This window comes from Anomaloglossus baeobatrachus, chromosome 11 (genome assembly GCF_048569485.1).
Source record: "Anomaloglossus baeobatrachus isolate aAnoBae1 chromosome 11, aAnoBae1.hap1, whole genome shotgun sequence".
In the NCBI taxonomy this organism is placed as follows: Eukaryota; Metazoa; Chordata; class Amphibia; order Anura; family Aromobatidae; genus Anomaloglossus; species Anomaloglossus baeobatrachus.
In genome coordinates, this window is record NC_134363.1 from 48,499,318 (window position 1) to 48,643,496 (window position 144,179).

At 46.1% G+C, this 144,179-nt stretch overlaps 2 protein-coding genes across 2 annotated transcripts in view; one reads left to right on the forward strand and one right to left on the reverse strand.

Annotated features, from left to right (window-relative positions):
• Positions 1 to 29,533: 29,533 nt before the first annotated feature.
• LOC142256843 (potassium voltage-gated channel subfamily A member 7-like) lies at positions 29,534 to 88,952 on the reverse strand. The gene is made up of 2 exons (XM_075328772.1): positions 87,844 to 88,952; positions 29,534 to 33,474 (listed from the first exon to the last, which is right to left on the reverse strand). Exons 1-2 carry the CDS (start codon positions 88,429 to 88,431, stop codon positions 32,605 to 32,607), a joined length of 1,458 nt encoding a protein of 485 aa, XP_075184887.1. The 5' UTR covers positions 88,432 to 88,952; the 3' UTR covers positions 29,534 to 32,604.
• A 49,028-nt stretch (positions 88,953 to 137,980) lies between these two features.
• LOC142255796 (U1 small nuclear ribonucleoprotein 70 kDa-like) overlaps positions 137,981 to 144,179 on the forward strand; it is a 14,781-nt gene continuing 8,582 nt past the window's right edge. Inside the window, exons 1-5 of the mRNA XM_075327244.1 lie at positions 137,981 to 138,099; positions 142,959 to 143,114; positions 143,387 to 143,449; positions 143,691 to 143,745; positions 143,870 to 143,934. Coding sequence (XP_075183359.1) covers positions 142,968 to 143,114; positions 143,387 to 143,449; positions 143,691 to 143,745; positions 143,870 to 143,934 — 330 coding nt within the window. The 5' untranslated portion in view covers positions 137,981 to 138,099; positions 142,959 to 142,967. The remainder of the gene's footprint in view (positions 138,100 to 142,958; positions 143,115 to 143,386; positions 143,450 to 143,690; positions 143,746 to 143,869; positions 143,935 to 144,179) is intronic.

The following is a 144,179-nucleotide window of genomic DNA, read 5'->3' on the forward strand; positions in this document are numbered from 1 at the left end:
CCTGCTGTCAGTAATCATTGGTATAGGTAGCTTTCCTGCTGGATTCATCTCTCCCCCTTTTTGACCCAGCAGGAGCTGTCCTTCCACCCAGCTGCTGATCATCAGCATTCTCTTGGTGCTTAAATTCCCCACCCTTCCTTGGACTGGTGCTGGTGATATTTTCAATTTATTCAAGCCTTGTTTGCAAGCAGGTGGCATGTACTGCTTTGTGGCATCGTTGCTGATACCTCTGCAGAACTTCTACCTGAGTCATCTGTGGATAAGTAGTTCATGCATTTTCCCCCCTGTGTGTCCTCCTTGTGTCCTCTATAGTTGTTTATAGGGGTTTATAGGGGTTAACAAAGAGTTCATCCCATCTATTCCCTATTTAGGGTCCAGGACTAGATACATAGGGTCAGGTATCCAGCTCGGTGCATAGGTGTGGAACTTATCTAGGGTGGTGAGGACCCCAGGGCCAGCAGTAGGTTTGGTCAGAGGTCACCATCTTCCCCTTGCCTAGACATAGGGTTTCCCTTCCCTTTCACTGTTCACTTGGTACTTCCCCGTACATCATACCTAGTCTGACAGACCCCACCCCCCAGTGATCAGCAAGTTATACACTATCATTGGGATTTTAGTAATAACCATGTACAATTTTCCTTCAACGAAACTATGGGGCCTTCGCCAGTCCCTAAAATACAACCTAATAGCATTATCCATCCTCCACCAGACCATATATTGGGCACAAAGAAGTCACAATGGGCACAATGCAGTTCTTGTGGCAGTCACCAAAGCCAGACTCGTCCATCAGAGTCCAGGCAGAGAAGCATGATTCACCACTGAGCAGAACACGCTTCCTCTGCTCTAGAGTACTGTGGCACTGTGTTTTACACTAATCCATCTGGCACTTGGCATTATGCTTGTTTTTGAGCTCATGATAATGAGTAGGAAGTTTGGACTTTGTAGTCACTGACTCGGCAGAGCAACTCTGTTATTTTACATGGTCTCCACTAAGTTGGTGTTACGTAACTGTCTCAGCTCCAGGGCTGGGCTTTGCTCCCTTTCCCTAAGGCCACCACCCTTTTCTGTATTCCATGTCAGATCCCACAATTTGACCAGATGCTCAAGCAACATCATCATCCAAGGCTTTTTAAGATCAAATTCATCACTTCTTTCTGTCTGATTATTGACTAGGATATGAGTTCAGTTACTGATTGCATTTGGAGTTTTCTCAGCTGCAATCTTCTCTGCAAACTCCTGTGATTTCTACAACTTGCATCTACTTCCTGGCTTAGACCTGCTGATTAACCTTTCATCTGCTGTAAGACTAACAAACTGTTATCTGGACTTGATCATACCATTAATGCTCTTGCAACACGTTTTTTCTCATATTCTTTTCTTCAGGAGTGCATCGCTCCTCTGCCTCCCAGTTTCCTGCTTGCAGAGAGATTGGAGCGCTCCTGAAGACTAAAAGTTTGGATTGGTAGCATGGCTGCACCATTAGTCCGAAATCTACACTCTTTCAGGTGGCTAGCAGAGGCATATTTGCCTCTGCAGTGTGGGAGACGTATTGGGGCATTTATGCTGATCTGCTCCAGCGATTGTGGCAGCTTCATAGTAGCACTTGCACGCTCTAACTCATAGAGCATGCAAACAGTGCTTTCACACGGACATTTTTACAAAGTTTGCTGACTGTCATAGTGGCGTTGGGTTCTGTTCAGACTGCAGATTCTGACACTCCACTCTATAATTTCTCTGGTGTCTGTGATCAACGCATGCAGACTTAGGTGATGACCTGCAAAGTGGTAATTCATCGGTAGGCTAGCGAGAATTAATTCCTTCTGGCCTGCTTGTTAGTCTCCTTTGATCACTTGTTGTGGGAGAGCCAATCACATCTGCTCCCCTGCTATATATGCTGGCTAGATCCTTACACCTATTCCAGCGATAGTTTATCTTAGCTGGTCAGGTGAGGTGTTGTGATACAGACTTTCTGGTGGTTGTTATACTTGTTGCTGAGTGCAGTTGTGAAGTTAACCCTTTTTGCGTTTTTTGTTGTTACCGTCCTGCTCTAGCTTTACTCCTGAGTCCCTTGTTGTCTATTTCTAAGTGTGTGTGCGCACTGTGTCAGAGTTTTGGTTTTATCTTGTCTTTATCTGTTTTCCGTCACCCTCCTGCCCCTCCTTCCCTGGTGGGAGGGAGGTATCAGAGTAGTACTAGTCAGGAGTATAGCTAGGAACAGGACTCGGGCATCTCCACTATCAGGAGTAACCCTGAGATTAGGGATAGTCTTGAGTTCCCTAGAGTAAAGGACAAAATAGGAGCCCCTGTCCTGACCCTATCCTAGCAGTCACCTCATCACAGGTACATGCTCCTTGCCTAGGAGGACTACAGAAGTGGCCAGTAACCTAGACAATGAGTGGTACATGATAGAATTAGAAATGTTCCTACATTCTTGAAAAGTCTAAAAGAGTTTTCATAAGAGGTAATGACAATTTTACGAGTGTAAGAACTTGACACAACCAATTTAAGGCACAAGAGCTCCATGGAGGGACCGGGAACATTTCAAGGATGGACAACTATTCCCACACTCTATCCACCATCTAGATATGTAGATCATAACGCAAAAGGGAGCACTTAGGGGTACTTTACATGCTGCGACATCGCTGCCGATATATCGTCGGGGTCACAGCGTTAGTGACGTACATCCGGCGCCGGTAGCGACATCGCAGCGTGTAACACAAACGAGCGACGATCAACGAGCGCAAAAACGTGCAAAATCGTTGCTCATTGACACGTCGTTCATTTCCATAATATCGTTACTGCTGCAGGTACGATGTTGTATGTCGTAACTGCGGCAGCATACATCGCTATGTGTGACACCGCTGGAACGACAAACATCTCCTTACCTGCGTCCACCGGAAAAGGAGGAAGGAAGGAGGTGGGCGGCAGGTTCCGGCCACTCATCTCCTCCCCTCCTTTTCTATTGGGCGGAGGTTCAGTGACGCTGCTGTGACGTCGCTGAACGAACCGCCCCCTTAGAAAGGAGGCGGTTCGCCGGTTGCAGCGACGTCGCAGAGCAGCTATGTGCATGTGACACTGCTGTAGCGATAATGTTCGCTACGGCAGCGATCACCACATATCGGCCGTGCAACGGGGGCGGGTGCAATCGCGCTCGACCATCGCTAGCAAATGCTAGTGATGTCACAGTGTGTAAAGTACTCCTTAGAGGACTCTCACCTTTATGACATGGTGCATTATGTGAAAATAAAGGATAAGTCCAAAAACCTACATGAGAGGAACACCATTGGCAGCCATTGACCCCAACGCATAAAGCAAGAGCTGCTGTCACATTACATTCATCATGCTGCGTGGTCCAGTTACAACTTCTTCAGAACTGGAATCTAGACTATCCTGACCGTCTAATTTTAACCTCGCTGTCTCAGCAGACAGAATAGACACCTCATGTAGACAAACATGCTCACAAGATTAGATGCAATTAAGAAGAGTGACCCTTTACCGTTGGGCCCCGAGCACGGTCCATAGACGTTACATAGGACGATGAGACATTGTAATTTTTTAGAGTCATTTTATAGGGAACCTGTCATTTGATTCTTTTGTGGTTTGGGCAACATGAATCGGGATCTGAATGCATGATTGTAGCCCGTTACGTTTTTCTTGGAAAAGCTCCGGTATTTGAGAGAAAACAAATTTTAAAGATCCGGTCGTGGACCAGCCAGATGAGACAAGTCTTGTGCCGCCATCGCCCTTGGTTGGCTTCTCCTCAAACTGCTGAGAGAAGTTATCCAGGGACATCACTAGGCTACAATCTTCCTATGGTTCTTGGCCAGATCTTCAAATTATATTTTCTCAGAAATGCTCAGTGATCGATAGCAACCACTGAGAAAACAAGATGGCAATTGTTCAATTCTCAAGCGGCACCACCATACGTGACTGTCTCCACCTATGGCCTAAATCTCCACCTATGGCCAAAATCTCTAGGTGCACAAAGGGTATTGTGGCCATGACCATTCTGGAGAAACAGTGGCCAAAATGATACATTTCAGGGGCCGCATGGGCTATAATTATTTATTTGTGGGGTGCACAGTTAAGAGTTGTAAATAATAAATAAGCCTATACTCACCTCCGGTGCTGCCGTGGTTCCAGCAATGTCTGAATAGGGACCACGTGACATTGTTATGACACGCGAGCCCAGTGACCAATCAGCACCAGTTTCCGTCTCCCCACCTTCGGACATTTGAGCAGGAAGTCAGCACAGAGCTCACATCCTGCTCAGATGTCCGAAGGTGGGGAGATAGACGCCGGGCACTGATTGGTATCTGGGCCCCCTTGTCATAACAATGTCACGAGGGTCCCATGATTTCAGACATCGCTAGAACCACGGCTGCAGTGGAGGTGAGTGTAGGCTTATTTGTTTTTACAGGGGTGAACAAGGGAAATGAGAAGAGGTTGTCCAAGTAGTGGACATCCTCTTTAACATTATAATTTTAGGGGACATAACTTGTTATTTTTTAGTGGTGACAGAGTGGCCAAAATTTTTAATTTCTGGTGGCACAGATGTCATATTTATTCATTTCAGTGGCCTCTTTAGAAGTTGTCATTAGTTTTTGGGACACAGAGGCCATTTTTTTAGGGGGAGCACAGGAGACATATTTATTAATTTATTAATTTATTGGGGCATAGTTGCCATTATCAAACATTTCTGGTAACAGTGGTCATTTTTTCTGGGGGCACAGAGACCATTAATAATTTTAGAGAGCACAGTTTGTGGGATCATTTCTATGGGTAAGTAATACTATTTGGCAGGTTAAACGGTATGTGGTGCTACTGTTTTCAGGGGTCAAAGTGTGGGGCATTATTGTTATCATGGGCACAGTATGTGGCAGCAAGCTGAGCTACTATGGAAGTTGAGGAGTCAAAGACTTGTGGGCAGAGACCTTTGTGAAAATGAGTTATAGCTAGAAGTTTTCATTGTGGTCTGGGCTGAGTGAAAATAAAAAGGTAAGAGAACAACTCGAATCAAAGAAGACATCATGGTGCATCATATGACTAGACGAAGTTTTCATGGTGGTCTGGGCTGAGTGAAGATAAAAAGGAAAGAGAACAACTCCAATCAGAGAAGACATTACGGTGCATCATATGACTAGAAGTTTCATGGTGGTCTGGGCTGAGTGGATAAAAAGAAAAGAGAACATCTCGAATCAGAGAAGACATCATGGTGCATCATATGACTAGAAAAAGTTTTCATGGTAGTCTGGGCTGAGTGAAAATATAAAAAGGAAAATGATCAACTCCAATCAGAGAAGACATCATAGTGCATCATATGACTAGAAGATGTTTTCATGGGATCTGGGCTGAGTGAAGATAAAAAAGAAAGAGATCAACTCCAATCAAAAAAGACATCTTTGGATTTAAATGTTATTAATGTCATCGAATGTGTCTGATCAGTCCCGCAGCAGAGGGCTCATTCAGATTTCCATTTTTCGCATACGAGTTCTATCTGTATTTTTCACAGATATAACTCGTATCATGTCTAGTCCATGGGACTGTCCACATGTCTGAATTGTTCTATTTGTGGTCTGTACAAAATCACGTAATGTAAATGTTGTTTTTCTTTATCGGTGTTGATGGAAAAGAGTTTATAGGGTGCAGTAATGGGCTCATGCAGACGTCCATTTTTCTCATACAAATTCTATCTGTATATTTCACAGATATAACTCGTATCATGTCTAGTCCATGGCACTGTTCACATGTCCAAATTTTTTTTGTTTGTGGTCTGTACAAAAATGCATTGTTTTTGTTTATCGGTGTTGGTTGAAAAGAGTTTAGAGAGTAAAAGGCATTAACATTTCCAATTGGGATTTCCGAACACATACTTTTTTAACCCCTTAGTGACGGAGCTAATTTTCACCTTAATGACCAGACCAAATTTTGCAATTCTGACCAGTGTCACTTCATGAGGTTATAACTCTGCAACGCTTCAACGGATCCCGGTGATTCTGAGATTGTTTTTTCGTCACATATTGGAATTCATGTTAGTACCAAATTTAGGACAATATTTTTTGCATTTATTTATGAAAAAAATTGAATTTTGGCAAAATTTTGAAAATTTAGCAATTTTCAACTTTTGAATTTTTATACCGTTAAACCAGAGATTTCTGTGAACAAAATAGTTAATAAATAACAATTCCCACATGTCTACTTTACATAAGCACAATTTTGGAAACAAATTTATTTTTTGTTAGGAAGTTAGAAGAGTTCAAAGTTTATCAGCGATTTCTCATTTTTACATCAAAATTTACAAAACCATTTTTTTAGGGACCACATCACATTTAAAGTAACTTCAATAGGCCTAGATGACAGAAAATACCCAAAAGTGACACCATTCTAAAAACTGCACCCCCCAAAGTACTCAAAACCACATTCAAGAAGTTTATTAACCCTTCAGGTGATTCACATGAACAAAAGCAATGTGGAATGAAAAAAAGCAAAAATTAAATTTTACCTAAAAATGTTGCTCTAACCCAAATTTATTCACTTTTAAAAGAAATAACACAACAAAATGGACCCCAAAACTTGTTCCCCACTTTCTTATGAACGCACCGATACCCCACATGTGGTCAGAAACCTCTGTTTGAACAAATGGGAGGGCTCGGAACAGAAGGAGCAATATTCGAATTTTGGAAAGAAAATTTGGCTGAAATAGATTGCGGGCACCATGTTGCATTTACAGGTCCGCTAAGGTACCTAAACAGAAGAAACCCCTCACAAGTGACACCATTTTGGAAACTAGACCCCTCAAGGCTTATATCTAGGGGTATAGTGAGCATTTTGGATCCTCAGGTACTTCACAGATTTTGTTAACGTTACGTTGTCATATTGAAAATTTTAATAATTTTTTCAAAAATATTGCTTTAGCATCAATTTTCTCACTTTTTCAAGAGGTAATTCCAAAAATTTGACCACAAGGTTTGTTACCCACTTTTTTATGAGCGCGGTGATACCTTACATGTGGTCTGAAACCTTTGTTTGGACAAATGGGAGGGCTTGGAATGGAAGGAACAATATTTGAATTTTGGAAAGGAAATTTGCCTGAAAAAGATTGCGCGCACCATGTCGCATTTGGAGGTCCCCTAAGGTACCTAAACAGCAGAAACCCCGCACAAGTGACCCCATTTTGGAAACTAGGCCCCTTAAGGAATTTATCTAGATCTTTGGTGAGTACCCTGAACCCCCAGGTGCTTCAAAGAATTTTATAACGTTGAGCCATGAAAATAAAAAAAAAATGTTACCACAAAATTGTTATTTCAACCAGGTAGCTTTTTTTTCACAAGGGTAACAGGAAAAAAATCACCATGAAATTTATTGTGCAATTTCTCCTGAGTTTGGCAATACCTTATATGTGGTGGAAATCAACTGTTTGGGCACACGGCGGGGCTCGGAAGGGAAGGAGTGCCATTTGACTGCAAAATTGTCTGGAATCAATAGCGGACGCCATGTTGCATTAGAAGAGCCCCTGAGGTGCCTAAACAGTGAAGCTCCTCAACATGTGGCTACATTTTGGAAAATAGACCCCACAAGGAATTTATCTAGATGTTTGGTGAGTACCCTGAACCCCCAGGTGCTTCACAGAAGTTTATAATGTTGAGCTGTGAAAATAAAAAAATACATTTTTACCACAAAATTGTTATTTCAACTAGGTAGCTTTTTTTTTTACAAGAGTAAAAGGAAAAAATTCAGCATAAAATTTATTGTACAATTTCTCCTGAGTTTGGCGATACCTTATATGTGGTGGAAATCCACTGTTTGTGCGCATGACAGGGCTCGGAAGGGAAGGAGCGCCATTTGACTGCAAAATTGGCTGGAATCAATAGCGGACGCCATGTTGCATTTGGAGAGCCCCTGAGGTGCCTATACAGTGAAGCTCCCCAATATCTGGCCCCATTTTGGAAAATAGACCTCTGAAGGAATTTATCTAGATGTTTGGTGAGTACCCTGAACCCTCAGGTGCTTCACAGAAGTTTATAATGTTGAGCTGTGAAAATAAAAAACTACATTTTTACCACAAAATTGTTACTTCAACCAGGTAGCTTTTTTTTTTACAAGTGTAAAAGGAAAAAATTCAGCATAAGATTTATTGTGCAATTTCTCCTGAGTATGCTGATACTTATGTGTGATGAAAATTAACTGTTTGGGTGCACAGCAGGGCTCGGAAGGGAAGGAGCGCCATTTGACTGCACAATTGGCTGGAATCATTAGCGGACGCTATGTTGCATTTGGAAAGCCCCTAAGGTGCCTAAACATTGGAGGTCCCCCACAAGTGACCCCATTCTGGAAACAAGACACCTCAAGGCTTTTATCTAGGTGTATAGTGAGCAGTTTGAATCCAAGAGTACTTCACAGAATTTAATAAGCTTAGGTTGCCATATTGAAAATTTTCATTTTTTTCACAAAAATGTTGCTTTAGCATCAAATTTCTTACTTTTTCAAGAGGCAACAACAAACCGTGGACCCAACAGGTTGTTATACAATGTCTTATGAGCACAGGGATACCCCACATGTGGCCAAAAACCTCTGTTTGGATAAATGGGAGGGCTTGGAATGGAAGAAGCACCATTTGAATTCTGGAAAAGTTGAAATAAATTGCGGGCACCATGTCACATTTGCAGGGCCCCTTGGGTACCTATACAGCAGAAACCCCCCACAAGTGACCCCATTTTGGAAACTGGATTTTATTCAGGAGTATAGTAAGCATTTTGAATCCACAGGTACTTCACAAAAATGTTGCTGTAGCAACAAATTTCTCACTTTTAGGCTATGTGGCCATGATCCAGCGACACGGCGTCTAGTATACAGTGTCAGCCTTCCTGCAGAGATGTGAGTGTTGTCCATGGGAGAACGCAGCTGCCCATGTCCACGATTTGGGTTCAGGCTGCTGTGGAGCTCTATGCTACCTGCAGAGAACACTCTTGTCTCCGCAGCATAAATTGACATGCTGAGGCTTGGGAAGCTGCACCGCAGGTCAGTGTATGCTGCGGAGAAGAGAAGCATAGTGGGCACGGGATTTCTAAAAATCCGTCCACTGTGCTTCTACTGCACAACGCAGCATTATGGACGCAGGGAAAACACTCTGCGCCCAAAACACTGCAAACCCCGATTGTGGGCGCACAGCCTAAAATGCTACAATGGATGAATGGATAGATGTCAAACAAATATAACGTCCCACCCCCTGCATATTCTAAGCTGGCGCCCTTTAGTGCCTTTCATGTGGCACTAAAGGGTGCCTAGCCTTGTATTTAGCCCCCCCAAAAAATTCATAATTAAAATAAACGACGTGGGGTCCCCCCTATTTTTGATAGCCAGCTAGGGTAAAGCAGACAGCTGTAGCCTGCAAACCACAGCTGACAGCTTCACCTTGGCTGGTGATCAATTTGGAGGGCTCCCCAGGCTTTTTTTTTTTTTTTTTTTTTAAAAACAAACAAATGTGGGGTCCCCCCCAAATTAGATCACCAGCCAAGGTGAGGCGGACAGCTGGGGTCTGGTATTCTCAGGGTGGGAAGAGCCATGGTTATTGGACTCTTCCCAGCCTAAAAATAGCAGGCCGCAGCTGCCCCAGAAGTGGCGCATCCATTAGATGCGCCAATCCTGGTGCTTCGCCCCAGCTCATCCCGCGCCCTGGTGCGGTGGCAAATGGGGTAATATACGGGGTTGATACCAGCTGTAATGTTACCTGGCATCAAGCCCTGGGGTTAGTGATGTCACGGCATCTAAACAGATACCCGACATCACTAACCCAGTCAGTAATAGAAAAAAATACAGACAAAAAAAAAATTTATTCGAAAAAACACTCCCCAAAATATTCCCTCTTTCACCAATTTATTGAAAATAAACAAATTCCGGTCGCTGTAATCCATTTTGGAGGTCCCACGACGACTCTGGACCTTCTAGAATATGGGGGGCACGTTCAGGGAACGTATGTCCCATTTTCTGGAAGAGCAAGCTCTCCATGAGCAGTGTGGGTGCAGTAATCTGAGAATACTGCACTCACACTGCCCCGGTCCAACCTAGGGCAGAGTGACCTGCAGTAACCTCATTCCAGAATATGAGGGGCACGCTCACAGAACGTACCCCCCATTTTCTAGAACAGCAGGCTCTCCATGTGAGGAGTGTGGCTGCAGATTACTGCACTCACTCTCTCCCGGTCCACAGTACAGCAGCATGTGCAGCAGCGAGGTCAGCGTCCCTACTTGCAAGGATCCAGCTGACAGCCGCTGTCTGCACATGCGCCGCCAGCTTTCCAGAAGGAGGCGGAGTGATCGCGGGGACGGAGCAGCAGCCAGGTAACGGGGAAGACCGGGGGGGCTGACGGGGGGTGACGGCGGGAGACCTGGCGAGACCTGGGGACAACTTTTCTGTCGCATGTGACGTGTCACATGTGGCAGAAAGAGCAGGATGAATGTGACCACGCGCTACTGTGCGCTGCGCGCCGCCATCTTGCATGCTCCGGAGGGGGGAAGGGGGGCGGCTCTGGAGAACCGGAGGGGGCTCCGGGGGGCCAAAGAGCTCCGGTGTACCGGAGGAGAGGTCAGGGAGAGGACATTTCCCTGTGATCTGAAATGTTTGATCATTTCAGATCGGAGGGAAATGAATGCAGAGCCGGCGGCGGCCGCAGTTTTCGGTGCGCTTTGACGCCATTTTGACTGTTCCGGAGGGGGGGTAGGGGTGGGGGGGACTCTCCGGTACCGGGGGCCTTGGGGGCACTAGGGGTTTATATTTCTTTCTCATCTGACATGTTTGATCACGTCAGATGAAAAAGAAATCAGTTTTACCGGCCATTTCTTTTTTTTTATGTGATCGTCGGTATACGGTGTATACTGGCGATCACATTATCGGGGTCCAAAAAAAACACCCCGATTCATAATCTGGGGGGTCTCAGCTACCCCCGGTAGCTGAAACCCCCGAGATTTTCAGTTGCTGGGGGGCGCTACAGGGTTTTTTCGGACTGACGCTTTAAAGCAGAGGAACAGAATAAGTACCCGGTTTTTCCACCACTTTAAGTCGTACGGCCGTCGTTATGAGGTTAATTTGCACTTAAAATAGTAGGCGGACATCATTATGGCCGACATAAGTTGGCATCAGCGCCTTTCCATGGGCAGCTATTCAAGCAAACAAGCCTGGAGCCATAGCACTGACACTTGTGTCCAAACCACCCTGTCAATATTAAGGCATGTTCTATATAACGTGCAGATACTCTATAAATATATAGTAAATCGTGGCATCTATCAGTTCTCCGAGCAAAAATAGTAAATGATTCGTTAAGTAATTATTCTCAATGGAAACATTTTCATTTGTTTGTTTTTCAAAGTTACTGCTGTTTTTGGCAGGAATCCTGACAAGTGATCCCCAAAGAGAATTTTTATGAGAAAATTCTTTCAGCTGTCGTAAAGTTTAAAAAAAAAAATCCTTTATGAGACAGTGAAAACTATACATAGTTTCCAAGCCGTTCTGTGTTTAGTCTATGAGTCAATAAGTCTAAATAATCACAGTTTTACAGATCCTCTTGAATGGTGTCGTTTGTAAAAATCCACTGTAAACCCACCCAAAGGGGTTTCTCCTACTTTGCATTTTATATTCAGATGGCCGAAGGTGATTTAAGAAAAAAAAGCCTAAACTCACCTTCTGGACAACATTACTTTCCTGCCCTCGATATCGTTTCTGCCTGCCAATGTGAGGGAACGTCCGGCGCAACACACATGGGGAAAACCAGTGAAGATATAGTGGAAGACCCTGGTGTTATGGAGAGGGTCACCACCTGTGACTGATCCCTGAGCTTCCTAGGCCTAGACTCTCGCTAACCTAGAACTTACCCTGACTAGTGAGTAGGTCAGCAAGACACTAGTCCCTCTACTACAAAAAAACAACCCAAGGAAAGTAAGACAAAAAGGGTGGGGAAAAACACAACAAATAACACTTCTAGGTTTCTTCAGCAGGAACTTCACAGCTGCAACAGAAATAACACCTCAGGTACTCCAGAGACAGGCTCCTACAAAGTGGTCAATATAGAGATTCTATCACCGGCATGGAGTAAAGCCAGGAGTAGGTAAATATTGTGAAAAGGCGTGAGGACAAGATGCTGCACTGTGATTAAGGCTATGAGTAATCTCAGCCAGAAAGGAAATAGTCCTTAACACTTTCAGCATCAAAAGAAAGTAAATCCGCCCCAAAACAAAATATAGCCTGCGAACGCAATACATTCATGACATCTGATAGGAAATAACATCTGGAGAGGGGCATAATATGACCACTGCAGCCAATCAGTGGAAAGTGGAAGAAGTACCAAAGCCAGTCTTAATACATAAATGAAAAAAAATTCTGAAAAATAAATATTAAAAAATCCAAATATAAAAAAAATGTAAATTGTCTTTTATTTCTTCTTAAATATTTTATTGTTAGAAAGAAATAAAAAAACAAATGTGCTGTTTTTTGGTAACCTCCCATTTAAAGTATTTTTAAAAGCGATCAAAAAAATTCATTAAGTTAAAACTTGTACTAATAAAAATGTACAGATCATGCTGTTAAAAATAAGGGCTCATATACCCAACAAAAGAATAAAAATGTTATTCTTTGTAAAATGTGGTGACAGAATTTTTTTTAGAAAAATGAGATTTTATTGTGGAAAAAATAATAAAATATAAAAATTAGAGCTGGAGTGACGGAGGCTTCAGATGTACAGTAGTAATTAAATTAGAACCTAGTGTATGAAACTAGCAAACTAACCCCAATTCGGCCAAGAAGGAAACAAGATAATGTACTCAGAAGTAGTTACAATATGTGTGATATCCAGATAGGACGTGAGTCTTCTAGGACTTGCTTCGGGTAGGGGGATAGGATCCTGCATGTACTTGACCATGGAAAGCATAATCCAGTCGGGGCAGATTAGTGGGACATTCTGAAATGGAGATATAAAGTTTTCAAAAAAGTCCCCAAAACCAGGGTATGTTTGGCCAACACCAGTAGGAGAGTATGTTTGGTGATCTTGAAATTCCATGGAACCTTTGGTTCTAACAGCTGCCAGTCATTCTCTGTCATGGTAGTTATGGGGAAAATACTGAGCGAATGGCAAAAAGGGAGGGAAACCCTGTGTCTAGGGGAAGGAGAGATGTTGACCACTGATAAAAGCTTCCGCTGGCCCCTGGCTCCCCTGATGTCCCTAGATAGGTTCGGTGCCTATGCGCTGAGCAGGATAACCTGGCCCTGGCTGACCCTGAACTGGGCCCTAGGTAATGAATGGGCAGGATGAGCACTAGTCAACCCCTTTAAGTCATAAAGAAGACACAGGGAAAACAAACAGGGGAAAGCAAACAAATAACACGTAGGGAGAGGAACAGCAACATACAATGTTTCTCCAGATGATTAGGAGCCGACTTCAATCAGGACCGTATAGAAACTAACTCTATCACCAGCAACAAGCCAAAAGGGAATGCAGGTATATAAAGACAGAGGGTGAGGGATAATGATTAGCAGCTGAAAGGAAAAGATCTCCATAGGGTCCTAAAGAGGAAAGAGTAAACCCTAACAGAGAAGACAAACAAAACTCCATTCACATACATAGGAAAGGATGGAATATCCAGGAGTAGTTTGTGCAGCCAAATTAAACGACCTTCTGCAGCCGAACACCACAGGGTTGTCTGTCATTCGTGACACATTTGTGACATTCTCCTCCTGTTTGTAGATAACACCTCACAATCTTGGCCTTCAGAAGGTTCCTTGATGTCCTACTTTATTGATCTTAGATTTTAGCGTGCCCATCTCTCTTTTATATGAATCTACAAGGCTGGATACATATTCTTCCATCTCCTTCTTATTGGAAGTCCTTCCTCAAATTCTTCTTTACCAAAGGTTGAGTCAAGTGCTTTTCAAAGAGAAAAATCAAGTAAAAAATGTGGGCTGTGTGAGAGGGAAGGGGAGGTCTCCCGTGGAGCCACAGGTCGGCTGAGTGGAGGGCATATGCCGCCTTGGCCAATTCCCTGGTAACTGTTTAAGGTTGTCCTGTCCAAGGGTGTTTTAGTAGCATGTACCTTCAAATCGCCTGTGGTGGCACCCTACTCTGTAACAGGAGTGGTGCATCTTACAGTTTCTGATGTGGCCACAGATGATTTAAAGGAAGGCACAGTGCAGCTGCATCAGATGCTATAATACGCACTCATGCAGCAGTATATGTATCTCTGGAGGCAAACCTTCTAAAAGGAGTGTGCGACAGAGAGGACGGATGGGACTGTAACTAAAGAGGCTCAAAAACAATGTAAAGCACGATGGGGCTCTATACAGGGGCTGTGGAGACGTGTTCTACAGGATGAGAATATATACAGGAGGCTGAAAAGCCATGTATTGTAGGATGAGAGTATATGTGTTTAGAGGAAGTAGAAAGGTGTGTTGTGCTGCACAATGGGGCTGAGAGGAGCGATGTACTGTAGGAGCAGGGTGTTTACAGGCAGGAGAGAAGTGAGGTATTGTAGGATGGGGCTGTTTATAGATGGTATTTAATGGAATGATGTTCTGGAGGTGGCTGAAAGCAGTGATATAAAGCAGGAGGTGGCTGTGTATGGGGGACAGAGGAGGGATGTACAGAAGGATAGGACTGTGTGTTGGGGATGAAGAGAGTGATGTAATGTTTTAGAAGGCTGTATACAGGAGGCTGAGGGGAATGATATTCTACAAGAGGGAGATGTATACAGGGACTCAGAGGATATATATAATAGATATACAGTACTGACCAAAAGTTTGGACACACCTTCTCATTCAAAGTATTTTCTTTATTTTCATGACTCTAAAAATTGTAGGTTCACATTGAAGGCATCAAAACTATGAATTAACACATGTAGAATGAAACACTTAACAAAAAAGTGTGAAACAACTGAAAATATGTCTTATATTCTAGGTTCTTCAAAGTAGCCACCTTTTGCTTTGATTACTGCTTATGTCTTATATTCTAGGTCCTTCAAAGTAGCCACCTTTTGCTTTGATTACTGCTTTGTACACTCTTGGCATTCTCATGATGAGCTTCAAGAGGTAGTCACTGGAAATAGTCTTCCAACAGTCATGAAGGAGTTCCCAGAGATGCTTAGTACTTATTCACCCTTTTGCCTTCATTCTGCGGTCCAGCTCACCCCCAAACAATCTCGATTGGGCTCAGGTCTGGTGACTGTGGAGGCCAGGTCATCTGGTGTAGGACCCCATCACTCTCCTTCTTAGTCAAATAGCCCTTACACAGCCTGGAGGTGTGTTTGGAGTCATTGTCCTGTTGAAAAATAAATGATGGTCCAACTAAATGCAAACCGGATGGAATAGCACGCCACTGCAAGATGCTGTGGTAGCCATGCTGGTTCAGTATGCCTTCAATTTTGAATAAATCCCCAACAGTGTCACCAGCAAAGCACCCCCACACCATCACACCTCCTCCTCCATGCTTCACGGTGGGAACCAGGCATGTAGAGTCCATCCGTTCACCTTTTCTGTGTCGCACAAAAACACAGTGGTTGTATCCAAAGATCTCAAATTTGGACTCATCAGACCAAAGCACAGATTTCCACTGGTCTAATGTCCATTCCTTGTGTTCTTTACCCCAAACAAGTCTCTTCTGCTTGTTGCCTGTCCTCAGCAGTGGTTTCCTAGCAGCTATTTTACCATGAAGGCCTGCTGCACAACAGTTGTTCTAGAGAATCTAGTAGAGATGTGTTTGCTGCTAGAACTCTGTGCGGCATTGACCTGGTCTCTTATCTGAGCTGTGGTTAACCTGCGATTTCTGAGGCTGGTTACCGGATAAACTTATCCTCTGCAGCAGAGGTGCCTCTTGGTCTTCATTTCCTGGGGCAGTCCTCATGTGAGCCAGTTTCTTTATAGCGTTTGATGGTTTTTGCCACTGCACTTGGGGACACTTTCAAAATTTGCCCAATTTTTCGGACTGACTGACCTTCATTTCTTAAAGTAATTGTGGCCACTCGTTTTTCTTTACTTAGCTGCTTTTTTCTTACCATAATACAAATTCTAACAGTCTATTCAGTAGGACTATTAGCTGTGTATCCATAAGACTTCTGCACAACACAACTGATGGTCCCAACCCCATTTATAAGGCAAGAAATCCCACTTATTGAACCTGACAGGGCACACATGTGAAGTGAAAACCATTTCCGGTGACTACCTCTTGAAGCTCATCAAGAGAATGCCAAGAGTGTGCAAAGCAGTAATCAAAGCAAAAGGTGGCTACTTTGAAGAACCTAGAATATAAGACATATTTTCAGTCGTTTAACACTCTTTTGTTAAGTATTTCATTCCACATGTGATAATTCATAGTTTTGATGCCTTCAATGTGAATCTACAATTTTCAGATTCATGAAAATAAAGAAAACTCTTTCAATGAGAAGGTGTGTCCAAACTTTTGGTCTGTACCGTATATACAGTATATATATATATATATATATATTGTGAGGTAGCGTGGTCGGCTGCGTAGCAGAAGACACGGGATCCAGGCACCAAGGGTCTCAGCACACGGTTTATTGCACAAATCACAAGTCCAATACAGCATACACTTGTTTCTCCGGCAGATACTCAGGCAGTTGTGTTCACTCCCTCACACACTAGGCGACCACGCCCATCTTCCTGTTTCCTTTTAACCCTCCTTTCAGTCTGTAGGGAAACAGCATTAACCCCGGAGTGAAGTTACTTTCTATCATGGAGTGAGCACAACCGGGGCGAGACGTACCGGCCGTCATAGATAACCCTGGTCACAGTCTCACATACCCCCCCCTCAGTTCAAGCGTGCGGGGTTGAACTCCCGCCATCAAACACGGGCCGCGGGACAAGGCATCGGCGTTGCCCTGCAACTTACCGGCCCGGTGTTCAACCGTAAAACAGAAGTTCTGCAGAGAAAGGAACCACCGGGTAACCCGGGCATTCCGTTCCTTGGCGGACCTCATCCAGACCAGCGGAGAGTGATCAGTCACCAAGCGAAACCGCCGTCCCAGCAGTTAATAGCGCAGGGACTCCAAGGCCCACTTGATCGCCAGGCACTCCTTCTCCACTACGCTATAATTCCGCTCAGGAGGGGTGAGCTTCCTACTTAAGAAGGTGACGGGGTGTTCCTCCCCCTGAACCACCTGAGACAGCACTGCCCCCAGGCCGACCTCAGAAGCATCAGTCTGTACTATGAACTCCTTCCGGAAATCAGGGTTGACAAGAACGGGTTGTCCGCACAGGACCCCCTTCAGGGCCCGGAAGGAGTCCTCGGCCTGCGGAGTCCAGCGCACCATGACGGACTTCTTGCCTTTGAGAAGGTCCGTCAAGGGGGCCGATAGTCCCGCAAAATCCTTTACAAACCTCCTGTAGTACCCCACAATACCCAGGAAAGCCCTAACCTGCTTCGTGGTCAGGGGTCTAGGCCATTTCTGGATCGCCTCCACTTTGTTAATTTGGGGCTTAATCACTCCTTGGCCTATTACATAGCCCAAGTAGCGGGCTTCCGTGAGCCCCAACGCACATTTCTTGGGATTGGCTGTCAATCCGGCTGTTCGGAGCGCGTCCACCACCGCTTGTATCTGTACCAAGTGGGTCTGCCAATCGGAGCTGTAAATAATGATGTCATCAAGATACGCTGATGCATACGCCTGGTGGGGTTCCAGCACCAAGTCCATCAACCTCTGGAATGTGGCCGGAGCGCCGTGTAACCCAAAAGGCAAGACAACATAGTGGAAGAGACCCTCCGGCGTAACAAAAGCGGTTTTCTCCTTTGCGGACTCCGTCAGTGGCACTTGCCAGTACCCCTTGGTCAGGTCGAGCGTGGTGAAGTATCGCGCCTGTCCCAGCCTATCAATCAGCTCATCCACCCGGGGCATGGGGTAGAGATCGAACTTGGATACTTCGTTCAATCTCCTAAAGTCATTGCAGAACCTTAAGGAGCCATCGGGTTTTGGTATTAGGACAATAGGACTAGCCCATTCACTCCGGGATTTTTCGATGACCCCTAGTCGTAGCATTGTCTTCACTTCCTCTGATATGGCTTGTCTTCGAGCCTCCGGTACCCGGTATGACTTCAGGCGTACCTTCAGGTGAGGCTCGGTGACAATGTCATGTCGTATCAGACTTGTCCTACCAGGCAGCTCGGAGAAGACATCGGGGTTCTGCTGAACCAGCCGTCTGGCCTCTCGCCTCTGTTGCTTGGTGAGGGCTTCTCCAATCCTTACTTCCGGTTCGTCCTCTCCGGAGGGCGCTGGAGCCGGAGTTGAACGACCCGAAGAGGAGGGAGATGGGGAAAAATCAACCATCAGGCTTTCCCGTTCCTGCCAAGGTTTTAATAGGTTGACATGGTATATTTGTTCAGGTTTCCGCCTACCGGGCTACAATACCTTATAGTTGACCACCCCGACTCTTTCCTTTATCTCGTAGGGGCCTTGCCACTGAGCCAGGAATTTACTCTCCGCCGTGGGGATTAATACCAACACCCGATCCCCGGGTTTAAAGGTCCGCACGGTGGCTTGTCTATTGTAGCGGCCGCTTTGCGCGGCCTGAGCCTCCTGTAAATGCTCCTTCACAATTGGCATGACCGCGCTTATGCGGTTCTGCATTCCTAAAATGTGTTCAATCACACTTTTATGGGGGGTGGGCTCCTGCTCCCAGGTTTCTTTTGCCAGGTCCAACAATCCCCGGGGATGTCGCCCGTATAACAACTCAAAAGGCGAAAACCCCGTGGATGCCTGTGGCACCTCTCGGATGGCAAACATCAAATAGGAAAGCATCATATCCCAGTCTTTCCCGTCTTTTGAAATCAACCTTTTTAGCATGGTTTTCAGGGTTTTATTGAAACGCTCGACTAAACCGTCCGTTTGAGGATGATACACAGACGTACGCAACTGCTTGATCTGGAGTAGCCGGCACAGCTCTTTGGTCACTTTAGATATGAATGGGGTCCCCTGATCCGTAAGGATCTCCTTGGGCAACCCCACCTGGCAGAACACAGCAAACAACTCCCGAGCTATAAGCTTTCCTGCAGTATGTCTGAGAGGTATCGCCTCGGGATACCGGGTGGCATAGTCAACGATCACTAGGATGTGTTGGTGCCCTCGAGCGGACTTTACGAGGGGCCCCACCAGATCCATCCCTATCCGTTCAAAAGGGACTTCTATAATGGGTAAGGGCACCAACGGACTGCGAAAGTGGGCCAGGGGTGCGGTAAGTTGACACTCCGGGCAGGTTTCACAGAACCGTTTTACCTCCCCAAAGACCCCGGGCCAATAGAACCTTTGCAATATTCGCTCCTGCGTTTTCTTGACCCCTAGGTGGCCACTCATCAGGTGTTTATGAGCCAAGTCGAGGACCCGCCGGCGATACGGCTGGGGCACCACCAACTGCTCTACCCCCACGCCCCTTATTTCATCTACCCGGTAGAGTAAATCCTGCTTCAGGGCGAAATGGGGGTACCTTACCTGGGCACCGGGTAGCTGTGCCACCCCGTAAACCACTGTCACCCGACTCCGGGCATGTATTAACGTAGGGTCCTGGAGTTGGGCTGTCCCAAATGTATCCGGGGACGCCTCCAACTCCGGGATGGGCTCGACCATCTCAGCCTCTCCTGCCAATACCTCTAGGGGTGACCTATCGGGTACACACTCTGTCCCTATCATGGTGACCCCTACGGCAGGCGTCCCGGATTCGGGATTGTCGGGCTCAGGTCCCGGACGGTCCAATACCTGAAGGGACTTAGGAGGCCCCTTCCATAGAGTCCAAAAATACGGCAGATCCCTTCCTAGGATCACGTCATAGGGAAGAGAGTTCATAAGTCCCACCTCATGTTGCACCTGTCCGCAGGGTGCTGTGATGGTGACAACCCCCGTGGGATAGTCTCGTCGGTCCCCATGTATGCAAACCACCCCCACGGTACGCCCTGTGGCCTTTATGTTAGCCCTTAGGGTTGATCGCACAAGGGTCACTAAGCTTCCGGAATCTAACAAGCCTGTAACCGGACGTCCATTCACCTGTATTTGGCACAAGTGGGGCTCAGTTTCCGGGGAGACAAGGTCCGCGGTATATACCGCCTGAGCATACATTGACCCCCGCCGGGTAACCCCACAATCCATGGGCTCCGTGGTGAGTGGACACTGGGCCTCCATATGTCCCACCCGCTGGCATTTCCAACATCTAATAGGGAAGGATACCTCCTTGACGAGTTGTCGTTTAGGGTACATAGCCTTCCGGACCGCAGGGACGGCGGGCGCGACCTCAGACGGAACGGTAACGGACTCCCGCACCGGTGTCAGCGGTGGGTCCTTGGCCCGAGGCTTGGAGGGGCCGGACCGACGGGCGGCACACAAAGTCTCAGTGTCCCGTATCAAGTCCTGCGTAGCCACATGCCGCTCCACCAGAGCTACTAATTGGTCCAGGGTACTTGGGTCGCCCTGTCCTACCCACCGTTGAATGGTGACGGGTAAGGTACGCACAAAGCGATCCACCACTACCCTTTCCACCATTTGCACAGGGCTCAGAGTGTCAGGCTGCAACCACTTCTTTACCAGATGCAACAAGTCATAGGCCTGGGAGCGTACGGGTTTGGCTTCCTCATAGAACCACTGATTTACCCGCTGAGCCCGTACATAGGTATTCACCCCCAACCGAGCAAGTATTTCGGCTTTCAGGGTCGCATAGTCTATGGCGTCCTCGGTACAGAGGTCCAGGTACGCTTTTTGGGGCTCCCCCGTCAGATAGGGCGACAATACCTCAGCCCACTGGGGGGTCGGCAGCTTTTCCCGCTCGGCCACCCGCTCAAACACCACCAGGAACGCTTCCACATCATCCCCCGGGGTCATCTTTTGCAACGCTTGTCTCACCGTTTTCCGGACGCTGCCGTCGTCACCCGGTCCCGGGGTTGTTGCTGCCGGTCCGGCACGGATCGCCTTGGCCAGGAGAACCATCTGTTCTTGATGTCTTTGTTCCTGCAATTGCAAGGCTTGCTGCTGACGTGCATTGGCCTGAACCAGCTGCTTTAGTATGTCCTCCATGGCGTCGCCGGGTTTGGGCTGTAGTATAGCCGCTTGAATCCAGCACATGTGCTACCGGGTCACCAGAAATGGAAGCTACACCTCACCGGGCTGTCATGCCCGCCGATTCTCCACCATATGTGAGGTAGCGTGGTCGGCTGCGTAGCAGAAGACACGGGATCCAGGCACCAAGGGTCTCAGCACACGGTTTATTGCACAAATCACAAGTCCAATACAGCATACACTTGTTTCTCCGGCAGATACTCAGGGAGTTGTGTTCACTCCCTCACACACTAGGCGACCACGCCCATCTTCCTGTTCCCTTTTAACCCTCCTTTCAGTCTGTAGGGAAACAGCATTAACCCCGGAGTGGAGTTACTTTCTATCATGGAGTGAGCACAACCGGGGCGAGACGTACCGGCCGTCATAGATAACCCCGGTCACAGTCTCACAATATATATATATATATATATATATATATATATATTGTAGGAGGAGGCTGTATATAGTGGGGCTTGGAGGAGGAATAGGTTGCATGATGGGGCTGAAAAGTGATGTACTTCATGATGGGGATGTATATAAATTGGCTGAGAGGAGTTGAGTACTGCATGATGGGTCTGTATATAGAGATGAGTGATGTACTGTAGAATAGGTCTGTATATACAAGAGCTGAGAGAAGTGATGTACTGCAGGAAGAGGCTGTATACACAGAGGCTGAGGAATGATGTACTCAAAGATGAGGCTGCTTATACAGTGTGTTGAGAAAAGTGATGTGCAGCAGGATGTGTCTTTATATACAGGAGCTGAGAGGAGTGATATACTGCAAGAAGGGGATGTATATAGAGAGGCTAAGAAATGATGTACTGCAGGATTGGGCTTGATATATTGGGGGGCTGAGAGGAGTGATATGCTGCAGAATTGTGTTGTGTATTGAGGAGCTGAGAGGAGTGATAGACTGTAGTTATGTACTGCATGTTGGCAATGGTATGAAGAGGTGCTGAGGAGTGATGTACTGCATTTTTGGCTGCATTATAGAGGGACTGAGAAGAGTGATGTGCTGCATGATAGGGTTGAGGAGCAGTAGGCGTCAGAATGGGATAGTGTATAGAGGAGGCTGAGAGGTGAGAGGAGTGGTGTACTGCAGGATGGGTCTGTATATACAGGAGCTGCAAGGAGTGGTGTACTGCAGGATGCAGCTGTATATACAGGAGCTGAGAGGAGTGGTGTACTGCAGGATGCGGCTGTATATACAGCAGCTGAGAGGAATGGTGTACTGCAGGATGCCGCTGTATATACTGGAGCTGAGAGGAGTGGTGTACTGAAGGATGCGGCTGTATATACAGGAGCTGAGAGGAGTGGTGTACTGCAGGATGCAGCTGTATATACAGGAGTTGAGAGGAGTGGTGTACTGCAGGATGCGGCTGTATATACAGGAGCTGAGGGCAGTGGTGTACTGCAGGATGAGGTTGTATATACAGGAGCTGAGAGGAGTGGTGTACTGCAGGATGCAACTGTATATACAGGAGCTGAGAGGAGTGGTGTACTGCAGGATGGGTCTGTATATACAGAAGCTGCGAGGAGTTTTGTAGTGCAGGATGTAGCTGTATATATAGGAGCTGAGAGGAGTGGTGTACTGCAGGATGGGTCTGTATATACAGGAGCTGAGAGGAGTGGTGTACTGCAAAATGGGTCTGTATATACAGGAGCTAAGAGGAGTGTGTACTGCAGGATGAAGCTGTATATACAGGAGCTGAGAGGAGTGGTGTACTGAAGGATGCGGCTGTATATACAGGAGTTGAGAGGAGTGGTGTACTGAAGGATGCGGCTGTATATACAGGAGCTGAGAGGAGTGGTGTACTGCAGGATGCAGCTGTATATACAGGAGCTGAGAGGGGTGGTGTACTGCAGGATGGGGTAGTATATACAGGAGCTGAGAGGGGTGGTGTACTGCAGGATGGGCTGTATATACAGGAGTTGAGAGGAGTAGTGTACTGCAAGATGCAGCTGTATATACAGGAGCTGAGAGGAGTGGTGTACTGCAGGATGGGGCTGTATATACAGGAGTTGAGAGGAGTGGTGTACTGCAGGATGTGGCTGTATATACAAGAGCTGAGAGGAGTGGTGTACTGCAGGATGGGGTTCTATATACAGGAGCTGAGAGGAGGGGTGTACAGCAGGATGGGGCTGTATATACAGGAGCTGAGAGGAGTGGTGTACTGCAGGATGCAGCTGTATATACAGGAGCTGAGAGGAGTTGTGCACTGCAGGATGCAGCTGTATATACAGGAGCTGAGAGGAGTGGTGTACTGCAGGATGGGGCTGTATATACAGGAGCTGAGAGGAGTGGTGTACTGCAGGATGGGGCTGTATATACAGGAGCTGAGAGGAGTGGTGTACTGCAGGATGCAGCTGTATATACAGGAGCTGAGAGGAGTTGTGTACTGCAGGATGCAGCTGCATATACAGGAGCTGAGAGGAGTGGTGTACTGCAGGATGGGGTTGTAAATACAGGAGCTGAGAGGGGTGGTGTACTGCAGGATGGGGTTGTATATACAGGAGCTGAGAGGGGTGGTGTACTGCAGGATGCAGCTGTATATACAGGAGCTGAGATGAGTGGTGTACTTCAGGATGCGGTTGTATATACAGGAGCTGAGAGGAGTGGTGTACTGCAGGATGCAGCTGTATATACAGGAGCTGAGAGGAGTGGTGTACTGAAGGATGCGGCTGTATATACAGGAGCTGAGAAGAGTGGTGTACTGAAGGATGCGGCTGTATATACAGGAGCTGAGAGGAGTGGTGTACTGCATGATGCGGCTGTATATACAGGACCTGAGAGGAGTGGTGTACTGAAGGATGCGGCTGTATATACAGGAGCTGAGAGGAGTGGTGTACTGCAGGATGAAGCTGTATATACAGGAGCTGAGAGGAGTGGTGTACTGAAGGATGCGGCTGTATATACAGGAGCTGAGAGGAGTGGTGTACTGAAGGATGCGGCTGTATATACAGGAGCTGAGAGGAGTGGTGTACTGCAGGATGCAGCTGTATATACAGGAGCTGAGAGGGGTGGTGTACTGCAGGATGGGGTAGTATATACAGGAGCTGAGAGGGGTGGTGTACTGCAGGATGGGCTGTATATACAGGAGTTGAGAGGAGTAGTGTACTGCAAGATGCAGCTGTATATACAGGAGCTGAGAGGAGTGGTGTACTGCAGGATGGGGCTGTATATACAGGAGTTGAGAGGAGTGGTGTACTGCAGGATGTGGCTGTATATACAAGAGCTGAGAGGAGTGGTGTACTGCAGGATGGGGTTCTATATACAGGAGCTGAGAGGAGGGGTGTACAGCAGGATGGGGCTGTATATACAGGAGCTGAGAGGAGTGGTGTACTGCAGGATGCAGCTGTATATACAGGAGCTGAGAGGAGTTGTGTACTGCAGGATGCAGCTGTATATACAGGAGCTGAGAGGAGTGGTGTACTGCAGGATGGGGCTGTATATACAGGAGCTGAGAGGAGTGGTGTACTGCAGGATGGGGCTGTATATACAGGAGCTGAGAGGAGTGGTGTACTGCAGGATGCAGCTGTATATACAGGAGCTGAGAGGAGTTGTGTACTGCAGGATGCAGCTGCATATACAGGAGCTGAGAGGAGTGGTGTACTGCAGGATGGGGTTGTAAATACAGGAGCTGAGAGGGGTGGTGTACTGCAGGATGGGGTTGTATATACAGGAGCTGAGAGGGGTGGTGTACTGCAGGATGCAGCTGTATATACAGGAGCTGAGATGAGTGGTGTACTTCAGGATGCGGTTGTATATACAGGAGCTGAGAGGAGTGGTGTACTGCAGGATGCAGCTGTATATACAGGAGCTGAGAGGAGTGGTGTACTGAAGGATGCGGCTGTATATACAGGAGCTGAGAAGAGTGGTGTACTGAAGGATGCGGCTGTATATACAGGAGCTGAGAGGAGTGGTGTACTGCATGATGCGGCTGTATATACAGGACCTGAGAGGAGTGGTGTACTGAAGGATGTGGCTGTATATACAGGAGCTGAGAGGAGTGGTGTACTGCAGGATGGGGCTGTATATACAGGAGCTGAGAGGAGTGGTGTACTGCAGGATGCAGCTGTATATACAGGAGCTGAGAGGGGTGGTGTACTGCAGGATGCGGCTGTATATACAGGAGCTGAGAGGGGTGGTGTACTGCAGGATGCAGCTGTATATACAGGAGCTGAGAGGGGTGGTGTACTGCAGGATGCAGCTGTATATACAGGAGCTGAGAGGAGTGGTGTACTGCAGGATGCGGCTGTATATACAGGAGCTGAGAGGAGTGGTGTACTGAAGGATGCGGCTGTATATACAGGAGCTGAGAGAAGTGGTGTACTGCAGGATGCAGCTGTATATACAGGAGCTGAGAGGAGTGGTGTACTGCAGGATGGGGCTGTATATACAGGAGCTGAGAGGAGTGGTGTACTGCAGGATGGGGCTGTATATACAGGAGCTGAGAGGAGTGGTGTACTGCAGGATGGGTCTGTATATACAGGAGCTGAGAGGAGTGGTGTACTGCAGGATGTGGTTATTGACGGTGACTTGCACTGGCATTTGCAGGTAAAATATTGTCTTGGATGAAAGGGATATACATTGTAAAGTAACATAACAAATACATATGCAAATGGTTACTGAGCTGTATCTTGAAAACTGGGGAATAGGAATGCAAGATCAAACGTGACTAATTAGGCAGGACCGCTAGCTAAAATAGCTCTGAGCTCAGTGTATATCATTATTCTTGGGAAACACATGAGGAGGCAATTCATCACACTTAGATTTCTGCATCCTATGGGGATTATATGTTACCAGAAAAAGCAATGCCTTCTAGAAGAATGCCCGGCAGACACTGCATGTCTGATGTCACAGTGTAGATATGTATCTATCTCATATGAGACCTTCCCATTAAAGGTGCTGACCACTTCAATGCAACATGGGCGGCACGGTGGCTCAGTGGTTAACACTGCAGCCTTGCAGCGCTCGGGTTCTGGGTTCAAATCCCACCAAGGACAACATCTGCAAGGAGTTTGTATGTTCTCCCCGTGTTTACGTGGGTTTCCTCCGGGTTCTCCGGTTTCCTCCCACACTCCAAAGACATACAGATATGGACTTTAGATTGTGAGCCCCAATGGGGACAGTGTTCCTGATCTATGTAAAGCGCTGCGGAATATGTTAGTGCTATATAAAAATTAAAGTTTTGATTTGAACTGTATTGAGCAAGGCCACACCCATCTAGTTGGATTTTGGCCAGGAGTATGCATATCGCATACTCGCGGCAACGTGGCCACTGTTCTTGGTCGATATCGGTAATTTGAGGATTCACAAGTCTGCAGTCACACAGACTGTGTGTGGATTTAGACTGGACAGCCCCTTTAATTTGAGTGTTGTGTACTTACTCTGGTTGTGTTTGAGAGTTTAAGCTATGGAAACCATTGACCTACCATAATGTGGTTCTGTAAATAAATGGTCATTCCACCTCTTTAGTTCATTGATTCGCAGTTGAAGAACCAGATATTAAAGACCACATATATCATTGATCCGAACAGTGCACTCTCCGATGCTGCAAGCAGAGGCAGCTTTTCCAATGCAACAAGCAGAGGCAGCTTCTCCAATGCTATAAGCAAAGGCACCTTCTCCAATGCTATAAGAAAAGGCACCTTCTCCAATGCTATAAGCAGAGGCAGCTTCTCCAATGCTATAAGCAAAGGCACCTTCTCCAATGCTATAAGAAAAGGCACCTTCTCCAATGCTATAAGAAAAGGCACCTTCTCCAATGCTATAAGCAGAGGCAGATTCTCCAATGCTATAAGCAGAGGCAGCTTCTCCAATGCTGCAAGCAGAGGCAGCTTCTCCAATGCTATAAGCAAAGGCACCTTCTCCACTGCTATAAGCAGAGGCAGCTTCTCCAATGCAACAAGCAGAGGCAGCTTCTCCAATGCTACAAGCAGAGGCAGCTTCTCCAATGCTATAAGCAGAGGCAGCTTCTCCAATGCTACAAGCAGAGGCAGCTTCTCCAATGCTGCAAGCAGAGGCAGCTTCTCCAATGCTATAAGCAGAGGCAGATTCTCCAATGCTGCAAGCAGAGGCAGCTTTTCCAATGCTATAAGCAGAGGCAGCTTCTCCAATGCTATAAGCAGAGGCAGCTTCTCCAATGCAACAAGCAGAGGCAGCTTCTCCAATGCTACAAGCAGAGGCAGCTTCTCCAATGCTACAAGCAGAGGCAGCTTCTCCAATGCTGCAAGCAGAGGCAGCTTCTCCAATGCTATAAGCAGAGGAAGATTCTCCAATGCTGCAAGCAGAGGCAGCTTCTCCAATGCTATAAGCAGAGGCAGCTTCTCCAATGCTGCAAGCAGAGGCAGCTTCTCCAATGCTGCAAGCAGAGGCAGCTTCTCCAATGCTACAAGCAGAGGCAGCTTCTCCAATGCTGCAAGCAGAGGCAGCTTCTCCAATGCTGCAAGCAGAGGCAGCTTCTCCAATGCTGCAAGCAGAGGCAGCTTCTCCAATGCTATAAGCAGAGGCAGCTTCTCCAATGCTATAAGCAGAGGCAGCTTATCCAATGCTATAAGCAAAGGCAGCTTCTCCAATGCTATAAGTAGAGGCAGCTTCTGCACTGCTACAAGCAGAGGCATCTTCTGCACTGCTACAAGCAGAGGCAGCTCCTCCAATGCTATAAGCAAAGGCAGCTTCTCCTATGCTATAAGCAGAGGCAGCTTCTCTAATGCTGCAAGCAGAGTTAGCTTCTCCAATGCTGCAAGCAGAGGCAGCTTTTCCAATGCTACAAGCAGAGGCAGCTTCTCCAATGCTATAAGCAGAGGCAGCTTCTCCGATGCTATAAGCAGAGGCAGCTTCTCCAATGCTATAAGCAAAGGCAGCTTCTCCAATGCTGCAAGCAGAGGCAGCTTCTCCAATGCTACAAGCAGAGGCAGCTTCTCCAATGCTATAAGCAGAGGCAGCTTCTCCAATGCTATAAGCAAAGGCAGCTTCTCCAATGCTGCAAGCAGAGGCAGCTTCTCCAATGCTACAAGCAGAGGCAGCTTCTCCAATGCTATAAGCAGAGGCAGCTTCTCCGATGCTATAAGCAAAGGCAGCTTCTCCAATGCTATAAGCAAAGGCAGCTTCTCCAATGCTGCAAGCAGAGGCAGCTTCTCCAATGCTACAAGCAGTGGCAGCTTCTCCAATGCTACAAGCAGAGGCAGCTTCTCCAATGCTACAAGCAGAGGCAGCTTCTCCAATGCTATAAGCAGAGGCAGCTTCTCCGATGCTATAAGCAAAGGCAGCTTCTCCAATGCTATAAGCAAAGGCAGCTTCTCCAATGCTGCAAGCAGAGGCAGCTTCTCCAATGCTACAAGCAGTGGCAGCTTCTCCAATGCTATAAGCAGAGGCAGCTTCTCCAATGCTACAAGCAGAGGCAGCTCCTCCACTGCTGCAAGCAGAGGCAGCTTCTCCAATGCTATAAGCAAAGGCAGCTTCTCCTATGCTATAAGCAGAGGAAGCTTCTCTAATGCTGCAAGCAGAGTTAGCTTCTCCAATGCTGCAAGCAGAAGCAGCTTCTCCAATGCTACAAGCAGAGGCAGCTTCTCCACTGCTGCAAGCAGAGGCAGCTTCTCCAATGCTGCAAGCAGAGGCAGCTCCTCCACTGCTGCAAGCAGAGGCAGCTTCCCCAATGCTATAAGCAAAGGCAGCTTCTCTAATGCTGCAAACAGAGTTAGTTTCTCCAATGCTACAAGCAAAGGCAGCTTCTCCAATGCTGCAAGCAGAGGTAGCTTCTCCAATGCTGCAAGCAGAGGCAGCTTCTCCAATGCTGCAAGCAGAGGTAGCTTCTCCAATGCTGCAAGCAGAGGCAGCTTCTCCAATGCTATAAGCAAAGGCAGCTTCTCCAATGCTGCAAGCAGAGGTAGCTTCTCCAATGCTGCAAGCAGAGGCAGCTTCTCCAATGCAGCAAGTAAAGGCAGCTTCTGCAATGCTGCAAGCAGAGACAGCTTCCGCAGCACTGAATTGTACAATGCTGCAAGCAGAGGCAGCTTTGTTCTGTAGCATTGAACTGTACACTTTCGAATGCTGTAAGCAGATGCAGCTTAATCTCGGGAGCACCGAACTGTGCAGTCACCAATGATGCAAACAGAAACAGCTTTACCTCTGCAACACCGAACTGTGCTCTCCACAATGCTGCAATCTGAGGGAGCTTATCCTCTGCAGCACTGGATGAGCGCAGGGGCACTGAAGCTGCCACAGCACCTGCAAACTCCATAGAAAATAACTTGTAACATCTGCACTCCAGGAAAAGAGGACCTTGACAATGAGCTGCAAACAATAAAATTAAAAATCTATCTTTTCTTGAGAGTAGAGAAGAAATTTAATAATCAGTGAATTGCAAAGTTGTTTTGCAATTTTAACCATTTATCATGATGAGGATAATCTTTTTATATAAAACTAAAAAAAAAAAACGCACAACCAAAGGCAATCAAAAATCATGACATTTTTGCAATAAATAAATGGTTTATTATTAGATAAATATAAATTTTTCAAGATGACATTGTGCTTACATGTACTGTATTAAGAAGTGGCCCGTGGCACTGGCCAGTGTGTATTTGGCACTTTCATATAGTAGTCCTGTGTAAACAATTTGCATAGTATCATCTCTTTGTTAATTCAATTATAACAAATTATATATGCAAAAAAAACACTCAAAACATCACCTTGGCTCCTTTACAAATAGAATTAATGTATATAAGAAATTCAAAAGCAATGCCAGCTTTAATAGTTCACACTCTTAAGCAGAAGTCATTGTCCACCTTCTTCGAATGCTTTGAATGCATAGATGTTTTATATTCCTACGTGTCATCAAGGCTTCACATCACACGACCCTCCACCCCCCAGGAAGAAATCTCTAGCAGATCACTTCACCTCATTTACTGTCTTGTTGGAGTGAAAGGCTCATTAAAACACAAGTATGCTGACTCTACTGTCAAGTCTTTAGGTAGGTCGGATGATTGAACCAATTATAGTCCTCTCGTGAGTTTGTAATGACCATGACCTGACTGCCATCGGAAACTTCTCAAAGAGGTAGTGATGGAAATAATAGACACCCCCCTCCACTTCATCTCTTATATCACAACTTGGAAGTGAGGGTATTCAATATATTTGTCCAGAATGCTCTGTCTACATGAAGAAGACAAGCCAGATAATGTGCCGATACATTGATGACGTTTTTGTTCTTGTCACTTTGTTCTACAGGTTAGACCTTTTCTAGCATGTTCGCCAATGTCCCATGTTAATGTCGTTTAAGGATTTTTAATCATTTTATACCAACCAATAACGCTCTATTATTTGCCTGAAAATTCCAATAACTTTGAGAAAAGATCTTCTTTTCACCAATGATCTTTTCTTGAATCAACATTCCTAGAAAGCTCTATTGTTCTTTATGTCAATTTTTGCATTGGGGCTCAGAGTCTGTCTTCATGTTAAACATATATATATATATATAAAAAAAACTGCAAATATAACAGATTTCTCCACTATCGATGTTAACTGGGTGAGTGTTACAAGCCAGAAATTACAATTGCAATGGGGCACCAAGGAAAGATATAAAGGAAAGTCCACAATTCGTTAAATGTGTACATCACAAAAATGGTCACAGACTGAATAATTAAAAGAAGCCCCAGAGGAAGCTTTGAAAGTGAAACCCCAGGTTGGGCAGTATTTTGTTCTGCCACTAGGATACTTTAAAAAAAAAAAATCCAAAAAGATAAAAACCTGCAAATGTAACAGATTTCTCCACTATCTGATGTTAATCGGGAGAGTGATACAAGCCAGCAATTACAATTGCAATGGGGCATCATGGGAATGAAAAAAGGAAAGTCCACAATTCCTTAAATGTGTAATCAGATCTCATAGTGACATCACAAAAATGGTCATAGACTGAAAAATTAAAAAAAGCCCCAGATGGAGCTCTGAAAGCGAAACCCAGGGTTGGGCAGGACTTTACCACTAGGACGCTATACTTTTTTAGAATGCATTTATTTTATAATTTTTAGGAGAATATTAGAATAAATATCTTCTTGATTATCCAAGCATGAGATCTGCTGTACTATGGTGTTATGGCTTATATATCTTTAGGAATATCAAGACCAAAATTGGGATTTTTGTTAACCTGCACTGGAGGACAACTAGTATTAGTGGACAACAATTGGAGACCTTTTTATTCTTACGTATATACAAAGGTGGTGCATAGAAACTTACATTCAGACTGTTATCATTTGCTTGTGCTATGTGAGCCACAGGAGTGCATACTTGAACAGATTTCCCTAATTTTGCAGGAAAGGACACGGAGAGGGACAAGGAGAGCTACAGTGCAAGAAATTCCACCTGAACCCTTCGTTGGAGAGAGGAGCTCATAGGTATTATAAAATATCACATGTAGATTGTGGGGGGGAGGTGCATTAGCTTCAAGCTACGCCTCCGAGGACTCCACTACACAAATCCTTATTCCTCAACTATATACCCTTTTTGAGTAGCATGGGATGAATGTGATATTATGGACAACATCATTGACACCTGCATTTTCCATTTTTGGCCTAATATTATGGACAGCTGCATTGACATCTTGGGGCTTCAGGCGAACCTAAAGGCTTCAGGTCATAAGAGGTGATCCCATGGGGAAAAGTTTTGCTTAAACATTCAGTGAGATGGAAACTTACTCCTCATTATTATGTTAAAAATTAAAGACTTTCTTCAAAAATTAAGACAAAAAGTTGACTGCAGTTTGTGTCGTAGAAGAACTTTGTGTATTTTCAAAAACTTTACAGAACAGTTGTCCCATTAAGTCAGCGACCAAGGAAATTACAGTGAACTGAGAATAACCAATCATGCCTCGGAAATCTTTCTCGAGACCTATACATGTGGTGAAGAATTTTTGCAAACCCAATGGATTAAATAAATGATTTCACAAAGATACGTTCTCTGGTTCTCTTCTAGGCGAAACCCATATTTTCCAGTCTATAGGAGTCACCTTATTTAGTGGCCCACTTTGCATCTTTCCCCTCGGAAACCTTTTTTTTGTTTTTGTGAATTTAGTTATTTGCCATTTTTTGAGCCTGATCTCACAATCTGTTTCCCTGAGCTCTTTAATAGTGCAGAATATCATAATAGTCATCTTCTTCGTTCTCCGACTTGGTGAAGGACCTTCAACTGGCCAAGAATCCGCCGTAAATTTGCAGTTCATTATTCTTTGCGTTATATGTTTTTGTTTTTATCCAAAAATTCACATATTTTATTCATGTCAACACCAATTCTGTATCTTACAATGGTGACACTTCATCAGCATAATCAGTGGTGGTCTACCTTAAGATCGCCCCCCCCCCAAAAAAGCCACTTCCGAAATTCTTCCTAATTTCAAATAAGCCAAGTATTTAAAAATTGTCATATTTCTCAAACTGACTGGACACCAATACTTTTCATTTAAGACTCCAAAATGAAAGATGATGAAATGATGATGAGGATAATGAGGATGCTATGATACTAGTTGGGAAAAAGCCACCGTACCCGAAATCACACTTCAGTTATTGTATGTGACTGTCCAGAATTTTTACTTTTTTCATCCAAGGGGCCCAGTCCATCCAGGTATTCTTGCTTAGAATTGCTATATAAATTCTTAAATTTATCCAGTATGGGACTCTTATCCTTCCCCCCAGTCTTTGGAGTATGAGGGGGACCATTCGGACATGAACCAACGTGATTATAATTGCCCATATCTGAGCACTCTGTCTCACGATGGTAGAAATAACTGAAGTTGGATACGATGACTGGCACGGGAAGAGAGATGGTCAACACACCGGCAATGGCACAGAGTGAGCCCACCAGTTTACCACCAACAGTCTCAGGGGACATATCTCCATAGCCGACTGTTGTCATCGTGACCACAGCCCACCAAAATGCTTCCGGGATGCTGGTAAACTTGGTGTCTTCGTGATCTGCTTCTGCAAAGTACACAGAACTGGAGAAGAGGATAACTCCAATAAACAGGAAGAATATAAGAAGACCAAGTTCTCGCATACTTGCTTTAAGTGTCTGTCCCAAAATCTGTAATCCCTTGGAGTGCCGGGACAGCTTGAAGATACGGAAGACTCTCACCAAACGGATTACCCTGAGAATGGCCAATGACATGGCTGGTTGGCCAACACCTTTGTTGCGAGCTAGTTCTGTGCCTAGTGCAACAAAGTATGGTATGATAGCCACAAAGTCAATAATATTCATGATATCCTTGAAGAAGGCTGCCTTGCTGGGAGAAGCAATGAAACGTACGGAGAGCTCAAAAGAGAACCAACAGATGCAGATGGTTTCCACAATAAAGAAGGGATCCTCAAATGGACTTTTCTCTTTAAAGGTCTGCGTCATATTACTCCTATGAACCGGCTGCACCTGAAACGGAAAGAGAAAAAAACATTTTTAGGATATTTTACAGTATATAGATGAAAACTTAAGAGGTTATCCCATTTTGGACATTTATGGCTCCCTTAAAAATTAATAGAGCTAAGCCAACTCATGTACATCCACTCCTCAATTTTGAATTTTTTGACCACGCACCAAGGTTCTGCTCTCTACAATGAATGGACAACTGGACATAACTTTTCCCTTACAATGGGGTATGTCCCTCCTGCCCAAGGTCAAACAATGATGGACCCCTTAAGAGGTTATCCCATTTTGGACATTTATGGCTCCCATAAAAATTAATAGCACTAAGCCAGCTCATACACAACCACTTCTCAATTTTAGGACCACACACCAAGGTTCTCCTCTCCTCAATGAATGGACAACTGGACATAACTTTTCCCTTATAATGGGGCATGTCCCTACTCTCCAAGGTCCAACAATGATGCACCCCTTAAGGGGTTATCCCATCTTGAATATTTATGGCTCCCATAAAAATTAATAGCACTAAGCCAGCTCATACACAACCACTTCTCAATTTTTGGACCACACACCAAGGTTCTCCTCTCCTCAATGAATGGACAACTGGACATAACTTTTCCCTTATAATCAGGCATGTCCCTACTCTCCGAGGTCCAATGAATGCCAATAATGACGTACTCTAATGACAAGGGGAATGGTAATGTCCAGTTATCATTTTATTCAAACAGTTTAAGAAGAAATAACAGATGAACTTCACAATGAACAAAGTTGTAAGAAAAGAAACTCCAGAATTGTTATCTCACGAGGAATACCAATATTTACTAAAAGTGATGTAAAAAAGTTTTATCTCAAGAAACTACTAAATTATAGTAGAATTAATCTGATAAAACTGACCTAAAAAAATATCTTATCCTCTTCTAAACTGACCCCAAGTAGGGTTTTCAGCTCAATCTGGTGAATAAGGAGCAATCATGCATAGCCTTAGCCCCCTGATGAAGCCAGACATGGTGAAACATGTTGGGGAGGCTATTAGTTAGCTTTTATTAGGCAGGGTAGGGCAATATCACTCTGACAATTATTGTCACTCATGTTACTCATAGTGTCCGGTCCGCGGCCGGATACGTGATTTAGTATATGTTTGATTGCTCTACCTGCAACTGCTTTTAGATTGATCTGTGTTAATTTGTTAGGATTAAAAGTTAAGTTTTATTAATCTTGAGTTTAGGGTACCTCTAGTTGCCCTTTGGGCCAATTGTGTTTGTAAGGAGCGATCATGTCATGCACAGATTAGGGGAAGGTCTGGTGTGAGGCCAAACACACAACAAGGGATACACCATGACAAACAAGGGGTACACCGGGAACACTAGAACAATGGAGGGCCTTAGGACTAGTGAAAGGGAAGATGGACACCTCCTCCACCTACCTGCCACTGTACCTTGCACTCCTAGCCAGTCCCTATATAGATTCCGCACCTGTAGGAACCTGTAGCCCTGAAAAGACCCTACAATAGTTCCTGGCTAGGGAGTGGGCAGGTAAAGGACTCTAGCCTCACCACTATACTGAAAGAACCCAACAGGGAAGAAAGACAGACGGGGAAAACACTACAACAGACTGCTGCAGTCAGCACCAAGACTTGAGCCACCACTGCAACGTCAACAGAGGGTTTCCAGCAGCTCCTTCTACCACCAGGACCAGCTTCCAAATGGCAAAGAGAATAACCAGAACCCTCTGCTGGTAGCAGAAGGTATAACAAGGAACTGGGAGTGGTCCAAAACTGAAAAAAAACACCTGACAAAGAGTCAGAAGCTGCTGGTAGGCAAACTATTAACCCTACGACTGCCAAAGGAAACACGTTTACTATTGAGAGTCAAGAATGGAAATGACTGTCAAGTCGTGGATCTGTCACAAGTCTCATATGGCAGAGAGACAGCCATGATAAATCAGTTTGATGGACTTATGTCTACCTTCAAGGGACTCTACCAGCACAGGATGACTGTTCAAACCAAATACAGTGCATCAGTGCATCATGGCTAATCATTTATATACACCTTTCCATCTGCTTGTTTTCTCTCCATTTCCACTCCCCTCTTCTTTGATTGACAGGTCTAGTTTTATAGAACCAGGGAAGGGCAAGATAGATGGAAAACAAACAGGCAGAAAAATGTATTAAATATTTGGCCCTGTTATGATGCACCGAGCGCCTGTGCTTTGTCTGAACAGTCTTTCTGTCCCTTTAAAACAATAAAACTATGATATCTATATATATAATTGCCTTATTCTGTCTGTCTTGCTCCAAAATGACGTCATTACAGTGACAACTGTCGAGACAGCGCATGCGCTGAAGTGCCTGCGAACAGCACGAATTATGGCGCCCGACACCTTTCCCTGCACCCACACGGAGCCCTGACTCTCAGGTGACTGCTGCACCCACGGGAGCCCACACCGGGAACCCAGCGGAGACATACCCTTGCGTTGCTGGGATCGTGCCGGGAGCCGGCGTACGCTGGTAACCATGGTACATATCGGATAACTAAGCAAAGTGCTTTGCATAGTTACCCGATTGTGTACCATGGTTACCAGCGTAAAGGGGGCTTTACACGCTACGACATCGCTAATGCGAACTTGTTGGGGTCACGGAATTGGTGACGCACATCCGGCCGCATTAGCGATGCCGTTGCGTGTGACATCTATGAGCGATTTTGCATCGTCGCAAAAACGTGCAAAATCGCTCATCGGTGACATGGAGGTCCATTCTCAAAAATCGTTACTGCAGCAGTAACGAAGTTGTTCCTCGTTCCTGCGGCAGCACACATCGCTCCGTGTGACACCGCAGGAACGAGGAACCTCTCCTTACCTGCCTCCCGTCCGCTATGCGGAAGGAAGGAGGTGGGTGGGATGTTACGTCCTGCTCATCTCCGCCCCTCCACTTCTATTGGGCGGCGGTTCAGTGACGCAGCTGTAACGTCGCTGTGACGCTGAACGAACCGCCCCCTTAGAAAGGAGGCGGTTCGCCGGTCACAGTGACGTCGCCGGACAGGTAAGTGTGACGGGTGTGGGCGATGTTGTGCGGCACAGGCAGCGATTTGCCCGTGTCGCACAACAGATGGGGGCGGGTACCCATGCTAGCGATGTCGGTACCGATATCGCAGCGTGTAAAGCGGCCTTTACTCGGCTCCACCCCCCCCACACACACCGCCCTCCGCATGTATACACTAAACACACACAGACACACACGAATAGTCACCTGTCCCCAGCCATGCAGTCCCCGGCACTGACGTCCTCAGCGCCATGGCCACGCTCGGCTCCACCCCCACCACACTCCGTCCTCCGCATGTATACACTGAACACACACCCCGGCACTACTGCACCCATCATCCCCGCATGCACGCAGACACTACTGCTCCCATCATCATCACTGCACACACGCAGGCACTACCGCACTCATCATCATCGCCGCACACACCCCGGCACTACCGCACCGATCATCATACCCGCACACACCCTGGCACTACCGCACCCATCGTCATCTCTGCACACACCCCGGCACTACCGCACTCATTATCATCACCGCACACACAAGCACTACCGCACTCATCATCATCCCCGCACACACCCCGGCACTATCGCACTCATCATCATCACCGCACACACAAGCACTAATGCACTCATCATCATCCCTGCACACACGCAAGCACTACCTGAGTGAAGTCTCCAGTGACAGCACGGCTTACTTTAGTTGCTACGTGGAGCTGACACAGAGCGGTTGTGTTCTACGGCGCTCCCTGTCAGCTTCATGTAGCAGAGCTGAAAGCGCCGTGTGGATTACGTCAGACCTGGATGGGTGTTTGGGGATTAATAAAGTGGTAAATGAGGGGTTTTTTTTGTCTTTTATTCCAAATAAAGGATTTTTCGTTGTGTGTATTTATTTACTTTCACTTACAGGTTTACTTTTCACTTACAGGTACGCCGGCCATGATTATTCTAGGACTTAGTGGCAGCTATAAGCTGCCCTTTAACTCCTTATTACCACGTTTGCCTCCGTACCAGGGCAATTCGGGATAAGCCGGGTAGAGTCCGGGAACTGACGCATCTAATGGATGCGGCAATTCTGGGCGGCTGTTGGCTGATATTGTTAGGGTGGTGGGCTTCCCATAACGTGGCGCTCCCCCATCCTGACAATACCAGCCTCCAGCCGTGTGGCTTTATCTTGGCTGGTATCAAAATTGGGGGGGACCGCAGTTTTTTTTTTTTAATTATTTATTTATTGTACCGCACGAAATAGCCCGCCCACCGGCAGCTGTGATTGGTTGGAGTGAGACAGCTGTCACTCAGCGTGGGGGCGTGTCTGACTGCAACCAATAATAGGCGCCGGTGGGTGGGGGAAGCAGTGAATACGAGACTGAATAATGATCGGCCGGCGTTTTCAAAAGCAGGAGAAGCCGCCAGAGCAGTTTGCCAGCTGTGCAGCGCCGCGCCGGTAATCAATGAGTACGAGAGAGGGGGAGAGAGGGGGGTGGGGGAGGGGTAGAGAGAGAAGGGGGGATGAGGGGTGGGGAGAGAGGAGGAGAGACCAGGAGTGATTTTAAACGATTTAGATCGTTCTGCTGGACATGCTGAGCATGCGCAGTAGAACGTAACGCGATCCGTCAGCGGATTCCGCCGCTTATTGCATTGCGGCGGAATCTGCCCCCATAGACAATCATTAGACACCTTGGCGGATTCTAACAGAATCTGTCAAGGTGCGATATTTTAACAACCCAAAAAACGCTACATGCAGCATTCTCTCCGTCCGACGCTGCGTCAAATTAGCGACGCAGCGTCGTCCAGCGGATGCAACGCAGACACTTGCGTAAAGCGGGCTTTACACACTACGATATATCTAACGAGATGTCGGCGGGATCACGTCGTAAGTGACGCACATCCAGCATCGTTAGTAATATCGTAGCGTGTGACAGCTATGAACTAGCAGAAATACTCACCTTCTCGTTCATCGCTGACACGTCGCTCATTTTCCAAAAATCGAACGTCCGGTTGTTCATCGTACCCGGGGCAGCACACATCGCTACGTGTGACACCCCGGGAAGGATGAACAACAGCTTACCTGCGTCCCGCCGGCAATGCTGAAGGAAGGAGGTGGGCGGGATGTTTACCTCCCGCTCATCTCCGCCCCTCCGCTTCTATTGGCCGGCTGCTGTGTGACGTCGCTGTGACGCCGAACGTCCCTCCCCCTTCAGGAAGTGGATGTTCGCCGCTCACAGCGAGGTCGTTTGGAAGGTAAGTACGTGTGACGGGTTACAGCATTGTGCGACACGGGCAAGAAATTGCCCAAACGATGGGGGCGGGTGCGATCTCAAATGCGATCGCACGATTAATTGAAGCATGTAAAGCAGCCTTTACAGTGCGTCGACAATACAAGTCTATGGAGAATAGCGCAGTGCGTTAATGGACTGTGCTATTCTCCATAGTGGCGGATTGCGCTGAACGCAAGTGTGAAAGCGCCCGAACACACACACACACCTGGATAGTTACCTGTCCCCAGCCATGCATTCCCTGGCACTGACGTCCTCAGCGCCATGGCCCCGCTTGGCTCCGCCCCCCCCCACCCGCACACATTACCTACCCTGCAGGATGGGGGCACATGTCAGGATGGTGGCTGCACCACGATGGGGGCACATACCAGCATTGGGCCACATCACAGCATCAGCATATTTTTACTTAACTTTACACTGTTCATGGCCTTCTTTCATTACCAGCCATGGACATCATTAACATTAGACTCATCTATTAAAACTGTTCCTTCTGTTGTTTGTCATTTTAAAACCAATAAACAATTATAAGAATACTAAATTACACCGAACCCATCCAGTCCATTCATTACCTTATTATTCACTCTGCTAACCTACATACACATTCTAGACCACCCGAAACGTTAGAAACGGGCCACCTTCTAGTACAAGATAAAATTAAATATCAACATTAGGAATTGCACTTAAACTGTATGGATCAAGTCAGAATAATATTCCAATACAATCTGTACCAACTGTCCAAAGGTTACGGATCTAAGAACTCGGAGCTCAGAACCTGCAGTGCTATCTTCAGACTGGAAAACAAACCCTGTGTGAATGATGAGGGCGAGTATAAAATGAAACACAAGTTGGTGACTTTTGAAGGCAAGATGCCACGAGCTTCAAATAAGAATACTGCGGGACAAGGAGACACGTAATTTGGCTTTTTACGGGTTACAACCTTTTGCAAATGAGAATTACAGTAGTCACAAAAAGTTATGGATAGTTGGCTTTTGAGTGAAATTTCAGCATGACCCTACAATGCGCTCTAACCTTTTCAGGTGAACTTAATGTGACCTTCTCTAACCTTCTGGATGCTCATGTCCAACTGTTCTGTGTTTCAGGACTTTTTGCACAACTTGCTGTTCTCTAATAAGGAGCTTAAGGCAAAATTCACAACAGGAGTTTGATCCCTGAATCGTCCAATACGTTTCAGGGTTCAATTAGAATTGGTATTAACCAGTCCTCCTCATCGTGTTGGTCACATTTTGACATCTGAGACAAAGACAACACCTAACAATTGATCAGCAGTATCTCACAATTCACAATTACCAGGCTTCAAGCAGGATTTTGCCAGATAAAAGTGGCCACTGAGCTTAGAGTATCATAGAGTTTCATCAAAAGGTTGCAACAGAGATACAGAGAGACTTGAAGAGTTACAGAAAAGCAGAGAAGTGGACGTCCTTTGGCCACATCCCACATTGAGGACCGCTTCATTGTGAACAATACCCTTCGGAACAAGATGATGAAGACTACACAACTGCAGGCACATTTAAGGGAGATGAGAGGCACCAAGTGTCACATTAGATTGCTTTTTGAGTGCCAGAGCTACTCTACAATATTATTTATTTTGCTCTTGAGCACCAATACACAGTGAGCGGAGCCTTAATCTCTCTTCACATCAGACCAGTCAAAACCATTTACACAGCGTGGTCTGCGTGCTAGAAGACCTGCAAGGCACCTGACAACAACAACAGGCATTGACGTCATCTACGTACCTGACCACACCACCAGGCACAAGCGTCATCTACGTACCTGACCACACCACCAGGCACAAGCGTCATCTACGTACCTGACCACAACACCAGGCACAGGCGTAATCTACCCTGGATGAGGGACCATTGGCCTCAGTGCTGTTCACTGATGAAAGTTAATTCATGCTGAGCAGCAGAAATGATGGCGCAATTATGGAAATGTGAAGGAGAGCTCTATGTATCAGCCACTGTTGTCCCCAGATGAGCCTTTGGTGGTGGTGTTGTTACAGTGTGGGCCAGTGTGTCTCGTCAGTACAGAATGGACCTACACTATATGAATGGTACAATGACAGCCCCTACTACATCACTAATCCAGTCATTGTGCCTCTGCATGAGCAACACCGGCCTAATTTCATTTTCATGGATGACAATGCTCCAGCTCATCGATGTCACATCATTAGGAAAAATGGTCGGGGGGCCACGTCAATAGCAGGAGGCTAGGATAGGATCAGGAACATCAGGTAAAGGAGTTGTCAAAATATGAGACAAGTTGAAGGAGCAGCAATCTACTAAGTAGAGTAGAGGCTGAAAATCACAGGAACCAGGTCAAGCTGCAATGATAACTGGCAACTGATGGTCAAAGCTCAGTGGATTAAATAGTGTGAGCCTCACCCAGGGCTCATACAACGGAGCTAATTAATTAATACAAGATTAACTAGTCCAAGTATAAAAAAACAAATCTGAGGCACACGCACCAAAGGCAACAGAAATAAAAACCGAGTGGTTAATGAATTTTGCGCAAAGTAAAAAATGACCTTAAGTTTTCTTTAACTTTTTAGTGCAAAAATTTGCAAGTTTTTGCAAAATTTGCCCAAAGGTTTTTCTGGTGTACCTAAAATCATTCCAGGGGGAGGACTGGAATACATTTGTGCCAAAATTTGCCACTTTTTGAGAAGTTGCAAATCATAAATAAGAAATAAACATCTGGAAATGCTACAGTCCACCCATAATGGCGAAAATAAAAGAGTAAGTGAACACATAAGATAGAGTATAAAAAGGCGTATATTAAAAAGAATTAGGTGCATATGAAAACAGTAAAAAACCAAACACTAAAAACTAGATAAAAATAAAAAGGCACAAATGCAATAATGAATCAAGGTCTGGAACAGAGAGATGCTAACACTTTTTGTCTGGAGGACTCATCCCAACAGTTAATTAAACGGACAACCTATTTATTCAAATGAGCACCATGTAATGCCATATTTCCCCTGCGGAGGTGCTACAGGATAACAACACAGGCTGTTAGAATCCCACATGGATTACAGCCAATCACTAAAACTAATAATAGACCATCCATTGTCACGTCCCCACCGGAGCCCGCTCCTGCGACTTCTGCTCCGATCGCCAGACGACGCCATGTTCCCACCATGGATAGTGCTGGTGATGGGAGAGCCCGTGGCTCTGTGGAGCACAGGCTCCGCTCATCCACTAGGCTGGGTTTCCCTGGAACCTGCAGTACCACTGGCTGACTGTAGGTGGCGTGTGTGTCTTCCAGCTGAAGTTGCCAACATTCACCTGCAGCCAATGGGAAGACACCACACCCTTCTTATTCCCCCTCCTGTCACATGACCACTGCCAGAGATAGTTCTGTACTCCTGGCTCATGTGCTGTTTGTATGTTGATTCCTGTGCGCTGACCTTTGCTTGTTTTTTGACTACCCTCCTGCCTGTCGTTTTTGTACCTTGCTGCCAGTTCCGGATTTGACCTCTGCTTTGTCTCCTCACTACACCCTTGCCTGCCGATTCGGTTCCTGTTTTGCATCTCCTGGTTTTTGACCCTGCCTGACCACCACGGACTACAGCCTACCACAGGTAGTGATCTCTGGAGCTCTGTGTAATTCCAAATCCCTGTATAGGGGTTAAAGGGTTGCAGAGTTCTTGGGGTCCTGCTTTGTGAGCGGCTTTTCTCTAGACTCCCCTTACAGCCAGTCTGAGTCTGTGGCTCCAATCAGGCATTACATCCATATAGTGGTATTACTTAGTTATTCTGTAATAATATTTTGCTTTTTTTCACTTTGTAAGGTTCTGAAACTTTGGAAATCAGTTTATTAGGGAATTTATCTTCATTCCCATAAACGAAGACCTCAGCTTTTCTACAGTGAATTTCCATGCCTTCAGCTGCACTGATATTAGAACGTACTCCTTTGGAGTACAGACGATGGCAGTGATGGGTCAGATAAGCATCTAGGTCACTAACTCTGGGATGAGCAGCTGCAAGAGATTAGTGTGACAAGCAGAACACTCGGAGAAGACAGGAGCTGACCAATCACTGCCATGAGCTGTACTCCACATGAGCACGTTCTGGTATCAGTGCAGCAAAAGGCAGGAAAATAGGGGAAAAGGATGGGGTTTGAAAGATCCCTTTTTCACAAGAATGAAGACAAATTGTCATGCGATGTTCGGCTCTGCACACACCTGCTGGCACGTTGTTGGTAGACACTGTTCACTCCACAGAGTCTGACAAGCAACCTGAAGCTTTTGGAGTGTTCAGCCTGAGCTGGGTGTCGGCTGGTTCAGGTTCACTGGTATTCAGCTCTGCAGGAGTTAATTGCTGCAGACTTTTGAGCAGGTCCTAGAGCTCGGGTTGCTAATTGCCATGTGCAGCTCTCTCCTCCCTATTTACAGCACGGCTTACTTACAGTATACACCGATAATAGCTTCAGCAATCCCGGTCTTGATGATTTTCCTGTTAATGGTGATCCGTGTTGTGATTCTGAGTGGTGTGAGCGTTCCACTGTTGTGCATTACTTCCTCCCCTTTTTGTTGTTCCCTGGTACAGATATTGTATCTTCTGTGTATTTTGAGTGCTGCGTGTACGAGTTTCCATTTTCTCTTGTCCATGTCGTTTTGGCTGATTTTTTCATTGCATTTTCCGGCCCGCCCCAAGGTAGTGAAAGAGGAGGAGTAAGATCAGGGCTCGGACAGGAGTCAGGGTCATGCTCGGGGCTCGGACCTGGCTACCATCAAGCCTACCTCCGAGATAAGAGACAGCGCAGGATCTCAAGTCTGAGGGCCAGCCTAGGGGCGCCTGTCCTGTCATTACATACCCCGTGACACAAATCTCCTAATATAGTGATTTGCAAAGTTTTAGAACTTTCATCACCAGACAAAATAGTTAAAAAATGTAAAGTTTAGTTGCTCTTTAACTATACTGTTATTTGTGCACCATATTGTATACTGTATGTATTGTGATTGTGTACCTCTTCATGACGTTTTATGCTCTTATGCATTTTACAAAGACGTTATAAAAAACTAGAGTGTTTAATGGTGTTAAATCTTTCTGTCAATGGCTACCTTAAGAAACCCGCTTGACATTTCAGGGTGGAGACAGACTTACAAGACGACTGACAGCTATTTTGGATAATGGCAGCTTGTCTGGTAATTTTGCAATTTGCTATTTCATGCTGCTGAAATCTTGGCGTAAGATTTATTGGCATCAGTTGTATCTGTATCTCAAGGGGTTATTTTTTTCCAAACTGAATTGTCCCTATGTGACAGTAATTCAAGATGTAGGAACCAAAAAATGTCAGGAATCGTAGTCGGACGACACTGTTTGTATCGATGTAAAGACAAAGCCTCTGCTGGCAAATATTGGTGACACATCACCCCATAATTCACTTTAGCTTTTTCATCGATATATATGTAGAAGCTATGATTGCAAAGTCACTGGCAAAACTGTCTAAGGTTTATATGTTCTGGTCGTATCTGGATCCTTGAGTCTGAAGATGACCAATTTTAAGGAGAATAGTACTATAGGTGAGGCCCTGTGACAGATTTTGCATTGGGCTGGAGAAACAGACCATATCACCATTACTGCAATGTCTGAATTCCTCCTACCATTCCTAATTGGGACCCCTGGATTCCATATAGTATTCCTAGTTGTACCTCTAAAATCCTCTTACTATTCCTAGATGTGACCCCCGGATTCCTCCTAGCATTCCTAGCTATCTCCCCTGGATTCCTCCTATTATTCCTAGATGTGACCCCAGATTCCTCCTACTATTCCTAGTTGTGCCCCTATAATCCTCTTACTATTCCTAATTGTGACCCCCAGATTCCTAGTTGTGACTCCCAGATTCCTGCTACTATTCCTTATTTGTGACCCCAGATTCCTCCTACTCTTCCTAGCTGTGACCCCAGATTCCTCCTACTCTTCCTAGCTGTGACCCCAGATTCCTCCTAATATTCCTAGTTGTAGCCCCCAGATTCCTCCTCTTATTCCTATTGGTGACCCCCGCATTCCTTCCACTGTTCCTTGATGTGACCCCCGGATTCATTCTACTCTTCCTAGTTATTACCCCGGATTCCTCCTACTCTTCCTAGTTGTGACCCCAGATTGCTCCTAATATTTCTAGTTGTGACCCCCGGATTCCTCCTACTATTCCGGGTTGTGACCCCCGGATTCTTCCTACTGACACCTGTATTACTCCTACTATCCCTAGTTGTGACCCCCGTATTTCTCCTACTATTCCTAGCAGTGACCCCCGTATTCCTCCTACTATTCCTAGTTGTGATCCCCGTATTCCTCCTACTATTCCTAGTTGTGATCCCCGTATTCCTCCTACTATTCCTAATTGTGACCTCCGGATTCCTCCTACTATTCCTAGTTGTGACCCCCGAAATCCTCCTACTATTCCTTGTTGTGACCCCCAGATTCCTCCTACTATTTCTAGTTGTGACCCCTGGATTCCTCCTAATATTCCTAGTTGTTACCCCCAGATTCATCCTACTACTCTTAGTTGTGACCCCGGATTCCTCTTACTATTCCTAGTTGTGACCCACAGATTCATCCTACTATTCCTTATTTGTGACCCCCGGATTTCTCCTACTATTCTTAGATGTGATCCCTGGATTCCTAATACTCTACCTAGCTGTGACCCCAGATTCCTCCTATTATTCCTAGTTATGACCCCAGATTCCTCCTATTATTCCTAGTTGTGACCCCCGGATTCCTCCTACTATTCCGATTTGTGACCTCCGGATTCCTCCTACTATTCCTAGTTGCGACCCCCGGATTCTTCCTATTATTCCTATTTGTGACCCCCGGATTCCTCCTACTATTCCTAGTTGCGACCCCCGGATTCTTCCTATTATTCCTATTTGTGACCCCCGGATTCCTCCTACTATTCCTAGTTGCGACCCCCGGATTCTTCCTATTATTCCTAGTTGTGACCCCCAGATTCTTCCTATTATTCCTAGTTGTGATCCCCAGATTCCTCCTAATATTCCTAGTTGTGACCCCCGGATTCTTTCTATTCTTCCTTGTTATGACCCCAGATTCCTCCTACTATTCCTAGATGTGACCCCCGGATTCATCCTACTATTCCTAGTTGTGACCCCAGATGATTCCTCCTATTATTCCTATTTGTGACCCCCGGATTCCTTCCACTATTCCAAGATGTAACCCCCAGATTCATCCCACTATTTCTAGTTATGACCCCAGATTCCTCCTACTATTCCAAGTTGTGACCCCCGGATTCCTCCGACTATTCCTAGTTGTGACCTTCGGATTCCTCCTAGTCTTTCTTGTTGTGACCCCCAGATTCTTCCTACTATTCCTAGTTGTGACTCTCGGAGTCCTCCTACTCTGTCTTGTTGCGACCCCCGGATTCTTCCTATTATTCCTATTTGTGACCCCCGGATTCCTCCTACTATTCCTAGTTGCGACCCCCGGATTCTTCCTATTATTCCTATTTGTGACCCCCGGATTCCTCCTACTATTCCTAGTTATGACCCCCGGATTCTTCCTATTATTCCTAGTTATGACCCCAGATTCCTGCTACTATTCCTAGTTGTGACCCCCAGATTCCTCCTACTATTCCTATTTGTGACCCCCGGATTCCTCCTACTATTCCTAGTTGCGACCCCCCGGATTCTTCCTATTATTCCTAGTTATGACCCCAGATTCCTCCTACTATTCCTAGTTGTGACCCCCGGATTCCTCCTACTATTCCTAGTTGTGACCCCCAGATTCCTCCTACTATTCCTATTTGTGACCCCCGGATTCCTCCTACTATTCCTAGTTGCGACCCCCGGATTCTTCCTATTATTCCTAGTTGTGACCCCCGGATTCTTCCTATTATTCCTAGTTGTGACCCCCGGATTCCTCCTACTATTCCCAGTTATGACCCCCGGATTCTTCCTACTATTCCTATTTGCGACCCCCGGATTCCTCCTACTATTCCTAGTTGTGACCCCCAGATTCCTCCCACTATTCCTATTTGTGACCCCCGGATTCCTCCTACTATTCCTAGTTATGACCCCAGATTCCTGCTACTATTCTTAGTTGTGACCCCCAGATTCCTCCTACTATTCCTATTTGTGACCCCCGGATTCCTCCTACTATTCCTAGTTGTGACCCCCGGATTCTTCCTATTATTCCTAGTTGTGACCCCCGGATTCTTCCTATTATTCCTAGTTGTGACCCCCGGATTCCTCTTACTATTCCTAGTTGTGATCTCCATTTTAGCAACTATATGTCATTCAACAGTATTTGACATAAAAATCCTCCACCTTTTACAAGATGTTCTGCAGCATCAGCTGCATGCTACATCATAACCATCATACAACCTAACTCAAAGCCCACCTGTGATGATGTGGATTGGGTTGCTAACAGATTTAAAGGGGTTTTCCAGTTTTGGAAAACCTCTGTCTTTGGCGGAAATTTGTTTAAAAACAAACTGTGCTCTACTCCCCTTCCCCAGGTCCAGTGCTGAGTCTACGCTTCTGTTTTCAGTGTTTATTGTTTGCAGTGTTGTCGTCACATTGACAGTGCTACAGCCAGTAACTGAACATAGCGGCTCTGCCCATGAGCCACTCAGAGCCACTGAGGTCAATGATTGGCTGCAGCACTATCGACATGACGTCAGCGCTGCAGATGATAACATACATTGGGGGTCAATGGCAAAAACTCAGTGTTGGACCCGAAAAGGGTGAGAAAAGCATCATTTTAAGTTTTCAAAACAAACTGAAGCCAGGAGATAGAGGATTTTCAAACCTGGAAAACCTCTTTACTGACCACTAAGGGCCAGAGTTTAATGCATTTTTTAGTTCATCACCTTTAAAGGGGTTTTGACCACCAACAAAAGTTAATTTTAATCAATAGATCTTGGAATAATAATAATTTCCACAATTGGATGTGTTTAAAAATAATGTTCCTGTACTGAGATAATCTTATATATGTGTCCCTGCTGTGTACTGTGTAATGGCTGTGTCTGACTGTACAGGGACATGGTCTGATCATACCACATCTCCTGGGCAGGGGAAAGAGCAAAAGAGAGTATACAGATAGCACAGCATGGGATCACAAATTATTCTTTCTTTGGGGTAAAACATTTTTTTTAAAAAAACTGACTGGGAAATGTTTTACCTCACAGAAAGAATTAACTATCATCTCACGCTACAATGTCTGTATATTCTCTTTTGCATTCTTCTCTGTCCAGGAGCTGTGGTATAATCATATCACATCTCCTGGGCTGGAAAGGATACAAAAGAGAGTATATAGATAGTACTAAATGGGATCACTGCTGATTCTTTTTGTGAGGTAAAGCATTTCCTTGCCTGTAGAATAAAAAAATGTTTTACCTCAAACAAAGAATACTTTTGGATCCCATGCTGTAGTGTCTGTAATTTTTTTTTACTTCTTCCCCTGCCCAGGAGATGTGGTATGATCAGACCATGTCCCTGTACGGTCAGACACGGCCATTACACAGTACACAGCAGGGACACATTTACAAGATTATCTCAGCACAGGAACATTATTTTTAAACACATCCAATTGTGGAAATTATTATTATTATTATTCCAATATCTATTGATTAAAATGAACTTTAGGTGTAATTTTATTATTTTTTTTCCATAAGTCAATAGTACACAAGAAAATAAGAAACCTTGTACTACATTTTATCAGAGAAATCTGCTTCTTTCTCTTCCCGGACTGATCTTTCACTCTGTAAACTTAGGGGTAAAATGTGTATTCAGTGAAGACAGATTTTCTCATTACTAACATAGTAGATGATAGTTGGTGCTTCTAAAATTCTATGGAGAAGGGAGGAGCTAGAGACAGACATTCTACTGCAAGTTCTTCTGAATTGACAGTTACACCTTTTTTAAGTATTAACTGTCGTTTCAGGAGAACTTGCAGCAGAATGAATGTGTCTGTCTCTAGCTCCTCCTCCTCCATAGACCTTTAAAAGCACCAACCGTCATTTCATTTCTCAATAATGGGAAAATCTATATTTACTAATGACATATTTTACATATATTACCCCTGAATTAAGAATAAAAGATCAATCTGGGAGGAGAAAGAAACTCATTTCTCTGATTAGATATATTACAAAGTTTCTTATTTTCATGTGTATTATTGATTTATAAATGAAAATGGTTAGTTTTTAGATTTTTTGAGAATTTAAGCTAGAGGCTGTAGTTTTTGGATATTTTTATGAGATATTTAACCGTTTCTTCTCCATTGTCCTCCACTTCAAAATCTAGGAAAGAAGCTCAAGTTTCTTGGGGGCTGGGTAGACTCACAGATATCAAGGATCCCTAAGACGAACCGGAATTAAAAAAATTTGGTTCCGGCTTGGAATTGATGCCGGATATCTGGCCGAACGGCGTTCCCCATAAAAGTCTATGGGGACCAGGATCCAGAGCTTAAAAATGGTGGTAAAAGAGAAAGGCGGAATAGATCAAGCGCGTTATACTTACTGAGTCTCTGGAGCGGCTGTAACTGCTTCCAGGGCCTCTCATTTACCCTCATGCATATTCACTGCTTCCCCCGCCCACCGGCAGTCCTGATGTCTATGATTGGTCAGATGCACCCCCAGCCTGTGGGACAGAGTGTTTGATGCTTCCAATCACAGACCATTTGCGGGTCTCTAACGTGGTATAAAAATTAATAAATAAAAAAATTGTCATAGGGTCCCCCCATATTATGATACCTAGCACAGATAAAGCATACAGCTAAAAGCTGCAGCCCCCAGCCATGCGCTTTTTCGGTGTTTGTGTTTATTTCTTTTCATTTATAGATTAGTTATGAGGCAGTCTCATTGTCAGGTTTCCAGGTTTTCCAGTTCTCTTTTGAATGAGCTTGCCCTCGGTTAACATGGAGTTTACTGTTCTGTTGCCCTACTTCCTGTCCAGCTGCTTAAAAGGCCGCCTCTCAGCCTAGTCCAGTGCCTGAGTATACTGCTTGCTGTGTGCTCCTGCTTTGCTGCTGCTAATCCTGATTACCTTTGGATCCTCCTAAAGACTACCGACCGACCGACTCTGGACCTTACCCGGTTTCTCAAAGCTGTGCCCGGATTCCTTCTGCCATCTTCGGTCAGCACTCTGCCCGGTTCTCTCTGGTTCGTAACCACTCTGGACAATCATCCCGTACGGACACTCCTGGACTTTTACCGCTTGCCCCTTGTGTCCCGGCTGCTGCGCATTTAGGCCTTCCGGGGTGATTGCCGGACAGTCCCTGTATAGGGGTTCGCTCTGGTGGTCTCCCTGGGGGAGTCCGGTGCGTGGCCCCGGGAATTCCCTTCGCTCCGTTTCGGGAAGGTATTGTGTGTATTTGTACCGCTGTGTTTTCCGTTGTGTATCTACCGTGGTTACATATTATAAAATATCTTGTACCAAGAACTCGTCTCTGATTGTCATTGCCCTACGCTATCGAAATCCTCAGAACATATATAAGTATTACACTCATAGACGCTTCCCATTACTAATCTAGGGCTTATTGGTAGCTATGGGCTGCCATTAACCCCTTATTACCCTGATTGCCATTGAACCAGGGCATTTGGGAAGAACCAAGTAAAGTTCCGGTATTGTTACATCTAATGGATGCAACAATCCTGGGCAGCTGAAGGCTGTTATTTTTAGGCTAGAGGGGCACAACAACCATGGATCTCCGCAGCCTGAGAATACCAGCCCCCAGCTATCAGGCTTTACATGGCTGGGTATCAAAATTGAGGGAGACTGCACACCAGTTTTTAAAAATGATTTATTTAAATAATAATAAAAAAAAGCTGCATGCGGTTCCTCTTATTTTGATACACAGCCAAGATAAGCGCACGGCTGGGGGCTGTAGCCATATGCTTTATCTTTATCTGTAGCCATATGCTTTATCTGTGCTGGGTATCATAATATGGGGGACCCTATGCCAATTTATCTATTTTATTTTTACGCCATGATACTGACCTGCAGACAGGGTCTGTGATTGGTTGCAGTCAGATGCTGTTACACAGGGTTGGGGGCGCATCCAATCACAGATGTCAGGGCTGCCGATGGGCGGGGGAAGCAGTGAATATAGATGAGTGATAATGAGAGGCCCCGGAAGGAGAGTGAGTGGCCGGAGACTAGGTAAGAGTGAGCGGACGGAGACTTGTAGCAGTTACAGCCATGCCGGAGACTTGGTAAGAATGAGCGGCCGGAGACATGGAGCAGTTACAGCCATGCCGGAGACTTGGTAAGAGTGAGCGGCTGGAGACTTGGAGCAGTTACAGCCATGCCGGAGACTTGGTAAGAATGAGCGGCTGGAGACATGGAGCAGTTACAGCCGTGCTGGAGACTTGGTAAGAATGAGCGGCCGGAAATATGGAGCTGTTACAGCCGTGCCGGAGACTTGGTAAGAGTGAGCGGCTGGAGACATGGAGCAGTTACAGCCGTGCCGGAGACTTGGTAATGTGACGCACTGGGCAAGCCAGGGGTCACAGGTCACAACACCACCACACCCCACACCCCAGGTAGGTACATCACAGCTAAACTACAAATCCTTGTTGCCTTCCTCCAGATGCTGATGATTCACACCAGGGGGTGGGCCAGGCGGTTGGCTCCGCCCACCAAGGAGGTCACAGCTCTGGAGGCGGGAGAAACCAGGAAGATTAGCCCAGGCAGGGCAAGAGTAAAGAAGGAGTGGAGATTAGTCTAGACAGGGCTAAAGTAAACAGCTAAGTGAAAGTGAAGGAAGAAAAGCAGTAAAGGAGGAAAGCAAGTGAAGTGACAGCAAAGAAAGAAAGCCTGAAGGGTCCAGCTTTGTGTAGGGCCAGATCAGCAAGGTCAGCGACGGCGGTGACTGTCTGGAGGGGGACCGTTTGGAAGTTCCTGGAAGGACCCCGTTGGCTGTGTGCCCGGTGGTCTGGAGCAGTGTTCCGCAGGACAGTCAGCACCAGGGCAGGGGCCTCTCGGACCCCGGCAAGGCTAGGAGTTGCCAAATTTGCCGAATCCGTCAGTGAAGGGGACGTAGATCCCCCAACAACCAAGTCCCGATTGAAGGCAACAGCCCAACCGGAATCGGAGAGACACCGCCACCGCCACGGCACCAGTTTCACAGGGCCAGCGCCTGCGGGCAAAGTGTAGGGCTCCTCCGGCCCAGATTGAAGCCGGGGAGCGGGTAACCGGAGGGAATCCACCGCTACCACAAGTCAACCATAGGTGCAAGGAAGAGGGACATCACCGTCACCTACCGGGAGTGCAGGTGCAGCCGTCTGTGGGACCGTCCTACCAGCCGTTTGGTTTACCGTAAAACTGTGTCCACGTCTCAGGCTGAGTGAGTACCACAGTGCCGCAAGGCACAACGCTGCCCCCGCGTCCCTGCGCCCACCAGGCCCCGCACCTCACAAACCTTCACCGGGCCCCGGGATCACCAACCCCTGCCCACGGAGGGGCAACACAACACCTGGCTGCTCCGCATCACCATCCCCGGGATCCCCGTATTGAGCAGCGGTGGTGAAATCACCACAACCGTGGGTGGCGTCACGGACAATAATCATCCCCGCACCCAACAACTCCCCCTTTCACTCACGGGCGAGGAGTGCCGCTCGAGAAACCCCCGGGATCCGGCCTACAGCTCGAGCCACCACTGAGCAGCGGCCGCCGGACCCGAGCAGAAGGGGGTGAGCGTAGTGTGCCGACACCCTCCTCCCCGCCCGCGACAGTAAGAGTGAGCGGCTGGAGACATGGAGCAGTTACAGCCGCACCGGAGGCTTGGTAAGAGTGAGCGGCTGGAGACTTGGAGCAGTTACAGCCGTGCCGGAGACTTGGTAAGAGTGAGCGGCTGGAGACTTGGAGCAGTTACAGCCGCATCGGAGGCTTGGTAAGAATGAGCGGCTGGAGACTTGGAGCAGTTACAGCCGCACCGGAGGCTTGGTAAGAATGAGCAGCCAGAGACATGGAGCAGTTACAGCCGTGCCGGAGACTTGGTAAGAATGAGCGGCCAGAGACATGGAGCAGTTACAGCCGTGCCAGAGACTTGGTAAGAGTGAGCGGCTGGAGACTTGGAGCAGTTACAGCCATGCCGGAGACTTGGTAAGAATGAGTGGCTGGAGCCATGAAGCAGTTACAGCCGTGCCGTAGACTTGGTAAGAGTGAGCAGCTGGAGACTTGGAGCAGTTACAGCCGTGCCGTAGACTTGGTAAGAATGAGCGGCCAGAGACATGGAGCAGTTACAGCCGTGCCGGAGACTTGGTAAGAGTGAGCGGCTGGAGACTTGGAGCAGTTACAGCCGCACTGGAGGCTTGGTAAGAATGAGCGGCCTGAGACATGGAGCAGTTACAGCCGTGCCGGAGACTTGATAAGAATGAGCGGCTGGAGACTTGGAGCAGTTACAGCCGTGCCGGAGACTTGGTAAGAGTGAGCGGCTGGAGACTTGGAGCAGTTACAGCCATGCCGGAGACTTGGTAAGAATGAGCGGCTGTAGACTTGGAGCAGTTACAGCCGTGCCGGAGACTTGGTAAGAATGAGCGGCTGGAGACTTGGAGCAGTTACAGCCGTGCCGGAGACTTGGTAAGAATGAGCAGCTGGAGACTTGGAGCAGTTACAGCCGTGCCGGAGACTTGGTAAGAGTGAGCGGCTGGAGACTTGGAGCAGTTACAGCCGCACCGGAGGCTTGGTAAGAATGAGCAGCCAGAGACATGGAGCAGTTACAGCCGTGCCGGAGACTTGGTAAGAATGAGCGGCCAGAGACATGGAGCAGTTACAGCCGTGCCAGAGACTTGGTAAGAGTGAGCGGCTGGAGACTTGGAGCAGTTACAGCCATGCCGGAGACTTGGTAAGAGTGAGCGGCTGGAGACTTGGAGCAGTTACAGCCGCACCGGAGGCTTGGTAAGAATGAGCGGCCTGAGACATGGAGCAGTTACAGCCGTGCCGGAGACTTGATAAGAATGAGCGGCTGGAGACTTGGAGCAGTTACAGCCATGCTGGAGACTTGGTAAGAGTGAGCGGCTGGAGACTTGGAGCAGTTACAGCCGTGCCAGAGACTTGGTAAGAGTGAGCGGAAGGAGACTTGGAGCAGTTACAGCCGTGCCGGAGACTTGGTAAGAGTGAGCGGCTGGAGACTTGGAGCAGTTACAGCCATGCCGTAGACTTGGTAAGAGTGAGCGGCTGGAGACTTGGAGCAGTTACAGCCATGCCGGAGACTTGGTAAGAATGAGCGGCTGGAGACATGGAGCAGTTACAGCCGTGCCGGAGACTTGGTAAGAGTGAGCGGCTGGAGACTTGGAGCAGTTACAGCCATGCCGGAGACTTGGTAAGAATGAGCGGCTGTAGACTTGGAGCAGTTACAGCCGTGCCGAAGACTTGGTAAGAATGAGCGGCTGGAGACTTGGAGCAGTTACAGCCGTGCCGGAGACTTGGTAAGAATGAGCGGCTGGAGACTTGGAGCAGTTACAGCCGTGCCGGAGACTTGGTAAGAGTGAGCGGCTGGAGACTTGGAGCAGTTACAGCCGCACCGGAGGCTTGGTAAGAATGAGCAGCCAGAGACATGGAGCAGTTACAGCCGTGCCGGAGACTTGGTAAGAATGAGCGGCTGGAGACATGGAGCAGTTACAGCCGTGCCGGAGACTTGGTAAGAGTGAGCGGCTGGAGACTTGGAGCAGTTACAGCCGTGCCGGAGACTTGGTAAGAATGAGCGGCTGTAGACTTGGAGCAGTTACAGCCGTGCCGGAGACTTGGTAAGAGTGAGCGGCTGGAGACTTGGAGCAGTTACAGCCGTGCCGGAGACTTGGTAAGAATGAGTGGCTGGAGACTTGGAGCAGTTACAGCCGTGCCGGAGACTTGGTAAGAGTGAGCGGCTGGAGACTTGGAGCAGTTACAGCCATGCCGGAGACTTGGTAAGAATCAGCGGCTGGAGACTTGGAGCAGTTACAGCCGCACCGGAGGCTTCGTAAGAATGAGTGGCCAGAGACATGGAGCAGTTACAGCCGCACCGGAGGCTTGGTAAGTATAGTGCGCTTGCTTTATTTTTATCTTTCCTTTATTTTTTTTTTTTATTTCCCAAGTGCCGGATCATTTGCCGGAGACCTCTGAGAACTCCGGGCCGGCGAGCGGCACCCAGATACTTTTGAAACCGCACGGATCTGGACTTTTACAGTCCGCCCATCACTAGTAATTACCCATTTCCAAAGTCTTTTTGACCTCCATCTTTTTTTTTTCTATGATGCCAAATAGAAAACCCTAAACTACTCATATGAAAACACCAAAACACAAAAGCAGATCCAAAACAGAAAACATCTATTTTATGACTTTTACGAGATAATCTAAGGTTTCAAAAATTCTCTCCGTCTCTGTAACCGAGCGCAGTCCAACAACAGACTGTCCCATGGTGTCCTGGATTAAGTGACACCAAGATGTCGGTACACCTCAGAATGTTGTTAATCCTGTCAAGAATAGATGTGCAACTATGATGACCCGTCACCCGATCCCCACGCACATCATGAAAAGACGGCGATACTTTTTTTGGCAAATGAGCTCAGGGTAGAGTCTTCAAAAGCTCGAATAGGTTTGATATGCAATTGTAGATTTTACTAGTTGTGGTAGTTTTTTTGTACTAGTATTTAAGACTAATCTAATGGCATCTTGTACAAGAATGACTAGATAAGGGTGTAGGATAAGGAAGTTAGGGTTTGTGTCTCATTTTTCGTGTTAGCCGGTAACGTACAGGTGGTGTCACGTTGACCATGCTGACTCTCAAGGAATGCACAAGAAAGAAGCGAGAGGTATAAGAAGAAATCAAGACATAGATAAAAATAGTTTGTCTTCCAGCGCAACTCAAAAACGACCAACTGGTATTTCGGAAAGTGTCACATGCCCAGAGCCAGGCGGACCTCCCAAGCCTTGGATTTGATGTGATTTCCAAAAGCACGGTTGTGTTTAAGAGGAACAGATCAAGAATATAAACTCAAAATTAATTATATACTCTAGAGCAACAGATACTCTAATATATACAGTAAAGAGTAGATATGAGATAGTGTAAAGGCGGGAGAAGATCTTTGAAGATATCGCGATTGCTTTGATGTGTTATACTAATGCATTCTTGGTGTGTGATGATGGAGTTTTACACAAAAGTCACCGACTGTCATGGTGGCCTCTGACGCTGTTCACATTGCAGATTCTGACGCTCCGTCCGATGCTTTCTCTGCTGTTTCTACTCTTGGGCATCGACCAGCTGTGTGCTCATTCAAAGACAGGCTAGCTTCTGGGATCACATGTTGTAAGGAAACCTAAAACATCTACTCCTTTCATACTTAGGTTGGCGGAGAACTTACATCCATGCCGACTATAGTTTCTGCTGTGTGCTGTGGCGTCCCAGATTTGCCAGAGAGAAAGTAGCCTGTGCTTGGTGTTGTGGAGTTTACACGTCATCTTTTTGTTTCCACCATGCTCTTGTTTTCCTCCTAATCTCTTGTTGTCTTATAACTCTGTGTGCGTTTTGGTTCCCCTGTTTGTCTATTTCTCTGTGTTAAATCACACTCCTGTCCCGGCCTCCGCTGGGGGAGAGAGTATAAGATCAGGGCTGGTCAGGAGCAGGGCCAGAAAGAAGACTCAGACATCCCCACCATTAGGAGTATCTCTGAGAATAGGGATAGCACAGGAACCCTTAGTTTGAGGATCAGCTTAAGGTTACCACTTTCCTGCTATCCCCATAGTTCATCGTGACACATTTATTCAATCATTATGCCTTGCAAATGTATCATATTGGGGAGAAGTTGAAGTAAATATGGCACCTGTCAGAGGGGGGTTAACAGTCAAGCCCTGTAGCTGGAAGACGTTTTAGGACGCAAAATGGGATTTGCTATGTTCAGGGAGTGAGGTGAGTTGACTTAAATCCAACCAGTTACCAGTTATCAATTTTGCTCTTACTTTTTCCTGCTACTGCCCTGAGTATTCTATTTCTTTTCTTTTTTAAATCCGATATATGGGTCCAAAGATATGGCCTTTTTATTTAGTGCTAATATTTATGATCTTTATGAGGAGGCGTGTCTCATAGGGTAATAATGCAGAGCAGCCTAGACACGCCCCTGAGGATCCTAGAAGCCACACCCCCTTATTAAAAACCATAAAAATTAGGACTAAATAGAAAAATCAGCTAAAAGGTAGGAAGTCATCCCGAAAACCACAATGAAAAGGGTTATGAAAACATTACCAGTAACTACTAAGATATCAAAGGAAAAAATCAATAAGAGCCATAGTGCCTGGAATGTGTAAGCTTAGGTTGTGTGACAGAGTAGGCCACAATATGGGTGTGTGTGTAAGGAAATTCGGGTAGCAAGCCTGCACATTCTCTGAATATAGCAGGAAATTCTGGGTGCTTGAAAGATTAAGATGACAAGCAGACAAGTGAGCTTAGCTTCTGAAGTCCAAAACTACAGCCTTGAGTTAGTGGGGACCCTGAGACAGAACAATAGGGCAAAAAACTGCCCTATTTGTATGGACAGTTGGCAATCCATCTGCTAAGCTCTGCCCACTTTTCAAAAAGTCCATATGTTGGGGGCGATGTAATGAGCCAAAGTCGCAAACTTTTTGGGTCAAATTTTGTGACATTACAAACAGTTTTTAGACCAGAATTTTGACAAAAACTGTTTGATGAATATTGGGCCTAAGTCCATCCTGAACTATTTTCCATATACATCTGATTTATTAACAGGGTTTGCACTATGGACCACACACTCCTTTGGGGTGGAGACCAGATACCTGTTTCCCCCAAAATAAGACCTGCCTCGACAATAAGCCCTAGTAGGATTTTTGGGACTTCTTTCAGTATGCTTAAAATATAAGCCCCACTCAAAAAATAAGCCCTAGCCGTGATTCCATAGGGAAGTATCCAAGTAAAAAAATGAAAGAATACAGCAGGACTCTTCAGCAAAGAAATAAGACATCAATAAAAAAAAGAGCAGACACTGCAAAAAAAAAACATCCCCCCCCCAAAAAAAAAAAATTGCACTCACCAGATCGAAAACAATTACAGTTGACAAGTGTCGATAGTGGATGGGGTCTCACACAGAGATCTGCGCTGCTGTCAGGTCCCTCGCCATTGCAGCTCTCACAAACAGATGGGGTACCAGTATCACTTTGCGCGAGTGATAATGCTTCCAGTCGCTAGGGGGGAGCCAACCTCTGTAGAACGTAGGGGGAACTGACAGCGACACAGATCTGTATGTGAGAGCCCATTCACTTGCTAACGCTAATTGTTTGGACGGCTGGTAAGTGCAATTCTCTTAGGGGGCACCTGCTTTCTTTTGGGGGTAAACTTAGCAGTGCATAAAGAATAATAACTTTAAGCAGGTAATTTAACCCTTTATAAATATGATTTGTGCCCACCACTATAGGACGGATTCTGCACCATGAGAATAGCAGATCATATAAGAAAATGTGACCCAGTAATAGGAGTAACACAAAATGTTGATGTTCCAGAGTATAATGACGATTTTTTTTTTTGTTCAAGAATATATATGGATTGTTGTTCATGGGAAAATGTAAGACATCCTTGAAAATAAGCCCAAGAGCAAAAAATAATATAAGACCCTGTCTTATTTTCAGGGAAACACGGTAATAAAGTCTACCCAGTGTCAAAAAAATGGAAATTAAAGGGATTGTCCACACCTTAAAATTCTTCCAGCCCAGGTGTCACGGTCGTTTCCCTGCTGTTTTGAGACTAGTGACAACCCTAGGACTGGAACCTCCCATCTCCATCTTGAGTTAATTTCAGGTTTTGTTGCGAGTAGCTCTGAGCAGGGCAGGTCAGCTGATGCTGCTTTGGGTACAAACCCATTTAGGCTAAATACTGGAGCCTTCCCAGCAGACCCCGCTGCTGTTAGAATCATTTCTACTCTGGCCAGCCTGGTGGAAGGAACTGCTGAGGTTTTGTCCTGTGCCCATCCATCTGCTACTTTAGAGTCCGTCTTCTACGGTGATGTTTGGTGTTTTGTACCCTTCTATTTATTCCCCCATTTGTCTTTCCTTTCCCTCCATGTTTAATAGTTGAGTGGCGATTCTAGTGAACTCATCAGCCTACTCACTAGACAGGGTGAGTTTAGGGCCAACTGAGGGCCTAAGGTATCCTTCTCGCCAACAGGTTGAAAGAACCTGTATAAGGAGCTAAGGAGTTAGGTTGAGATGATTTCAGGAGGTGCCCCCTCACCACTCTCCCTAGCGGCAGGGACCTCCGTTGTATCGTGACCACGGTGTGTCACCCTTTTTGAGGTATTTCTTGGTAGTGCGTCAGATGCCCGTTAGTCTAATCGCGTGTGTCACACATTATATACGGACATGTCCAACTCCAGCCATGATGCCAGGCCCCTTGCTGGTCTTCATCCTTCGTTTTCTGTTTCAACATGCATTTAACCAGTACAACCAATAACTAGCATTGACAACTGTGTCATTGCTGCAGCCAGTGATTGGCTGCAGCGGTTACTAACTACTCCAGTTCATAGTTGAATCAGTAACTCCCCTACATTACAGAGAATCTGCTTCAAAATCCACATTAGAAAAAAAAACAAGAACCTGAACATACCCTAAAAATGTTTTCTTATTGAAATGAAAATAAAACTTGTCCAAAGAGCATATGATAATATTTTAATGAGGATTTTGAAGCAAAATCTGCTCCAAACTTCGTTTCCAAAAACTCCGCATAGACAAACCCCTATGTACTCTAAGCCAAATATTAACGATAACGAGGTTAGTATATTTGCATATGATCCTGCGCGCAATGTTCTTTTTAGCGAGATGACCTAGATTTTCATTAACCGTAATGTAAAAGTAAATTTTCTACAAAGTTCATGTATTACATCGTCACCAACTGTCCCTAATCTCCAGAGATAATCCCAGGTTTTAAAGATTTGTCCCTCGACATGTTCCTGTCTCTTTTTTTTTTCTCTTGTAATTTATTATTGAGATATTCTTCATCTTCTCTATTCATTTCCTTCTATGAATTCATCTGATGGATTTTTATTTATTTTTTTTTTTTTAAATAAAATATCTCAATGGAAGACACAATGTATTTATATATAGAATTCGGTATATTTTTGGGATTATTCCCATCTCGAGCTATAAATGGCTGATAGATGTGGGTCTAACCATTGGGATCTACAGTACTTCTATCTCGGGAATCGGGCTACATCTTGCATTTGCAATTTTTGGAACTACCATGGAAGGCAATAAAGAGAGCCGCGAGTACAACGTGAGATGGGCACATTGTCAAAATAAGACATTATTAGACATAATTTGAGTGTGGACGTGTCATAAAAATGGAGGAAATGTAGCACTGACTAAGATTCCCAGCTTCTGAGGACAGTGGTGTCACGCAGTGTCTACCGGGGTTCCACCAGGAATAAGGTAACCCCTGGCGAGCTCCGCAACAAACAGGGTTCAGCGGGGACCCAATACAACGGTAGTCCCTGGAGCTAAGGAGAGGGGAGCAGGGTCACATCCTACACTAATCTGACGACAATCCCTGTACTCTCTAACATCCCTATATAAGTCCTTCTCCTTGTCGCCGATCATGTGCCTAGTCTCTGACTTGTCTTAAACTCACCCTGGCTAGTGAGAAGGCCCGCAAGAGCACTAGTCTCTCCACTGCACTAATACAACACAGGGAAAGAGTGACAGACAGGGGAAAATAGACAGAAAAAGGAGAACACTTCAAGCAACTACAATGCTGCTAACACCACAGCTGCAATTACCATAAAAGTTCAGCTTCTTCCAGAGACAGGCTCCTTCCAAAGTGGTCAGCATAAGAATAATGAGATTCTATAAGTGGCATCAGATGTTAAGATATGGGAGTGGTTACAAAGAGCTGATCCTTAGATTAGGGCTCCAAAAGATAGCCAGGTAGGAAAGAGTCCTTAACCCCTACAGCACCAAAGGAAAGCAAATACATTTAAACACAAGCAGAAGACCTGTGCACAATAAGGCACTGTGACCTTCTAGTCCCAGACTTGCCAGAGGTCCCCCCAGAGCGGGGCACAACCATGACATGTGGGCATCATGTAGGGTTAGTGGGGTTAGCTCAAAGTAGCTTCCAGACAACTTTTTTCCATAAACCCTATTATGTCATATTAAAGAGGTTGGCTACTACTTTAATACTGATGGTTTATCCATAGGATAGGTGATCAATGTCTGATCATCGAGGATCCGACCCCCGGCACCCGATCAGCTGTTTGTGGTGGCAGCAGATGGATGGAAATGCTCAGTTTCGGAGCTGCACCGCCTTCTGATAGTGGCCGCGGCCGGGTACTGCTCATCCGCGTGCCATTCAAATCAATAGGAGGTGGATGAGCAGTACGCGGTCACTGCCACTATCAGTTGACAAGGCAGCTCCAAAACTGAGCATTTCTGGATGCCGCCACCATCACCGACTGCAGCTGATTGGCGGGGATGTGGGGTGTCGGACCCCGGCCGATCAGACATTGATGACCTATAATAAGGATAGGCCATCAATGTTAAAGTAGTGGAAATCCCCTTTAATATCATGCAGGTTTTATTCCAGCTCCGGACCCTCGGAGAGCCACTAACAAAGAGCAGTTCTCTCTCGGGTTGACGTGGCTCATCCATATATGACACAGAGAGCCATTCAGTTGACAATGAACACTGAATTCATACATTAAGTAAAGTTCTACCTTGTGTCGAGCGATGTTGGAAATGATTGAAATGTTTGCGGAGTAATTTGCTTGAACTGTAGAAACAGCGGCTACATTGTATTGTGGCCTCACAGGGAGCCCGGTCAGTTCCCATGACCGTTCCCAAACCACTACTATTTCTATTAGTCTTGTTGTGTGAGGTTTTGGTATTTTTACACCCTAAGCGGACTATTTATTGATACCATTTTGGCATATATACAATGTTTTGGTCACTTTTTTTATTGTATTTTTTGACGCAAAGTGAAGTGACAACGCCAAAAAAAAAGCCGTTCTTGCATTTTGACTTTTTTTTTTCTTTTTGGCATTTAACATGAGTAAAAGAATTTTACATCTTGATAGATTGGACTTTTAATGTTAATATTGTAAATGGGAAGGATTTAAACTTTTTTTTTTTAAATTTTTTACACCTTTTTTATAAATACATACATGGATGCGGTGGCACAAAAAAGTAAAATATATTGAAGGGATTTAAACATTTTTATACTTTTTTTATTTTTTATACCTTTTTTGGATGCAGCGACACCAAATATGTTAAGTTTTATTTAAATGAGAGGGATTTAAGCTTTTTTAAAACTTTTTATACCCTTTTTTCATTATTATTTTCATGGATACGGCAAAATCAAAGATGTTTAATTTTTTTAAATGGGAGGGATTTAAACTTTTTTTTAATTTTTTTAAACTTTTTATTAATACTTTCATGGATGCGGCGACATCAAAGATGTTTAATTTTTTACATGGGAGGGATTTTACCTTTTTTTATGTTTTTATACCTTTTTGGATGTGGCAACACCAAAGATGTTTAGTTTTTTTAATGGGAAGGATTTAAACTTTTTTCATTTTTTATACCTTTTTTTATTAATACTTTTATGGATGCCACGACACTAATGATGTTACATTTTTTTAAATGGGAGGGATTTAAACTTTTTTTATTTTTTATACCTTTTTTTATTAATACTTTCATGGATGCGGCGACATCAAAGATGTTTAATTTTTTACATGGGAGGGATTTTACCTTTTTTTTTATTTTTTTTATACCTTATTTTGGATGTGGCAACACCAAAGATGTTTAGTTTTTTTAATGGGAAGGATTTAAACTTTTTTCATTTTTTATACCTTTTTTTATTAATACTTTTATGGATGCCACGACACTAATGATGTTACATTTTTTTAAATGGGAGGGATTTAACCTTTTTTTATACCTTTTTTATTAATACTTTTATGGATGCCATGACACTAATGATGTTACATTTTTTTAAATGGGATGGGTTTAAACTTTTTTTATTATTATTATTTATTTATTTCTTAGTCCCCTTATGGGACTTGAACTTATGATCATTTGATTGCTTATACTTTACACTTATCACGGAACAGAATGGAGGTAACAGGGATATGGGGTCCTGGACTGACCCTCAGGCTTGGGGACCCTAGCTATCCCTAATTCCAGAATTACTTCTGATGGTGAAGACGTCTGGGCCGCCACTAATCAGCCCTCATCTTGTACCCTCTCTCCCCTCCCACCCCAGGGGAGAACTGGGATCAGAGTGGTAGTTCCACAAAGAATAGACAACCATGGGAGAAAACCAAAACTCAGTTGCACTGCACTGAAACACAGAGGAATAAGGCAATTAATGATAACGATGGGGGGACCAAAGCAGGGAAGAAACTACAAGACAAAGGATATCTCCACAAGACCAGCAAGCATAAAGCAAGGCTTGCACCAGCAGCTGCAAAGTGACTCCCTTTCTCCATGGCAGGACTTGGTATAATGAGATTCTATCAACTGCAAGGAAGAGGTGGCTGATTGGGCCCTTTTATGGAGGAGATGAGTGTCCACAAAAAGCTGCAGCTGAGCTCCAATTAACCAACTTGCAGCAAGGGAAAACTGACATTAACCCTTGCTGTGCCTACAGAAAGCAAAATACATTTAATAGTCTCCAGAGTAGGGAGAAAGCTCAAATAGTATAACCGTCACAAATCACTCCACGGCGAGGGATAATAGTGACAATACTACATTATTGCAGTATATGGTTAAAGTATCATTCTCCTATGAAGCCCAGCCACAGATAGAGCTTCATAGGAGGACCAAATTGGCAGACAAGGGGGGGGTACATCAACAGACCCCCAGCTGCTATGGTAAATTATTTCATCACACGTAACCAGTATCAGTGATTGACAATGGCATTTATATGATTGCATAGCAGCGATCAGAGATAGCTCTGGACGCTACTGTTACAACATAGCCAACATGGGCTAAACTCCTGAGCCTCTTTTGCCGTAAAGTAATTTTACGTGATTGTAACGAGTGTGTTACGGCCTGATGTGACCTCGGGGGGATCTGGGATCAGAAGGTTTAGTTGTTCACAGATCCTCTTTAGTGCCTGCTCGTCGTTTATCCGGATTTGGAGCTTTTTTAATTCCATCCAGTACTGAAGGGGTTAGGGTTCCTTTCTATCCTGCAGTGATCTAACAGGTAGTTGTAACCTCAGCTGCAGCCACTCCCTTCTGCTATAAATATCAGCTCTTGACTCCTCCCTATGCCGGCTATAGTTCATTCTAAGCTGACCTGAGAAGGAGCCTGTCTCTGGAGGAAGCAGTGATGATCTTTCCAGCATATGCGGTGGAGTGTCTCTCTAAAGAAGTTGGAGTTCTATGTTGTATCTGTTTCCCATATTTGTTCCCTTCTTCATGTTGTCTTTATTTTGGAAGTAAGACTAGTGTCTTGCTGACTTGGGCACTAGACAGGACTAGTCCAGGGTCAGCCAGGGCCTAGGCACATAGTTGGGCACAGGGGGAAGGACCCATCTAGTAACCTTAGGGAGCTCAGGGATCAGCCACAGGTGAATCAGCCTTAGTGTATTTACTTTGGACAATCCCTTTTAGATAGAAACAAAAAAGCGTGTCCTGCTAATGGGATCCCCAGGGATCAGCTATAATCTGTGGAGATGTCCAGAAATGATCAATTTCCAAAAAGAATTGAAGTTAATAGGTGAGGTGTCCTAGCTGGGACTCCAAATAATAACTCCAAAAGAATTTGTAAATTGGTTTTCTGCAGCAGACAATCCCTTAAAGACCCAAGATTGCATTTCCATCTGTCAGAAAGGTCAAGAGAGAGAATTTTCAGACCCTGTTTCTCCCATCAGGACACATGATCACACGCAGGACACACGTCATGTTTTTCCACAGTAGATCAAAGAAGAATGACAATGAATGACGGCACCCCCGGCCACCGCCGGCACGACAACAGTCCTCACACCATCTATGCTGCATTCATCAGACGGAGAATGGGAAGCAATAATAACATTAAAGAGTAATAATAAATAATAATAATTTTATTCATTTACTAGAAGGTGGCCCGATTCTACGCATCGGGTATTCTAGAATTTACGTATTGTGTAGTTAATGTATGATTTTTGTTATATATATATATATATAGATGTTGTTGTGTGTAGTTGCCAAGTGTTTGTGTAGGGCGCTGTACATGTTCTGGGTGTTGTCTGGGTGTGGCGGGGGGTGAGAGCGGTGTTGTATGTGTGTTGCGTGTGTTGCGTTGTTTGTGGAGCGCTGTGTGTCTGTAGCGTTGTGTGTGTGTTGCGCAGTTTGTGTGTGTGTGGTGTGTTTTGGGGGGAGGTATGTTTTGTGCAATGTGTGTGTTGTGCGGTATGTGCGTATATTTATGTATGCCACGGTGTTTGTGTGTTGGGTGTTGTGTGTGTGCAGCGTTGTCTGTGTGTGTGGGTGTCTGTGTATGGCGGTGTTTGTGGTTCCCAGTGTGTGTGTGGTGTGTTGTGTGTTGGGGGGAGGTGTGCACCTCCTATCGTGAACCATCCCCCATGCAGCGCACCCCCCATCGTGCCCCATCCCCCATGCTGCGCACCCCCCATCGTGCTCCATCCCCCATGCTGCCCACCCCCCATCGTGCTCCATCCCCCATGCTGCGCACTCCCTATCGTGCTCCATCCCCCATGCTGCGCACTCCCCATCATGCTCCATCCCCCATGCTGCGCACCCCCCATCGTGCTCCATCCGCCATGCTGCGCACTCCCCATCGTGCTACATCCCCCATGCTGCGCACTCCCCATCGTGCTCCATCCCCAATGCTGCGCACTCCCCATCGTGCTACATCCCCCATGCTGCGCACCCCCCATCGTGCTACATCCCCCATGCTGCGCACCCCATCGTGCTCCATCCCCCATGCTATAATAGTTCTCCTATTATACTCAGAGAGGAGTATAATAGGAGGAGTAGTCCTGGGGGGAGAGGAGTATAATGCCGGCTCCCTGCACATGTGTACCGGGAGCCGGTGTACGCTGGTAACTATGATACACATCGGGTAACTAAGGGACCTTAGTTACCCGATGTGTATAATGGTTACCAGCGTTCACCGGCTCCGTCAAGATCCCAGCATCGCAAGGTTATGTCTGGCGCTGCTGGGATCGTGACGGAGCCGGTGTACACTGGTAACTATGATACACATCGGGTAACTAAGGGACCTTAGTTACCCGATGTGTATAATGGTTACCAGCGTTCACTGACTCCGTCACGATCAGAGCATCGCAAGGTTATGTCTGGCGATGCATGCGGAGGGCCGGGGAGAGCGGCCAATCCATGCGGAGGGCGGGGCCAGGCCGAGGCGAGCGACCAATCCGTGGGGGGGCAGAGCCGAGGCGAGCGGCCAATCCGTGGGGGGGGCGGGGCCATGGCGAGCCCAGCGGCCAATCAGCTTTGTGTCACCGTAAGGACACAATTTTGGACAGACAGACAGACAGAATAAGGCAATTATATATATAGATATAGCGCTATTAATTCCACAGCGCTTTACATACATTGGCAGCACTGTCCCCATTGGGGCTCACAATCTAGAGTCCCTATCTGTCTGTCTTTCGAGTGCGGGAGGAAACCGGAGACCCCGGAGGAAACCCACGCAAACACGGGGAGAACATACAAACTCCTTGCAGATAGTGTCCTTGGTGGGATTTGAACCCAGGACCCCAATGCTGCAAGACTGCAGTGCTAACCACTGAGCCACCACAAGATTGCAGTGCTAACCACTGAGCTACCGTGCCGCCCGTCATTTTACCTCATTTTTTCCTCCCGTAAATAGTACATGTAAATATAAGGAACTTTGCAATATATTTTATTAGAGAGATCTGCTTCTTTCTCCTCCTGGACTGATCATTCATTCTCAAAATTATCAATTCATAGGTAAAATCTATCATCAGCGAATACAGATTTTTGCATTACTGAGATAGGAAATGGCAGTTGGTGCTTATAAAGTTCTATGGAGAACTTGCAGCAGAATTGCAGCCCCTCCCTACATAGAATTTTAGAAGCACCAACTGTTACCTCCTATGTCACAAACTTCACCACCTGTCATGGCGGCGTCGGGTTCTGTTCAGACTACAGATTCTGACCCTCTGCCCTATATCTTCTCTGATGTCTGTGATCAACGCAGGCAGACTCGGGCATCGATCTGCAGAGTGGTAATTAATAGGCAGGCTACCAAGAGTTAATTTCTGCTAGTCTGCTTGTTAGTCTCCTTTGATCACTTGTTGTGGAGATGCCAATCACATCTGCTCCTCTCCTATATATGCTGGTTGGATCCTTCCACCAATGTCAGCTATAGTCATCTTCCACCTATCTCAGCTTTAGTTTATCTTTCTAGTTTATTTTAGCTGGTCTGGTGAGGTGCTGTGATACAGACTATCTGGTGGTTGTTATATTTGTTGCTGTGAGTGGTTGTCGAGTTAACTGTTGTTGCCTTTTTGTTGCTATCTTCCTGCTCTTGATTTTCTCCTGAGTCTCTCATTGTCTATTCATGTGTGTGTGCAGTGTGAGAGTTTTGGTTTTCCCTTGTCTGTCTTTATCTGTTTTCCATCACACTCCTGCCGTGATTTTCCCTTGTATCGGATTAGTTCTGCTCAAGAGGATAGCCCGGCACAGGACTCAGTCATCTCCACCACCAGGAGTAACCCTGAGGTTAGAGAGAGCCTAGGGTCCCCTAGTGTGAGGAAGAGTATAGGAGCCCCTGTCCTTAGTTATCCTAACAGTCACCTTGTGACATCCAATCTCACCAGTGGGGAAATCTAACTTCACCGAATCCAAAATTATCCCATTACTGAGATAGGAGATGACAGTTGGTGCTCATAACGTTCCATGGAGAACTGTAACTGTCATTCAGGATTCACTCAGAATATTTGTCTCTGACTCCAGCTCCTCCCCTCTCCATAGAATCTTATGAGCACCAACTGTCATCTCCTATCTCAGTAATGGGAAAAGACAAGGTAATTAAAAATGGCAACCCTGTTGTTTTTTAGTTGTTATTTCTTTTTTCTTTATTTTTTTAGTGTTCACTAATTGAGATAAAATACTTTTTTTTAAACATTGAACTTTTTTGTCAACAACAAATAAGCTTTTTTTTTAATTTTCAGAATGAGAATAGGCGAATAATTAGAATTTTTATTTTTTAGAAAATTTTAAATACCATATTTGTGGCACAGCTTCATAAGAGTACTAACATGGACAATATTGGATCCTTAGACATCAACACCATAAAGAATCCCGCAGTAATGTAGCAGGAGAACAACGAGTGATGGAAAGTGCATCCAGTTCCTCCCGTGTATCTAACACCTTAAATGCTGCTGTCGGGAATTGACAGTGGCATCTAAAGGGTTAAACTGCTCTGAACGCCGCTGTATGAGGCAGGTTCTGGCTGTGATTTCTAGAAAGTTGCAGTTGAATGTTGAGGCCATATTGCGTGTCGAGACTGAAATGTCACAGGTGATAGAGTCGTGTGTTTTCGGACCATAGAAGGTCACAGCGTCTGGCTGTGCAAAATACTCCCTGACTTTCTATTGTTCCTGCTGTCAGTATTCATTGGTATAGGTAGCTTTCCTGCTGGATTTTCATCTCTCCCCCTTTTGGACCCAGCAGCACCTCGCGCCTTTCACCCAGCGGCTGATCATCAGTATTCTCTTGGTGCATAAATACTCCTTCTTTCCTTGGACTGGTGCTGGTGATATTATTCAGTTCATTCAAGCTCTGGTTGCAAGCAGGTGGCTTGTACTCCTCTGTAGTATCGTTGCTGAACTTCTACCTGAGTTATCTGTGGATAAGTAGTTCATGCATTTCCCCCTGTGTGTCCTCCTTGTATCGTCTATACTGTTTAGTGGAGTTGACAAATTGCTCACATCAACCGTTCCCTATATAAGGTCCAGCAGTAGAGATATCTAGGGTCAGATATCCTGCTCGGCGCATAGGTGCGACATCTATCTAGGGTGGTGAGGGACTCCAGGGATCAGCACTAGGGATGCCTAGGGTCAGGTATCCTTCTCGGAGCATAGGTGCAGAACCTATCTAGAGTGGTGAGGGACCCCAGGGCCCAGCACTAGGGATATCTAGGGTCAGGTATCCTTCTCGGCGCATAGGTGAATAACCTATCTAGGGTGGTGAGGGACCTCAGGGACCAGCACTAGGGATATCTAGGGTCAGGTATCCTGCTCGGTGCATGGGTGCAGAACCTATCTAGAATAGTGAGAGACCCCAGGTCCCAGCACTAGGGATATCTAGGGTCAGGTATCCTTCTCAGCGCATAGGTGAATAACCTATCTAGGATGGTGAGGGACCCCAGGGACCAGCACTAGGGATATCTAGGGTCAGGTATCCGGCTCAGAGCATAGGTGAGGAATCTATCTAGAGTGGTGAGGGACCCCAGGGACCAGCAGTAGGGATATCTAGGGTCAGGTATCCTGCTCAGTGCATGGGTGCAGAACCTATCTAGGGTGGTGATGGACCCCAGGGACCAGCAGTAGGTTCGGTCACAGGTCACCATCTTCCCTCTCCCTAAACACAGGGTTTCCCTTCCCTTCCCTTTCGCCGTGGGCTTGGTACTACACGTGAACAAAGTTGACCACTCGTAGTGATATCTATGGAGAGAAATTAGCTTGTCATATAGTTTATTATATAACAATCTAATCATGGGACCCCTAGCGTGACATGAAGTCATGCCAACACCGTTGCAGCCATTTTGAGCCGCTAACCTCACTGATTGGCTGCAACGTGATATCAGCGCTCCAGACAATAACATACACTGGGATCAGTAGCGGAGCCACAGGACTGGACCTGGGAAGGGTGAGTAAGGCATAGTTTATTGTTGTTTTTTCTAAACACACTGCAGTTGAGAGACAGGAGTATTCCAAAACTGGGCAACCCCTTTAACCTTCGAGAGTAGGAGAGGTGAGTTGTCCTCTTTGCCCGCCGGTGTATTTGTAGTTTATACCTTGGCTTTATTCTCATCCAATTTCACTTGGAAGAGTCCTCGTCGCTCGGGCAGCTCGGATCCAGTTCCTTTGTGGTATGAGGTATCTGATTTTGTCTTCAGAGCCAGCCTGAGGGTTGTGTGACATATGATCAGGGCTGTATTTAGATTTTTTGCTGTGCTAGTCCCCCTATGGAAAAGCCACTGTCTACACGTCAACCAAAGTTGACCACCCGTCGTGATATCTATGGAAAGAAATGAGCTCGTCGTATAGTTTATCATATAACGATCTAATCATGGGACCCATGGGAGGAATTATGGACTCTCAAAAAGTATTCATCACTCACTAGTGCCAATCACAAGACCGCGGAAACCACACACCGGGTTATGTGTAGTTTTATGGATGATGTCGCCTCCAACCTGTCTCCTAAATCATGTGGGTTCATAGGAAAATATGGAAACAGTGAGGACTTTTGGTGATTGGACCCCAAAAAGGACTAAAACCCAAATATGAACCAACCCAATAATGTAAAAAAAAAGAAATATCAAATGTAACCTTGAAGATCATTGATCACTGTCATTCCGGAATGTCAGTGTTGGTTGTGCCAATATTCCGGTGCAAATAATTTAAAGGGGTTGTTCACTACTTGGACACCCTTTTCTCATTCTCCTTGTTCACTCCTGTAAAAATAGATAAGCGTATACTCATCTCCGGTGCGGCCGTGGATATCTGAAGTCGCATTCCCAGGGCCCATGTGACATTTTTATGACCAATCAGTGCCCGGTGTCTGTCTCTCCGCCTTCGGACATTTGAGCAGGATGTGAGCGCAGCGTTAACTTCCTGTTCAAATGTTTGAAGGCGGGGTCCATGTGACATTGTTATGACCAACCAGTGCCCAGTGTCTGTCTCTCTGCCTTCGGAGATTTGAGCAGGATGTGAGCGCAGCGCTGACTTCCTGCTAAAATGTCAGAAGGTGGGGTCCATGTGACATTGTTATGACCAACCAGTGCCCAGTGTCTGTCTCCCTGCCTTCGGACATTTGAGCAGGATGTGAGCGCAGCGCTGACTTCCTGCTAAAATGTCTGAAGGTGGGGCCCATGTGACATTGTTATGACTAACCAGTGCCCATGTGTCTGTCTCTCTGCTTTCGGACATTTGAGCAGGATGTAAGTGCAGCGCTGACCTCCTGCTCAAATGTCCGAAGGCGGGGTCCATGTGACATTGTTATGACCAATCAGTGCCCGTGTGTCTGTCTCTCTGCTTTCGGACATTTGAGCAGGATGTGAGCGCAGCGCTGACTTCCTGCTAAAATGTCTGAAGGTGGGGCCCATGTGACATTGTTATGACTAACCAGTGCCCATGTGTCTGTCTCTCTGCTGTCGGACATTTGAGCAGGATGTAAGCGCAGCGCTGACCTCCTGCTCAAATGTCCGAAGGCGGGGTCCATGTGACATTGTTATGACCAATCAGTGCTTGTGTGTCTGTCTCCCTGCTATCGGACACTTGAGCAGGATGTGAGCGCAGCGTTAACTTCCTGTTCAAATGTTTGAAGGCGGGGTCCATGTGACATTGTTATGACCAACCAGTGCCTGTGTGTCTGTCTCCCTGCTTTCGGACATTTGAGCAGGATGTGAGCGCAGCGCTGACTTCCTGCTAAAATGTCTGAAGGCGGGGTCCATATGACATTGTTATGACCAATCAGTGGCTGGTGTCTGTCTCTCTGCTTTCGGACATTTGAGCAGGAAGTAAGCGCAGCGCTGACTTCCTGTTCAAACGTCCGAAGGCGGGGTCCATGTGACATTGTTATGACCAATCAGTGCCTGTGTGTCTGTCTCCCTGCTATTGGACACTTGAGCAGGATGTGAGCGCAGCGCTGACTTCCTGCTCAAACATAGGAAACTGGTGTTGCTTGGTTGTGGGGCGCACGTGTCTAAACAATGTCACGTGGAAATGCAACTTCAGACATCGCTGGAAGAGCCACCACATCAGAGGTGAGTATAAGCTTATAGGGGAATGAGAAGGGGTTGCTTCTTGCTCCAACGTCCGATGGTGGGGTGAAGGAAGTAGGCACTGATTGGTTGCGGGGCCCACGTGTCATAACAATGTTACGTGGTCCCTGGGAACGCAGGTTTAGACCGCTAGAATCGCAGTCGCACCGGAGGTGAGTATAGGCTTATTTATTTTTACGGGGGCGAACAAAGGGGAATGAGAATTTGGTGTCCAAGTAGTGGACAACCCCTTTAAGACACATATGTTAAGGCCCCTTGCGCACACTGCAGTTCTTTATGTGTTTTTGGCGCAATTTGGTTGCGCATCTGCAACTGTCTTCATTTCATTCTATTGGGTCCAAAAATATAAATAAGAGTAAGAAATGTACAGACATGTAGCTGGGAAGACAGCAAAAATGTGAATGCAGCTGTGGCCTCAGTACAGACTGTAACGTAAAGCACCACTCCAGTGTTTTTTTATTCCCTGATCCTACTCTCACACATACCTGCCTCCCTGCCTCGTCTTCCCTTTCTATCACTGTTGCTTCAGTTAGTCTTAGCAGTTTTGACCTACTGGCAGCTCAAGTGTTTCATGGAGTGTGCCGGAAGTCACAACTCAATGCAAGTCTATGAGAGCCTTGTTCTGGCTCTCATAGACTTGCATTGAGCGGGTGTGACTGCTACCTCCAACTTTCGGCCAGAAAAAGGTTGCGGAGATCACAAGATGGTGCCGCAGGAGTGGAGTAGCGTTGGTAGATGGTGACGACTCAAGAGGCTGAACATCTTACTAAGGCGAGGGACCTTAGATTTAAAGCACTCTCCGTCTTCCCCTTCTATCACCGTCGCTCCGGTTGGTCTTCGCAGTTTGTGATCTGCTGGCAGCTACAGTATTTCACAGAGCTGAACGTCTCAACTCAAGACAAGTCTATGAGGGCCTCGTTCTGGCGCTCATAGACTTGCTTTCAGCACATCAGGCCAGTCAAAGGTTGCGAAGATCACAAGATGGCGCTGCGGAAGCCAACCGACCTTGGCAGATGGTGACGACTCGGGAGAATGAGTATCTTACTAAGGCCAGGGACCTTAGATTTAAAGCACCCTCCATCTTCCCCTTCTATTACTGTCGCTCCGGTTTGTCTTCGCAGTTTATAAGCTGCTGGCAGCTACAGTATTTCACGGAGCTGGACGTCTCAACTCAATACAAGTCTATGAGAGCCTCGTTCTGGGTCTCATAGACTTGCTTTGAGCACTTTCGGCCAGTCAAAGGTTGTGGAGATCACAAGTTGGCGCTGCCGGCATTGGTACATGGTTACGAATTTGGAGGGTGAGTATCTTACTAAGGCCAGGGACCTTAGATTTAAATCACCCTCCGTCTTCCCCTTCTATCGCCATCGTTCCGGTTGGTCTTTGCAATTTGTGATCTGCTGGCAGTTACATTATATTTAATGGAGCTGGACGTCTTACCTCAATCAATACAAGTCTATGAGAGCCTCGTTCTGGGTCTCATAGACTTGCTTTGAGCACTTCCGGCCAGTCAAAGGTTACAAAGATCACAAGATGGCGCTGCGTAAGTGAAGCGACCTTGGTAGATGGTGATGACTTCAGAGGGTGAGTATCTTACTAAGGCCAGGGACCCTAGATTTAAAGCACCACTCCAGCACTGAAAAGAAAACAAAACGCTGGAGTTGTGCTTTAAAATTAGCAAGGGATAGGCAATATAATGTGTTTGCTCAATGACTTAAAGAGGACGCACGAATATGTGTGCAACCAGAAAACAACAAAAGTTAGTAACTTTGTGCTTCTCTTGAAATTTCTTGTTATTGATTACTACTAGAGATGAGCGAACCCAAAGTTCGGTGTTGGTACCAAACACAAACTTTACAAAAAACAGAGTTCGGGTGCACTCGGGTACACTCGCTGCTCAGCCCAGTACGAGCCGCTTGCACTGCTTGCACTGGGGGTAACAACTGCGTGCTCAGATCTACTGTGCACCAAACCCCAAAAAAATGGAATAACCCTATCCACCCTTCCCCATAAGTGATCTATTTATGGCTGGCTGCATGTGGGCAGAGACCCCACCTGCCCAATTAGTGACTATCATTGGGGTTCGGGTCAAGTCCAGGTCCCAAACCGAACTTATCTGAAGTCCGGCTGAAGCCGCCGAACCGAACTTCCAAGGGTCCGCTCATCTCTAGTTACTACAGTGCAAATGTTCAAGTATTTAGAGTCTAAGGGGGGCTTTACACGTTGCGACATCGGTAACGAAATATTGTCGGGGTCACGTCGTTAGTGACGCACATCCGGCGCCGGTAGCGACATCGCAACATGTAAATCCTAGGTGCAACGATGAGTGAGCACAGAAGCGTACAATATCGCTGATCTGTGTCACGTCGTTCATTTCCATAATTTCGGTGCCGGTACGATGTTGTTTGTCGTTCCTGCAGCACCACAAGGCGCAGGAGCGACAAACATCTCCTTACCTGCGTCCACCGGCAATGCGGAAACAAGGAGATGGGCGGGATGTTATGTCCCGCTCATCTCCGCCCCTTCGCTTCTATATTGGCCGGCCAATTAGTGACAGCGCAGTGACGCCGAACGCACCTCCCCCTTGAAGGAGGGATTGCTTTGCGGTCACAGCGACGTCGCCAACCAGGTAAGTGCGTGTGAAGCTGCCGTAGCGATAATGTTCACTACGGCAGCAATCACCACATATCGCATGTGCGACGGGGGCGGGTGCTATCGCGCTCGACATCGCTAGCCGATTCTAGCGATGTCGCAACGTGTAAAGCCTGCCTAACTTTAGGCACAAATTTTAATAAAAGTTGTCCTTCAGTGGAGACATCTTGGGGTTCATCAGTCTTGCTTCTTTCCGAGCCTCATACCATGCATTTGGCAATGATCCGTTACCCCTTGGAGTGAAGTGTGAACTGGAGTAAGAAATGTTTGTCGTAACGCACCCTCCCGGCTGAGCTCAGACAACTTTTCAAACTTTTTCAAATTTTTCAAACTTTTCAAACTTTTCAAACTTTTCAAACTTTTTCAAATTTTTCAAACGTTTTTCAAACTTTTTCAAACTTTTTCAAATTTTTCAAACTTTTTCAAACTTTTTTAAACTTTTTCAAATTTTTCAAACTTTTCAAACTTTTCAAACTTTTCAAACTTTTTCAAATTTTTCAAACGTTTTTCAAACTTTTTCAAATTTTTCAAACTTTTTCAAACTTTTTCAAATTTTTCAAACTTTTTCAAACTTTTTCAAACTTTTCAAACTTTTTCAAAAAGTTGTCAAAGCTGGCCAGGAGTGGTGTAAAACCTCAAAAAGAAAAAAAAAATAAGCATCTTTGCACCAGAAAACATCTGTAAACTTCTTTTCTTGAATTGGCACCTCAATAACAAAGGTGACCAGCACTATTCCATGGCAAAAAAGCAGCAATACCCCGTAAAGCCGTTACTATATGTACGGTGTTTTTGGTATAGGACATATTGGTATTTGTCAAAAGTTGGATGCGCCAGCTCCAGAGCTCCAACAGATGTCTATACAGATCGGACGAGTCAAAAAGCCCTATCGCCCGCGTTGGTGTAACCTCCCCAAGATCAGTACTGGATTAATAAGAAATGTGAGTACATCTAGTGCTCTGTTACTGGAGCTATATTTATATATTCCCGGAGAACCCCCTAATTATCAGGTTACATGTATCCAGTGTAATTCCTGATGTAGTAATTACGGTGTCATCTAACCCTTTGATCCCTGCTCTATTTAGCACCACAACCACAATATGTGGCCATGTCCAATGCCCTAATGCTTTCCTCCAAGCACCTGAAAACAATTGCATAACGCATATTAGGTGGCTCTTTTTTCAAATGCTTGTCTTATAGTAACATGTTGCAAATATTCTGAATTTTTGGACTATATTTAGTGACCGTAGTTTGCTTCCTTCTCTCCCAAACACAATGCTGAGGCACTGTTCGCATTCCCAGTTCATGCACCTTTAGAAGCTGCTTTTAACTGCTCTTGAGCAAGGATCCATAGACTATGTTCAATCAGCATAAAATGTGGTTCCTCTGCTCTGCCTCAATGGATGAGAAGGACTCCAAATGGATTAAGTTGTTGAAATTGGTTTGGCTATGCGTTTTAAGGCAATCTAGTCCCTTCCTCAGGACACAAACCATAGTATACAGCGTGCAGTCACCATTGCTATATATTGAGACACAGTTCATGAGAAGATGCGCCAAAAGATAGAGCCAAAAAAGGTCACTATATTCAAACAGTTTGTGTATGAGATTTTCCCTTTTTTAGCCACTTTGCTTCTAAGGGCAAAGTCAGACGGGCATATAAATCATACAAACTGCAATTCTTGGACTGATCGGTGTAACAGTTGCATAGAAATATATGAAGCTGTCTCTCTTGAGAGAGCAGCTGGCCAGTCCGATCTACATCCAATTTATACGGTTGTCTGACTTACTCTGATACTCATGCTGGGGAATTCCTGTACACTGACTAATTGCTTGCTGATTTTTGTCGAGCAGCAGTTGAAAGCAGCTTCTAAAGAAGCATGAATTGGGCATTGAAGCATCACTGCAGCATGGTGTTTGGGAGAGAAGAAAGCAAACTGAGGTAATGAAGTATGTTTCAAAAATTCAGAACTTTGGAATGTCTGAAGGATGATTAGATAATAATAAAAAAATGTTTTGTTATTCTCTAAGTGTGTGTAAATATAATATATTCTGACTCCAAACATGTAAACCAATGATCAGTTACAGCAAACGTAGGTAACTGATTACTTCCTATGTTTGTATTTGGACTGTAGAGACCAGCACATACAATGCTCGGCCAATAACAAATGTGCTACCGGCCACTGGAATGTAGATTGGGTAAGCTTGGATTGGAGCCATAAGGCATTGTTCACATGGAGCAGATTGCAGAAATGTCTACATGGGAAAATCCATTTCTCATGTTTGTTTATGATGCACGTTGATGGATTTTTAGAAATCCAATTCAGTTGTATTTAGCAGTTACAGAAATGTAGACTAATTTCTACATCCACATTATGTCCCCAAATCCTGGACAGCTATGATGATGACTTAGATGTGAAGCCGGGCTGGGACATTCAGCCTTCTGCAGGGGAAGAAATGTGACCATATTACACTTCTCTGGCGTTAAGCAACTAAATCTTCCACAAATGAACTTACTTCCCTAAGGATTTATGGATGTAAAATTTTGAAGACAATTAATTGTTCTACAAATGAACTTACTTCCCTAAGGATTCAATTGTGTAAAATTGAAGACAATTATTTGTTCCACAAATGAACTTACTTCCCTAAGGATTCAATTGTGTAAAATTGAAGACAATTATTTGTTCCACAAATTAACTTCCCAAAGGATTCATGGGTGTAATTTTTGAAGACAATTCTTCCACAAATGAAATTACTTCCCTAAGTATTCATGGGTGTAAAATTGAAGACAATTATTTGTTCCACAAATGAACTTACTTCCCTAAGTATTCATGGGTGTAAAATTGATGACAATTAATTATTCCACAAATTAACTTCCCAAAGAATTCATGGGTGTTAATTTGAAAACAATTAAGTTTTCCACAAATGAACTTATTTTCCTAAGGATTCAAGAGTATAAAATTGAAGACAATTAATTGATCCACAAATGAACTTCCCTAAAGGGTGCTTTACACGCTGCGACATCGCTAGTGATTGCTAGTGATGTCGAGCGCGATAGCACCCGTCCCCGTCGTCCGTGCGACATTTGATGCTCGCTGCCGTAGCGAACATAATTGCTACGGCAGCGTCACACGCACATACCTCGTTAGCGACGTCGCTGTGACTGCCGAACAATCCGTCCCTCAAGGGGGAGGTGCGTTCGGCGTCATAGCGACGGCACTGCAGCGTCACTAAGCGGCCGGCCAATAGAAGCGGAGGGGCGGAGATGAGCGGGACATAACATCCCGCCCACCTCCTTCCTTCTGCATTGCCGGTGGACGCAGGTAAGGAGATGTTCGTCGTTCCAGCAGTGTCACACACAGCGATGTGTGCTGCCGCAGGAACGACGAACAACATCGTACCTGTGGCAGCACCGATATTATGAAAAGAAGCGACGTGTCACCGATCACCGTTTTTGAACGATTTTGCGCTCGTTGATCGTCGCTCCTTGGTGTCACACGCTGCGATGTCGCTACCGGCGCCGGATGTACGTCACTAACGACGTGACCCCGACGATATATCGGTAGCGATGTCACAGCGTGTAAAGTACCCTTTAGGATTCATGGGTGTAAAATTGAAGACAATTCATTGTTCCACAAATTAACTTCCCTAAGGATTCATGGGTGTCAAACTGAGTCCATTATTAAATAAATAGAAATTTCAGGGATGCACTGGCTAACCACAGTAAGAGTAACCTAGGTGTCCAATGCAATAGTCTGTGCTAAAGGTGTAATGCGGGAGTCACACGAGACGAGCTATCGTGCGATAGATCGTCGGGGTCACGGTTTTCGTGACGCACATCCGGCATCGTTTGTGACGTCGTTTCGTGTGACACCTCCGAGCGACGCTGAATCGGTCACAAATCGTGAGTCTTGTACTTGTCGCTTATTTTTAAAAAATCGTTTTTTTTTTCATGGCGCCGGTTGTTCATCGTACCCGGGGCAGCACACATCGCTCAGTGTGACACCCCGGGAACGATGAACACAGCTTACCTGCATCCCGTGGCACCCGCTGGCAATGCGGAAGGAAGGAGGTGGGCGGGATGTTTACGTCCCGGTCATCTCCGCCCCTCCGCTTCTATTGGCCGGCGGCTGTGTGACGTCGCTGTGACGCCGAACGTCCCTCCCAATCCAGGAAGAGGATGTTCGCCGCCCACAGCGAGGTCGCTCAGCAGGTAAGTGCGTGTGACGGGGGTTTACCAACTTTGTGCGACATGGACAGCGATTTGCCCGTGACGCACAAAAGACAGGGGCGGGTGCGATCGCTCGTGCGATCGCACGATAGATCGTATTGTGTGACGCCCGCATAAGACACAACAGCTCTATTTAGAGTGACTTTGGAGCTGTCCACTTGAGTGAAATTCTTATGGAATGATTAACTAATAACCTATTACAGCAGATTATACATGCGCTGTGTGTGCACAATGATAACAATAAAGATTAACATTGCAAAATTATATAGCAACTGAACTTTCTTTTTTTTTTTTAATAATTTGTCCCAAGTCCGGGCTCCGCTTCCTTCAGGTGGTCTGCTAAACCTTCTTGTGTTCCACTTCGGGCTTTGCAAGTAGCCTGGCAGGCTCCCATGTAATGAGCTTCCTAGGCCTTAAGGACTTTTAGCTTATCTGTGCATGACAACCTGTTCTCGGGCTCCCACGACCTTTGCTACCTGTCTGCAAGCTCCAGAACATCTCCTGTCTGCTTGCAGCTTCCAGTACCTCTACTACCTGTTTCTGATCTTCCAGTACCTCTGCTACCTGTTTCTGGTCTTCCAGTACCTCTGCTACCTGTTTCTGGTCTTCCAGTACCTCTGCTACCTGTTTCTGGTCTTCCAGTACCTCTACTACATGTTTCTGGTCTTCCAGTACCTCTGCTACCTGTTTCTGGTCTTCCAGTACCTCTGCTACCTGTTTCTGGTCTTCCAGTACCTCTGCTACCTGTTTCTGGTCTTCCAGTACCTCTACTACCTGTTTCTGGTCTTCCAGTACCTCTGCTACCTGTTTCTGGTCTTCCAGTACCTCTGCTACCTGTTTCTGGTCTTCCAGTACCTCTGCTACCTGTCTGAGGTTTCAAGGATATCGTCTGTCTGCTTGCAGCTAACCATACCTCTGCTACCTAGGGGTGCGGTGGCTGTTGGTCTGACTTCACCATGGGTAAGTAACCATGCTTCTCTTAATAACCGGCATATTTTCCTCCACTAGGATTATAATACCAAATTTGTATATGCCGGGATTGAGCCTCTACTTTCTATCCCCCATGGTGATGGTTCAGACCTGAACAGCCTTTTGCTCTGAACTTTTCCTCTAACTCCTGTCTCTATTTATAAATCTACAACTTTGGATTATTGTTCAAGTCCTTTTAATACCTGCTTTTTATATCTAATAAAGATTGTATTGCTATACTTGAACTGTCCTCGTTTGAATTGACTCCTTTTCAAACTTATGATACTGGTCATTCATTCCCTCCTAGCTCTCTTAGTATTCTATATTGTCCCTTGAGGGTGACCATATGTTTTTCTATCATGCTTAAAGTGGTCCTGGGTGTCCTATCTTGTTTCCTGTTTCTGGTCTTCCAGTACCTCTACTACCTGTTTCTGGTCTTCCAGTACCTCTGCTACCTGTTTCTGGTCTTCCAGTATCTCTGCTACCTGTCTCAGGTTTCAAGGATATCGTCTGTCTGCTTGCAGCTAACCATACCTCTGCTACCTGTTTCCAGTCTTCCAGTACCTCTGCTACCTGTTTCTGGTCTTCCAGTACCTCTACTACCTGTTTCTGGTCTTCCAGTACCTCTGCTACCTGTTTCTGGTCTTCCAGTACCTCTGCTACCTGTTTCTGGTCTTCCAGTACCTCTGCTACCTGTCTGAGGTTTCAAGGATATCGTCTGTCTGCTTGCAGCTAACCATACCTCTGCTACCTGTTTCCAGTCTTCCAGTACCTCTGCAACCTGTTTGAGGTCTCCAGGATGTCTCCTGTCTGCCTGCAGCTTTCAGTACCTCTGCATCCTATCTGAAGTCTTCAGGATTTGGCCTTCTTGTGGATTTCAGTAACTCTGCAACCTATTTAAGGCCCTGTGCGCACACTGCGTTTTTTGCCATGGTTTTTGCTGCAGAAAAGCTGCGATAAATGCTCATAACCTCCCTGCAGTTCTTCCCCTTCAATATACTGATGATGAAATGCAAATACACAGTTATCAAATCACAGCCCACATAGCCCGAAAACAAGACCTACTCTGAAAATAAGCCCTAGCAAGATATTTTGGGCTTTTTAAAGTATGCTTAAAATATAGGCCATATTCCGAAAATAAGCCCTAGCAAGATTTTTGGGGCTTTTTTGGAGTATGCTTAAAATATAACACCTACTCCGAAAATAAGCCTTAGCAAGACTTTGGGGGCTTTTTGGAGTATGCTTAAAATAGAAGCCCTATTCCAAAAATAAGCCCTAGCAAGACTTTGGGGGCTTTTTGGAGTATGCTTAAAATATAAGCCCTATTCCAAAAATAAGCCCGAGCAAGACTTTGGGGGCTTTTTGGAGTATTCTTAAATATAAGCCCTACTCAGAAAATAAGCCCTAGCAAGATATTTTGGGCTTTTTAAAGTATGCTTAAAATATAAGCCCTACTCCGAAAATAAGCCCTAGTAAGAATTTTTGGAGTATGCTTAAAATATAAGCCCTACTCCGAAAATAAGTCATGGTTCAATAAGAAAGTGTCCAAACAGCTAAAAAAGATAAAGAATATATCAGGACCCATCATCAAAGAAAGTGGAAACCCCCAAAATAAAGAAGACACCACCTCCCCCCCCCAAAAAAAAAATCACACTCAGCAGAACCCAAACAATTACAGTTGACAAGTGCTGATGGTGGATGGGCTCTCACACAGAGATCTGCGTTGCTGTCAGGTCCCTCACTACACTGCAGCTCTCACAAACAGATCAGGTACCAGTATCATTCCGCGTGAGTCATACTGCTTCCAGTCACCAGGGGGAGCCAACCGCTGTAGAACGCAGGGGGACCTGACAGCGATGCAGATTTGCATGGGAGAGCCCACTTATTTACCATAATTTTCTCCAGAAATTTGTCATAGTAGGTGAGGACTGGAAATTTTGGTTCAATGCCATCCAAAGTTCTGGCAAATTTATGAAGGTGGAAGCGCGCTTCCCAATAACGTTGGCACATTGTTTTTAGACTCAGCTTATAAAACGCCAATTTAAGTAAGTCACTCCCACAGGCGTTATGAAAGGACAGATGGAAACTATTGCAGTGTAGGTCTCATTGCCAGGCATTCATGAAATTATCAGTATGTATTTAGCGAGCTGTCTGCTGAAATGATCACTGATCTTCTGCCGCTGACTACAGACAACGGAACACATCAATAAGCATCTATGTGTAGCAACAGATGCGCGCGAGATGGAGGACACGAATTGTAATCTTCCTAGCAAATCATACTTGGAAAGGTTCCTAATCTTTGAGCGTTATTCACACATTGCAGAAGAGGTCAGTATTTTGCCTTGGTATTTTGGGAGCCCAAACCAGGTGTGGATCCAGTGCACAGGACAAATACATTAAAAAGACTAAAGGGGGCTTTACACGCTGCAACATCGCTAACGATATATCGTTTGTGACGCACATCCGGCGTCGTTAGCGACATCGCAGCGTGTAACACCTCTGAGCGACCTAAAACGATCGCAAAAGAGGTAAAATTCGTTGGTATTGGAGAGGTCACTCCAACACCAAAAAGCGTTGACAGGTGAGTAGCGAGCTTGTTTGTAGTTCCTGCGGCAGCACACATCGCTATGTGTGACACCGCTGAAACGAGGAAACTCACCGTACCTGCGTCCCACCGGCAATGAGGAAGGAAGGAGGTGGGCGTGATGTTTGGCCCGCTCATCTCTGCCCCTCCTCTGCTATTGGGCGACCACTTAGTCACATCGCTATGACGCCGAACGAACTGCCCCCTTAGAAAGGAGGCGGTTCGCCGGTCACAACGACGTCGCTAGGCAGGTAAGTCCATGTGACGGGTGTAAGCGATGTTGTGCGCCATGTGCAGCGATTTGCCCGTGTCGCACTACAGAGGGGGGCGGGTACGCTCGCTAGCGATATCGGTACCAATATCGCAGCGTGTAAAGTACCCTTTACACTTCAACACTTCGTTCCTCTTTTTTCAAAATTTTGACTTTAGGTTCAAAATACCTTTGCAAAATCGATTTTTAAAGGGTTTGATACATGAATATTAATCAACTATCCATTGGGGAGGATGGAGGGAACGAGGGTTCCATTTGAAGCACTGGTGCTAACTTTCCTTACAAAGCCTATGGCACTGATGGCTATAGCCATGTGCAACGCTTAGCTATCCTTATTAGTGCCACAGACACTGTAGGGAGCAGTAGTGTACATATGCTGCTCCTATAAAACTGAGTACATAGAACCCCTACTTTAGTGATCAGAGGAAGTCCCAGCGGAAGAGCATGAATAGGAAGTCCCAGTGGTCACTGGTGGAGGTCCCAGTGGAAGAGAGTGAAGAGGAAGTCCCAGTGGTCACTGGTGGAGATCCCAGTGGAAGAGAGTGAAGAGGAAGTCCCAGTGGTCACTGGAGGATGCCCCAGTGGAAGAGAATTAAGATGACTTCCCAGTGGTCAATGGAGGAAGTCCCAGTGGAAGAGAGTGAAGAGGAAGTCTCAGTGGTCACTGGAGGAGGCCCCAATGGAAGAGAATGAAGATGAATTCCCAGTGGTCTATGGAGGAAGTCCCAGTGGAAGAGAGTGAAGAGGAAGTCTCAGTGGTCACTGGAGGAGGCCCCAGTGGAAGAGAATGAAGATGAATTCCCAGTGATCACTGGAGGAGGCCCCAATGGAAGAGAATGAAGAGGAAGTCTCAGTGGTCACTGGAGGAGGCCCCAGTGGAAGAGAATGAAGATTAATTGTATGTTCTCCCCGTGTTTGCGTGGGTTTCCTCCGGGTACTCCGGTTTCCTCCCACACTCCAAAGACATACAGATAGGGACTCTAGATTGTGAGCCCCAATGGGGACAGTGTTGCAAATGTATGTAAAGCGCTGTGGAATTAATAGCGCTATATAAATGAATAAAATTATTATTATTAATTATTATTATTATTATTAATTCCCAGTGGTCTATGGAGGAAGTCCCAGTGGAAGAGAGTGAAGAGGAAGTCCCAGTGGTCACTTTAGGAGGTCCCTTTGGAATAGAATGAAAAGGAAGTCCCAGTGGAAGAGAATGAAGAAGAAGTACCAGTGGTCACTGGAGGAGGTCCCAGTGGAAGAGAATGAAGAGGACGTCCCAGTGGTGGGACCAAAACCAATTATAACTACAATAAATGTTGTTTGTGGGCAAATCCCTTTTAGGCTAAAAGGAAAGTAAAAAAATATGTACAACTGAGAGTTTTTTTATGGCATTTTTGGTGAGTGTTTTTAAATGAATGTGTTTTAGTATTTGCATTTTTGTTTCCTTTTTTCAGTTGTTTTTAAAGTCACCCTCCACCCTGGGACTGAAAAGTAAGAATACTTTTCTCATGTATAGTCACCTTACTTTGTGGCTTCTCTTTGGCTTTCGCGTCATTCCTTGTGCTTTCAAGATGGCTGTCCCAGTGGCAATGGGATTACGATGGTAAGTCTAAACCACGTCACTCTTGGTTTTCCTGTGATGTGGCATAGGAAAGTCAAGCATGGACTTACCACGGCATTTGCAATGCCACTACAAGGTCCATCTTGGAAGCTGGAGGAACAGAGGCAGGTAGTGGGAGGCAAAAGGAGAATTTGTGCAAATTGAGCAAAATGGCAGCTGGTTGGCCAACATTTTGCTGGGTTGTAGAGGGTCAAAAATGTTAAAAAATACCTCGCTGCTCACCCGTTTGCCTCCACAGCACCTCTAGGTATCTGGTCCTGCATGCCTCATCTTGAAGTCCTCCATTATCTTCCTTAGCACTAGGGCTTCCAGCATTCACTAAACCTCAAATGTCAAGAGGTAGTCCCATGCATCACCCGAGGAGCTGCCTCGGCTTGGACCATGCGCCTTACATCTTACGTGTCGCATGATGTCTGGGGCCCTTTTGGCGTTAAAAGCTCAGGCACCGAGCGACGAAGATAGAAGAGCTGAATCAGTAGTGGCAAGAGATGAGAAACGCGTAGTGATTTCAGACCCAGGGTGGGGGGCGCCTTCAACATGATGGGTGGAGGTCGGCTTCAACACCACTACATTTCTGATTCATAAATTCTAATATTTCTTATGGAATCACTTTAAAAACGCGACCAAAACAAAAACACCAACAAAAATGCATGGATGTCTTACAATTGATATTTCTCTACTGCCTCCCACAAATATCCAACTTTAACATTTTCGGGCAAAATATAGCAGTTAAAAAAAAATAAAACAGCCATGAGAAACTCATGTGAAAATTATTTCCATCATTGCTGCATCTTTTTATATCTAGTAGCCTAAGGGTACATTCACACTGCATCTTTTTTCCATATTTTTGGAGCAGATTCGCTCATAAAAATTATGGAAATAGTGCTCCAAAAGGCTAAAAGAAATCATCCCATTTTCCATGGAAAAATTAATTACTGCTCATGTAAAGGTATCTGCACACTACAGAACATTTTTGCACCTAAAAGCTGTGCCTTGTGGCAGAAAAACGTATCTTGTGGCAGAAAAACGCACCAAAAAACGCATGATTTTTTTGGTGCATTTTGGTGGTTTTTTGGTGTGTTTTCGTCATGGTTTTTTTAGTGTATTTCTGCACCAAAAAACTAAACCTTGTGGTAGATAAATTCACCAAAACACGCATGTGTTTTTGGTGCGTTTTTTGGTATGTTTTTTGACATGCTTTTTTTAGTGTATTTCTGCACCAAAAAAACTGCACCTTGTGGCAGAAAAACGCACCAAAACACGCATGCATTTTTGGTGCGTTTTTTGTTATGTTTTTTTACATGCTTTTTTTAGTGTATTTCTGCACCAAAAAAACTGCACCTTGTGGCAGAAAAACGCACAAAAACACGCATGCATTTTTGGTGCGTTTTTTGGTGTGTTTGTCGTCATGTTTTTTTAGTGCATTTCTGCACCAAAAAACTGCACCTTGTGGCAGAAAAACGCACCAAAACACGCATGCATTTTTGGTCTGTTTTTCGTCATGTTTTTTTTAGTGCATTTCTGCACCAAAAAAACTGCACCTTGTAGCAGAAAAATGCACTAAAACACACATGCATTTTTGGTGCGTTTTTTGGTGTGTTTGTCGTCATGTTTTATTTAGTGCATTTCTGCACCAAAAAACTGCACCTTGTGGCAGAAAAACGCACCAAAACACGCATGCATTTTTGGTGCGTTTTTTGGTGTGTTTTTCGTCATGGTTTTTTTAGTGCATTTCTGCACCAAAAAACTGCACTTTGTGGCAGAAAAATGCACCAAAACACACATGCATTTTTGGTGCCTTTTGGTGCGTATTTGGTGCTTTTTTTTAACCATGCATTTTTGTTTAGCGTATTTAATGGCTGGAAGCACTAAAAACACATAACAAAAGCACACAAAGAATTGACATGCAGTTTTGGGTGTAGAAAAAAGAAGCAGCAAGAATAAAAGAAGCAATATGCGCACTGTATTTCTGAATTCACATAGACTTTACTAGGAGAGGGATAGAACAAACTGCACCAAAAACCGCGGCAAAATTGCATAAAAAAATGCAGAGTGCGCCCAAGACCTAAGACGTTTTCTGCTAGGAAGACGCTTCATAGTATACAATAGAAGGCTAAAAAGTAGTGTTTTCGCAACAAAAATAGATATATAAAAAAATGAAAAATGCCAATAAAGAGAACCCAAAGAAACAAAAAAAAAAAAACCAGCAGAAAAGCTCAAAACTCTTCAGGAAAGAGCAAATAAAACTTGTAAAAACTAAACCACCAGCGTTAGAAAAGCGCAAAGACAAATAGTGATTCCTTAAGTGTCTTCTACATGAAAAGCGAAAAGACGTAGTGTGAATAACACCCTAAAAGAGCCTAGCAGTAAAAAATATTGGAAAGGCAACTCAGATTGGGGAAATATCTATAGATCTTGTAACTTCAAGAAAATTATCAAATACAAATAGTATGGTCATACCTTTTATGAGAGGGCAAATTTATGGAAAGATTATTGATCTATTACTATTTAAATTGATAAAAAAAAACATAGAATTATTTGAATTAATGACTTCAAGAACAAAAAACCCAACTCTATCGAATAAGGTTTGCAGAGTCTTCCATAATGGCCAAAGTAGACAGACAATAGGGTACGGCAACATATCTTCTTTGAGGTAAAATGGAGCAAAAGTTAGTCCAAAAATGGAAAAAATAGTTATTTTGTTCTCATCTGTGGTTAACTTTACACGCTTGGTATCTCAACATCTCTTTAATCCAAAGAAAATGAGAAGGGCACATGGAAATTTCCACTAAAATTAGGCACACGGATTGTTGGAGTGAACTTTTTCCTTATCGGTTGCATCAGCAAAAACTTAAGTGTGTCCGTAACCAACTTAAGACATGGGTTGCCAATTTGCTCGGCATGTTACACGGTCTTAAGGCGGCCATATATGTAAGGCTAGATTCGCAAAAATATTTTTTTAATAGAATCCTCAGGTCAGACACTGGCCAAATCGGAGTTGTAAGAATATTCTACTGGAGAACATATTTTGTCACCAGATTGTTCCCGAAAATGTGACCACCGGTAAACAAATTTGGAGTCAGGGAGGAGCACTCAATCAAGAAAACTATATAACTGGAGGGTGAAGCCTTTTTTTTTTTTAGACTTTGATACTGATATTTTAGAGCTCTCGTCTCATTTGAACCCTTGACATTTTGGTTTGTGGTTAACAACGTGACAAACCACTGGAACTATCTTCATTTCTTCGAGGTGATCATAAAAGTTGCCCTGGATCAACGATGTACACAAATGTAATGACATATTGTAGCAATTTTTGGGGGCAAATTTAGGCATTACAATAATACTATCAGCCAAAATGTATCGGTAAACTTAGACAAAGGATGGATAGTTGATGTGGAACTTTTTGCCAACTCATAGTCTACTCTAAGAAGTACCATGGTATAATAGAGAACTGCAAAAAGTTCAAGGGGTCTTAAGCTTTAAACAAGGGTACTATTGTAAAGTATATCCATATTTGGAGAACCTTCCCAAAGTAATGGGCACATGTTTGGTATTGATGTGCCAAAAAGATTTGGAACTTTTTTCCAACTCATACTCTACTCTAAGAAACACCATGGCATAATTGAGAACTGCACGAAGTTCAAGGTGTCTTCAGCTTTAAACAAGGGCTCTATTGTACAGTATATGCAATATTTGGAGAACATTCCCAAAGTAATAGTTATAAGTTTGGTGTTTTTAGCCTAAATTTTCCAAAAAACCCCAACCAAATCAGTGTGAATTAGTTTAGATACAACTCTTACCGGTAAGGACAGATCTCTTTCATCTCGGAATTCAGGTAGTGTTTCTAAGCAGAAGATGACTATGGAAATCAGGATGACCATGACAGAGATAATGGCAATGATACGAGCGGCAGATGAACTGTCTGGATGTTCAAACAGGAGCCAAACTTGCTTCATAAATTCACATTCAGGAAGAAGTCTCTCCTCCTCTTTAGGAAATCCTTCATCTTCCCTAAATTTCCCGATTACTTCATCCCCAAGCTGGTAAAACATCAACTCTTCCATGAAAACATCTAGGGGTACGTTAGTAGGCCGTCGTAGGCGACCCCCAGACTGATAAAAGTATAGTATCGAGTCAAAACACGGCCGGTTTCGGTCAAAAAAATACTCGTTCCTCAATGGATCAAAGAATCGCATTCGTCTCCTTGGGTCTCCCAACAAGGTGTCAGGAAACCGGCTCAGTGTCCTTACCTGGGTCTCAAACCTCAATCCAGACACATTGATAACCACTCGCTCACAACAGTCTTTCTGGCGGCAAACTTCATACTTCTTCTCATCGAAGACCACCATGAGGTTCGAGTTCCCAATCACTTCGTCTCCGTTCTCCATGACTGAGAGCCTATGTTTCCTCAAGGTAGTCCCAGTAGAATTATCACATCCATAGCCTTTTTTTCAGTAGATTTTTTTGTTCTTCTTTTCTTCAAAGTTCACATTTTCTTTTCCCTTCTTCACATGGTAGTTACGCTCAAAACCTTCCGAGCTTTGAGGAATAAGTTTATGTATTAAGGCCGTTTGACTCAATGTTCGGGCAACGTTCCTGAATTCCCAAAGGTCTTTCATAAACTTTACTTCCAGTGGTGTTTTCTTCCATTAAATGAGGAGACGCACCAGCCTTCTCTCACAAGCCTGGTCTCTCCGTTTTCTGATCCTGCCTGCCTGGCTCAGGGGATTAACATTATGTCACATTTGCTCTTGCTGCCTGTATACTTCTTTCCAGACCTTCATACCAATAGCTGCACTTCGCTCTGTGCTGTAAACAGATTCGCAGAGCTCTAGGTATCAGGTTCTCCCTACTGCATAAGCTAAGAGTTCCATGCAAAATAAAAATACACATCTGCAGCTCCTCCCTGCAAACTCCCCTTCCCCTGCTAATGTCCGGGAAGCCACTGAAGGCTGTAGGTCAGCCCAGCCTCAAGTCCACTACCATACAGTCTCTAAAAATAAGACCTCGTTAACTAATCTCCTTAGAACCGAGAAACTAAATCGTATCAATATAATTTAATAGCCAAAAAGTTTAGCATTTTCAAACCAATTTAACTTACAACAGATTTAGGAATCTACTATTATCTGCAAGTAAAGCTCTAAATCTAAAAGGTATCGGTTGCAATCACCTATGAACATGACCTTTTTTAGGCCGTATTTTGTCTTATCCGAGAGACTGGAGCCGAATGTGTGGATCACACTCTGATCAAACTATGATCAGAGTGTGATCCAATGGTCTCAGATGAGACAAAATAGGTCCGGCTGACTTGAGCCTAAAAAAGGTCACGCTCACAGGTGATTGCAACCAGTACCTTTTAGATTTAGAGCTTTACTTGCAGAAAATGTCTCCATCCTCAGATGTTTTCCACCCACTCAGTGACTTACATGGCTGAGTGTGATCTGAAAATTGGATCCACCTCGGGTGTGCTGCGATATTTTCCTTGGACTGGATTGTTCCGAAGAAAAAAAAATCGGACTTGCACACAAATAGAATAACATTGATCCAAGTGTGATTTGATGTTTTCTCGGATCGTACTAGGATCGAAAATACGGTGGTGTGAAAGATCCCTCATACTTGCTGATGTTCTTCATTCTCGCTAATATGAAAAAATACATGATAAGGGGATGGAGACAGCGCTTTTCATTCTTCCTAATAAGAGATCAAAAAATATATTCGAGTGGAATTGATTTCTACTCAATATTTACAATGCAGATTTTTTTTGTCATTAACTTCTGTGGTGATTCATCAAAACGGCAACCTCAACTGAAAAGAGCTTTCAAAAAGTAAAAAAATAATAAAATAAATCCTTTTACTCATCTCACCACTCACCTATCTCTGCCCCCCCCTGCTCTGTCACCATTCCAGTGCTTGTTCTATCCTCCGATCCCACCATGAGCCCTGAAATCCTCAGAACAGTTCTGTACATGGGAACACAAGGCCCGAAGATTTCAGAGCTTGTGGTGGGATTAGAGGTTGAATTGATGACCGGACGGGTGACGGTGAGGAGTGGAGAGGCCAGAGAGGTGATCCGTGAGGTGAATATAAGGATTTTATTTTTTTTACATACTACATTTATTATGTTCTGTATAGAGTTGAGCGCGGTTCGTGGTTCAAGTGATTTTGGCGGGTGTTCTAGATCAAACTAGAACTCGAGCTTTTTGCTAAAAGTTCGTTAGCTCTAGTTACGTTCGAGAACGGTTCTATCAGCAAAAAGCCAAGCTAATTACTAGCTGGCTTTTCACTGTAATAGTGTAAGTCACTCTGTGACTCACACTATTATGAAATTTCAGCGTATAGTGTGCGGGGACTGCGCGTTCAGATCACTGCTGCTGGGATAATGGCGATCACCTTTTTTTTTTTTCTTTTCTTCCTTCCCTAAGCGCGCGTGTAGGGGCGGGCCAGCATGTCAGCCAATCCCAGACACACGCACAGCTAAGTGGACTTTTTGCCAGACAAGCAAGGGCATGTGTCATAGGCTGTCAATGTCACATGTCTTTGCATTATAAAGACGGTCATTTTCCCGTCTGGACGCCATTATCTGCCTTCTGCGTCTGGGTGACAGTCACCGCTGACGCAGCTCCTGCCGCCGATCCTGCTGTGTATGCTCTACACACAGCGCTCTACAGATTAGGGATAGAAGTTTAATTCAGTCCTTTTCAGGGCTCATTTCATCCGGCTCAGAGCCATAGGTGACAGTCAGGTCCGTGGAAACAGTTTTTAACAGCTACAGATAACAGCGTCTGTGTAGCTAAGCTCAGGGACTTCCTTGCTGCATTTCACCATTAGGAGGGATAGAAAGTGAGGCTTCCTTTCCTATACACTGACCCACAAACCGGCCACTGTACCCTCCTGCCCTTTTTAGCAAAGCCATTTTAATTGCAGAGTGCTGCCAGTTAGTGCCATCCAAAGAGTGGCTGCTGTCCTCCATTATTTTGGCACTTGTGCCTTGCAAGTCCCACCACCTCTGCATTCTCCCCTCCTGCACATTTTTGCAATGCCATATTAATTGAAAAGAGTGCTGCCAGTTAGTGGCATCTAAAAAGTGGCTCTTGGACTCCATTAGTGTCCCACTGGTGCCAAGCAATTTCCAGCACCTCTGCATTGCACCCTCAAGCTCATTTTTACTAAGCCATTAAAATAGCAAACACTGAGAAAACTTAGTGGCATCCAAAAAGTGGCTGTCGGACTCCATTAGTGTCCCACTGGTGCCAAGCAATTTCCAGCACCTCTGCATTGCACCCTCAAGCTCATTTTTACTAAGCCATTATAATAGCAAACACTGAGGAAAATTAGTGGCACCCTAAAAGTGGCTGTTGGACTTCATTAGTGTCCCACTGGTGCCAAGCTATTTCCAGCACCTCTGTATTGCACCCTCAAGCTCATTTTTACTAAGCCATTATAATAGAAAACACTGAGAAAACTTAGTGGCATCCAAAAAGTGGCTGTTGGACTTCATTAGTGTCCCACTGGTGCCAAGCAATTTCCAGCACCTCTGCATTGCACCCTCAAGCTCATTTTTACTAAGCCATTATAATAGCAAACACTGAGGAAACTTAGTGGCATCCAAAAAGTGGCTGTTGGACTTCATTAGTGTCCCACTGGTGCCAAGCAATTTCCAGCACCTCTGCATTGCACCCTCAAGCTCATTTTTACTAAGCCATTATAATAGCAAACACGGAGAAAACTTAGTGGCATCCAAAAAGTGGCTGTCGGACTCCATTAGTGTCCCACTGGTGCTAAGCAATTTCCAGGACCTCTGCATTGCACCCTCAAGCTCATTTTTACTAAGCCATTAGCAAACACTGAGAAAACCTAGTGGCATCCAAAACGTGACTGTCGGTCTCCATTAGTGTCCCACTGGTGCCAAGCTATTTCCAGCACCACTGCATTGCACCCTCAAGCTCATTTTTACTAAGACATTATAATAGCAAACACTGAGAAAACTTAGTGGCATCCAAAAAGTGGCTTTCGGACTCCATTAATGTCCCACTGGTGCCAAGCAATTTCCAGCACCTCTGCATTGCACCCTCAAGCTCATTATTACTAAGCCATTATAATAGTAAACTGTGCTGCCAGTTTAAGGGCCATAGTTGCATTGTCAGGGATAGTGTGTGTTGTTTCTTCTGCTGTCAATAAATCTAGACCACCTCTGCAGTCTACACAACCTCTCAATTTTTACTACCACATTTTAAGTGGACAATCTTGTCGCAATCAAAATGAGTGGCAAAATGACAGATGCTGGTGAAAAGGGGAACAGGCGTGTTGGAAAAGGAAAAAAAGTTTGTGTCCGTGGGGAAGGTGGCAAAGCTCCATTAACATCTGCTGGAGATAGGCCATCTTCCAGCAAAAGTAAGATGTCTACTACTTTCCGTGGACAATCCAATGTGCTCCCTTTTTTACGGACACGAACAACTGGAACAAAGGTAGATGATGCCCAAAAAAAGAACATGCTTGAATGGATCTCAAGTGGTCCAACAAGTGCCCTCTCCTTCACCTCAACTACCGCATCCAAAAAAAAACAGTCCTCTGAGTTATCATCCCAATCACACTTGCTTTCTCCTAGCTCTCAAGTCTCCATCCGCCCTGCACAGTATGGTGGAACAGAGATGGCTAAGTCTGCAGAGCTGTTCAGTCACACTATAGCCTGGGAATTATAGGTCTGCTCCCAAACTACAGTGAGTATAGACCAGGAAATGGTCTGCAGTGATGCCCAGAACCTTTGTGACTCAGATTCAGGCCGTGATGACCACGTTTCTGAGCATAATGTTGACCCTTAGTCACAAACTATAACACCTGTTGTTATAGACAATGAGGAACATACTGATGACGATGAGATGCAGATACCAGATTGAGATGACAACTTAAATATTCGGTCAGGGCAGGAAGAGGCTCGGTCTGAGGGTGAGGGGAGTGCAAACACAACGCTTGATGAGGAAGTTCTATATCGCACCTACTGTCAGACCACAGTCAGGCACTCGAGGAGGTCAACAGAGGCGGTGGAGAAGGATGCAACTGACGACGAAGTTACCTTGCGCCTTCCTGGACAGAGGAGGAGTTCTGGTAGCACGTCTACAACTGCATCCTCAGCCACCATTCTGCCTCTGAGCACTAGTCAGGGTGGCTCTGCAGGTCACATGTCCTCTAAGCCTTGTCTAGCCTGGTCCTTTTTTGACCTTGCAAAGGATCGCCCAAATCATGTGATCTGTAAAATTTGTCGGGAATCTGTTAGTAAAGGAAGAAACATCAGCAGTTTGACAACTTCTTCCATGAATCGTCACATGAATAAATATCATATGTCCCAGTGGGAAGCTCACCGTGCTGCAATGCGGCCTATCGGAGCGGACCATCCACCGCCTGCCCCTTCCACTGCATTCACACACTCTTCATCTTCTAGGACTGTGAGGACAGCTGTCACACCTGGTTTTCCACGCACAACTTCCACCACTGTAACCCCAACAGGCAGTTTGCTTGGTAGGTCGTCAGTTGGTTTGGAAGGGGAAACAAGTGCGTGTGTACAGCTCTCTCAGACATCGATAGCACCAACGTTGGATGAAGGCAACATCATGTCTACGCCTGCACTTTCCTCACAAACCTGCATTTTTTCAGGGACACCCTACTCACCACCGTCTACACACAGCAGCCAGATCTCTGTCCCTCAGATGTGGACAAATAAAAGGCCATTTCCTGTGACCCATGACAAAGCTAAGAGGTTGACTTTATCCCTCTGTAAGCTCTTGGCTACCGAAATGCTGCCTTTCCGCCTGGTGGACACACAGGATTTTAGAGACCTTATGTCTGTCGCTGTGCCCCAGTACCAGATGCCCAGTCGCCACTACTTCTCTAAGAAAGGTGTGCCTGCGCTACACCAGCATGTCGCACACAACATCACCGCTTCCTTGAGAAACTCTGTGTGTGAACGGGTGCATTTCACCACCGATACTTGGACCAGTAAGCATGGACAGGGGCGTTACATGTCGCTGACTGGGCACTGGGTAACTATGGTGATAGATGGTGAAGTTTGAAGATTGACACACAAGTCTTGCCGTCCCCATGACTTGTGTGTCAATCCTCTGTCTGTCCAAGTTCCTCCACTGCTTCTGCCTCCTCAACCTCATCTGGGTCCTCCACCTCCGCCCCAAGCCTGCCTGGTCAGGCCACCAGCGTTGTAACTGCGCAGAAGGAATCACGCACCCCTCATTATTATGCTGGCAGCAGAGCGCAACGGCATCAGGCGGTCTTTATCTTGAAATGTCTTGGAAATAAGAGTCACACAGCGGCTGAGTTGTGGGCAGCTCTGGAGACTGAGTTTGGTAAATGGTTGTCTCCACTCAACCTGCAGCCTGGTAAGGCCGTGTGCGACAATGCTGCAAACCTGGGTGTGGCCCTTCGCCTGGGCAAGGTGACACACGTGCCTTGTATGGCTCACGTGTTGAACCTTGTTGTCCAGCAATTTTTAACACACTATCCCGGCCTAGATGGCTTTCTGAACAGGGCACAAAAACTGTCTGCTCACGTCCGCCGTTCAACCGCTGCAGCTAAGCGACTTGCATCGCTCCAGAAGTCTTTCGGCCTGCCGGTTCATCGCCTGAAATGCGATGTGCCGACACGCTGGAATTCGACTCTCCACATGTTACAGCGACTGTGGCAGCACTGACGAGTCCTAGTGCAATACGTCATGACGTATAGCCTGGGCCAACGAGATGCCGAGGTGGGGCAGATCACCCTGATGGAGTGGTCTCAGATCAAGGACCTATGCACCCTTCTGCACAGTTTCGACATGGCGACGAATATGTTTAGCGCTGACAATGCCATTATCAGCATGACAATTCCAGTCATTTACATGCTGGAGCACACGCTAAACACTCTTCGGAGTCAGGGGGTGGGACAACAGGAAGGGGAGGAACTACAGGAGGATTCATATGCGCAAGAGACAACATCACCAAGGTCCAGACGTTCATCATCACCAAGGCGGCAGGCATGGGACCATGGGGGACAGGGATCAACAAGGGCGCATGGTAGCAGGCGAAATGTTGAGGAAGGTGCAGGAGAGCATGAAGGAATGGAGGACGAACTGTCCATGGACATGGAAGACTCAGCGGATGAGGGAGACCTTGGTCAAATTTCAGTTGAAAGAGGTTGGGGGGAGATGTCAGAGGAAGAAAGAACGGTTAGCACCTCTATGCCACAAACACAGCGTGGACTTGGTCCGCATGGCTGCGCAAGACACATGAGTGCCTTCTTGTTGCACTACCTCCAACATGACCCTCGTATTGTCAAAATTAGAAGTGATGATGACTACTGGATTGCCACACTATTAGATCCCCGGTACAAGTCCAAATTTTGTGACATAATTCCAGCCATAGAAAGGGACGCACGTATGCAGGAGTATCAGCAGAAGCTGTTACTCGATCTTAGCTCGGCTTTTCCACCAAACAACCGTGCAGGTGCAGGGAGTGAATCTCCCAGTTGTAACTTGACAAACATGGGACGGTCTCGTCATCTTCAACAGTCTACCCGTACCAGCAGCACCGTATCTGGTGCTGGTAACAGCAATTTTATTGAATCTTTTCATCATTTTTTTAGACCCTCCTTTGCAAGGCCACCAGAGACAACAAGTCTGACACATAGTCAACGGATGGAGAGGATGATACAGGAGTATCTCCAAATGAACATCGATGCCATGACTTTGCAAATGGAGCCTTGCTCCTTTTGGGCTTCAAACCTAGAAAAATGGCCAGAGCTCGCAACTTACGCCTTGGAGATTTTGTCGTGTCCAGCTGCCAGCGTTGTCTCTGAACGTGTCTTCAGTGCTGCTGGGTGTGTGCTGACAGATAAGGGCACGCGTCTGTCCAGTGACAATGTGGACAGACTGACGTTCATCAAAATGAACAAGTCATGGATCCAGAAGGAATTTACTACCCCTGTGTCATCCTGGGGAGAGTAAAGGCTTGTGGATTTGGAATGTGCTTGATGCAAATCTACCTGTGAAGTGTACAACTGGGGCACAAGTGCTGCCACTGAAGGGGTGGGTGTGTCTGTGTGTGTGGCCCAATTTTTGGAAAAAAGGGAGACTCCGCTTGGAGTCCCCTTGTGGTGTTTTACATCATTTTAGAAGGGCATGCCATGCCTATATCTGTGTCTCCTCCTCTTTTTCCTTGTCCAGCTCTTCTGTTTTCGCATGAGTATATGTCCTTGTCACTTTCTCATGTGTTTGTGTTGTGTTGTGAGTTGTTTGTCACCTTTTGGACACCTTTGAGGGTGTTTTCTAGGTGTTTTTATGTGTTTGTGATTGCCTCCCATTGTTTCCTATGGGTTCGAGTGGTTCGCTGAACCGAACTTGAACTAGACGCCCGTTCAACGAACCAAGCTCGAGCCGAACCGCGACCGGTTCGCTCATCTCTAGTTCTGTAGTCTCAAAATAAAAAAGTCTGTAATATATTTTATTAGAGAAATCAATTTCTTTCTTCTCCTGGACTGATCATTCATTCTCAAAATTCACAGTTTACAGGTAAAATGTGTCTTCAGTGAATACAGATTTCCCCATTACTATGGCAGGAGATGATATTTGCTGCTTAAGATGTTCTATGAAGATGTTTAACTATCGTTTAAGGAGAACTTGCAGCAGAATGTCTGTGTCTGCCTCTAGCTCCTCCCTCCCCTTTCTATAGAATCTTATCACTCTCAATGTTTTCAATTCACATGTAAAACCAGTCTTCAGTGAATACAGACTTTTTCCTTACTGAGACAGGAGATGACAGTTGGTGCTTATAATGTTCTATGGAGATGTTTAACTGTTGTTAAAGGAGAACTTGCAGCAGAATCTCTGCATCTGCCTCTAGCACAGACTTTCCCCTTAGTGAGATAGGAGATGACAGTTGGTGCTTATAATGTTTTATGGAGAAATGTAACTGTCGTTTAGGGAGAACTTGCAGCAGAATGTCTGTGTCTTCTTCTAGCTCCTTCCTCCCCTTTCTAAAGAATCTTATCACTCTCAATGTTTTCAATTCACATGTAAAACCAGTCTTCAGTGAATACAGACTTTCCCCTTACTGACATAGGAGATGACTGTTGCTGCTGATGAAGTTCTATAGTGAGGTTTGGGCATATTCTGCTGCAAGTCCTCCTGAAATCACAGTTATACACTGTGTGCAGAATTATTAGGCAAATTAGTATTTTGATCACATGATACTTTTTATACATGTCGTCCTACTCCAAGCTGTATAGGCTGAGAGCCAACTACCAATTAAGTAAATCAGGTGATGTGCATCTCTGTAATGAGGAGGGATGTGGTGTAATGACATCAACACCCTATATAAGGGGTGCTTAATTATTAGGCAACTTCATTTCCTTTGGCAAAATGGGTCAGAAGAGAGACTTGACGGGCTCTGAAAAGTCCATATTGTGAGCTGTCTTGCAGAGGGATGCAGCAGTCTTGAAATGACCAAACTTTTGAAGCGTGATCACCGAACAATCAAGCGTTTCATGGCAAATAGCCAACAGGGTCGCCAGAAGCGTGTTGGGCAAAAAAGGCGCAAAATAACTGCCCATGAATTGAGGAAAATCAAGCGTGAAGCTGCCAAGATGCCATTTGCCACCAGTTTGGCCATATTTCAGAGCTGCAACGTTTCTGGAGTATCAAAAAGCACAAGGTGTGCCATACTCAGGGACATGGCCAAGGTAAGGAAGGCTGAAAAACCACCACCTCTGAACAAGAAACAGAAGATAAAACATCAAGACTGGACCAAGAAATATCTTAAGACTGATTTTTCAAAAGTTTTTTTTAAAGGTTTTATGGACTGATGAAATGAGAGTGACTCTTGATGGGCCAGAGGCTGGATCAGTAAAGGGCAGAGAGCTCCACTCCGACTCAGACGCTACCAAGGTAGAGGCGAAGATGAACTTGTGGGACCTTTTCGGGTTGAGGATGGAGTGAAGTTCAACTCCCAGACCTACTGCCAGTTTCTGGAAGACAACTTCTTCAAGCAGTGGTACCGGAAGAAGTCAGTATCGTTCAAGAAAAACATGATTTTCATGCAGGACAATGCTCCATCACATGCATCCAACTACTCCACAGCATGGCTGGCCAGTAAAGGTCTAAAAGATGAAAAAATAATGACATGGCCCCCTTGTTCACCTGATCTGAACCCCATAGAGAACCTGTGGTCCCTCATAAAATGTGAGATATACAGGGAGGGAAAACAGTACACCTCTCGGAGCAGTGTCTGGAGGCTGTGGTGGCTGCTGCACGCAATGTTGATCGTAAACACATCAAGCAATGACAGATTCTATGGATGGTAGGCTGTTGAGTGTCATCATAAAGAAAGGGGGCTATATTGGTCACTCATTTTTTGGGTTTTGTTTTTGCATGTCAGAAATGTTTAATTCTAAATTTTGTGCAGTTATATTGGTTTACCTGGTGAAAATAAACACGTGAGATGGGAATATATTTGGTTTATATTAAGTTACCTAATAATTCTGCACAGTAATAGTTACCTGCACAAACAGATACCCTGCTAAGATAGCCAAATCTAAAAAACCCTACTCCAACTTCCAAAAATATTAAGCTTTGATATTTATGAGTCTTTTGGGTTGATTGAGAACATAGTTGTCGATCAATAATAAAAAAAATCCTCTAAAATACAACTTGCCTAATAATTCTGCACACAGTGTACTGTAAAGAATTTTTCTCCATTTGAGTACTCAAACGTTTTTATTACCAGTGGGACTTATTGCGCACAGTATCTTTTTTTAGTTTTCTAAGAAATTTCTGTTCTTTATTATTATTATTATTATTATTATTATTATTTTTATCAAAAAGCACTAAGGGCTCAAATTGATTCATTTTCTCTATGACATCGATATCAGTAGATATAAGCAGATTGTTATTATTAGCAGTGAACACAGATTTTACCCATACTGAAGATGACAGTTGGTATTTTTAAAATTCTATGAAGGAGGGAGGAGCTTGAGGCGGACACAGAATTCTGCTGCAAGTTCTCCTGAAATTACAATTCTCCATAACATTTTATAAGCATCTCCAATCTTAGTTATGGGAAAATCTGTATTCACAAAAGCCAAATTTTACCTGTGTTTTGAGAATTTTGAGAAAGATCGGAAACAGATTTCTTTTGGAGCTAGAGGAAGAAACAGATATTCCGCTGCAAGTTCTCCTGAAATTACAATTCTCTATAACATTTTATAAGCATCTCAGATCTCAGTTATGGGAAAATCTGTATTCACTGAAGCCAAATTTTACCCAAATTTTACCTGTGATTTGAGTATTTTGAGAAAGATCGGAAACAGATTTCTTTTGGAGCTAGAGGAAGAAACAGATATTCTGCTGCAAGTTCTCCTGAAATTAAAATTCTTTGTAACGTTTTATAAGCATCTCCAATCTCAGTTATGGGAAAATCTGTATTCACTGAAGTAAAATTTTACCTGTGTTTTGAGAATTTTGAGAAAGATCGGAAACAGATTTTTTTCTGAGCTAGAGGAAGAAACAGATATTCTGCTGCAAGTTCTCCTGAAATTACAATTCTCCATAACATTTTATAAGCATCTCCAATTTTAGTTATGGGAAAATATGTATTCACTAAAGCCAAATTTTACCTGTGTTTTGAGAATTTTGAGAAAGATCGGAAAGAGATTTGCTTTGGAGCTAGAGGAAGAAACAGATATTCTGCTGCAAGTTCTCCTGAAATTACAATTCTCTATAACATTTTATAAGCATCTCAGATCTCAGTTATGGGAAAATCTGTATTCACTGAAGCCAAATTTTACATGTGATTTGAGAATTTTGAGAAAGATCGGAAACAGATTTGTTTTGGAGCTAGAGGAAGAAACAGATATTCTGCTGCAAGTTCTCCTGAAATTACAATTCTCCATAACATTTTATAAGCATCTCCAATTTTAGTTATGGGAAAATATGTATTCACTAAAGCCAAATTTTACCTGTGTTTTGAGAATTTTGAGAAAGATCGGAAAGAGATTTGCTTTGGAGCTAGAGGAAGAAACAGATATTCTGCTGCAAGTTCTCCTGAAATTACAATTCTCTATAACATTTTATAAGCATCTCAGATCTCAGTTATGGGAAAATCTGTATTCACTGAAGCCAAATTTTACATGTGATTTGAGAATTTTGAGAAAGATCGGAAACAGATTTGTTTTGGAGCTAGAGGAAGAAACAGATATTCTGCTGCAAGTTCTCCTGAAATTACAATTCTCACTAACATTTTATAAGCATCTCAGATCTCAGTTATGGGAAAATCTGTATTCACTGAAGCCAAATTTTACCTGTGTTTTGAGAATTTTGAGAAAGATCGGAAAGAGATTTGCTTTGGAGCTAGAGGAAGAAACAGATATTCTGCTGCAAGTTCTCCTGAAATTACAATTCTCTATAACATTTTATAAGCATCTCAGATCTCAGTTATGGGAAAATCTGTATTCACTGAAGCCAAATTTTACATGTGATTTGAGAATTTTGAGAAAGATCGGAAACAGATTTGTTTTGGAGCTAGAGGAAGAAACAGATATTCTGCTGCAAGTTCTCCTGAAATTACAATTCTCTATAACATTTTATAAGCATCTCATATCTCAGTTATGGGAAAATCTGTATTCACTGAAGCCAAATTTTACCTTAAATTTTGCTTTATGTCTTTTGTTTTAAAAGTTACATTTACTTTTTGTTTGTTTGTTTTTTTGCATTACATTTGTGCTTTTTTTGTTACTGTTGAGAATGTGCTGTCTCGTAACGCCGCAGATATACCTATGTGCGATGTCTGTATGCTCGCTGTTGAGTACAATGCCAAGTAAGAACTTTATTAATGAGCTGTTACATCATGTACCCTCCGCAAGCCCCGGTCTAATGCAGCTCACTTCAGCGATTGTGAAGGTATTAACCAAGCAATACAAGGTATTAACAAAGAATTCCTTCACAGATACGTTATAAAGGGGCTAATCAATCTACTCGTTTTCTTTTTCAATGCATAAATCCACCAGATCTGAATGTACGTAATCCCGTCTGGCAGAACAAAAGATGATGCTGCCGACACGTACCAGCTGAAACAATCCAGACGGCAGGAACATCAGAGGGTGATACCAGCGTTGTGCCAGTCAAATAACAGTCATGTGGTGCTGTGTCAGTCACTTCGATGCCTACACCAGGGGCGGACACTGACAGCAAACGGTCGAGTGTCTGGGTCTCCCTCCATAATACCCCACCCTCATATACACATGCGGATTTATCTTCCCATTATGCACACATTTACAGTCGAAACCAGAAGATTCCATCCACTCTCTATACAGACACATCTGCAGGTTCTTCCCTCCACTCTCTACAAAGACACATCTGCAGGTTCTTCCCTCCGCTCTCTACAAAGACACATCTGCAGATTTTTCCCTCCACTCTCTACAAAGACACATCTGCAGGTTCGTCCCTCCGCTCTCTACAAAGACACATCTGCAGGTTCTTCCCTCCGCTCTCTACAAAGACACATCTGCAGATTTTTCCCTCCGCTCTCTACAAAGACACATCTGCAGATTTTTCCCTCCGCTCTCTACAAAGACACATCTGCAGATTTTTCCCTCCACTCTCTACAAAGACACATCTGCAGGTTTTTCCCTCCACTCTCTACAAAGACACATCTGTAGGTTCTTCCCTCCGCTCTCTACAAAGACACATCTGCAGGTTCTTCCCTCCGCTCTCTACAAAGACACATCTGCAGATTTTTCCCTCCGCTCTCTACAAAGACACATCTGCAGATTTTTCCCTCCACTCTCTACAAAGACACATCTGCAGGTTCTTCCCTCCGCTCTCTACAAAGACACATCTGCAGATTTTTCCCTCCGCTCTCTACAAAGACACATCTGCAGATTTTTCCCTCCACTCTCTACAAAGACACATCTGCAGATTTTTCCCTCCTCTCTCTACAAAGACACATCTGCAGATTTTTCCCTCCACTCTCTACAAAGACACATCTGCAGGTTTTTCCCTCCACTCTCTACAAAGACACATCTGTAGGTTCTTCCCTCCGCTCTCTACAAAGACACATCTGCAGGTTCTTCCCTCCGCTCTCTACAAAGACACATCTGCAGATTTTTCCCTCCGCTCTCTACAAAGACACATCTGCAGATTTTTCCCTCCACTCTCTACAAAGACACATCTGCAGGTTCTTCCCTCCGCTCTCTACAAAGACACATCTGCAGATTTTTCCCTCCGCTCTCTACAAAGACACATCTGCAGATTTTTCCCTCCACTCTCTACAAAGACACATCTGCAGGTTCTTCCCTCCGCTCTCTACAAAGACACATCTGCAGATTTTTCCCTCCACTCTCTACAAAGACACATCTGCAGGTTCGTCCCTCCGCTCTCTACAAAGACACATCTGCAGATTTTTTCCTCCGCTCTCTACAAAGACACATCTGCAGATTTTTCCCTCCGCTCTCTACAAAGACACATCTGCAGATTTTTCCCTCCGCTCTCTACAAAGACACATCTGCAGATTTTTCCCTCCACTCTCTACAAAGACACATCTGCAGGTTTTTCCCTCCACTCTCTACAAAGACACATCTGCAGGTTCTTCCCTCCGCTCTCTACAAAGACACATCTGCAGATTTTCCCTCCGCTCTCTACAAAGACACATCTGCAGATTTTTCCCTCCACTCTCTACAAAGACACATCTGTAGGTTCTTCCCTCCACTCTCTACAAAGACACATCTGCAGGTTCTTCTCTCCGCTCTCTACAAAGACACATCTGCAGATTTTTCCCTCCACTCTCTACAAAGACACATCTGCAGGTTCTTCCCTCCGCTCTCTACAAAGACACATCTGCAGATTTTTCCCTCCGCTCTCTACAAAGACACATCTGCAGATTTTTCCCTCCACTCTCTACAAAGACACATCTGCAGGTTCTTCCCTCCGCTCTCTACAAAGACACATCTGCAGATTTTTCCCTCCACTCTCTACAAAGACACATCTGCAGGTTCGTCCCTCCGCTCTCTACAAAGACACATCTGCAGATTTTTCCCTCCGCTCTCTACAAAGACACATCTGCAGATTTTTCCCTCCGCTCTCTACAAAGACACATCTGCAGATTTTTCCCTCCACTCTCTACAAAGACACATCTGCAGGTTTTTCCCTCCACTCTCTACAAAGACACATCTGCAGGTTCTTCCCTCCGCTCTCTACAAAGACACATCTGCAGATTTTCCCTCCGCTCTCTACAAAGACACATCTGCAGATTTTTCCCTCCGCTCTCTACAAAGACACATCTGCAGATTTTTCCCTCCACTCTCTACAAAGACACATCTGCAGGTTTTTCCCTCCACTCTCTACAAAGACACATCTGCAGGTTCTTCCCTCCGCTCTCTACAAAGACACATCTGCAGATTTTCCCTCCGCTCTCTACAAAGACACATCTGCAGATTTTTCCCTCCACTCTCTACAAAGACACATCTGTAGGTTCTTCCCTCCACTCTCTACAAAGACACATCTGCAGGTTCTTCCCTCCGCTCTCTACAAAGACACATCTGCAGATTTTTCCCTCCGCTCTCTACAAAGACACATCTGCAGGTTCTTCCCTCCGCTCTCTACAAAGACACATCTGCAGATTTTCCCTCCGCTCTCTACAAAGACACATCTGCAGATTTTTCCCTCCACTCTCTACAAAGACACATCTGTAGGTTCTTCCCTCCACTCTCTACAAAGACACATCTGCAGGTTCTTCTCTCCGCTCTCTACAAAGACACATCTGCAGATTTTTCCCTCCACTCTCTACAAAGACACATCTGCAGGTTCTTCCCTCCGCTCTCTACAAAGACACATCTGCAGATTTTTCCCTCCGCTCTCTACAAAGACACATCTGCAGATTTTTCCCTCCACTCTCTACAAAGACACATCTGCAGGTTCTTCCCTCCGCTCTCTACAAAGACACATCTGCAGATTTTTCCCTCCACTCTCTACAAAGACACATCTGCAGGTTCGTCCCTCCGCTCTCTACAAAGACACATCTGCAGATTTTTCCCTCCGCTCTCTACAAAGACACATCTGCAGATTTTTCCCTCCGCTCTCTACAAAGACACATCTGCAGATTTTTCCCTCCACTCTCTACAAAGACACATCTGCAGGTTTTTCCCTCCACTCTCTACAAAGACACATCTGCAGGTTCTTCCCTCCGCTCTCTACAAAGACACATCTGCAGATTTTCCCTCCGCTCTCTACAAAGACACATCTGCAGATTTTTCCCTCCGCTCTCTACAAAGACACATCTGCAGATTTTTCCCTCCACTCTCTACAAAGACACATCTGCAGGTTTTTCCCTCCACTCTCTACAAAGACACATCTGCAGGTTCTTCCCTCCGCTCTCTACAAAGACACATCTGCAGATTTTCCCTCCGCTCTCTACAAAGACACATCTGCAGATTTTTCCCTCCACTCTCTACAAAGACACATCTGTAGGTTCTTCCCTCCACTCTCTACAAAGACACATCTGCAGGTTCTTCCCTCCGCTCTCTACAAAGACACATCTGCAGATTTTTCCCTCCGCTCTCTACAAAGACACATCTGCAGGTTCTTCCCTCCACTCTCTACAAAGACACATCTGCAGGTTTTTCCCTTCACTCTCTACAAAGACACATCTGCAGGTTTTTCCCTCCGCTCTCTACAAAGACACATCTGCATGTTTTTCTAACTATCTGACATGAAATCCAAATAAACCTTTCCCGTTTTAGGTCATTTAGGAACCAAAATTATTTCTATTTGCCAAATGCAGAATAATAATAGAGAATGTGCTTTATGGCATTTTTATTACCATCTTCAAATTCAACAGTTTCCATACACTAAGGGGTACTTTGCACATTGCGACATCGCTAGCATCGGCTAGCGATGCCGAGCGCGATAGTCCCCGCCCCCGTCGCACATGCGATATGTTGTGATAGCTGCCGTAGCGAACATTATCGCTATGGCAGCTTCACACGCACATACTTGCCCTGCAACGTCACTCTGGCCGGCGACCCGCCTCCTTCCTAAGGGGACGGGTCATGCGGCGTCACAGCGACGTCACACGGCAGGCGGCCAATAGAAGCGGAGGGGCGGAGATGAGCGAGACTTAAACATCCCGCCCACCTCCTTCCTTCCGCATAGCCGGCGTGAGCCGCGGTGACACAGGTAAGCTGATGTTCCTCGCTCCTGCGGCTTCTCACACAGCGATGTGTGCTGCCGCAGGAACGAGGAACAACATCATACCGTCGCTGCCGCGCAATTATGAAAATGTCGGACACTACACTGATGATACGATTACGACGCTTTTGCGCTTGTTAATCGTATCAAAAAGGATTTACACACTACGATATCGACAGCGACGCCGGATGTGTGTCACTTTTAGATTTGACCCCACCGACATTGCAGCTGCGATGTCGTAGTGTGCAAAGTACCCCTAAGAGTACTGTGCCTTTAAAGAATATAGGACAGCCCATATGATGATGTCATGTCTTTGGAAGCTTCTGATAGGTTTATTGGCAACATCGGAGTTAATTACAGACACAGCTGTGGATGTATTTTAATGCACACCTGAAACACACTGTTCTGTAGCATCATGGGAAAGTGTAAAGGAATCAGCTGAGATCTCAGAAAGAGAATTTTGACCTTGCACAAGTCTGGTTCATCATTGGGTCCAATTTCTAGATACATGAAGGTGCCTCAATCATCTGTACAAACAATTATACGCATGAACAAACAAGATAAAAATGTCCAGCCATCACACCACTCAGGAAGGAGACGGGTTGTGTATACCAGAGATGAACGAGCTTTGGTCAGACATGTGCATGTCAAGCCAAGACCAAAAGCAAAACACCTTGTGAAGATGCTGGTGGAAGCTGGTAAGATTGTGTCATTATCCACAGTGAAACGAGTACTGTATGAACATGGGCTGAAAGGCCACTCTGCCAGGAAGAAGCTAGTACTCCAAAAGAAACATAAAAAAGACAGATTAATGTTTGCAAATGCTCACAGGAACACAGACCTTAATTTTTGGAGACATGTCCTGCTGTCTGAAAAAAAACTCAAATTTAACTGTTTGGCCATAATGACCATTGTTACATTTGGAGGAAAAAGGGAGAACCTTTGAAGCCTAAGAACACCATCCAAACTGTGAAACACGGGGGCGGCAGCATCATGTTGTGGGGTTGTTTTGCTACAGGAGGGACTGGTGCACTTCACAACATAGATGGCATCATGAGGAAAGAAGATTATGTGGCAATACTGAAAAACATCTCAAGACATCAGCCAGGAACTTAAAGTTTGGGCGGAAATGGGTCTTCCAAATGGACAATGACCAGAAGCTACTGCCAAACTGGTTACAAAGTGGCTTAAGGATAACAAAGTCAATGTTTTGGAGTGGCCATCACAAAGCCCTGATCTCAATCAAATTGAAAATTTATGGGCCAAGCTGAAAAGGCCGGCGCGAGCGGCGACCTACAACTATGGCTCAGCTACTCAAGTTCTGTCAGGAGGAATGGGCCCAAATTCCACCAACTATTGTGAGAAGCTTGTGGAAGGATCCAAAAATGTTTCACCGAAGTCATACAGTGTAAGGGCAATGGAAACGTCATTGTGCAGAAAGGAATAAAAATGCCTTACAACATTCTCTCTCTCATTATTCTGGAATTTGGCAAATATAAATAATTTTGGTTTCTAATTGATCTAAAATGGGAAAGGTTTATTCTGATTTCATGTCAGATAGTGAGAAAAACCTGCAGATGTGTCTTTATAGAGAGCAGAGGGAAAAACCTGCAGATGTGTCTTTATAGAGAGCAGAGGGAAAAACCTGCAGATGTGTCTTTATAGAGAGCAGAGTGAAAAACCTGCACGTGTCTTTATAGAGAGTGGAGGGAAAAACCTGCAGATGTGACTTTATAGAGAGTGGAGGGAAAAACCTGCAGATGTGTCTATATAGAGAGTGGAGGTGAAAACCTTCAGATGTCTTTATAGGGAGCGGAGGGAAAAAGGTGCAGATGTTTCTTTATAGAGAGAGGAGGTAAACTTTTGGTTTCAACTGTACATAAAATATGCAATGCAGTCATTGCTGAAAGTTTTGGCACCCTTGAAATTGTTTCAGAAAATGAAGTACCGTATTTCTCCCAGAAAGTTATTGTAATTACACGTTTTGTTATACACATGTTTATTTCCTTTGCTTTTATTGGATAACACAAAAGAAACTGAGGGAACAAAAAAAAAGCAAATTGGACATCATTTCACACAAACTCCCAAAAATGGGCCGGACAAAATTGTTGGCACCTTCAACTTAATATTTGGTTACACGCCCTATCCCCTCCTATAACCGTCCACAAGCTTCTTCCTCCTCTCACCTGGAACTTTGGCCTCTTATTTAGAAACTGCTCCAGGTCTCTCATATTTGAAGGCGTCTTCTCTTCTCCCAAAAGCAATTTTGAGATCTCCCCACAGGTGTCAATGGAATTTAGATCTGGACTCTTTGCTGTCACTTCAGAACTCTCCAGCACTTTGTTTCCATCCATTCCTGGGGACTTCTTGAAGTATTTTTGGGGTCATTATCCTGCTGGAAGACCCATGACCTAAGACACAAACCCAGCTTTCTGACACTGGGCACTACATTGTGACCCCAAATCCTTTGGTAATGTTCAGATTTCATGATTCCTTGCACATAGTCAAGCACCCAGTGCCAGAGGCAGCAAAATAATCAAAAAACATCTCTGACCTTCACCATGTCTGACTGTAGGTCCTGTGTTCTTTTATTTGTAGCCCTCATTCCGTTTTTGGTAAACAGTAGAATGCTGTGCTTTACCGAAAAGCTCTATATTGGTCTCATCTGTCCACAAGACGCATTCCGAGAAGGATTTTGGTTACTCACGTACATTTTGGCAAACTGTAGTCTAGCTTTTTTTATGTCTCTTTGTCAGCAGTGGGGTCCTCCTGGGTCTCCTGCCATAGCATTTAATTTCATTCAGATGTGGATGGGATAGTCTGCGCTGACACTGATGCCCCTGAGCCTGCAGGACAGCTTGAATGTCTTTGTAATTTTCTTGGGACTTATCCACCATCAGGACTATGCTTCGTTGCAGCCTCTGATCAATTTTTCTTTGCCGTCCACGTCCAGGGAGGTTAGCTACAGCACCATGGGTTGGAAACCTCTTGATTATGTTGTACATTATAGACAAAGGAACAACAATATCTCTGGAGATAAACTTGTAACCTTGAGATTGTTGATATTTTTCAACACTTTTGATTCTCAAGTCCTCAGACAGTTCTCTTCTCCTCATTCTGTTCTCCATGCTTAGTATGGCGCACACAGACACATAATGCAAATATTGAGTCAACTTCTCCCCTTATTATCTGGTTTCAGGTGTGATTTTCATATTGCCCACACCTGTTACTTGCCACAGGTCAGCTTGAATGAGCAACACATGCTTGAAATAAAGTTATTTACCCACAATTTTGGAAAGGTGCGAACACATTTTTAAGGCCCCTGTTTGGGGTTGTGTGCAAAATTATGTCCAATTTACCTTTTTTCTCTGTACCTGCCAATTCCAGGTCTTTCTGTAACTCTTCACAGGTGGCTCTTGGCTGTTGGACAACTCTTCTGATAATTTTATTCACGCTTGTGTCTGAAATCTGGTTGTGGCTAGTTTATGGTGAAATGTTCTTTCCACTTCTGAATTATGCCACCAACACTGCTCACTGGAACCTTTAGTAGTTTATAATATCTTATGTAATCAATGCCATCAGTATGCTTTTCAATAATAAGGTTGCAAAGATCTTGAGACAGCTCACTAGTTTTACCCATCATGGTATGTTTCTTGTGTGGCACCTAGATAATGAGAAACTATTTTATAGGCCATCAGCTGAAATTTTTAACTAAGTGGCATAATTACTGCTAGATTTCAGCTGGTGTAATGACTTTCCATGGCATTTTACACCTCTCTTTCTTCATGTGTTCAATACTTTTCCCTGTGTATTTTCTCATTATTACACATAACTTAAATGATGGGCATCTATGTTTAATGTCTTTGCTTCTGTGGAATGGATGGGTTGTTACCAACATCTGGTGAGAAATTCATGTCATTAGCCCTTTTTGAAATATAATTACTTAGAAAATTGGTGATGTGTTCAATACTTACTTTACCAATTGGATATCTATTGCTGAAGAAAGGTCCTAAGCGCAATCCAGCTACTATTCTTCAAGTTGATGGGGTGACTGAAGTAATGCCTTCCATTTGTCTAACCACCTAAATACTGCAGTTGTTACCACTACATCTAAGGCATTCCTGTGGTCTCCCCAAATGACTCCTTCCTGCTTCCCCTCTCAGAGTCTGTGCGTGCGTCACAGGCTGTCCGGGAGTGCTCCTACGGTGTGCGTGCACGCCGCTGTCCTTCACTTATAGGGCAAGAGTGTCACTTCTAGGAAGTACCTCTCAGTCTATCGCTGAGAGGTACTGGGTATTTAAGGAACTCTCCCACTAGGGGATGTGCCTGTTCAACACCTTCAGTTCTTTGATAGTCAGTTGTGTTCTGTCTAGCTAGTTGTCAGGTTACCTGCCCATCTTGTCCCACTTTTACCTGCCCATTTTCTTCCTTGGTAGTGACTCTGCCTGTTCGTCCTGGCCATCTGTGTTGCTAGTGGCTCCATCTGTCTGTCCTGCGTTGCTAGTGCCTCTGCCTGTCCGTCCTGGCCATGCCATCTGCCCTGCTAGTGACTCTGCCTGTCTGTCCTTCCCTGTTAGTACTAGAGACTCTACCTGTCCGTCCTGCCTGTGTTGTGTGCCTCAAGCTACCCTGGGGGTTCATGTTTACACTTGATACCCAGCCCTGTCTGCTCCTGTGCCTGCCAATGCCCCGTGGGTCAGCTGCCACAGTTCTGGTCTCTACCCCACTAAAGGGTATACCCGGGGTCTCCCTGTGGTCCAGTGGGTCCACTTTTGCTCTCCACAGTACCATCTCCGGACATGATACAGACACATTACCATTCTGAAGCATAGAAGACTGTAAATGGTCCAGTGAATGATTGTAGAATAATAGTTGTGGAGAAAAAAAAAATGATGCATTGCATACGGATGAAAAAGATAGCACACTCCTCTCGAAGTATGGAATAACAAATGGATTTCACTCGTCCTACTCTCCTGGATGAAAATTGGACCAGACAAGCCAACATATTGCTCATGCAGGAACTCAGTGTATAGATAAATCATTTCTAGTACAAAAACAGCAAGAAAAACAAGCAACTAAACCATCCGTGAGAAAAATGGATTCCAGAATTGCCATAAATTTACAGAGGGAAATAAGTATTTCGAAAGGAAAGTCTGGAAGGTCCTTTCCCACAAATAGAAGTGACCGATAAATGTAAAGATTCTTACAGAATCTTAAGCATTAAAGTATATTATATCAAGGTGTACTGTATAAATACAACACTCCTAGAGATTATTCCTTAATAGAAAATGAATAACATACGCCTGCCATAAATAACAGACCAAGCGCCATCGCCAGTATGTCTGCCTCTGATTAAGATAGAAAAGCAACAACAAGTTTGACCAGGAAGCAGGCAGTAGAAGCACTGGAGGCCACAGGCAGACAGGAGACTAGAAAGCAGGTAGTAGAAGCACTGGAGGCAGAAGGCAGACAGGAGACCGGGAAGTAGGTAGTAGATGCACTGGAAGCAGCAGGCAGACAGGAGACCGGGAAGTAGGTAGTAGATGCACTGGAGGCCACAGGCAGACATTAGACTAGAAAGCAGGTAGTAGAAGCACTGGAGGCAGCAGGCAGACAGGAGACCGGGAAGTAGGTAGTAGATGCACTGGAAGCAGCAGGCAGACAGGAGACCGGGAAGTAGGTAGTAGATGCACTGGAGGCCACAGGCAGACATTAGACTAGAAAGCAGGTAGTAGAAGCACTGGAGGCCACAGGCAGACAGGAGACTAGAAAGCAGGTAGTAGAAGCACTGGAGGCAGAAGGCAGACAGGAGACCGGGAAGTTGGTAGTAGAAGCACTGGAGGCAGCAGGCAGATAGGAGACCGGGAAGTTGGTAGTAGAAGCACAGGAGGCCACAGGCAGACATTAGACTAGAAAGCAGGTAGTAGATGCACTGAAGGCAGCAGGAAAACAGAAGACCAGGAAGCAGATAGTAAAAGCACTGGAAGATGCAGGCAGACAGTGGACCAGGAAGCAGGTAGTAGAAGCACTGGATGCTGCAGGCAAACAGAAGACCAGGAAGCCAGTAGAAGCACTGAATGCAGCTGGCAAATAGGAAATCAGGAAGCAGGTAGTAGAAGCACTGCGGCATCAGGAAGACAGGAGATCAGGAAACAGGTAGCAGAAGCACTTGAGGCTGCAAGCAGACAGGAGGCCCGGAAGCAAGTAGCTGCAGCACTGGAGGCCACAGGCAGATAGGAGACTAGGAAGCAAGCAGTAGGAGCACTGGAGGTCGCAGGCAGAGATGAGACTGGAGAGCAGGTAGTAGAAGTACTGGAGGCTGCGAGCAGACAGGAAACTGGGAAGCAGGTAGCAGCAGTACTAGAAGCAGCAGGTGTAACGCCTGCCTGGATCCACAGACTCAGATGGGCTGTAAAGGGGAGGCTAGAGGGAAGCCACTCACCAAGTAGGACTCCCAGAACCCTGAAACCCTTTAACCCCAATACAGGGATTTGGAATTACACAGGGAACTGGAGATCACTACCTGTGGAAGGCTGTAGTCCGATGAGAGTAGTAGTCAGGCAGGGTCAAACCAGGATTTGCGGAACAGGGGCAGAATCGGCAGGCAGTGACATAGTCAGAAAACGTAGCAGAGGTCAGATCCGGGTCGGGCAGCGAGGTACAAAAACAGTAGGCAAAAGGGTAGTCAAAACACGCAGAAGTCAACACAGGAATCACCAACAGAATAGGACGTAATAGGAGCCAGGAAAATCAGAACTATATCTGGCAGTAATCATGCGACAGGAGGGGGAATAAGAAGGGTGTGGTGTCTTCCCATTGGCTGTAGCTGAACGCTGGCAACTTCAGCTGGAAGACACATGCCACCCACAGTCAGTTAGCGGTACTGCAGATCCCAAGCTAACCCAGCCCAGTGGATGATCGGAGCCTGCGCCCACTGGTGCCACTGGCATCGACTTCTCTCCCATCACCAGCACCATCCACGGCAGGAACACGGCGTCGCCTGGCGATCGGAGCAGAAGTCGCTGGAGCAGACTCCGGCGGTGACGTAACAGCAGGCAGATAAGAGACTGGGAAGTAGACAATAGAAGACCTGGAGACAGCAGACAGACAGGAGACCGGGAAGCAGGCAGCAGACGCACTGGAGGCTGCAGGCAGACAGAAGACCAGGAAGCAGATAGTAAAAGCACTGGAAGATGCAGGCAGACAGAAGACCAGGAACACTAAAAGTCCTAATACCAAGACACAGATGTGTATCTTGGTAGTCCTTACATTCAGGTTATTGCCAAAATATACTGAGGGAAATAATTCTTACGAAGGGAAAGTCTGAAAGGTCTCTTTTGTGTACAAGCCGTAGTGACCGATTAATGTGAAATAAAGATTCTTATAGAATCTTAATCATTAAAGTAAATTATATCAAAATATACAGACACAACAGTCTTAGGGGTACTTTGTACACTACGACATCGCAAGCCGATGGTAGCGATGCCGAGCGCGATTGTCCCCGACCCCGTCGCAGTTGCGATATCTTGTGATAGCTGCCGTAGCGAACATTATCGCTACGCAGCTTCACACGCACTTACCTGCCCTGCGACGTCGCTCTGGCCGGCGACCCGTCTCCTTCCTAAGGGGACGGGTCATGCGGCGTCACAGCGACGTCACACGGCAGGCGGCCAATAGAAGCGGAGGGGCGGAGATGAGCGAGACTTAAACATCCCGCCCACCTCCTTCCTTCCGCATAGCCGGCGTGAGCCGCGGTGACACAGGTAAGCTGATGTTCCTCGCTCCTGCGGCTTCTCACACAGCGATGTGTGCTGCCGCAGGAACTAGGAACAACATCGTACCGTCGCTGCCGCGCAATTATGAAAATGTTGGACACTACACTGATGATACGATTACGACGCTTTTGCGCTCGTTAATCGTATCAAAAAGGATTTACACACTATGATATCGACAGCGACGCCGGATGTGCGTCACTTTCGATTTGACCCCACCGACATTGCAGCTGCGATGTCGTAGTGTGCAAAGTACCCCTAAGAGTACTGTGCCTTTAACCCCTTTAGGACGAAGCCAGTTTTGTACTTAATGACCAGGCCATTTTTTGCAATTCTGACCAGTGTCACTTTATGAGGTCATAACTCTGGAACGCTTCAACGGATCCCGGTGATTCTGACATTGTTTTTTCGTGACATATTGTACTTCATGATAGTTATAAATTTAGAACGATATTTTTTGCTTTTATTTGTGAAAAAATCGGAAATTTGATGAAAATTTTGAAAATTTTGCAATTTTCAAACTTTTAATTTTTATGCCCTTAACCCAGAGAGTTATGTCACACAAAACAGTTAATAAATAACATTTCCCACATGTCTACTTTACATTAGCGCAATTTCTGAAACAAAATGTTTTGGGGTTAGGAAGTTAGAAGGGGTCAAAGTTCATCAGCAATTTCCCATTTTTTCAACAAAATTCACAAAACCATTTTTTTAGGGACCACATCACATTTGAAGTGACTTTGAGAGGCCTAAGTGACAGAAAATACCTAAAAGTGACACCATTCTCAAAACAGCACGCCTCAAAGTACTCAAAACCACATCCAAGAAGTTTATTAACCCTTCAGGTGCTTCACAGGAACTAAAGCAAAGTGGAATGAAAAAAAGCAAAAAATAAAATTTTACCTAAAATGTTGCTCTACCCCAAATTTATTCACTTTTAGAAGAAATAACACAACAAAATGAACCCCAAAACTTGTTACCCACTTTCTTATGAACGCGCCAATACCCCACATGTGGTCAGAAACCTTTGTTTGGACAAATGGGAGGGCTCGGAACAGAAGGAGCAATATTTGAATTTTGGAAAGCAAATTTGGCTGAAATAGATTGCGGGCACCATGTTGCATTTACATGTCCGCCAAGGTACCTAAACAGCAGAAACCCCTCACAAGTGACACCATTTTGGAAACTAGACCCCTTAAGGCTTCTATCTAGGGGTATAGTGAGCATTTTGGATACACAGGTACTTCACAGATTTTGATAACGTTACGTTGTCACATTGAAAATTTTCATTTTTTTCTCAAAAATGTTGCTTTAGCATCAATTTTTTCACTTTTTCAAGAGGTAATTCCAAAAATGTGACCCCAATGTTTGTTACCCACTTTTTTATGAGCGCAGTGATACCTCACATGTGGTCTGAAACCTTTGTTTGGAGAAATGGGAGGGCTTGGAACGGAAGGAGCAATATTTGAATTTTGGAAAGGAAATTTGGCTGAAAAAGATTGCGGGCACCATGTCGCATTTGGAGGACCCCTAAGGTACGTAAACAGCAAAAAAACACCACAAGTGACCCCATATTGGAAACTAGGCCCCTCAAGGAATTTATCTTGATGTTTGGTGAGTACCCTGAACCCCCAGGTGCTTTACAGAAGTTTATAACGTTGAGCCATGAAAATAAAAAAATAAAATTTTACCACAAAATTGTTACTTCAACCAGGTAGCTTTTTTTTTCACAAGGGTAGCAGGAAAAAAATCACCATGAAATTTATTGCGCAATTTCTCCTGAGTTTGTTGATATCTTGTATGTGGTGGAAATCAACTGTTTGGGCACACTACAGGGCTCAGAAGAGAAGGAGTGCAATTTGACTGCAAAATTGGCTGGAATCAATAGCGGACGCCATGTTGCATTAGGAGAACCCCTGAGGTGCCTAAGCAGTGGAGGTCCCCCACAAGTGACCCCATTCTGGAAATAAGACCCCTCAAGGCTTTAATCTAGGTGTATATTGAGCATTTTGAATACACGAATACTTCACAGAATTTGATAAGCTTAGGTTGCCATATTGAAATTTTCATTTTTTTCACAAAAATGTTGATTTAGCGACACATTTTTCACTTTTTCAAGAGGCAACAACAAAACGTGTACCCCACAGGTTGTTATCTAATTTCTTGTGAGCGCAGGGATACCACACATGTGGCCAAAAACCTTTGTTTGGATAAATGGGAGGGCTTGGAATGGAAGGAGCACCATTTGAATTTTGGAAAAGTTGAAGTAAATTGCGCGCACCATGTCACATTAGCAGGGCCCCTTGGGCACCTATACATCAGAAACCCCCCACAAGTGACCTCATTTTGGAAACTGGACCCCTCAAGGATTTTATTCAGGAGTATAGTAAACATTTTGAATCCACAGGTACTTCACAAAACTGTTGCTGTAGCAAAAAATTTCTCACTGTTAAGGGGGCTTTACACGCTGCGACATCGCTAATGCGGAGTCGTTAGGGTCACGGAATTGGTGACGCACATCCGGCCGCATTAGCGATGTTGCTGCGTGTGACACCGATGAGCGATTTTGCATCGTTGCAAAAACGTGCAAAATCGCTCATCGGTGACATGGGGGTCCATTCTCGATTATCGTTACTGCAGCAGTAACGATGTAGTTCGTCGCTCCTGCGGCAGCACACATCGCTATGTGTGACGCCGCAGGAACGAGGAAGCTCCCCTTACCTGCCTCCCGGCCGCTATGAGGAAGGAAGGAGGTGGGCGGGATGTTCCGGCCACTCATCTCCGCCCCTCCGCTTCTATTGGGCGGCCGCTCAGTGACGTCACTGTGACGCCACACGGACCGCCCCCTTAGAAAGGAGGCGGTTTGCCGGTCACAGCGACGTCGCCGGGCAGGTAAGTATGTGTGACGCATGTGCGCGATGTTGTGCGGCATGGGCAGCGATTGCCCGTGTCGCACAACAGATGGGGGCGGGTACCCACGCTAGCGATATCGGGACCGATATCGCAGCGTGTAAAGTAGCCTTTAGGCTATGTGGCCATGATCCAGCGACACGGCGTCTAGTACCCAGTGTCAGCCTCCTGCAGAAATGTGAGTGTTGTCCACGGGAGAACGCAGCTGCCCATGCCCACGATTTGGGTTCAGGCTGCTGTGGACTTTAGTTCTATTCTACCTGCAAAGAACACTCATCTCCGCAGCATAAATTGACATCCTGAGGCTCGGGAAGCTGCGCCACAGGTCGATTTATGCTGCGGAGAAAAGAAACACAGTGGGCACGGGATTTCTAAAAATCCTGCCACTGTGCTTCTACTGCACAACGCAGCGTTATGGACGCAGGGAAAACACTCTGCGCCCAAAATGTTGCAAACCCTGATTGTGGGCACACAGCGTAAAATGCTACAATGGATGAATGGATAGATGTCAAACATATATAACGTCCCACCCCCCTGCATATTCTAAGCTGGCGCCCTTTAGTGCCTTTCATGTGACACTAAAGGATGCCTAGCCTTGTATTTAGCCCAAAAAAAAAAAAAATAATTAAAATAAATGACGTGGGGTCCCCCCTATTTTTGATAGCCAGCTAGGGTAAAGCAGACAGCTGTAGCCTGCAAACCACAGCTGACAGCTTCACCTTGTCTGGTGATCAATTTGGAGGGCTCCCCAAGCTGTTTTTTTTTTTTAATTATTTATAAATAAATAATTAAAAAAAAAAAACAAACGTGGGGTCCCCCCAAATTAGATCACCAGCCAAGGTGAAGCTGACAGCTGGGGTCTGGTATTCTCAGGATGGGAAGAGCCACGGTTATTGGACTCTTCCCAGCCTAAAAATAGCAGGCCGCAGCCGCCCCAGAAGTGGCGCATCCATTAGATGCGCCAATTCTGGCGCTTCGCCCCAGCTCATCCCGCGCCCTGGTGTGTTGGCTAACGGGGTAATGAATGGGGTTGATACCAGGTGTGTAATGTCACCTGGCATCAAGCCCAGCAATTAGTTATGTCACGGCGTCTATCAGATACCCGACATAACTAATTGACAGTAATAAAAAAAAAATTGACAACAAAAAAAAATTTATTTGAAAAAACACTCCCCAAAACATTCCCTGATTGACCAATTTATTGAAAAGAAAAAAAAAAAATCCACAATAATCCATTTGGATGTCCCACGTCGCCTCTGGACCTTCTAGAATATGGGGGACACGTTCAGGGAACGTATCCCCCATTTTCTAGGAGGGCAGACCCTCCATTTGAGGAGAGTGGGTGCAAAGAATCTGCACCCACTCTCCCCGGGTCACAGCTGCAGACTCTGTGCAGCAGCAGCCAGCGTCCTGAACACAGGAAGCTGTCATCTGCTCGGCACATGTGACCGGCGTCTGCAGAGAAGGAGGAGGGGGCCGCGGGGGATCAGCACTCCGGTATGTATGACACCGGGGGACACCGGGGGACACCAGGGGGAGGGTAGGGGGGATCCCGGCAGGGCCTAGGGAGCAGGTTTCTGTCGTATGTGTGATGGCACATGCGACAGAAACCATAGGAACAGTGGAAATGCGGCCGGCGCGCTGCTGTGATCGCCGGTGCGCGCGGCCATCTTGGATTTTCGGGAGGGGGTTGGGGGTCGGGGGGGGCACTTTGGGGACACCGGGGGACCGGAGGGAACCGGGAAAAAGATTTATCTCCCATCTGGCATGTTTGAACATGCCAGATGGGAGATAAATCATTTTTTACCGGCGCGGTCATTTACTATAACTTGATGATCGGTATACGGTGTATACCGGTCATCAGGTGAGCGGGGACCGGAAAAACCGGCCCGAATCATGATCTCCAGGGTCTCAGCTACCCCCGGCAGCTGAGACCCCGGAAATTTTCTGACTCTGGGGGGCGCTAGACCCTTTTTTCCGACCGCCGTTAAAAAGCGGCGGATCGGAAAAAGTACCCTTATTTACCGCCGTTAAAAGGCGTATCGGCGGTCGTAAAGGGGTTAAAGACTATAGGACGTCACACGGCAGGCGGCCAATAGAAGCAGGGGGGCGGAGATGAGCGGGACGTAAAAATCCCGCCCACCTCCTTCCTTCCTCATTGCAGCCGGGACGCAGGTAGGGCTATGTTCCTCGCTCCTGCGGCTTCATACACAGCGATGTGTGCTGCCGCAGGAACGAGGAACAACATCGTAACATCGGTCCTTCCGAAATTATGGAAATGACTGACGTTACACCGATCATACGATTTTGACGCTTTTGCGCTCGTTAATCGTAGTAAAAAGGATTCAAATACTCCGATGCCGACAGCGATGCCGGATGTGCGTCACTTTCGATTTGACCCCACCGACATCGCACCTGCGATGTCATAGTGTGCAAAGTACCCCTTAGAGATCATTCCTTAATAGAAAATGAAAAAGATACGCCTGCCATAAATAACAGACCAAGCACCATCGCCAGTATGTCTGCCTCTGATTAAGATTAGAAAACCAACAATAAATTTGTAATGTCACGATTGCCAAAATGTGGATGCACTGGAAGGAGATCTAGTCCAGAATTAGCTAAGTGGTAAATGAGTCACAAGCTGAGCAGCACAGCGTGCCCATCATTAGTTTTGATGGACTCAGAGTCTATAGGATGAATTAGTCCTGTGTGACCGCCAACCTATGTTACGCACCTCTCGTGTATCAGTGCCGGATGCTCCATATTCTTCCTGCCTTGATTAGATGGCTCTGCTCTTCTGTGTATCGGGTGTTACAATGATAACACGGAATGCTCCAGTGATATTACGATAGCTTTATAGTCCTGCCGCCTGAGTTTTCATGTAGTTGGTTTCTGCACCACTATAATGCCAGCTCTCCATGAACTACTGTAGCGCCTGCGCCTCAGTAATGACTGCCCTGTAGGCCGCTGCCATGTTTCTTTCAGGACCCAGGAAGAAGCCCCTCAAGCAGCAGCTATCCAGTCTACTCTTTCTACCAGCCATGTATTCACCTACCATCTCTGAAGACAAGTTGCTGGGGAAGAGACCTCCTTCAGGCCTGGCGAAGAGGGGTCATAAGTGGGGGGTACTTTAGCGCCAGCATCCCTGACTTACTGCCCTGGCTGGGTTGCGTTCTCACCCTGCGGCCATCCACATGTGCTCCTGCTCTCTCCTCCCTCCAGGGCCTATGCACACCACACGGGCTACCCAGGAATGTGCTTAGGGCAGACGTGCACACACTGGCCCTTCTCTTAAAGGGTCGGTGCGCCATATCCCGGAAATGCCTCTCAGCCATATATTTACATCACCCTCCTATTAGGGGAGGTGCCTGCACGATGCCTTTAGTTAGTTTGGTTTCCAGTCTTCTAGCTAGTTGTCAGATCCCGTTATTCCTGTGTCCGTCTCCTATACCTGAGTCCACCTCCCCATACTTATCTGTCTCTTCCCTGCCCACCATACCTGTCTATACCCACCTGCTTGTCTATCTCAGCCATCCCCCCTGTACCTGCCTGTACCAAAGTCTGTACCTGAATCCGTCTCCTCTTCTAGGGGTCAGCTGCCACAGTCCTGGTCACTGTCCTGGGAGTGGTACCTGGCTTTTGTTCCGCAGCAGCCTCTTAGTTAAAAAACCCTCCAACTAAGGATAAGCTTCGGTGCCCCCAGTGGTCCAGTGGGTCCACTCCTGCTCGCCGCCTTAACAACACTGGCAGTGTACATGACAACTTCCACATAAATCCAGCTTTGCTACAAAGATGGACAACTCTGTTATATCTCTGACCACCTCTGTTGTAGACCTTGCAACAATCTCAGCTCTACTACATCAAGTTGACTCTTCGGTAGAGCTGCCAGCTCTGCAATGGACTCTGTGACAAACTCAACTATACCCCATCATTATGCAACTCAGTTCTGCTCCACTGGTTCCTCATCGGTCTCCTCTGCTTCATCGAATCCTGTGATTCCAGTTTTGTTCCTCTTGAAATCCTGCTTCTCTTTATAGTTGCTGATCAGAAAAAGATTTTCCAACTAACGGGTGACTTAAGGGCCCATTACACGCTATGATATATCTAACGCTATGTCGTCGGGGTCACGTCGTTAGTGACGCACATCCGGCATCGTTTGACATATCATAGCGTGTGACAGCTACGAGCGACTGAACGAGCAAAAACACTCACCTTATTGTTGCTCGTTAACACGTCGCTCATTTTCAAAAAATCGATCGTCCTTCTGCGCGCCGATTGTTCATTGTTCCCAAGGCAGCACACATTGCTCCGTGTGACACCCTGGGAACGATGAACTGCAACTTACCTGCGGCCGCCGGCAATGCGGAAGGAAGGAGGTGGGCGGGATGTTACGTCCCGCTCATCTCCGCGCCTCTGCTTCTATTGGGCGGTCGCTGTGTGACGTCGCTGTGAAGCCGAACGTCCCTCAACCTTCAGGAAGAGGATGTTCGCTGCCCACAGCAAGGTCGTCCAGGAGGTAAGTACGTGTGACGGGGGTTACCGACTTTGTGCGACACGGGCAACAAATTGCCCGTAACGCACAAACGATGGGGGCGGGTGCGATCGCTCATGCGAACGCACGATAAATCGACACGTGTAAAGCGGCCTTTAGGCGTTTCACAATCAGTTTACTCTCTGGCATTATTAAAAATATTCAACACAGTCTCAGATGCAACGTTCCGAAGCAGATCTTTCCATGGATTACACTGACCAAGTTAGTCTTTCTGGACCCATTACCTATGTGACGTCATTTGCCAATGCCACAACTAATTTTTTGGCCTCTTCCTGACTTATCGTCCAGTCTCAAGAACTTTTACATACACATCAAACTGGGTTTATGCCGAGCTATTTTTTTGGTTCACCTAGTGTAGTGGATCCTTCAAGCCCAAGGTCCAGGTGGACAAATGGACCATGGTGCAGCAAGCAGGTGAGATGCAGGAAATGGGTAGTAGAAGCACTAGAATTTGCAGACAAATAGAAGCCCGGGAATCAGAAAGCAGAAGCACTGGAGGCAGCAGGCTGACAGGTGACCATTAGGCAGGTAGTAGAAGCACTGGAAGCCGCAGGCAGACAGAAGTCCAGGAAGCAGGTAGTAGAAGCACTGAAAGCAGAAGGCAGACAGGAGACCAGGTAGCAGAAGCACTGGAATCTTCAGGGAGACAGGAGACCAGGTAACAGAAGCACTGGAATCTGCAGGCAGACAGGAGACCAGGGAGCAGGTAGTAGAAGCACTGGAGGCGGCAGGCAGACAGGAGGCCAGGTAGCAGAAGCACTGGAATCTGCAGGCAGACTGAAGATCAGGAAATAGGTAGTAGAAGCACTGGAGACCGCAGGCAGACTGTAGACCAGGTAGCAGAAGCACTGGAAGCCGCAGGCAGACAGAAGTCCAGGAAGTAGGTAGTAGAAGCACTGTAGGCCACAGGCACACAGGAGACTAGGAGGCAGGTAGTAGAAGTACTGGAAGCAGCAGGCAGACAGGAGACAAGGTAACAGAAGCACTGGAATCTGCAGGCAGACAGGAGACCAGGAAGCAGGTAGTAGAAGCACTGAAAGCAGCAGGCAGACAGGAGACCAGGTAGCAGAAGCACTGGAATCTGTAGGCAGACAGGAGACCAGGTACCAGAAGCACTGGAATCTGCAGACAGGAGATCAGGGAGCAGGTAGTATAAGCACTGGAGGCGGCAGACAGACAGGAGACCAGGGAACAGGTAGTAGAAGCTCTGCAAGCTGCAGGCAGAGAGAAGGCCAGGAAACAGAAAGTTGAAGCACTGGAAGCTGCAGGCAGACAGATGACCGGGAACACTAAAAGCCTTAATACCAAGACACAGGTGTGTGTCTTGTTGAGCCTGATATAGTTCTAGGAAGACGATCACATGAGAGCAAGATAGGTTACAACAGAGTTCAGTGGACTGGGGAGAGGGGAGGAAAGCCCAGATCTGGGACAGGTGTGTAAGGCATCTTTCATACTGTGTTTAGATCTCCATTCAGTGGTCCCATTGGTGCTTCCGTCCGAACCCTCTGCAAAAACGGGTTTTGGACGTATTCGCCAGCAGGGCCATTATGTGCTCCGTTGTGCACCATTTTCCGGAGTATATGCTTACTGGAGGTGGACACACAGACGTAGCAGACTCTGTCTGAGTGTCCTCCTGACTCCTTATGGATAAAATAGGGTTACTGGACATGTCCGAGAGACTTTCCTTCATCTAGAGCTGGGTGCTCAGATGTTTTCATGAATCACCTTCCTTTACGGTAAACCTTTGCCTTGCATCAAGGTCCGTGGCCTCTTTCCACCTTCCTTTTTTTCGCATTGAAGGCTTTTCTATGAACACTCCGACTCGACAATATCTCCAGCTAGAAGGTTCAAACCATGGAACACAAAATCGCTGCCTTGATGTTCTTCTCTTTACACCCCTTCCAAGTTTAGAGTCTTAATTTTGTAAATGTGCCCTTCTACGCAAGTTCAAAATCATCTTATCTTAATCAGAAACCCTTAATATGCCTCCTGCCCAACCCCTACTGTCTCAATTCCTCATCCAAAACTGCAAAATACCAGATCCAACTTTTCCTCTCCAATACTAACTTTTGAAGAACTTTGGTTAGTATCTCCGGTGATCGTCCATACCCTCTCCAACATACTGTATATCAGATGTTGATTGCTCCTTCAGATCAACCCCTCCTTCTTCAGTAGGAGTTTGACCTTAACTTAACTCCTGACCAGAGACAGCATGTGCTCCTTCAGGCACCCAAATCCTCAATTAGTTTTCATTACCAAGAGACTAGTAACAAATTTATCTTACTGGTATAACGTTCCTTCCATCTTACATCTCTCCATTCCAAATACACGCTGGCACTGTGACAAAGCAGAAGGTACCCTTATCCACGCTCCGTGGATCCTATCACAGTCCTGGGACTTTGCTGGGTCTGTTATTAGGAGGAGGGTCACTGGCCTCAAAATACCCTTGAATGATGATCTTTTCCATCATTGGATGATCCCAGTGTGAACATTCAAGTCTCTTCTTCACGCTTGCATCTCTCTTCTATGAAAATAACAGAATCCTTCTCTCTCTATAATGTTATGCATTATATATCTTCTATATAGAATATGCATTCTATAAAACCAGGGAACGCTCATCCGCATTTTGCGTTGTAGTGGGCCATAATATGACCTCCTAAAACTTTGAGCATCGGCAACTCCTGCTCCCCTTAAAGGGAACCTGTCATCAGAAATTTACCTGTAAACCTAAATGTTTCCCTCTCTGCAGCTCCTGGGCTGCATTCTAGCAAGGTTCCTATAGTTTTTGTGGCCCCTTTTATACCAAAATAAATACTTTATAAACTTGTACCTTTTCGTATGCAAATTTTGAAAATTATCCATGGGGGCGGGCTGTCTGGTGTCGGTTACTGTCCTCCTGCCGATTTACGCCACCTCCGAACGCTAAATTTGAAACCTCAGGACGCCGCCCCATGGCGTCCGTGGACCCGCGCATGCGCTGTGCGACTGTAGCGGTGCCGTGCACTGTGTGCACGTGTGACCACTGGTGATGCTTTGCGCGGGCACGAGGTTATGGGCGGCGCTGTGAGTGTCATCAGCAAGTGCCGCCCATAACCTCGTGACCGCACTTTCCCCTTTGCCTCCTGCATTCTGCGCAAGCGTCTCCTCGTAACCTGTGGTGGCCTGATCCGCTCCTCCCATCTATTTCCTGCTGTAGGGCAGGATGGGAAGAAGGTGACGTCGGATCATTTGGCCAGCGCTTGCGCAGAACGCAGGAGGCAAAGGGGAGAGCGCGGCCACGGTATTATGGGCGGGCACTTGTGATGCATTCACAGCGCCGCCCATAATATCGTGCCTGCAACCACGTCACCAGCGGTCCTCGCGTGCACGGGACCTCGGGCGCAGTGGACGGCGTCCTGATCTATGAAATGAAGCAATGGGGGACGGCGTAAACCAGAAGGAGGTACAGTAACCGACACCAGACAGCCCGCCCACATGGAAAATTTACAAGAATTGCAGACAAAAAGGTACAACTTTATAAAGTGTTTAATTTGGTTTAAAAGGGGGCACAAAAAGTACAGGAACCTTGCTAGAATGCAGCCCAGGAGCTGCAGAGGGGGGAACTTTTAGGTTTAAAACTAAATTTCTGATGACAGGTTCCCTTTAAGTTTTTGTTTTAAATGACACCAATCATTTTACCATACAGTGCACTGAAAAAATGGGGAAAAAAATGTATCACGTCATGGGAGGGCCAATGGGATCCCATATGTGACCACTATGAGGGACTGACCGGCATTTAAATGGTTAACGATAGTGACTGGTGCTCAGCTCCGGCCTATGCTGGTTGAGATAGATGGTGGCTGTGCAACATAGCCAACATCTACCCCACGTGGAGTGGGCTTGAGCGTTACACCATTATCCGAGAAGGCGTTAAGCCAAACTAAATTTATTTTAGACTGCTCCATATTGAAACTGCAACACCAAGAAGGAAAAGTCATGGAATGATAAAAATTCCAGGATGGAGATGTGCCGCCCCCGTGCCAGCAGCAGAGCTGCTCGGATCCGGTTCCGCGGTGGCTCGAGGGTCTCCGGACCCGGGGGTCGTGCGGCCACTCAAATGAAGGGGGAATTTACAGGGAGAATTATAGAGTTTGTGACGCCACCCGTGGTGTGTGGTAATTAGGAGTACCACCGCTGCAGTTGGGGAGTACCCGGGGGTGATGGAATGGTGCAGCCAGGTGTTGTGACCCTCCACGGGTAGGGGGGATACCCCGGGACTCAGTTGGGTGCAAAGGGGGTCACTTGCGTACTCACTCAATCCATTAAGCTGACACCGACAACGGAATAAACCAAAGTTCTGGACACCACTGCCACTGAGGGGAGCTTTGTTTGGGTCCCGTCCCCAATGGTGCTGCCTGGTGATCCGTGACCTGCCTCCTGGCACCAAGTTTATTTCTCTGTTGGTCCCGGTAGTATGAAACTTGCCGGGTCCCGCTCCCCACTATGGCTAAGTGTGGGAGCTTGCTCTCAGGGTTCATGCTTGGGATTTTCTGGACCTTTTTGAGTGGAAAGTCCTATCCCCCTCGTTGCGCTAGTACCCCGATTTTGGAGCAGGTGGGAACGGCTCTTGAAGACTCCGTTCGCCTCGGGTAAATTGTCAGGTTGCCTGAAGTTACTCCCCAACCTAGGGTCCACGTACCTTGGGGACGTGCCTTGGTCCCAGCCCGGTGATGGTGCAAGGCCGCCGGCTGTCCTCCTTGACAGTTCCGTGCCCCTTGCCACAATCCCCTGCGACCGGGGGTCCAGCTCCTCTAGGCCCAGACCACCGTATGCCACCTAGATTACTCCTCAGGAGCCCTGCTCCTGACCTCCTCTCACTTTCACTCCTCAGACTCGACTCACTCCTACTGACACCTCTGACCTCCCTTCCCCAACCCCCTAGGTGGGCGACTCTATTCCACTCAAGCCGTCCACTGGTGTGTTTGGTGGGTGTGGTGCAGGGTGTATCTAGGATTTGATTAGCTGATGTAGGCAACACCATTTGGTTAGGGACCCAAAACCAAGAAGGAGGTGGATATTGCATGGGAGGGCAGATTGTGCAATACCCTGTGACCACCTGATAGTGCAGGGGCGTCACAGAGACATTACTAATTTGCAAATAATGAAAGAATGGAAAGTAAATTTCCAAAACATCTAGATTTATTCAGTATGGAGTATAAGCGCCATATGCAGAAATCCCGTCACTTACAGCCTTGTCTGCTATCAGTGAGGTTAATAATCGTCATCTGAGGACGATTCTGCGGCTGGATGCTCTTGAGCAAATCATCAAGATCCTCTGCTGGCAGTTCCTGTGTAATCACCAACCAATGACGTCCCTGATGTGCACGATGGGAGACAAGTCCGGAGACGCTGCAGGCCATGGCAGCAGGTTTAAGCAAATCATAAAGATCCTTTGCTGTCAGCTTCCATGTAATTGTCGAACAATGATGTCCAAGGTGTACTTGGTGTACTTGATGAGAGTCCGGAGATGCTGCAGGCCATGGGAGCAGGTTTAGGCAAATCATCAAACTCCTCTGCTGGCGTCTCCTGTGTAATCACCGACCAATGACGTCCCAGTTGTAGTCAATTGGAGACAAGTCCAAAGATGTTGCAGGCCATGGGAGCAGGTTTATGCAAATCATCAAAATCCACTGCTGGCAGCTCCTGTATAATTGCCAAACAATGATGTCCAAGGTGTGCTTGATGGAAGCCAAGTCCAGAGACACTGCAGGCTATGGGAGCAGTTTAAGCAAATCATCAAGATCCTCTGCTGTCATCTTCTGTGTAATTGTTGAACAATGATGTCCAAGAGCTTCTTGATGAGAGTCCGGAGTCCCTGCAGGCCTCAGGGCAGGTGTAGGCACATCATCAGAGTGCCCTGACCCAGAAGTGCCTCTCAGGTCAGCTGAGAGGTTTCAGGTATTTAAGGCACCTTCCCCTTAAGGGAGGTGCCTTGTCAACGAGTTAGTTATGTTGCTAGTTTTCAGGTCCTGACTACTGCTGTTTTTGTGCTACATTCTGCTGCTGTTTCATGTCTGTGTTTCAGTGCACTCCTAAGCTGCTGCTGCTACGATCATTCACGCTGGCCGGCTACCATGATACCTGGGGTTGCCCTCTGTCGGCCGTTTACCAGCGTGTGTACCTGCTGCCTCCTCCGGATGAATTTGATGTGGAATCTGCCAAAATGTCAGTCAAAGTGGTGAAGAAGTTTAGAAAATGTAGTAAGAAGCGAAGTTACAGCAAATAGAAAAATAAGAAATAACTTAGGCTACGTAGCCACAAATATTTTGCTTAGGAAAGATGTCAAGAAACCTTGGGCTTACAAGGAAATTTTCCACTCCGGTGTGATCCCACTTGTGCACTCTTTTGCCCACTTTTTGCACGGGTCATCTGCTCTTATAGCCCATATTTAAATATTACGATTGCGTAAAAAATTGCACAATTACTTTCGTGCCTCTAATTTAGACCCTGTCCATTGACATCAATGGGTGTTGTGTAATGTTTGCTATCTCCAAATGAAGCAGGGAAAAGGAACGCTTGCTGGCCAATTACTCGGTGCTGTAAAAAAATTGCTTGACTACTCTGATTTTCAAGAGAATTTTCTATTACTTCATTTATTCCGTGGATGGAAAATTCTGGCTTTTGTGATTCTTTAATGATCCTTGACGAGCAAATCACAAACATAATAACTAGGGATGATCGAATACCTCAAATATTCGGATTTGCGAATATTTTCCGAATAGGTCGCCGCTATTCGACTATTCACGAATATTCGATGCCCAATGTAAGTCTATGAGAAAACCGAATAACAACTATTCGGAACTATTTGCGCTTCCCATAGACTTAAATTGCGCATCGAATAGTCGAATAGCGGCAACCTATTCGGAAAATATTAGCAAAGCCGAGTATTTGAGGTATTTGATCATCCCTAATAATAACTACAAATTCTATTGAAACAACTACTGTACAAAGTAATACTTTTTTAATACTATTTTGGAACAGAAAAAGTTGAAGATGTGTTTAAAAATTTGGCATTAAGTTAATCTTAAAAATCTTATAGCGATTAATCGTAAACTTAATGATAGAAGAAAGAAGAAAACAGGAGAGATCCGGGAGGTAAGGAGATTCCAATAAGCTGAATTCAATTTTTATTACAAGACCCATGCACAATTTGTAACAACGTTTCGCCTGAATGAGGCTTTTTCAAGGTATCTCTAAAGGTAACAGTCAAATGTAGTAGTCCAATATGAAGTGTTGACTCATAGAATGCAAGACTGTGTGTTGGCGTGGTTGTGGGTGGATGCGGATTAGGTATCTGTGAGATCGGCATCCACCCACCACCACACCAACAGTTTACTCAAGTCTTGCACTCCATATTGAAGTACTAGAGATACCTTGAAAAAGGCTCAATCAGGCGAAACGTCGGTACAATCTCCTATTCTGCATGAGTCATCTAAAAAAAATAATTCAGCAAGACTTTTGGAATCTCCTGTTTTGTTTTTGGTGTGCAAGAGATAGTTACGTCCCATAGATAGATAGCACCCACACATTACACCTACAGGAACTTTTATGGCATCGCTTAAATCAATAGACATTGATATGGAGTTGGACCCTCTGCAGATATAACGGCTCCAGCTCTTCTGGGAAGGATCTCTACAGGATTTTGGAGGTGTATTTGGGAATCTTTGGCCATTCATCCAATAGAGCGTTTGTGAGGTCAGACCCTGATGTTAGAGGAGAGTGCACATTCTTCAGACTAGTTGATCTCAAAGGTGTTATATGGGGTTGAGGTCCAGACTCTGTGCGGTCGCTCATGTTCTTCCACCAAATACCCTCCTCCATGTCTGTATGGACCTTGTACACTGGGCATAGTTATGGGAAACTGAAAAAGGCCTTTCACAACCTGTTTGTCTTGGTAAATGAGGAGAGCAGGGGACAGGGGCTCCTAGACTGGCCCTCAGGCTAGGGGGAACCTATCTATCCCTTATTTCAGAGTTACCTCTGAAGGTGATGATGTCTGAGCCACCTTCTTGGCCTTTCTCCTGACTAGCCCTGATCTCATCTTCCAATAATGTCACTACAATTGATTTGGAAATATAATGATCAAAAATATAAGCACAACACATTTGTTTTAGCTCCATTTATCATGAGCTGAATTGAAAAGATCTTAGACTTTTTCTATCAAATATTGTTCACCAATTTGTCTTAGTCTATGTTATTGGGCACTACTCTTTTGCGGAGATAATCCATCACCTCATAGGTGTGGCATATGAAGATACTGTTTAGGCAGCATGACTATTGCACAGGTGTGCCTTAAGGCCGCTTTACACGCTGCGATATCGGTACCGATATCGCTAGCGTGGGTACCCGCCCCCATCTGTTGTGCAACACGGGCAAATCACTGCCCGTGCCACACAACATCGCCCGGACCCGTCACACATACTTACCTGCCCGGCGACGTCGCTGTGACCGGCGAACCGCCTCCTTTCTAAGGGGGCCGTTCGTTCAGCATCACAGCTGCGTCACTGAACCACCACCCAATAGAAGCGGAGGGGCGGAGATGAGCGGGACGTAACATCCCGCCCACCTCCCTCCTTCCGCATTGTGGCCGGTGGAAGGTAAGGAGAGCTTCCTCGTTCCTGCGGTGTCACACGGAGCGATGTGTGCTGCCGCAGGAACGAGAAACAACCTCGTTACTGCTGCAGTAACGATTTTTGAGAATGGACCCCCATGTCACCGATGAGCGATTTTGCACGTTTTTGCAACGATGCAAAATCACTCATAGGTGTCACACGCAACGGCATTGCTAATGCGGCCAGATGTGCGTCACCAATTCCGTGACCCCAACGAGTTCGCATTAGCGATGTCGTAGCGTGTAAAGCCACCTTTAGACTGGCCACAATAAAATGCCACTCTAAAATGTGTAGTTTTATCACACAGAACAATGCCACAGATGTCACAAGTTTTTAGGGAGAGTGGAGCTGGCTGCTGACTACAGTAATGTCCACCAGAGCTGTTACCCATGAATTGAATATTCATTTCTCTACCATAAGCCGTCTCCAAAGAGGTTTCAGAGAATTTGGCAGCACATCCAACTGCAGACCATGTGTAACCGCACCAGCCCAGGACCTCCACATCCAGCATCTTCACCTCCAAGATCATCTGAGACCGGCCACATCCAACCGGCCTCACAACCGCAGACCATGTGTAACCGCACCAGCCCAGGACCTCCACATCCAGCATCTTCACCTCCAAGATCATCTGAGACCAGCCACCGGGACATGGGCTGCAACAATCGCTACATAACCAAAGAATTTCTCCACAAACTGTCAGCAACCGTTGCAGGGAAGCTCATCTGCTGCTTGTCGTCCACCTGACTACAGAGCATTGTCCTCATCGGGGTCTTCACCTGACTACAGAGTGTCGTCCTTATCAGGGGTCTCCACCTGACTGCAGAGCGTTGTCCTCATCGGGGGTCTCCACCTGACTGCAGAGTGTCGTCCTCATCAGGGGTCTCCACCTGACTGCAGAGCGTTGTCCTCATTGGGGGTCTCCACCTGACTACAGAGTGTCGTCCTCATCAGGGGTCTCCACCTGACTGCAGAGCATCGTCCTCATTGGGGTTCTCCACCTGACTGCAGAGTGTCGTCCTCATCGGGGGTCTACACCTGACTGCAGAGCATCGTCCTCATCGGGGTTTCCACCTGACTATAGAGTGTCGTCCTCATTGGGGGTCTCCACCTGACTACAGAGCGTTGTCCTTATCGGGGGTCTCCACCTGACTGCCGAGCGTCGTCCTCATCGGGGTCTCCACCTGATTACAGAGTGTTGTCCTCATCGGGGGTCTCCACCTGACTGCAGAGCGCTTTCCTCATCGGGGGTCTGCACCTGACTGCAGAGCATTGTCCTCATTGGGGTTCTCCACCTGACTGCAGAGTGTCGTCCTCATCGGGGGGTCTCCATCTGACTGCAGATTGTCGTCCTCATCGGGGTCTCCATCTGACTGCAGAGTGTCGTCCTCATCGGGGGTCTCCACCTGACTGCAGAGCGCTTTCCTCATCGGGGGTCTTCACCTGACTGCAGAGCGTTGTCCTTATCGGGGGTCTCCACCTGACTGCAGAGCGTCATCCTCATTGGGGGTCTCCACCTGACTGCATTGTGTCGTCCTCATCAGGGGTCTCCACCTGACTGCAGAGTGCTTTCCTCATCGGGGGTCTTCACCTGACTGCAGAGCATTGTCCTCATTGGGGGTCTCCACCTGACTGCAGAGTGTCGTCCTCATCGGGGGTCTACACCTGACTGCAGAGCGCTTTCCTCATCGAGGGTCTCCACCTGACTGCATTGTGTCGTCCTCATCGAGGGTCTCCACCTGACTGCATTGTGTCGTCCTCATCGAGGGTCTCCACCTGACTGCATTGTGTCGTCCTCATCGAGGGTCTCCACCTGACTGCAGAGTGTCGTCCTCATTGGGGGTCTCCACCTGACTGCATTGTGTCGTCCTCATCGAAGGTCTCCACCTGACTGCATTGTGTCGTCCTCATCGAGGGTCTCCACCTGACTGCAGTGTCGTCCTCATTGGGGTTCTCCACCTGATTACAGAGTGTTGTCCTCATCGGGGTCTCCACCTGACTGCAGAGTGTCGTCCTCATCGAGGGTCTCCACCTGACTGCAGAGTGTCGTCCTCATCGAGGGTCTCCACCTGACTGCAGAGTGTCGTCCTCATTGGGGTTCTCCACCTGACTGCAGAGTGTCGTCCTCATTGGGGGTCTCCACCTGACTGCAGAGCGTCGTCCTCATTGGGGGTCTCCACCTGACTGCAGAGTGTTGTCCTCATCGGGGGTCTCCACCTGACTGCAGAGCGTCGTCCTCATTGGGGGTCTCCACCTGACTGCAGAGCGTCGTCCTCATTGGGGGTCTCCACCTGACTGCATTGTGTCATCCTCATCGGGGGGTCCCCATCTGACTGCAGAGCCTACTTGAGTGGAATAATGCTCACATTGAATGGAGTCTGGCACGTTGGAGAGGTGTTCTCTCCACGGATGTGCAGGGGCAGATGGCAAACTGACAAATGGTGATCACACCAGAGGTGACTGCTTTCCTGACCACCCCAATACTGTAAAACTGCCCATTTTAGAGTGTCCTTTTATTGCGGCTATGGGACGGGATGAATAATCTGAATGCAATGATGAAGGGGTGTCCCAATACTTTTGTCCACGCAGTGTCTGTACAGACCCACATAGATGAGCACACAGCGCTGTCTAGTGGCCAAACGGAGTATGTAAAAGAGCAAAATAACAGCCGCACTTATTCTGGCAATCACATCCGTCCTATTATGATTTTCTTATTTAAGGCACTGGGGTCGCTTCATACAATATGAAAATTCTCTATTTTCAGCAAAAACTGCGACCTGAGCCGCTCCTCTCTGGAGACAGGATAATGTGATGATGGTGCCGTGTATGGAGGAGTCATCGGGACCAGAAGCTCTGGGCGGCACCGGCTCTGTCCAGCCACTAAGATTAGGGTTGCTGGTGCCCTCCAAGTAGAATTTATCAGCTCTCTACTTTGGCCTAATATAAAGCACCACACCCTATTAGAGCTCCCGGTGCCTGTTGCTGATATAGTTTTGTCTATTCCTTGTTGTATCAGTCATTATTTCTTGCTGATTTTGTACTATACTCTTCTCCTGATTCTGGGCCCGGCTACTTTGACTACTCCTGCCAGCCTGCTCCACCGGCCAGGGGCTGAGTCTGTGACACCAGCCGAGAGGCCCCTCTGTAAAGCAGGGTTTACATGCAATGACATTGCTAACGAGATGTCGTTGGGGTCACGGAATTCGTGATGCACATCTAGCCTCGCTAGCGATGTTGCTATGTGTAAAGCCCCCTTAAGACTAGATGCCTGTGCGGGGGGTGGCTAAAAGCTGAAGGCTAGGGTTATCTGATAAATGAAGTAGCTTACGTTAAGCATGTCAATGGTAGCCACTTTTAAAAACCCCAGTTGACCACTGAAAGAGCCACGTAAACGAAGGCGAACAATCTGTGCTGATATTTTTGGGCAAATGGTCTTTTCTGTAGGATCTTCATTGTGTCACAGTCTATTAAAAAAACAGACTGTCAGTCATTACATGTCTCACTCTAATAACACATGCTCATATAGACGGCTTGAGGGGGGGGTTAATCCTACTGACTGATTGCCTTTAACACCTTCACGACATGACGTAAACTTACATGCCAAGTCCTTGACATCGATGTGGGCTTGCATGCTGAGCCCACGTCTTTCCCACCAACTGCCTCCACAGGTGGAGGGAAACTGTTAACACGTTAAATGCTGCAGCATATAACATGTACCGGGAGGGGTGTGTCATTCAATGCCCATTGGTGCGTCTATGACGTGATCGGTGGGCACTAATGGGTTGCCATGACCGCTGGGGGGTCACCTGTCTGTCATTGCGAATCTTCTGGGGAAAGTCAGCCGGTAGCTGTGTTCATAGGAGACTGTGATTTTCTCTAAACATAGCAGTGATAATGCACTGCAATGTATACCATAAACAATCAGATGATTGCAGCTTCATGCCTCCCAAGGGGACTTAGGCTGCTTTGACATCAGTGTTTTTATGCCTCACGGCAAAAAAACGCATACCGGATCCTGTGGATTGTATGTGCAACGCATGCAATCGCAATTGCTATCTTATCGAATCCTTCTGCAGCGGGACACAGAATTTATCGGCCAGCACTGGAGTCAGCTGAACTCCTGATCTCACAGCCCGCACATGCGGCAATGGATGCAAGTTAACAGCAGTCACTGGCTTCTGACGATCACATGTGACCGTGTGCGGGCTGTGTGGTCTGGAGTTCAGCTGAGTTCAGATCAGCTGACTCCAGTGTCGGAACGATTACTTGTTCTGTAAAACAAGAATGCCGCGGAGACACCATCACATGTCTCAACGCTGGCAAGAAACTAGCCAGGTCTTTCACCGGCAAGGAACAACCACGGGAAGGGCAGTCTCCAGTCAAGGAAACCGCCTATACCAAACATGGTATCCATCCACAGACAGCTGTTTCGGGGTATTTGCCCCTCATCAGTGTGGAGTAGGAAACTGGCTAGTGGGAGCAATGCCTGGTAGACTATATAGGTAAGGATGGTTGACCTCGGGGAGATCAACATCCAACACCGCGGAGACACCATCACGTGTTTCTCATTCAAATGATTTTTATTAGGTTTTGTAGTTAACAAATCTTGAAATCATGCGTTAGAAAATGTAAGGACATATTTCTCAACGCAGTGACACTAGAACAAGGCCGATTACTTGTTCTGTGTCCGGCTGCATCCATCGCAGCGTGTGCGGGCTGGAGCTCAACTGAGTTTAGATCAGCTGACTCCAGTGCCGGCCGAACTCAGCCCGCACACACTGCGGTGGATGCAGGGGGACACAGAACAAGCAATCAGCTGACACTGGAGTTATCTAATCTGATTACCTGTTCTGCCGTGTAACGCCTGCCTGGATCCACAGACTCAGACGGGCTGTAATGGACAGGCTAGAATGAAGCCACTCACCAAGCAGGACCCCCAGAACCCTGAAACCCTTTAGCCCCTATACAGGGATTTGGAATTACACAGGGCCCTGGAGATCACTACCTGTGGAAGGTTGCAGTCCGATGAGAGTAGTCGTCAGGCAGGGTCAAACCAGGAATAGCAGAACAGGGACAGAATCGGCAGGCAAGGACGTAATCAGAAAACGGAGCAGAGGTCAAATCCAGATCGGGCAGTGAGGTACATAAACAGCAGAGACAACAGAGACAAGAAGGGGCTATACCATGCTAGTATATAAAAAAGTAATAGACCACTGTTTAAGATAAATATATCAATTTTCTTGTAGAAAAAGTGAAACACTAATTTTATAAAACAGTGAGAATATCACAAAAATGATTTAATCAATATAAATATAACGGTCTCCGGAAGCAGTTACCGAAACACGTGTCGGGACCGGTCCCACACCTTGGACGGCAGTCTTTCCCCTCCAGACCATTTTTTACTTACACACAGGTAGGCTCTCTTGCTCATTACTACCAATGTAGTAGGAATTTCATTTTATCCTATACATTTATATGTACATTGGTGGTTACTTGTTAACACTTGGCCTCTTGTTTGATTTTGTGGCTAGGGTAGGGGTTAGTCTCCCGTCCTTCTGGTGGGATTTTCCTCCTCCATTTCCCTCTTTACCTGGTTTTTATATTTCTATTGATTAAATCATTTTTGTGATATTCTCACTGTTTTATAAAATTAGTGTTGCACTTTTTCTACAAGAAAATTGATATATTTATCTTAAACAGTGGTCTATTACTTTTTTATATACTAGCATGGTATAGCCCCTTCTTGTCTCTGTTGTCCATTTCATTATGTTTTGGGGTACATGCATCTTTCTACCATTATGAGGTCCAGCCATCCTGGTCTTTGTTTTCTCATAAACAGCAGGCAGGAGACAGTCAGGAAACAAGCAGAAGTCAGCACACAGGAATCACAAAACAGAACAGGGCAGACCAGGAGCCAGAATATCAGAACTATCTCTGGCAGTGGTCATGTGACAGGAGGGGAATTAAGAAGGGTGTGGTGTCTTCCCATAGGCTGTAGCTGAATGATGGTAACTTCAGCTGGAAGTCACACGCCACCTACAGTCAGCCAGTGGTACTGCAGATCCCAAGATAACCCAGCCCAGTGGATGAGTGGAGCCTGTGCCCACCGGCGTTGCTGGCATCGACTCCTCTCCCATCTACAACAGGAACACGGCGTCGCCTGGCGATCGGAGCAGAAGTCGATGGAGCAGACTCCGGTGGTGACATAACATGCTGGCTGTGTGGTCAGGAGTAGGGATGAGAGAGCAGTAAAGTGCTCAGGTGCTCAATGGGCGAAGCCCATGTCGATTTTTTTTTTTTAAAATTCAGCAGTGTGTGTTTGTGTGTGTGTGTGTGTTCAGTGTATACATGCATGTGCGCTATGTGTGTGTATCTGCTCGGTGTATCCATGTGTCTGCTGTGTGTGTATACATATGTGTGTATATGTGATCACGTGTGTGTGTGTGTGTGTGTGTGTGTGTGTCTAGTGAGAACCTGGAAGCAGGAGCATCGCGGGGACAGCACCGGGGACTCATCATTGTTCCCAATGAACTCTAATGAACCTGTAAATTCATCATCCTGACACCCGCTGTAGAGCGGGTGTCATCACGATGTCATCAGAGTTCATTGGGGACTCCAATGACCTCCTGGACCTCACTGCGCACACACACTGCTGTATACTCACCTGTCCCCACGGTGTTGTCCTCGGCAGCGCTGTCCCCAGCGCTGCTTCGGCTTCCAGCTCCTCAGTGCAGTGATTATTCAGTGAGTATAATGAGCGGGGGTCAGGAGCGGGAGGCAGCAGAGCCGAAGACAGCACCGCTGGATACACGTGAATATAGAACATTTTTATTTCACAGACACGTGTTTTCTCCGGTACGTGTCACACGTATGACCATAACCATGCGTGTAGCTTGTACCTGATAAAACACGGACGTCTGAAACCGGCCAGAGAGATTTCTGTACTGACTATGCCAGGCTGCTTTCTGGGCTTGCTCAGTACAGAAAACCGGATCCTGTCTATCGGGATCCAGTGACTTCCGGTACAACAGGATCCGGAATCAGTTCAATGAGCCAGATCCTGTTGTACCGGAAGTCACCGGATCCCGATAGACAGGATCCGGCTCATTGAACTGCATTGCAGGTACCGCCGCAATGCATCGGATCCAGTGAGATGCAGTATTTTGACCGAGGTCAAAAACATAACAAGTAGCGTTTTTGAAACTCGGTAAAATACCGCAAAACAACGGATCCTTTGTGAGCCGCACGCAACCGCAAGTCACTGCATATTGCCGCAATTCAATTGCAAATGCATTGAAATGACAACACATTTGTAAAGGATCCGATCATATGCGGTTTGCGGGTTTTTTTGCTGTAAGGCAAAAAAATGCTAATGTGAAAGCAGCCTTACAAGTACTGTAAAAATAAAACAAAAAAAAAAAGTTTTTTAACCCCTTTACGACCAAGGACTTACCGGTACATCCTTGGTTGTATAGTGGTAACACCACTGGCTGCTGCGGTGAGCCAGCGGTGATCTCTGCACTTGTCTGCTGATTTGAACTGCAGACATGTGGGGCTAACAGGTGCAGGTGGATCCGCGATCCACCCATGCCTGCTTGCCACTTTGCCCGCCTATCTCTGCCACCATCGGCAGTCCTATGACACAATCACAGGGAGCCGATGGTTGCCATGGTAGCGACGGGTCAGGTGATGACTCCTGTTGTTATCATGACATATTTCCTGTGAGAGCCGACAGAGCGCCAGCTCTAACAGGAACGCTGCAATTCTGCTGATCAGAGCTGTGCAGCTCTGATCAACAGAAATGCACAAGTGATCAGATAGTGGAACCATAAAGTTCCCTAGGGGGACTAATAAAATAAATAAAACGTAAAAAAAAAAATAGTTTTTTAAAAATATTAAAAAATTAAAAAACCTAAAATTTCAAATCGCCCGCCATTCACCCTATTGAAGATAAAACAGTTAAAAAATGAAAAAATATACACATATTTGGTATCGCCGCCTTCAGAAATGTCCGATCTATCAAAATATAAAATCAATTAATCTGATTGGTACACAGCGTAGCGAGAAAAAAATTCCAATCGCCAAAATGACGTTTTTTGGTCGCCGCAATTTTTTTTTAAAAATGCAATAACAGAGGATCAAAACAGCGCATCTGCAGAAAAGAGGAATAATTAAAAACATCAGCTCAAGACGCAAAAAATAAGCCGTCACTGAGCCCCAGATCCTGAAAAGTGAGAACGCTACGGGTCACGGAAAATGGTGCAAAAAGCGCCACTTTTTTTCGCCACTTTTTTTGGGCCAAATTTCTGAATTTTTTTAACCCCTTAGATAAAAGTATACATATTTGGTGTCTACGAACTCGCACCGACCTGAGGCATCATACGGACACATCAGTTTTACCATATAGTGACCACGGTGAATAAAATATCCCAAAAACTATCGTGCAATCGCACTTTTTTGGCGATTTCACCGCACTTGGACTTTGTTTTACAGCACAATATGGGGCAGAATGGGTCATTCAAAAGTATGAATAAAAGTAGGATAAAACTCACAGCTTGTGCCGCTGACAACCAGAGAGAGGGTAAGAACTATGGCACGGCTGGTTGTCAGTAGTTACTCAATGAAAGTGTAGAAAGCAACAGGACTGAGGAGAAAAGGGAAGACGCTGCTGTCCAGTCAGCACCAGAACCGCAGCTCACCTTACAACCCCGGTCACACACACAGACTCCGAGCGCGAACTTTTTTTTCAGCTACGTCACACCAGCGGAGGTACACACAGGCTGTGAAGAGCAGATGTAGGTCCGAGAGGGGCGTGGCTATGTTCGAAGTTCTGTTTTGTTGGCGGATGGATTCGCGCGCATGACGCCTGTGGCCTAGTCACACGCTGCGCGGCCTAGCAGCAGTGCCGGTCAGGCGGGAGAGAGGAGAGCGGGGCTGGAGCGGCGGACGGCGCCTCGGTGAGAGCGGGGGCAGTGTGGGGACGGCGGCTGTCCCGGGGTGTGTGGCTGGGGGCTGTGGTGGGTCTCTGGTGCTGGGCGGGAGCATATGGAGGCCGCGCACCGCCAGACTGAGGCCTGAGGAGTCACACGGAACCGCTCCTCATATACACGTGTAATGGGCAGAGCACGCTGAGCCTTGTAGTCCCACCAGAGCTGCCACCGACCCTGTGCCCAGAACCAGTCTGTACCGGAGGAGCGGGGCAGAGGCCCCGTGTTACCTGTGGGGGGAGCTGGGGGAGCACTCGCCGTCTGTTTGGGTGGGAGCTGGGGGGGCCTCACGGCGTTGGCTCGTGTTGGGGGGGGGCTCACGGCGTTGGCTCGTGTTGGGGGGGGCTCACGGCGTTGGCTCGTGTTGGGGGGGGGCTCACGGCGTTGGCTCGTGTTGGGGGGGGGGGCTCACGGCGTTGGCTCGTGTTGGGGGGGGGGGCTCACGGCGTTGGCTCGTGTTGGGGGGGGGGGCTCACGGCGTTGGCTCGTGTTGGGGGGGGGGGGCTCACGGCGTTGGCTCGTGTTGGGGGGGGGGGCTCACGGCGTTGGCTCGTGTTGGGGGGGGCTCACGGCGTTGGCTCGTGTTGGGGGGGGGGCTCACGGCGTTGGCTCGTGTTGGGGGGGGGGCTCACGGCGTTGGCTCGTGTTGGGGGGGGGCTCACGGCGTTGGCTCGTGTTGGGGGGGGCTCACGGCGTTGGCTCGTGTTGGGGGGGGCTCACGGCGTTGGCTCGTGTTGGGGGGGGGCTCACGGCGTTGGCTCGTGGAGGGGGGCCCACAGCGCGGGTTCTAGTGGGAGTTGGGGGGGGGGGGCTCAAGCTGTTTATGTGGGTGGGAGCTTGGGGTGGTCTCACGGAGTTGGCTCTGGTGGGTACCTGGGGGTTCACTGTGTTGTCTCTGGGGGGGCTTACGACATTCTCTGGTGGGAGTTAAGGGGGTGATCACGGCATTGGCCCAGAGTTAGCCTTTGATTATATTATTCACACAGCAGTAATATTGTTTGAGTAGATTTTTAAATATCCCAGTGCAAAGTAATGTGCGCACGTTGCGTTCTGTCCCTGCAGAAATTTCTGCAGCGATTTGAACAGCACACGTGCGCTTCAAATCGCTGCAGAAACAGTCCGTAATGAAAAAAAAGCCGATTCCATGCGCTCTGACTGCAGCCCCTCCCATAGACAGAGCGGGGGCTGCATGCAGAGCGCAATAAAGAAGTGACATGTCACTTCTTAAAACGCGCACTTCGGGCAGCAGCTGAAGCGCTGTGCTCTAATACGCCACGTGTGCACGTCTCCTGCATAATCTTCATAGATTGTGCTGGGGATGCAGGACGCATGCAGTTACGCTGCGGTAGAGATCGTAGCGTAACTGCATGCAAATACGCAACTTGCGCACATAGCCTTAGAAAATAAGTTTCTTGGGTGTTTGAGATTATGAAAATCCACAGAGCTGAGCTGTTCGGCCACCAGTGGAAATGACAGCTGATGGTGGGGAGGGCGGATGTTGTGTTGGACCCTCTCGCCCCCACCAATTATTTTTTTTTGTTTTTTTATTGTAATGCTCTATCCCAAGGATAGGTCATCAATATGAAAGTGGTGGATAATTTCTCTAAAGCATTTTTGGTGTGGACTTAAAGGGAACCTGTCACCAGATTTTTCCCTATTAAACTAAAAGACTCCCCTTCTGCAGCTCCTGGGCTGAATTCTATGAAGGTGCACCTTGGCCCCGACTCCCCTTGCAGACCCTAAAAATAACTTTATAAAACCTGGCCGTTAGGTATGCTAATTACCTGTGTTTTCCTGATGGGCGGGCTCATTTTCTGCCCCTGTCCCCCCTCCTGCCACTGATCGCCGTCCTTCTTTCTAGATTGATTTCTCGTCGCATTTTCAAATCTCACGCCTGTGCAGTTCTGTCGGCTCGTGCAGGCACAGTTTGCTCTGCCATATCACGGGCAGAGCAGAAAATAGCTGCCCTCGCTCGCGCTGGTGAATTAAATGCGCAGGCTCGCGATTATGGGCGGCGCTGTGCATGACTTCACCAGCGCCATGCTCATACCCGCCCATAATTTCACCTCTGCGCATTTAGCTCACCGGCGCGAGCGAGGGCAGCTATTTTCTGCTCTGCCCCCGATATGGCAGAGCGAACTGCGCCTGCGCGAGCCGACAGAACTGCACAGGCGCGAGATTTGAAAATGCGGCGAGGAGGACGACGGAGGGCGTCATCCTGTCAATCAGAAAAGGAGAAGGGGACAGTAGCTGAAAATGAGCCCACCCATCTGGACAACACAGGTAATTAGCATACCTAACGGCCAGGTTTTATAAAGTTATTTTTGGGGTCTGGAAGGGGAGTCCGGGCCAAGGTGCACCTTCATAGAATTCAGCCCCGGAGCTGCAGAAGGGGATTCTTTTACTTTAATAGGGAAACATCTGGTGACAGGTTCCCTTTAATCCCACCTTGTGGATTGATAGATTCTGTATACCCCGGACAGGACTGGTCCCCGGATGCAGCAGTAGCTGTTGTCGTCCACAGTTGAAATGAAGAGTGTTGGGTTTGTGCATCACCGATCTGTCTGGTCAGTGATGTGCGAGGGCAGATTTTTACAAAAGTGATTGAAAGGGTTGACAGATCATGAATCATGGCCCGAGGATGGACTTCAGTGCACGGACTGTCTGCAAGTCTCCTCACCTGAACACTGCGGCCTCGGGCACATATCAGGCTGTGAAGTTCGGGTCTCAAGCCGCACTGAACCTCTGCTCAGACAGGGCCTATGTAGCCTTATGGTGAACAGTTGCCTTGTCCTGGCTGTGACGTTGCTCAGACGCAGTTTTTTGAGTTCTTACACCGCAAATATCAATTTTCCATTGTTGACCTTTGTGCCGCAGCACGAGGACAGGATCTTGGAAGGAATCTGACTACAGTGCTATGTCTGCTTCTTCCCTAAATGACTCCACATCCTGCGGACAGCTTTTATTCTTCTTTTAGGGGACGATTTGTTTTTATGTTAATCGTACATATTTTGAGCAAAACTCCTTTTAAGCCATGGTCCCATGTAGCAAAAGCGATGCATTTTTTTCAGCTGCTTTTTTTGTTTATGCATTTTTGGTACATTTATTATAGTAAATCTGGATTCTGCACTTAAAAACTTAACTGCATTATGAGGTTTGCAAAATAAGCCCAAAAATCGCCCCTTAATGCCCAGTTCAACAGCGTTTGTACACATGCTTTACGGACTTGAAATTGCATCCACTTTGTTTGTATTGTAAAGTGCAGCAGATTTTATGCGCAAAAAGAAAATTGTAGCAGAAAAAAATTGCTGAGTTTTCGCTGCCTGGGATCATGGCCTTGGACCCCATTACAACATTGATCGTCATTTTGATTAGATGAATGGAGCTGCAGCTTTTTTCCTACTTCTGTGAACAGAGTACTAAAGGGAACCGGTCACCAGTTTTTTGACTATTAGGCTATGTGCGCACGTTGCGTATTTGCATGCAGTTACGCTGCGATCTGCACCGCAGCGTAACTGCATGCGTCCCCTGCATAATCTATGAAGATTATGCAGGGGCCGTGCGCACGTGGCGTATTAGAGTGTCATGTCACTTCCGTGCACTCTGCATGCATCCCCCGCTCTGTCTATGGGAGGAGCTGCAGTCAGAGCGCATGAAATCGGCTTTTTTTTTTCTTTTTCACTACGTACTTTTTGCAGCGATTTGAAGCGCACGTGTGCTGTTCAAATCGCTGCAGAAATTTCTGCAGGGACAGAACGCTACGTGCGCACCTAGCCTTAAACCAAAAGTGTCACCTTCTGCAGTTCCTTGGCTGCATTCTATGAAGGTGCACCTCGTTGCTGACCCCCCCCCCCCCCTTGCAGACCCCAAAAAGAACTTTATAAAATCCCAGTGTTGTATGCTAATGAGCTGTTGGCCAGATGGGCGAGCTCTATTTCGGCCCCTGTCCCTCCTTGTCGCCTTGTTCGCCTTCCTCCTATCATGATTGACAAGGATGGCGCCGCCGTCATCATCCCACGCTGCTGTTCAAGTCTCGCGCAGGCGCAGTTCTCTCTGCCCCTATGGCGGGCTGAGCATAAAAACAGTTTACCTTGCACCCGCCGGTGATGTATCTGGCAGGCGCGAGATCATGGTCGGCACTGTGCATAACAGCAGCGTCATCCTCGTACCTGACCATGATCTCGTGCCTGCGCAGATACATCACCGGCGGGCGCCAGGTAAACTGTTTTTATGCTCGGCTCGCCATAGGGGCAGAGAGAACTGCGCCTGCGCGAGACTTGAACAGCAGAGTGGGATGATGACGGCGGCACCTTCCTTGTCAATCATGATAGGAGGAAGGCGACAAGGAGGGACAGGAGCCGACATAGAGCCCGCCCATCTGGCCAACACAGCTCATTAGCATACAGCACAGTGGGATTTTCTAAAAGTTCTTTTTGGGGTCTGCATCGGGGGGGGTCAGCAACGAGGTGCTCCTTCTCAGAAGGCAGCCCAGGAGCTGCAGAAGGTGACACTTTTGGTTTAATAGTCAAAAAACTGGTTACGGGTTCCCCTTTAAAGGGAACCTGTCACCAGATTTGGGGCCTATAACCTGCGGCAACCACCACTGGGCTCTTATATACAGTATTCTAACATGCTGTATATAAGAGCCCAGGTTGCTGTGCCTCCTCTTTCGGCCATCCTTGCCCTCCTTCTGAAGCCGGGGTGGATGACGCGTGCCTGCGCAAAACCTCAATGCCGGTGCATGACCATAAAATCTTCTGGTTAGGTCCAGCATGGTCGCTCCTTTTGCGTTGAATGGTTTCACATTGAATTTTTTTTTGTTTTTCCAGGTCTTCAAAATGACGCAGTTTCTGCCCCCCAACTTGCTGGCTCTGTTTGCTCCCAGAGATCCAATTCCGTACCTGCCACCATTGGAGAAACTACCTCATGAAAAGCATCACAACCAGCCGTACAGTGGAATAGCTCCTTACATCAGAGAATTTGAGGTGAGCAAAAGCCATCTTTTTCATTCGACCGAATGCACACTTCCATGTTTGTAACATGCAGCCCCCGTGTGCGATCCCTTCACATCACACGTGTGCACAGCCAAAGGTGACACGCTTCCACTCTTCTCTTTTGCGGACTGCCTGGCCATGGAAGAACAGCCATGGGCTATAGTGTATTCGTTTACTATCCTTTCCAAAAAATGGAAAGTGTACATACGAGAAAAATGGGTGTGTGAATGAGGCCTTACGGTGTTCTGTTCCACTTTACATAGGACCCCAGAGATGCTCCTCCACCGACAAGAGCGGAGACTCGTGATGAGCGGATGGAAAGAAAGGTAATGTTTATTTGGGGGCGATTGTTGGGGGGGGGGGCTAGGAACCACGTGATTGTGTGAACAGCACAAAAAATTGGCATCTCATTTAGTCTATCCAAAGAATATTTTAGACGCCAGTTGTGGCAAGTAGTAATGGAAACTATGCCAGCAGTACAGCAAGTAGTATTGGGGTTACTTGCAGCATAATGTCTTGTAAATGTAAGCCATTGCTACATAATTCAAACTATTTTCCACCGCGCAGAGGAGAGAGAAGATTGAGAGAAGACAACAAGAAGTGGAAAATGAGCTGAAAGTCTGTAAGTGTCTGAGCGCCATCATTAGTGTTGTACTTGCAGATGTTTTGTGACTATTGCATTGCAACAGAGAAGATGTACAACATGAAATCTTGAGTCATTTTTTTTTTTTCTTCTTCACAACCAGGGGATCCTCACAACGATCCAAATGCTCAAGGAGATGCTTTCAAAACGCTATTTGTCGCCAGAGTGGTAGGTTTCCATGTTTTCGTCCGTGGTTGAGAATATGGTCAGGGTTTGTTTGGTTTTCAATTCTGTTTTATTGGAGCCTATCAAAGGGTTTTCCAGGCTGAAAAGAAGTGTGTAGTGACTCCGTGTGATGACGTGCAGTGTGCACGCTGTCAGGATTCCACTGTATTTACAGCCTTAATTGGCAGTCAAGTGGCCGCATCTATCCCATTTGTGGTCTTGTGTCGACGAAATTTTCATCCACTTCT

Excerpts from the sequence above, each read along its gene's own strand:
- LOC142256843 (XM_075328772.1), bottom strand. The coding sequence starts at position 88,431 with ATGGAGAACGGAGACGAAGTGATTGGGAACTCGAACCTCATGGTGGTC. Across the intron at positions 33,475-87,843 it reads AAAGAGATCTGTCCTTACCG|GTGCAGCCGGTTCATAGGAG; the intron begins GTAAGAGTTGTA and ends TTTCCGTTTCAG.